Source organism: Lissotriton vulgaris, chromosome 3_1 (genome assembly GCF_964263255.1).
Source record: "Lissotriton vulgaris chromosome 3_1, aLisVul1.2, whole genome shotgun sequence".
In the NCBI taxonomy this organism is placed as follows: Eukaryota; Metazoa; Chordata; class Amphibia; order Caudata; family Salamandridae; genus Lissotriton; species Lissotriton vulgaris.
The window spans coordinates 1,048,569,232-1,048,713,410 of record NC_141689.1 but is presented as its reverse complement, the minus strand read 5'-3'; positions in this window follow the sequence as shown (position 1 = coordinate 1,048,713,410).

Here is a 144,179-nt window from a genome sequence, read left to right as displayed (position 1 = left end):
GGGGGTCATCGGCGGACGGGAAAACCGTCCGCCGCTTTTCCGCCGCGGTCGCCTTCCGACCGTGGCGGAAAAGCTCTAATATGGTGGCGGTGTCTATCAGACACCGCCAGCCATGTTAGGATGGGGCAGGAAACATGCTTGGAAAAGCATGTGGTCTTTTCAGTTTGGGGGCCCGCAACAGGGTGTCAGGGGGTGGGGGGTGCACATGGGGGGTACCTATGGTACCCTCCTGCATTTACATGAACAAAGCGGCAAGCACCACGCGGTGCCTGCCGCTTTGTGCATGTAAATGCAATACATGCATTGTTAACCTTGCGGCGGGTGCTGCTTCAGCAGCACCCGCCGCAAGGTTAAAGATACGGGATGTGACCGCCAGGGTGGCGGTCACATCCTAATTTTCATGGAGGGACCGCCGCTGCCCATGCGGACGGTCCCTCTACCTCGGGGTGGCTGATGGACGCAGGTCCGTCCGCCATCCTAATGACCCCCTAGGTTAGATTCTAGGAGGTGAAATTCCCCTGTTTGCTAATTTTGCAGTATTCGCGCAATCCCCAGTGACGTGTATCTTCTGTAGGCCAAACTTCTATTATGGACTCTAGACTTCATAGTAGTAAAAGAGAGAGAGGGCATGGGTTCGCTGAGAGGGCATATGGAAAGGGAATGGCAAGCTGGAATGAACTTCTATATGGAGGGTGGGAAAGTAATATAGGAAGCTACATGGTGCCCACGTAAATTTCATAATGTTTGAGAGTGCTGAATGGAAAGCTACGGTTTGGGGGATGGTGTTGGTGTGTTAGATAATCGAGAAGGTGGGAGGACACCATAGAGATACCCCAAAATGTGGAGATGATTTGGGAATCGCCCCCCTTGATCCTCAGCAAACAAATATGTATATTGCTTATGTCATCTTGAGTCTGTACTTATATGCACTGTCTAATAACCTATTCAAACTCGATTGACCAATGAGACATGAAAATGTGCTTTGGACGTACTGGCTGACAGGTGTTATGGAAAAGAAAAAAAGAAAAAAGTGAAAATAAAAAAAATTGTAAAATAAAAAAGAGAAAATAGATCAGTGTATCTGGACCTCTATCATTTCAACATATTTACGGCCAATGACTTTAGTTGAGACTCATTCTTACAGAAATCACTTTATTCCAGCTACCTGCCCTCTTCACCTGAAGTGCCTTGATTACTCTCCCCCAGCCGTAGTCACAGCACAGGCTACGTCAGATGATGAGAGGTGCTAGGAATAATAAGTATGTTCTGATGCCAGCAAGTGTGAAGAAATTCTGCCCAATTCATATGCATGAAGATCAGAGTAAAATCACCTCAAGGTAACACTCTGTGCCTGTCATGTCCGTGAGATGGCACTGAGAACAAGATTAAACACGGCAATGAGCACACACAGACGTGACTGAGCACAAATTATAAGTATTCAAATGCATTGTATTCAAGTTATATTGAGCGACCTTTTATAACTATGTCAAGTGGATTTATTCAGACGTTTCAACCACTTGTGTGCAGAAAGGTTGTTACTGACAACAGGTTACATGTTGCACTATTTTGTGGTTAATCAACACAAGACTTGCAATATCACACAGACCGTTAGATTTCAGAAACACACGTGTTCCTTGTTTTAAAAAAGGTGATATTTTGCATTATTTTGTAAACCAATTATTTTTTAATTTTGTATTTTTTTCTTATCTGGGGTATTTGAAAGCATGGGGAAGAGGTCAATAATACAGATTTTAACCTTAGGAAGAGCATTCAAGTATTCCCCAAATTCAGCACCAGCAGCACAACTAATGGAAGCTAATCAATTGGAAATTTGCCCTGAGGAGCAGACAGAAGGCAGAGTAAAGTGGATTTAATGTGTGTTTTAATATTTGCTCCTATCTGAAGCCACCAGTAGATCTGGAATCTTTCAATGGCTCTTCAGTGCCCAAAGATGGTGCTTTATCCTTGTGTTTGCTTTATGGTTCCAGACACTGGTCTAGGTCTTCTCCCAGATGTGGCGTCACAGAGGCATATTTAGTGCCAATTTATTCACTGACACTTTTTTCCTTATACCCTCTGCTGTGGATTCAGAGCTCCTTCCTTCATTTTTTTCCAAGACATATTTAAATATATCCAAATTGGTAGTGTTTTAAATGTATTCAAATTGGTAGTGCTTTAGGGCAATGTCTTACCCCCTCCCCCCCAGATTTCAGTGTTCAAACAGTGGCATCCTGCCACAAGCATATGTCGACCTTGGATTCTCACAACGTCCCTCACTAGTGCTTAAGCCCCCAGTATGACTCAATCTCATGTAACAAGTTTGATCCCATCCACCCAAAGGCGATCAAGTAGAGGAAAGCCAAATTCTTCAGTAGATACCTCGTCGAAGGCGAGGTCTCACAGGAAAATTCCTCTCATGAAAAAAATAAGAAACATTACAAATGGAAGTCACGCTCCACTCAACATCTTTCCTCTTGTCAGGAGCTGTTCTCAAGACAGGTCTTAGAGTCAGCGACCTTGTTGCCGGACTCCAGCCTTGGACTGCCATAGGAGCTGATTCAGTTTCTGGAGAAGTTGTGTCTGGATTTTGCAGCAGCATCAGCCAAATCCTCATTCTACGGACGACGGCATATAAGTTGTGTTCCAGATCTGCTCCATTCTTTCTCCTACTGATGTGCAGTCTCATCCAATACAGCCTTCGAGTCCCCCAATCTAGTTTCCAGTAGTAGCTCCAGCAGCAGCGCAGCATAAGCCCAATCGGAGCCTCCTCAACCCCAATATGGCTCTGAAGGCACCACTGTAGAGTCTACTAAAGGCTCAGAGGCTGCTCCAGTACCAGTGCTGGATGTGATGCCATGTTCAACACCAACGGCGTCAATACCTGATCCACCTATAATACTAGGACGCAGCCATGCGTAAACAGAAAGTCAGACTTCCTTTCAAGATGTCCTTTGTGTGAGCCACTACCTCTTGTACAGGTTCAGGTTCAGGTTTTTACGTCTTTATTTCGAAGTTTTCTTCATAAAAGACAAGCAGGTAAAATATATACAAGAATACAAGACATATGTACCGACCTTAAACATATAACATATAATATAAACTATCACATATCTTGTTTAAAAAGTCAATTAAATAACATAGAAAGACGTTTTCACAGTTAATAGGAGTATAAAAGTTCATTCCATTAAGCATAAGTTTTGTAAAACTCTTTTAGCATTCATCTGTTATCACCTTGTAAGCACCTTGCTCTGATTATCCAGGCCCATCCAAGGTATTTTGCCATACCTATGGCCAACCATTCTGCTGTATTAAATCTTACAATTAACAGTGCTTCATTACACACACGTGTGTTAATCCTTCTACATATGGGTTTTAGCCATTTCCGGCGTGGTGCACAGTATGCAGGGCCAGCAAAAAGAAAATGCCCTAAAGATTCCTTTTGCTCGCTACACCAGGGACAACCCAAGGACGGTAGGTTATGCCACTTATTAGTAAATTCCCTTAATGGCAACGTCCCTACACGAAATTGATGATACAATTTCCTATCAGTACTTTTTAGAATAGTGTCCCAGTAGGTCTCGGTGTGTGGAACCACTTTGTAGATTAAGAATGTACCTGTTAAGTTGGGTTTCTGTGAGAGCAAGACCTGGTCTTCTTTTACTGTGGCCCAGAATAGTAATTTAAAATCTTTTTTCAACGGGGAAAGTATAATTTCCCGGCTCTGTCCACTGCATATGGAGACCCATTCTAAAGAGAGTGGTCTTTATAGATTTGAACCAGGATATATTCCCTGCCCCTTGTATCGATCTCACATCCAAAATCTCTTTGGCAAACATAGATAATTCCGGAGTGGACCAGATACGTCTCCATAAAGCAATCATCCTGTATTGGGCATGATGTTTAATAGATTGATAGCCCATATCTAACATAAGTGGAAGTGATGGTGTCGATGGCGGAAGGCTTACCAGACTGCGAAAAAACGTATTCTGGATTTTATCCAGAACAGCCAGATCAACGTTCCCCCACAAATCTGAACCATAAAGTATGGCGGAACTAATTTTAGCGTTATAGATTTTAAGCGCCGGCAAAACTCTTTTAGTCTGGGAACAACGCTGTTCTTTCACAAGACACCCTGATAAACGTGCAAATTTTAAACTGAGTGCCTCAATCTGTTCCTTCCAACGTAACCTGTAGTCTATTACTACTCCTAAGTACGTCATTACCTCTACTTGTTCCAAAATGGTCCCATTCATGGTTACTTGGCCCCTCAGTGGTTTATTCTTGGCCAGAACCATAAATTTTGTCTTTGAAACATTAATTTCGAGGTCATTTAGGCTACAAAAGTCCACAAATTTATTTATTGCTGTCTGGAGACCCACCTGCGTTTTTGCCAAAATTAGGGTGTCATCGGCAAAAATTAAAAGGGGAAATCTAGTCCCACCCAAGACTGGCGCATCTGTCGGTGTAACTGAGAGAAACTGAACGACTTGATTAATAAAGATAAGAATAGGGTTGGTGCCAGGACACAGCCCTGTCTCACTCCACGGGTCACTGGGAAGGATTCTGTCACCTGTCCCTGGCTGCCCCACCTTACTCTGGCAAAATTTTCTTCATGTAACCTGATTGTAAAGTCGAGTAAGTCAGATGGTATTCCCATTCTCCTTAATGCTGCCCACATCTTTTCTCTAGGGACCAGGTCGAACGCGGATTTAAGATCCACGAACGCTGCGTATATTGTACCTCCTCCTAAAAACACAGTCTTCCAATAGATCATAACAAATGTGAGCACTTGGTCAACAGTGCTTATATTAGCCCTGAAGCCAGCCTGCAGTGGGGACAAAATGTTTTCTTCGGTCATCCAATACTGGATTCTGCCCAACAGCATTCTAGAAATTACCTTCTGCAGGGCGTCAATAAGACTGATAGGGCGATAATTTCCCGCATTAGTCTTATCGCCTTTTTTATACACAGGTAGGATCTCGGCCCCTTTCCAGGAATCTGGAATTCTGACACCTTTAGCTATAGCATTGGCCAGAGTAGTTATGTAGGGGACCCAGTTTTCTAGGTCATACTTAAAAAGGTCTGCTGGAACACAATCCATACCGGGGGCTTTCCCATTATGAACCTGCTTAAGAGCATTTACTGTCTCCGATTCCTTAAAAACTATTTGATCACAAAGAGCAACTGGAATTGGAGGCCGGTTGCTCTCCCCAATATTGTGGGAGTCCACCTCTATACCGCTGAACTGCGCCGAGAAATGCTCAACCCAGATCTCAGCCGGAACATGATTGACTGGGGCTTGCGAGTCCCCGGTCCCTCCCCACTTCACTACCTGCCATAATTTTTGTTGGTTGGTGGAGAGGCTGGCCTCATATAAGTCAAGCCAACGTTGATCATCCCAGGTTGTCTTTGCAAGTTTTAACACCTTCTTATAATTTGCCCTCTCTTTTTTGATATCCGTTGAAACTCTGGTTTTGATAGCAGATATCAAAGAACTATGAGCATTGCGGCAGGACTTATCGTACCATTTGGCTCCTAGGTGAATCAAACCAGTTGTTCTCCCACTACCTGATTTAGTAAAGAGGGTTTTGATTTTGGCAAAAAGGGACTCATGGATTACACCGATTTGCTCCAGTGACCCCACATCTTCCAGTAAAGGCTTAATCTTCTTGGTCGCTGCCGATACTTCTACTGATATATTATCAATGATGCCAGGATCTTCCAGAAACCTAACCCAACGTACCCTAAGGCAGTCATTTGTAAGGACTGCCTCGGCAGTAATGAGGTTTGTTGCTTTGTTTCTAAGTAGGTCACCATTAACTATTAGGTTTATTGCTAAGGGATTGTGGTCACTTTCCGGTCTTACGAGTATTTCCATGTCCTCTAATAGACTCCAGAACTCCATCTTAATTAAGAAATAGTCTATACGGCTAGAGTTGTAACAATTATCAAAAGTAACATTTCCCTCCAGATCTGACTTAGTCCTCCCATTGGCCGCTCTCAAATCCCACTCCAAACATAGGCCAAGCCACTGCATAACGGCCTCTGTAACCTTTTTAACAGGAGGGATGGCCAAGCTAGGAATATTCCATAGCTGATCCGCTTCGCCATAACACCTGTTATCCAACGTGGGAATGGGTTCGAATGTACAATTAAAATCCCCAGCCATCATTACACACTTATCTCTACCAATATTGTTCAGTAAGGGATCTAGATCCTCAGCAGTTTTAGATATCTTCCCTCCTGGTCGCCCCCTAGCATATATATTGATTAAGAAAAAATCTTGGCTATTTTCACAACTTAACTTTAGCCCCTGGATATCGTTACTCAAGGTAGGTAAGTCATAGATCTTATAACCAAGAGATTGTCTAATCCAAATAACAAGACCCCCAAACGGGCGACCCTTTGGTCCTTTGCATGCTGGTTTATAAAAATTCAAATAGCCAAGTCGATATATGGCGTCGACTGACCAGCTTTCTTGAAATACAATTATATCAAATTGTTCTACAAAGGACCCCTAATCAGTTTCATCCAATTTCCCCTTCAGCCCAGCAATGTTCCATGATAATATCTTAAGGGTAGTTACGGGTGTCACTGGTGGCTTGCCAGGTGAACTAACATTCCCCCCACTTCCCTCATGTGTTGGGGAATTACTTGTATATTCATCCATCCGTTCAGTTCCTGGGGGGGCATTACCCAACTCATCCTTCAACGTGTCTACAGTATTCACAATTTGATTTATGGTGGAATTTTCTAACACCTGAAGGTTTGGAGAGTGTGGAGATGTTTCCCCGATGGGCAATCTGGGCAGACTGTAGTCTAAGGAACCATTATTGAGTCAGTCTACACCATCCAGTCCCATTAATGGGGCAAAACGGTTTGAAAGATGGGGCAGGAACATTGGATAAATAGGTGTTTCTGGAAAATATCTATCTCTAGGTCTATAGTTTTGAGTGGAATGGTTTTGGTGTGATTGGTCTCTTGCTGGGTTGAGTGAAGGGTAGAAGTAATGCAAAGACAAGGTTTGGACGTCACCCAATCTTCCATATCTTGGTTCTATGCAAATAAAATCAACAACCCATGACTCCCTAAAGCTAATGACCACACAATCCCCCTCAAGATCTTTTTTACTGTATCCCACCCAATCCACCCTCCTAACATTAAGGATTTCAGTTTTGGACATTGGGGGGAGAGGACGGTTTTTGTTTAGCCAAAAAGTTACTTTATTGTATAAGTCTCTATGGGTTTCCCTCTTACCCTCTCCTAGTGGGGCCACTCCAGTTAAAATTATGGTATAGGGTAATGACTCGGGGGGGAGATTCACACATTGTTTCCTGGATACAGGTTTTGTCCTAGTCCGTGTGTTTTGGTCAATATAGCCAGTAGATTTGGGTGATTTTCTAGGGGGGGGCTGTGAGTTAGAAACAGTATCTACCTTTTGCGGTATTGCGTTCACAATAGTCTGTTTACTTTTATCAAGAACAGGTTTCTGCTGGGGGGCTTTCAAAGTAGATAATGCCGGTTTAACTTTATTCCCCTTGTCCCTATTACTCACAGGGTTTTTCTGGGAGTGTGTCAGGTCTGACCCCGTAGGGGCAGTAGACATTTTGGTTCTTTTTGTTGTGGCTATATTTTCTCTTACTAATGAATCCAAAATGTCCATCTTATCATTTAATATCCTAGTCCGTTCAAATAGCGGCAAGAGTAGAGATTTAATCAATAATTCTATTTTATCCAAAAGAATGTTTTCTACATCATTTCCTATATTTGTGTTTTTTTCTATGGGATTAGCTAGGGCTGATGTAGTTGTCAATAGAGGAGATGCATTATTAGTTCTGAAGCCCTTTTTATTTCCTCCCTTCTTCATCGAATCTACCCTTTTCCTTTTGCCAGGTTTTTGTGCGGGCGAGGACTCAGAGTTTGGAGAAAGAATTCCTCGCTCCGGACTTGGGATAATATTAGGGGAATCAGAGAGACCAGTCTCAATATGAAGTAAATTATGGTAAAGGGAACTACTTTCTGATATAGAGTCTTGGGCGATATCGATGAGACCCCCCTCTGACTCCAGATTTTGGCTAGTGGGTACGGTTACTCCTTCTGAATCATTGATAACGTTGGGAGAAATGCTAGTCAGTTGAGATAGGGGAACCGGGGAAACAACCTCGTGGATTTTCCCTAATGAAGAACGCTTACCCGTGACCAAGTCAAGCGATAAGCGTTTTTCTGCTAATGCAATTTCTTTTTCCAGTATGCAGGTAGTACGTTTAAAAAACTGAGCGATAGTACCTGTGAAGGTTCCATTTGTAGTGGATACCTGAACCTGCCTTTCCTTGCCTGAGCGTAGGGGCATTTTGATACAAAGCACCAGAATACCCTTTTCGCAAGCCTCGGTTAGTAGGGCAATATAGAGCACAACCCAGGTTACAATCAGTCTTTAACCAACAGTCTGACTAAACCAGATACCAGTAATAGCAGTAAACATACAATGAAAATAATACCAAATGAAGGGGGGGGTGGCCCGACCCGACCTCTACCGGCCTCGGACGGCCACAGACGGCCCCGCCCTTGTCCCGGGCTTCTCCCGGTCGCTCCCGGTCGCTCCCGCGCCGCGGGACTAGGTGATTTACTTTATACAAAACAATGTGAGAGGGGAGGAGCATGCAGGGAGAGCGGCCCAGGTGCTGGCAATTGGGTCTAGCTGGCACTCCTGGGACTTGGAGTCCTGCGCCCGCACTCGCTCGCAGCCCCGCACAACACAGTCACCCACAGACACTTCCTCAGGTAAAGGACGAAGATCTTGTCAGTCCGACCTCGCTGGTTCAAATTAGAGCTCCCACACGAAGCTGGACCCGCGAAGCGGGTTCCGCGAGCAGTAGGCTTTAGGGCAGAGCAAAGTTAAATCCACAAGCACGGAATCCCTGCGTGAGCACTCGCAAACAATGTCCCAACAAACAACCAAGGAAGACGATTTTTAAAAGTCGCTGGTGGGGAGGAGCATGCAGGGAGAGCGCCCCAGGGGCTGGCAATTGGGTCTGGCGGGCGCTCCTGGGACTTGGAGTCCTGCGCCCGCACTCGCTCGCAGCCCCGCACATCACAGTCACCCACAGACACTTCCTCAGGTAAAGGACATAGATCTTGTCAGTCCGACCTCGCTGGTTCAAATTAGAGCTCCCACACGAAGCGGGACCCGCGAAGCGGGTTCCGCGAGCAGTAGGCTTTAGGGCAGAGCAAAGTTAAATCCACAAGCACGGAATCCCTGCGTGAGCACTCGCAAACAATGTCCCCTCTTGTACAACAATCTACCTGGCTAAATGAGATCTTTGACTAGGATGCTGTGCAAATGTGCTCTGTTGTTCCACACAATGTTGATGACATCAGTGATTCAGATAATCTCCTCCCTTCTTATAATACTGATAATGGCCTGCAGAATGCTAGTGGACTGGTCAGCTCACCTGAGGTGGAACTGGATTGTCCGGGTCTTCCCTCTTTTACAGTTTGATCAGTAGGATGTTTGAAGTCCTAAAAATTCATCTTCAAATGGAGAAAAGTAAGATCAATGTATTGACTGACCTCCTTGAGCCTTCCCCTTCTGAGTCACTACTGCCTTTTAATGAGACTCTTTTGGACTACGTTCTTTTGGCGTGGGACAAGCCCTTCTCTGCTCCTGTGGGTGATCACCAAGTAGCCAGGCATCATAGACCAGTGCTCCATAATCTGAAATTTCTTTCCACTCACTCTTCAATCAATTGCCCAGTGGGACTGACTACCCTCCATTCTTCCTGTTCAGGAGTCCAATTACATTGATGCTATGAGAGGAAGGTTTTCTCCTCTGGAAATCTGCCCCTATGCTGTTCCAATGGCACATGCTTACTGGTGTGCCATACCGTTGCAAATTTGAAAATGGCCCAATTGGCTGCAGATAGCTATATGAGAGGCCCCTTGCTCAACTTGTCAAGGATAGGCAGGACACAGCAAAAAAGATTCTGAGCTTTGAGCTAGATGTACCCTTGTAACTCTGGGTGCATGAAACTGGATTTTAGGGTGCTGTGCAAGCGAGCCTTATGCACATATTTTTGGTTGGCTCCTCTCTTTTTTGAGGAAAAAGCCAACTGTGTCCTGGAATTAATTATTATGACTGTGCCATTGAGTGCTTGCCGAACCAAGTATCTCTGGAAAGCCAGTTCCACCAGCAGTGCAAGAAATTTCAAGAGTTCCAGGAGGGCAACAGCTACCACAGTCCTCCTCTCTCACCCTGCCTCAAAGTCTCTTGCATTTGCTCATGTGAGCAAGTTTACTGTGTAGGGCATTTGTCTCATTTTGCTGCATGCTTACAGAGCATCATGTCAGACTATGGGTCATCCAAATTGTGTATAATGGCTGCGTTCTTCCCTTTCATGGAACTCCTCCCCACATTCCTCCTGTGAATCATGCTCAGATTCTCTACAATGTGGTGCTGTCTCTGCTGGGAATGGTGGCATAGATGGACCCTGAAATGCAATTGAAGCAGGGGTGACACTCCCATTACTTTTTGGTTGCCAGGAAAGATAGGTGCCTTCTGCCCATTTTAAATATTCATGTTCTGAACTCTGTGCTCCACAATGAGAAGTTCAAGATGATCTCCCACTCATGTTTCATCGGATCGGTTAACTTCCTGGTCTGACAATGCTGATGCTACTGCATAGGGAATCACATTTTTCAAGATTCTAGTCTGAATCCAAATCCACTATCCTATTATATTACAATATACTCTGCACCTATATAATTTCTACATTTTACTAAAGATGAACAGTTACTGATTCACAGATATTCCCGTGGCCCTTGTGATCACCTAATTAGTATTTTTTCAGTATAATAAATAAGTATCTATAAATAACAGTTTTTCGCTGAGATGTTAAAACATTCTTGACTGGAATTTCCAATGATGGCTTCCAATGAACCCTTGATTGTCTTATGAAAGTATATAATGCACTGTTTGGCGTGTTCGTATGCTAATGCAAAAGAGGCGTAAAGCCTAACTCAGGAGAAAGTTTTCTCTGAGGAGAAGATGCCCTTAATGGCAATTACAGACATCTGAAGTTGCAAGCAGCAAATTCCATTAAGTAATCTAAATTCCAAAAATTAGATCATAGATTTATATGTCAAGAGTAACTCCATGTTGCTCATTTAAAGCAATTAAGGAAGTCCAAACACTCTACCATCAGAGGAGGTTAAATTGTTTTATACCTTAAATACCGCATAATTTGATGCCAGGGTCCTAGAGTTTCTTTGTACCTTCGATATGACATTATAAATGTGCCAAGCATTTCCAAGAAAATATTGTGATCTTCATTTCATTTAAATCAACCATTACTTAATACTTCTGGCTGAAAATGTGTAAGTTTATCAGAAGACAGTGTATGCCAATTGGAGTTTAACATAGAAGTATTAGGTCGTCGGTTTATGTTAGGTTACTGATGTTACTACTGCTAGGCTTGAGGGGAAGCAATCAACAGTTATGGGAACAGTAGATTGCTTCCCCCATGCATGAGGCAAATTTCCCAAATATACACAAAACAGTAGAGCACCTTATTACTCAGTTAGTTGTGTACATCACTGGTGAAGGGTGTGCTCTGCCAGACGACAATACTTTAACCCGCTTTTGCTATGCTGTTCTATGATTATGTAGGAAAGTGGATTATTATTTGGGGTGAACAAGTGTCACCACCCGTTAGATGTCACACAAATTCAATAAAATAAACCTGTGTTCAATGTCTGGTAAGGTAACAGAAAGCTTTCAGGCTTAAATAGGAGGCAATGTGTAAAGTTATTACGCAATGCATAAACAGTAGTAGAGGTCACACAAACACAATGAGACTCCTCTACCTACTTTAAAACAAAGAGAAACAATGTATGATAGGACAAAAGCAACAGGAATCCACAGGAGGGTAACTTGAGAACTGCATTTTTTAAGTTTTAAAAGAAAATATCACCAAGAAGTGCAAAGTGCCAATCATAGTCAATGATAGCAGTAGACCAGAATTTTGGTGGGATTTGAGGCCAACATTAATGGAGCCCTAATCAGATACACTAAGGAGATTGGTCCCGGTGAAAGTCTGGAAGTCATAACGTTTTTTAAAAAGCATCTAAATGTAACTTCAGAATGGGTCTTTGTCACTTTTTTCGAGAAATTCTGTTAAGTCCCAACTCAAAAATGAACTTAGCCACCTTTTGAGAAGACACACCCTTCTTGTACCGACAGCCACTGAATTTGTAGGGGCAGATTTATGTTAACTGGCGCATCCCCAGGGATGCGCCAATTACCGTGTTCCACAGTGCGCCACAGCTCCGCCACCCATGGTGCGCCGCATTTATAAAGTGGCGCACCATGGTGCAAAAACGGCACAGATGCGTGACGCATCTGTGCCGGAAATGTGGCGCATTGCTGGAGTTGCGTCGCAAGCGCGATGCAGCTCCAGCAAGACTCGGGGGTACACCATCTGCACAATGCTGCGTCAAGACCCACGCCTGCTTCAAGCAGGCGCAGGGTTTTGACGCAGCATTGCCCTGAAAGTGACTGAGTGAAATCTCATAGATTTTACTCAGCCACTTTTAGGAGGCGTTCCTGCGCAGGAACGTCCCCCCCTGCGCAGGAACGCCTCCTTATACAACGTGACGCATCTCCTAGATGCGTCACATTGTAAATAGGGCGCATTGTTTGCGCCGCAGTTGCGTCAAATAAAGTGACACAATTGCGGCGCAAACAGGCGCAACGGCCTCATAAATCTGCCCCGTAGTCTCTGCCATGGAATTGAAGGCTGGATACTTTGAGCTAGATGGTCCCTCCGAAGCGCTGGAGCTTTGGTGATTTCTCACTGGAAACACAGAATGGGATTTAGTAATTTTTTTATAATCTGGTTTGACAGTGCAGCTGTCCCCAGACAATTATGTGAGAACACCAGGAGAGGGAGGGGCGTTGGCCCAGAAGACATGTTGAGAGCTAGGGCTACATGTTTTGATTGGGTAGCAGTTGTGTTTTTCCACAAAGTGCTTGCCTCTACACAGCTGTGAGCATTTTATTTACCCGGCTGCCTGAGCTTGAATTTTCATGGGCACACACATGCCATTGTAATTCCAGTAAAGTGTGTTAGATAACTTATGGTGGTGTTCCTTGGCAACAGCACAGACGAGAGGAGGGCCTTTATTAACCTACATGGATTTTTAAGTCTAGTTTGACAGTGCAATTGCCAGCAGAACTTTTAATCTACACCAATATTATTCTACAGGCCTTTGCTTCCGCAAATGTACATATCCATTTCCATGCTATCTACTTGTAATTCTTCACATAATCCTACCATATTCCTTTAAAGCCAGACCTACTAGTACTGCCAATACTTGTTTTGGAGTTGCTGAGTGACGTGAACCGGACAAATATGAAGCTCAATCCTACACCGTCAGTCTGATAACATTTATGATGATGATGATGATGATGATAAGAGCCTTGTATAGCGCAACTTAGCCCGTAGGCGTCAAGGCGCTGAGGATGGAAAAATCTGTGTGGTGGGGAGGAGGCGTGCCGACTAAAAATAGAATTCACTGAAGAGCCAAGTCTTCAGGGCCTTCCGGAAAAAAGGAGATAGGAGGATTGAACCTTGAGCTCCACTGGAAGGGAGTTCCAAATCCTTGGAACGAGGGAGGAAAAGGCCCTCCCGCCACACCTTGCTTTAGCACTTCTGGGAACGGCAAGGAGGTTTTTATTCGCTGAGCGCAGGGACCTGCTGGGGATATGGCTGGACACAAGAGAACTAATATCTTCTGCCCCAAGTCCATGCAGGTCACGGTGAGTGAGGCACAGGGCCTTAAATTCAATCCGTGCTTGCATGGTGAGCCAGTGCAAATTTTTCCTGATGGAGGAGCCTGATCAACGCCTCGGGCGTCAACAACAAACCTTGCGGCCACGTTTTGTATAATCTGGAGACGCTGGACAAGTTGCTTATTAATTCCTAGATAAAGTACATTACAATAATCTAGTCTTGAGGTTATGAGGGCCACAGTGACCTGTTTACGGGCTTCGATCGACAGATAGTGAGCGAATATCAACGGTCCTTCTGGAGCTGTTGCAGAAATGTTTTCGTAAGTTTCCAAACTTTCTTCTTTTGCCTAACCAACCATAGGAGTACACTGCTGGGGCCCCAGGGACTTCTGGGTAGGGCACTTAGAGACTCACAGAGTGTCAGTCAGAAGAAGCCAACAGCAAAGTCCAGTTCAAGTCCAGGTGCTACTGGTCAGCCGGGCATTTCATGAAAAGGCCTCTTGTAACCTATTGTGCCCCGTACCCAAACAGGATGTTAGCCAACTGACCCTTGAAGTCTACCTCTTTATCCTGGGTACAAGAGGGAGCAGGTTCATTCCTTGAGGGACCATCTCAGTTCATAGACAGCTGATCCAGTCCTCTTCTAGTCCTCTGCAAGCCCAGAAGGTGTTCTAATGATGGTGCCTTGCGGTGCCATATTTATGGCTGGAACTAACTACTGGGTGGAGGTGACTCCTGGGTACCTGCAAAACAATGGCAAAAAAGTTCCCCATAGGCAATCCTACCTACTTTTTCAGTAGTTTATGTTTGCCTTACTGCAAACAGGCCCACAATGCAATGCTATGATGGCTAAAGTATTCAGCCACAGAGGGCTGGGGCTCAGAGGACTGGGATTCTGTATTGATATGATGCAACAGGTGCAATACAATAGGTGCTGAGGTCCACAATTAGCAGTTAACGTTCCAAACCATGGATGTATTTCTGAACCAGATACCTTTGCCGCACAAAATGTGCCAACCAGCTTTTAAGACAATTTCAACATGTTTTAGGAGTCAGAGTACACACACTGGAGTCTGGATAGCAGTGTCACAGTGTTAGGGTTCAAGATTGCAAGCAGTCCCTAAAAAATTAAAAACTTGCTGTGACCTCCCAAAAGGGGGTCACTTTGCAACAGAATATATTTGATAAATGTCCATCATTCACTCATGTTTCTAGTTTGCTCCATTGTCGTGCTCTCAACTGGCAGAAAGAAAACTGATTGTTAGAATATGGCCGGCCTCATTTTGATTGATTGCTTGTATTGAGGGGGCTATAACATTAGCATTATCTTATGTTGTTGAGCAGATCTTACAGGAACAAGTTTGTGTGCCCCAGACTTCTAGTTTTTACATAATGAATTTGCAAATATTTGTCATCTGTATCATCCACTCAAGGAATTTATATTTAGTGTTCAGACTAATCTTTTGGGCCTCCTTTGGGTATTAGTTGTAATATCGACTTCATCCATGTTGCCTGTAGGATACTCATTCTTAAAAGACTGCAATGAAATGATGACAGCCTATTTCAAGATATCATTAGGTAAAATATTAAGTCCAGGGCCATGATGGAAGAGAGGTTCTAACTGTATGCTCTTCCTCCAGAATAATGCAATTTGTCTCTATCAATGGGCAATCTGATCTTAATATAGGTGTGATAAGCGGGTGTCAAAACAACAAAACACTTTTTTAGCAATTATATTTTTTCTAAATTTGTTGGTCTAGAAGTTGCTTTTTTTGTTTACTAGAATAATGTACAAGTTTATGTGGCTACATGTTTCCTTAATTTCTTAAACAGTCAATAGATGGCATGGGTTGTAAGGCAAGGTTTGTGCCTGCCTACCTCTATGTTCTTCATGATGCCCATCTGACTGTGTGGGAACCAGAGATGCTATCAAGAGTACTGCTGTATCAGTATTCCGCCTGCCCAATGGGCTGAGGGAAGAGGGAGGATGAGAGAGAGAGAGAATTTGAGACATGAAACATTTTCAATATTAAATATTTACAGTTTAAACAGCTAACAACTATCATCCATGCCAATAGCCTGGCTGATTCTAGGTGTATTTGAGTTGTTGTGTTATATATCTGGATGCAATAAAAGAAAGCTCAGAGGGTAACCGAAATACTAGTCAGGAGGCAAGCTATGGGAATCACAGAATTTAGATTACATATTTAAGCCAATTCCGTAATTACATAGGGCACACCCCTTTTTAGAGCTCCCCTACTTTTTTCATCCCACTTGAAGTCCTGAATATTCTGTTGTGAAATATGGCAGGTGAACTATAATCTTCTGTAAAGGGGGATGAAGCAAATGGTAACTGTTAAAACGTGTCAACCAGCACATGTGCGAGCTTGTGAGCTTTGCAAGGGTGACAATATTACACCAGAAGGAACACATATCATTTGAACCTTCAGCTTAAACTATACTCTGTTCATAGGTATATTCTTACATTAAACAATTAACACAAATCACGACCATTTTGGGTCAGAGTTTCATCATGCAATGGGAGCATATCTTGTGTAAGACAGAGTATGCAAAGTGCATGCTTAGCGTACTAGGGGGCAGATTTACAAGAACTGGCACATCTCTGCAAATTAGCAGAGATGTGTCAGTTAATTTGCGACATGCAAAAAAAATAACTTGCGCCACCATGGATGCGTTGCATTTACAATGCGGCGCACCGTGGCACAAGGATAGACAGATACGTGACGCAGCGCATTGCTGGAGTCGTTTCGCAAGCACAAATCAACTCCAGCAGTTGGAATGCCCATTCCTATCATGCTGCATCACTCCTTACGCCTACTTCAAGCAGGCACAAGGATTTGACATATTGGCGTCGGATAAGTGACTCTGTGAAATCTTGTAGATTTCACTGCATCACTTTTACAAGGCTTTCTCACATCGGAACGCCTACCCTGCATACATTATACTTAACGCAGGTATAATGTAGCGCAGGGCTTTACAATGTGACGCATCTCCCTAGATGCGTCACATTGTAAATATGTTGCAACGTGGTGCATTGTTTACGATGCCGCTGCGTCGCAGTAGTGACGCAACGGCGGCGTAAAGTTGTCGCAAGGGGCTTGTAAATCTGCCCCGAAGAATGGGTCTCATATGCAATATAACGTCGCTGTGAGTGAAGAGCAGACGGGGCAAGAGATTAAACAGAGTTCAATATTAACAAATGTTCTCTTGCATGTAACACTCACAATAATTTTAACACTGGCGTGCAAGGAGGAAAACATGTCCAAGTTACTGGATCTTGCTAAGTTTCAGACACTGATCCAGATTACCACAAGAAACACTTGGGGCAACTCAGAAGAATCTTCTAGGTGTAGTGCAAGGAGGACCCCTTCCACTTTGTGAATGTAAAAAAGAATTTTGTTGAAGAGATGGAAGCGGTCGAATAGGCCATTGCTAACTGTTAACAAACTTTTAAAAAAAGAAAACTTTAAGTAAAATGGGCTGGATTTAAAAAAACAAAAAAAATTTGCTTTCTTAAAAAAAAAAAAAAACATGGTGACTTTCTTGCCTCAGCAAGCCACCATCGGTGTATTGCCTCCCAGTTGTAATCAGTTGCAATTTGGGACCTACCTCATTTACATGCATGAGGTAGGTCAGATGCGATTCACTACGATTCAGAATTTCACGAGTCGATCTATTAGTACATAGCTTAATTATTAAAATTATTTGCTGATCTGTGACCAGTATTTTATTAGCAGTAAATAGTAAACCTGGCCTTTGAAGTCTAAAGCACATGATCAGGTGAGATGGACATGTGCGTTATGCAAGCAACACATACCTCCATTTTATACAGGATTTTTTTCTCATATATTTGATAAGTGGGCATCCACGAACCGAAAAAAGAACAATCCCCTACAATGTGTTCTAATCAGAACATAGCTGACATTAGAGGAAAGTGCAATTCACTTGATTGTTTTGGGCACAGGTCTGGCATTTCTTAAAAGATGATAGAATTACGAAAAAATGATAATGTTATCCAGAAATGCTCCGCATGTCATTTTTCAGGGCTTAACAAGCACTGGCTCACACAGTGCCCCTTCAATCAGCTCTGGGGACCCCTCAGTGCAGCATTAAAGCTTTACTTTCTTTATTAGATCCAGAGGTCACTAGGGAGGGGTTGAAGATTGGTCAGAGAGAAGGAAATCTGAAAAGTCGTAACCATTAGATTTTGTGAGAAGAACCCTGTCCATTAAAGTTTACCGTGGGAGGGGGGAGGGGGAGGGGGGGGGGGTGATGTGACCCTTTGATCGCAGGGTTCGGTCTTGGACTCCAGGCCTTCCAGAACATTCCAGTTAACTGTCTCTGCGCTACAAAACTCACAGTGAAATAAATATCTCGCTTTGAATATAGGCATGATGGCAGAGTACAGATTAGAGCTATTTTAAGGTTATTTAGCCCCCTTATTCAGAACACTGTTGAATTTATTTCTAATTTCAGCAAAATGCAGCCCTTTGTTACGACAAACGTCACTGAGTTATACGTTAAACAGGGGCACGCAGAAAGAGCGAAAGTTGAAGCTGCCTGGCTACCACCAGTCAAACAGCACTTAGAGATATCTTAAACAAGCACTGATAAAGTCATTTTTTGCTCTAGGACCTTGACTTTTTTTGCCTTTGCTTTAACAATATTTTACGTGGAATGCAATGTTTAACCAGCATGTTCCTCTTATTGTAAGAAAGGCACAGTAAAGGCGGCTTGACTGAACAAGAGAATAATATTTCATTAACACATTTGTGCATAAGACTTCAAGTTGTACAGTTAAGTGCCACATTTGTATCCACATATATAAACCCCAGCCACAACTGACATTCATGGCACTGCTATGATAATTTTCCCCTATTGATCCGGTGAAATCTAATACATTTCTCCTTAATTCTGTCACTTGCCTTGTCTCTCCTCTCCTCCTTCTGGGTTTACACTGCTCTAGTTTGGAGTGATCTCTGACTATGCTAAGTAAGAGAAATGGGATGAGGTGGGAGACAGGAGAGGGGGTAAAGAGAACTGTATAGAAAAAGCGACGAAGTAGATGAGAACTAGTATGGAGAATATTTTGAGAGGTGGGTGAGATTTGGAGACACACAAGGTAAAGAAAGTGAAGAAAGGAAGAGAAATCAGTGGCGGCTCCTCTGCTGTGGCGGAAAGGCATCGCCCCACTCAAAAAAAAAACTACAGGAAAGGGAAATAAATGACACTTTTGTTGTTTTATATCTCGTTTCCTGCAGAGTCTTGGGGTGGGGCCTGGGGGGTAACCGCACTGAGGGGAGTGGTAGGGCACTCCCTTCACCGCGCAAGATGGTTGGGCCAGCCGTCTCAGGCTGGCAAAACCATCATGCGCGGTGAACCTCTCTTCAACCATCATGCGCAGTGATCCTCTCTCCAACCCTAGCTGCATTGCTGGAGTTGGAGAGAGCAGGCACAGACTCCCAGTCTGTCCTGGAGAGCCAATCGAGGGCGCTCAGGCCAATCCTGAAGCTGCTCTCATGTGAGAGCTGCTCAGGATTGGCCGCAGGGCATTCTGGAGCCTGTGCCTGTCTGAAGCAGCTGAGCAGAGGAGAGCGACGAGGGACGCGTCTGGCTTAAGGTAAGTTTTTTAAAAAGTTTATTTTGCCCACCCTCCCATTGCAAACCTTATGCCCCCTAATCGCCCTCCCACCCAGCCACTTGTCCCGCCACTGGTACCAAACACGGGCCACTACTGAGAGAAATATGTGGAGGTAGGAAGAGGGGGTACGGAAAGACAGACTGCCAGACAGGCAATGTTTTAAAGTGAGAAATAGAGGAAGAAGGTGCTAGAGACAGGGAGAAGGACATGTAGAGAAAGGGATGAGGTACAATAAGGGGTGAAGAGGAGAGGGAGGTAAGGTAGAAAGATAAGTTAGTTGGGAAGATATAGAGGTCAAGAGGGGTAGAGGTAGACCTGCAGAGTTGTGACGTGGCGAGAGAAGTATAGCGGCATCAAAGGTAGGTGGAGAAAGAGGGGTACAGAGATAGGTCAGGTTGTGGATTGAGGTGGAAAGGAAGAGAGAGCTTGAAGTAAGGCAAAGAAAAAGTACAGGGAGGAAAGAGGTGGGGTACACCTATGGATCAGCAAGAGAGAGAGATAAGTTAGAAGGGGGAGGTTGGAGAGACGTAAAGATACGGAAAGGTAGCTATAGACATGCAGAGAAGTGAGGCAGTGAGACAAGTGTGGATATGAAAAATAAAGTGGGAGATGAAACAGACAGATGGCAAAGTGATTAAAAGTAGAGAAAAACATGTCAGTTGTGAGGTAGAGAGAAATGTACAGTGCGAGCAGTGAGGGTTAGAAGGAGAGACAATGTGTACAGAGAAAAGAGGTATAGCAGAGGGAGAGATAAGCAGCAGTGGCCCGTGCAGGTAAGAGCACTGAGGCTGGGATGGGGGGGATTCGACAGACAACCACGAGGGAAAATTAAATAAATAATTGATTTTCCCTTCTCTTCATCAGTCGGAAAGCCTACCCCTCCCCCCTCCGCTCCCCCACCACCAGGGGGGAAAGAGGTAATGCAGAGAGGTGCACAGTGAAAGAGGGACAGAGCGCGGTAGTGACAGAGAGATGAAGTATAAAGACAGTTAAAGAGATGGAGTTAAAGAGAGGAGAGAGTGAGAATGAGGTATTGAGGGAGATGTGAGGATGAGAAATGAGGCAGAGAGAATGGTAGAGAGGTATGTGATAGAAGAAATGTTCTGAGAGGTAGATAATGGGGAGATATAGGAAATATATTTAGAGGTGAAATAAAGAGAGGATGACATTCAGGAATGGTGAAGTAGAAGCAACAGTACTGGGGGGGGGGGTTTGATGAACACAGCTGTGTGCAGAGAGAGTGGCGAGGTCGACAAAGAGATTTGAGGTAGGTGAAGTAGAGAGATGTGGGTTGGCACAGTGAGCGATAGAGATAATGTGGTGTGACAGTGGTAGAGAGAGATGGGGTAGTGAGAGGTGTGTTGAGAGAAAGGTGATGTAGACATCGGTAAGGGAAAGAGAGGTGATATACAGAAGCAGGAGTTTAAGTATATGGAGATGTAGAGTTAGGTAGAGAGAGAAAAAGAGAGATGAAATAGAAGAGGTGATGTCAGGAGGGAGACATGAAGAAGAAAGATTATTTGTTGTCAATTTATTTGCAACCAGTTTCCTGAGAGGGTGATGATTAAGGCTTGGCAGGCCAGATGTGCACACTAAGCTTCTGACAAATATGCATTCACAAGTGTCAAAGTAAAAAAGAATCTGCTTTTATGCACACTGTTGTAAAGTTGGGCTTTTGAGTGTCTGGCTCACTTTAGCAGGAGGACCATTCAAAGGTCAGGGTCCTGGGCAATAGCCCAATTTGTCCTTGCATTAAAAGGCATCTGGCATAGATGGGTCCGAGGTGACTGGGCGATTAATTCAAAGCACAAAGCACCAACTACTGCAGAATCTTCCGGAATGCTGTCTTCTGAACTTCAACTCTGTGACGTCGGAATGTATCATCCTCAACTAAGTTGGCCCCTGGCTGTGCAAAACAAGTGCTGGCAAAGCCAATATTTTCATTTGGTAAAATGTGCAAACATAAACATTCACAGAAGCTGTGGCGATGATGGTGTTGGTAATAAAGCAGTAGTAATGGCGGTGCAGTGGTGGTGGTAATGATAGTAGTGTAAATGGTGACAGTAATGGGGTTGGTGGTAATGCCGGTGATGATAATAGTATAAAGGTTGGTGGTGGTAATGGCCTGCTCTCGAGTCCTGACAAAAATCATACAAAAGCCTGCAGAAAAAACTGTTATAAAAAGCAATGATTCTGCATACTAGGTGTCTTGTTCTTATTAGTAGGAATACACAGAAGTCAGGTAAGAGCGTGTATGCTTCTGTTATTGTTACACTCGTTAGCGCTGCTTCTTGTCCCACATGTGCTCTCATCCCCTTGCCCTCCTAGTCTGAGTTCCTCCCCTGACTGGAAGTGTGGTCCAGTTCTCGTCCCCTCCCCACCAGTCGGGTACAGGGTCCTAGTGCCCCTGTGCCCAGGTCACGACATCTCCCCTTTTGTTGCAGGAAAATGTCAGAAAGAACATGGTGAGGGATATAGAGGTATAGAGAGAGAGAGAGAGAGATAGAAAGAGACGTTTCGTTGTCCTCATCATTACATTTCTTTGATCAGTCTTTTTAGTCTTTTGCATTCTTGTCTTGGATGTGGCTCTTTTCAATAACAAAAAATCCCTGTACCCTGGATTTAAGTTAGCAACTGTCTCGTCGACATGAGAACAAAAACTGATGGACCAATGCTTAGACTCCAACAACACCTCCTTTCAATTTAGGATTAGGTGTACGTTCTCTAATGTCATACTATCCATATCAAACCACTGTTTGTAAAAGTAAGTGGGAGACTCCGGGTAGGATTCAACTCGACATATCCATTGATGCCTGTTTCACTGAAACAGTCCATCTACCCACACTCAAACCATAAAAAATGAAAAAAATGTGTGGTGGAGAGGAAGGCACCTCACGGGCGAACAACCCTCGGGGATCTTGGCAGATGTTACCAATACTCAGCCCCCTTTCTCATCATTGGTTGCCATTCCTATTCCAAGAAAAGAAAAGTGTCAAAACATAAATAAAGGTGCTAGACAGGAAGCTCAAGACAATCGCTCCCTAATGTGACAAACAAAGAAAAGTGAAAGATAAAATCTACAGACACACCAATTGTACAACTTTTATTACTAACTCAGGTGTGTGCTGGTAGCTTATTGTTGCATACCACTACCTGTAACCGACATGTTTCACTGCCCGGTAGACTTTATGGCAGATTCATCAGGGTTCACCACTTTGTCACTGCACCAGGTTCCTGGGATGAGATACGGTCCCGGATGCCTAATTGTACGATTGATATAACAATCTACAACAGAGCGGAGAATTGCCCTGACCAGCTGTTATGAATGGACATAGCTGGTTGAGGTTTCCTATCTAAAGATGTCCAACACTGGTGCAGTGACAAAGTGGTGAACCCTGATGAATCTGCCATAAAGTCTACCGGGCAGCGAAACATGTCGGTTACAGGTAGTGGTATGCGACAATAAGCTACCAGCCTTTTTAACTCACCAGCACACACCTGAGTTAGTAATAAAAGTTGTACAATTGGTGTGTCTGTTGATTTTATCTTTCACTTTTCTTTGTTTGTCACATCAGGGAGCGATTGTCTTGAGTTTCCTGTCTAGCACCTTTATTTATGTTTTGACACTTTTCTTTTCTTGGAATAGGAATGGCAACCAATGATGAGAAAGGGGGCTGAGTATTGGTAACATCTGCCAAGATCCCCGAACGTTGTTCGCCCGTGAGGTGCCTTCCTCTCCGCCACACATTTATTTCATTTTTTATGGTTTGAGTGTGGGTAGATGGACTGTTTCAGTGGGACAGGCATCAATGGATGTGTCGAGTTGAATCCTACCCGGAGTCTCCCACTTACTTTTACAAACAGTGGTTTGATATGGATAGTATGACATTAGAGAACGTACACCTAATCCTAAATTGAAAGGAGGTGTTGTTGGAGTCTAAGCATTGGTCCATCAGTTTTTGTTCTCATGTCGACGAGACAGTTACTAACTTAAATCCAGGGTACAGGGATTTTTTGTTATTGAATCTTGTTGAGTGGAGGGCTATCCCATTGGTACCCTTCATTTCCCTCTGAGCTCCTTTGTGATTACATACTTGGATGTGGCTCTCCCTTGTCTTCTTCTCCGTGTTCCTCCATGCTCTTTAATCCCTTAAAGTGAGAGCTGTTTCTTGTTATTCGGTAAGGGCCTGCTGTCGCTGTTATCATAGGCCCTTTCACATGTGTCACCGTTAATGGTTCCTTTGAGAACGGACTGTCCGATTTTCTACCGGCATCTGCAGTGCGCCCGAGTTTGACGCGCCCGAGTTTGACGCGCGTTCGCATCAACTTCTCCATGTTTATAACTCACGTGGTTTTAGGGCAGACCACGGCCGGGCTGCATGCTAAAACCTTTGAATTTGGCTGAACTTTGAAACATTTATAACACACAGAGTGCACTTGACTAACTCCTTCATGTTGATTCTACACCAGGAAACCACACTTTCTCCCCTAGCAGCTTCTTTGTTGCAACCATGTCTCTGTGTGATTCGTGTGGCAAGTTTACAGTTTGTCTGCGTAAAGCCCATGTCATAACTATTCTTGTTCCTCTCATTACTATTCCATTCACGGTCTCTGATAGCTCTTCATGAATATTTTTGAATGCCAGCATCTCCTCCTTGTTTCTCCTTCTTCCATGATGCTGTTGTTGTTGACGTTTCTCCATCTCTGCAGTCTTGTCACCATTTTTACCACTTGCATCCCTCCCAGTTCCTTGGACAAGTTCTGCTATTATTGTTGCCGGAGTGTTTTGTTTTAGCACAAAGTTTAGATATTCCTCCGCTATTGATGTGTCCTCAGGTATCTGCGGTAAGGGATGCCGGGACATGTAATCCGCCGGGTTATGTTCTTTTCCTAGTTTGTGCACGAAATTGAAGTCATAGTCCATCAGTCTTATGCCCCATCGCTCGATGCGAGGCGGTATTTTTGCATTTGGATTTTCATAGATTGTCACTAGGGCCTGATGGTCTGTTACGATAGTGAATGGTTTCCCGTAGATGAACATGTGATAGTGTTCACACGCCCATACTACTGCCAGGCTTTCTTTTTCTGGCTGCGAGTATGCCCGCTCATTGTCAGACAGGCTTTTGCTTGCATATGCCACGATCTTCCTAGGAGAATCTTTGCCTAGGCATGTGTTGTGCTAAAATCTCTTCTAATCCTACCGGGCTGGCGTCCACCGTCAGTTACGTACATAGCAGTGGATCGAAATAGGCAAGATGGTCCACCGCTATCACAGCATGTCTGATGGCCTCAAACGCCTTGTTACATTCTTGTGTCCAGATGAATTTCTGACCCTGCTTTGTTAGTTCCCTGAGTGGTGTGCTCACTGTGGCAAAGTCTTTTATGTATCGAGCACAGTAGCTGGCAAGCCCAAGAAATGACCTCACTTCTGCAACGTCTGCCGGAGGACTCGCTCTTTCCAGCGTCTGAGACCCACTAGAACATGATGGATCTGTTAATTTTTATAAAGAAAGTTCGGCTGCTGAATGTTCATCTATCAAAGGCCAGAAAAGTACACAAATACTCAGTACACAGATTTGATTCATTCATTCTAACACTTGAGTGCCTGAGACTGCTTTCTCTGTGTAAAGATGCCTAAGTTGCAGAGGCAATAACTGATGCTTGTGACTGCATGGCAGAAGCCATGGGAAAATATGCAAATGGGATGTGTGGAAACGGACACCGAACCTCAAATTCTAATGCACCCCAAAATTTACCTCAGGCGGAGTAAAAACTGGGACCAATCAATCAATTCTGGGAATTGTTGAAGGGGTTTACTACAAAATCGCAAAAATCAGGTGTTACAGAATAAACTTAAATGCAATGAAGACATACATGCAGAGTACATAATCATAAAGTTCCGTATGAACAGCAAAATCAGTCAAGAAATAAACGAAGACTTTTAAATCTGATTATCAGATCCATAAGGATGGTTTAGGGAAAGCCTCTGGTACATCTGACCGGCCCTGGAAAAAGTCAGTATATCTCTGAACGAATGGACATAATCTCCGGAGAAACTGGCTCATCCCCAAAACCAGGAATTTTTAAACACATTTGAAGCATTAGTAATGAGAAAAAACTGCAAATTCGCAGTGGGAAGACTAATGTTGTATTATTTGATACCTTTTGATATGCATATATATTGGGGCCGATTCCGATGTCGGACGGAGCGGAGTCCGTCCGACAACGGTTGATAACTGTAACCGAACGACCTCCTGTCATCAGTTATAGACCTTTAAGTAGGATGCGACCGAACCCTGTTCAGTCGCATGCCAATACCTTTCAGTAGGAGCATGCATTCCAAACGGAATGCATGCTCTCATTGAAAGAGCAGATGATAAGTTAATCCTTGCACCCCATGGCAGGCCTGGCAACAGGTGCAGGGATCAACAGAGGGGCACCCTAGGTGCCCCCTAGTCCACCATTTGGCAGCCTTGCACCCGTGGGGACCCTCCCTGGGGCTCCCAAAGCTGTTTCCCAATGCCTTTCTGTGCCGGAAAGGCCGGCACACAAAGGCAGTGGGAAACTGCCACCGTACTCCCTCCGCCGGAAAGAGCCAGCCGAGGAATTACTGGGGACTTTACGAATGGCGGACGGACGCTCCGAGCCCGTCGGAAGCCATTCAGAAGACCGATTCAGTTTCCCTTCCAACCCCATCCGAAGGCGGCAGTCGGAAGGGAAACCCAATCGGTAATTCCGATGTGGTTGGGATGGCTCCAAACTAGGGCCTGATTACGATGTGCTTAGGAAATCTTCCCGACCAAATCGGTTTGGAAATGGTTTCCGACCCACTCGGATCTGGAGAGTACGACCGACTGAGTACGATGCAACCATATGCTTGCAGATACGATTTGGTAAGACTCCCATTGACTTCAATGGGAGCTTATGTTCCTAACTGCATCGTAATTGGACCCTCAGTCAGGAAGACACGTTCTCGATCCGATTCGGAAGGAGCAAATGCCATTAGGAGGCCTTCCTAACCGCATCGTAATCGGGTCCTAGGTGGGAACGCTTTCCTAACCGCATCAGAATTGGACCCCTAGGGTCAGAGCCAGACCTAACCGCATTGGAATTGACGCCATAATGTTGCATTGTTTTGTATTCCCTCTGGATATACTAGGTCAGTCTTGAAACCTTGTATGAATGCTATGGTCTCTGTTCACATGCCTTGTAAAGTGCTCTGATACTCTTAGGTCTATCCGGCACTATATAAAACTCTCAAATAAATAAATAATGAACACGTATTGGAGAAATCAGAAATATCAGCGTCACAATAATACACATAACACAAGCCCCTTTCTAAGGAAAACGTCGAGCAGCTTCAGTGTCACGTCATCATAGGAAGTTCAATATGCAACATTTTAGGAGAATGAGCTATATCTTTGCAATATGTTCACCCAGGATATTGTACATGTTCTCTTTATATGCCCAGCCGTGCGGATATCACGTAGAAAGTGGTTTAGACATATATGTTTAAAATTGGGTCTGTTGTCGGCGAGCTCTTTTTTAAATGCTTTGTACAATCCGCCCAATGAAATGTTCTGCTTTAATATATTTAACTTTTTAAAATGTTTTCTAGATATTTATTAGAGGGCTTGGGAATCAAATGCCTAATAGTATATGCTTTTTTATCCTGTCATGTAAAGTATGTGTATGTACAAATATATGTTGTATCTCTTTTATGTGGATCTCTTATGAGTTCCAAAACATAAATAAAGAATTGAATTGAGAATGAGCTATACACAAACTGAAGAGTGCTAACCCGGCAATGGATTTAAAGTGGAAGCGACCTTGAGTTGGCTACTTTCAGGACAAGAAGAGAGTTTCATTCACAAGGCTTGTTTAGGCTTGTTTAGGAAAAGTCTGGTGTTATGCGAAGACTGAAGCGACTGTGGGGAGAGAAGACACACAGGAGAAAATTGTTTGGGAGGGGGAATGAGCAGGAGCAGAAAGAAAAGTACATCAGAACAGCACCCATTTTAATAATAAAAATGCTGTCTCTGTGAAAATGTGGCACAACTAAGGGCCCGATTCCGATGTCGTAAGGAAAGCATCCCGTCCGATTCGGATCTGGAATGCTTTCCGTATGATAAGGAGCGCTGGAGTCCGACCGAGTGAGTACAATGCATCTGCATGCTTACAGACTTGGTTCTCTCTGACTCCCATTGAACTCTATGGGAGCCTGTATACAGGACGCGTACACAGACTCCCATAGCAAAAAGGGGTGGGGAAAAGCGCACACCCTGTGGCGGGCACCCCATGGTGCCCGCAACACTGTGCATGCTGCGATCGGGGGACCCATGTGCAACCCCACAGGAACGATTCGGAGGGCTCCAAGTGAAGGGGGACCTGCTACGGTCACCCAAAGAACGATTACGCAGCCTTTTCGATCCGGACATACCTTATTGTGATGGCTGTCCGAATATTTCACCGCACTTGCTCGTTCATAAACAGAGTCCACAGAGCTGGGCGAGTCGTCTCCACATGAGTTGTACAGATTTGATGTGGGTTCGTAAGCGATTCAGTCAATGTGGGTGTGATATTCGCATCGTACTTGGTCGTTCAGAATGGGGTACTATTCAGTCATTAACAGGGCTCCGTAACAGTTTAGGCAATTCCTTACACGATTCGGACTCCTTCCTTACGAGATCGGAATCAACCCCAAAGAATACATTTGTAAGCACACTTCTATATGTCTAATAAAAATTGTTTCAATGCAACCGGTTACAACTAGAATCATTCATAAAAATAATTAATTCTCCAAAAACTGTAACCGATGTAACAAAAGTCTATGAAGCATTACCACTGACACCATCAAGACTAGGGCCCACAACAGAAGTGCATATGATTATTCTGTAAGAACTTGTGGATTTTGGAGATTTATTGCCTCTTTTAAAGTTTGGCAGACAGGGTACTCTTTGCCAAATGTGGCAGGGAACCCTGCCTGCAAAACAGACGATTCGCTCACTGTATTGAGTCAAAAGGAGTATCATATTTCTACTGGTGGTGCCCTCACTTTCTCCAACCGGTGGAAACCTTGCAACTACAGGCTTATAGACTCATGGCCATTAGTATACCAACCTCAGACTGTACTCCTTTTTCATCGTTGATGTTTTGGAGCACTTTTTTCCTATTTGGACCTGCTGCAAAAAACCTGGTAGTCCCAAAAAGAAAACTCAGAGGGTGTCAAAGTATTTAGGATCATATATATAAACACATTTTCCCATAGACACAGACTGGGTAAAACCCTTTGATACATCTGGCCCTTAGTTTTTTGTTTTACAAAGAGAGTCTTCCACTTAGGGGTGGGGGTGTTTGGTGAGCAGCTGAAAGAGGCATGACAGCATCTCAGCAAACTTTCAGTGCCTTTGCTGCGTCTCCTTTAAAGGCATGGAGATCTCCCACAGACAGAGATTTCTGAATATGGTGGGCTGTATGTTCTTGAGGGCAGAGGAATACATCCCTCTGCAGCCCGGGAGGGACAGAGTACAGCCCACCAGAGTCTAAATGACCACCTAAGTGTCCTAAATTGCACTTAATTCCACTTAATTCACATTATCAAATGTATAGCCGTAGGGTACTGCAATCAGAATGGTTGAATTCTTAAGTGTGTTTAGTTACGTCTTCAGGAGATGATTGGGAAATAACTAGCTTGTGTGATTAGAAATAGAAGAAACATTTAGACAACATTTCTAGGTATTGCCACGATTACATTTAAACACTGTTAAATGCAAAAACAATGTGCAAAACTCCCTGGTTGCATTTTGACCAAATTAGCCAGCTGGGTCTACTAAAAGAGATTAAAAACATGTATTAGAAGTTTGACTCTTCTATTTCTTATGGGGAGTTGTGCTGGTTTGCATATGGCTCTTATTTGTTAAAACAGAAGTCAGGTTACAAGGACGGTTGAATGGTTTATTATCCTCAGTATTATAAAAGTGCACGCTTGGGTGCAGGGATCATCACGTTTCTTGCAGGTAAGAAATTATATAATATGTTTTATAATAGCGTTTATGCCATACGTCTGCAAAACAGTTGTTAGCATTACCCAATTTATGGAATTCAGCTTACTGACCTCAGAAAGATGAAAGGCGGAGTCTGTTGTGGCAGGATTCAATCTCATTACCAGTAAATTAGAGCATATGTCACCAGTGAGCTTCCAACTCACTAAGGGCCCGATTCACAGAATGAACTTAAGACTAAATTCTAAACGTACTACTATTTGGTATTCACAGAATGCACTTACTACGTTCGGGATTCACAGAATGAATTTACTACTTTCGGAATTCACAGAATAGATTTAAGACTACTAACTTTACGTCCGCACTCGGGCCGGAAATTCCGGACCGTAGGTGGAGTTTTCAGCCCGGAGGCGGAGCTTGCGGCTTGGAGGCAGAGCTTCCGGCTCGGAGGTGGGGATTTAGCCATGGCTGAAATCTCCACCATTGGGCCGCAGGCTAAGCCTCCAGGCCGGAAGCTCTGCCTCCAAGCCGGAAGCTCCGCCTCCGGGCCGGAAACTCCGGCCCGAGTGCGGACGTAAAGTTAGTAGTCTTAAATCTATTCTGTGAATATTGAAAGTAGTAAGTTTACTCTGTGAATCCTGAAAGTAGTAAGTGCATTCTGTGAATACCAAACAGTAGTAAGTTTAGGATTTAGTCTTAAGTTTATTCTGTGAATCGGGCCCAATGACATCCTCATTTAACAGTTTTACATGTAAACTTGAAGCTCCATTTTATTTAGCTAAATGTATTTTTCTACTTATTAGATGGCCTGAGTGGCAGACACAGTCTTAGGAAGTATACTGAAGGCACAGATTTCAATTTAGATGTAATCTTCAGGACCTTACCACTGAAATTGGATTACCACTCATGACCACATTATCACGGCCGGACTGAGAATGAAACCAGCCCTGGCAATTACGTTGGACCGGACCCGGCGGCGTGCGGTGGCGGGGGTGTGCTGGTGGGAAACACTGCTGCTGGGAAACACTGCTCCTACTTTTATTATTTAGTTACAGGGGCAGCACTGCTGCCAAACCGGCCCCAGTAGCAAAAAAAACATCCCCCACTGCTCCAAAACCGTTCCAGCCCACCAAGAAAACGCCCGGTAACAGCTATGGTCAGTCCGGCCGTGCACATTATGCCCTACTCAGGTGTTTGTCCTCCAGATTCGGGTAAAACCTGCTGCAATCAGATTAAAATCAGTGCGCATTTCAGGGTTGTGCACCTCAGAAGGAGAGACAAATGCTCAGTTGTTGAATTCTTCCACATTCCAATGTCTGCAACTTGGAATTTGTGCAAATTGCGCACTCACTAATAGTAACTAGTGGGATGCATTGTTCACCTGCTACTGCACTTATTTTGGAACTACTCGCTGCGCCAGAAGTTTATGCCCTCAAGAGCACGTAACATTCTTGCAGTTTTTGCACCTGATTAACACTTGTACCTGACTGCGTGGCTGTAGACAATTGTGTTTCAAATTAACAATTATGAGAGTCTTTTACAAGTAATAAGTTTGCAATTGTCTGTTAACCTCTTACCAAATACCATAGTAGTATTTGTCTCTCTCAGGATAGCGTGGCAGAGCAGTCGAAGGCCTGAGGATCAGGTGGGGACTGGGACTGGTCATCCCAGCACACTGGTACACGAGAAAAAACTCAATACAGTATTGTTCAGTTAGTGTTTTTTCTTTTAAAAAGGAAAAGTACTTTTACTATACACACATACACACACTCACACACACACCCTCCCCCCAAATAATATGCATTAAATTACAAATTTATACAAACAAGTAGATGGAAATACCTCTGGTAATCAACATTGTCTCTAATGTATAGTGGGGCAGATTTACAAGCCCCTTGCGCTACTTTTGCGTCACTTTTGCCATGTTAAAAGTGGCGCAAAAGTGGCGCAAGGGGCTTGTAAATCTGCCCCATTGTTTCTAAATGTGTCGCAGAGTGTTTTTTTTACTATTATTCACTGCAGTTTTAGAACAAGCCACAAGAGGTACCTGTCCTCTGAAATCCATGCGCGAAAGCTCATGAAGAGCTTCAAGAGGCAGCAAAATCTCTCCCAGGGTATAAATATAACCCCCTGAAGTTTAGGGGTCATTTTTCTAAAGCTTTTATTGGTGGAGCTGCTGCATGTTTGCAGCCCCGGAAACACACTTGGAAAACGCTTGTTTTAACACACCGGAACCAGTGCCCACTGGGCACCCGGATGCTGCCAGGGTCATAAGGGACGACAGAGGGAAGGAACCCTGAGTCCCCCACAGCCCTCGCCGGCTCCCCACGCTGCATGCGTTCGGGCATCCTCTTTGCTCCCACTTACATTGTGCCCAGGGCCGGCTTTAGGCCAGTTACCGGTGCGGCCACATTGGGCGCTGACCGGTGGAAGGGGCGCTGACCTCAGGGGTGGGGGGCGCTGTGTTTAGTAATATCTTATGATTGGAGAGATGAGGGGCACTTTTGCCCTGTGGTAGTGAGAGAATCTGAGGAGGCGGTCATATGACGTGGGGGGCGCCAAAAGTGATTGTCGCGCTGGGCACCACCAGTGCTAAAGCCGGCCCTGACTGTGTCAAGTGGGTGGGGAGCAGAACCCATTGTCCCTTCTGCCATGCCTACCACGGGCAGGAGGCTTAGCGTGGGGTGCACCTGCCCCCTGCTGCCATGGGCACAGGGAGTGGGTGAACAACACCCTGCACACCCTCCTCCTTATTCTCCTTTTCTTGGTCCTAGAGGTTGGGGCCCCCGAGACACTGTTTGCTGCGGTCCGCCCCACAGATAGTGTCCCTGGGGCCAAACATTGGCTCAAGGAGGGAGCCATACACATGCCACCTGTCCATCAAAAATAAATCAACAAAGCTGCTCTTGTGCCCCAGGGATTTTGGAACTTCCCGGGGGATTTTCGGTAAAGACAGCTAAGTGTCATGCACTGTGCACTCTGACTGTCATTATCGAGTGACATGGCGCTATCTTGGGCTCATAAGGCCGACTTGCGCGGGGAGTGTGTGTTTTTGTTCCTGGTGGAGAGCTCTAACCATTAGGTTAGAGCTCTCCTATTACCTTTAAACTTGGCTTTTTCATTGGGAGCTGGGTTTTCTGGCTCCCTGTGCCAGCCCTGCTCTCTCCTGGGCTTCTGGTGCATGCACTTTCATGCTGGGGGGGCTCGGGTGGGGGGGGGGGAAGTGTCTTCCATAGCCCATCCATAGGCATCTAGATGAACAGACTCCTCACAGCACTCCATCATGTCAGCGGAATAAAGGGACAGGGGGGTCCCAGGCGAACCATTGGAGGTCCCCCAGCATGTCCATTTCTCCAACTGTTTGTCAGGGGACATAAGCAGATCTTAGAGATCAGCTGGAGTTAAAGCCTTTCACTTCATCCTTTCAGTGTCATCAAGTGGCTTCTCATACCATCTGGGCATCTTTTTGACAAGGTCGCTTCCAGGTCCAGGAGTCTCTCCCTTGTGCAGGGGTTTTAAAGTGAGGTGAACTGTTCTAGATGCCAGGAACCCCTTTCCAGTCTTAGGGTGGCATACCATTATTCAACTCTTGTGCCAGTCCTCCTGCACAGACCTCTGGCACATTCCAATATGGAGATTTCAAGTTTTCTGTAGAAAGAGCCTCAGCTCTGCCCTTAGCTGACACATTTGCTTAATTCCTTCCTATCAGAACTTCCATGGGGAGACCTTCCGGTGTTGACTCCAGATGTATGACCCTCCTCCTTTATTTCTGTGGGCCTGGACTGACTAAACCAAGTGCAGTGAGACAAGCCAATTAAAGATGGAGATTTCCTCCCCACCTGTTCCTTTCCCTGGAACTGAGTCAAGCAATGTTGATGGCACTATTGTGTGGGGAGACCCTTTATTCTTTCTCTGGAGAACAGAGCAATTACCTTGGACCAGGGAGGGACAAAGGCCTTGAAACTGATTATGAACTGACGTTAATGATTTTTTTTGATTGAATAAAAACTATATTGATTGATTGATTATGAGCTGAGCCAGCGAAGTATGGCAATTCTTAAAGTGCCATGAGGAGTTTAGGTATGGTGTCGGGTACTTTAAATCTATAATCAGGATGCATGTTTATCCCTAGACTGATACCTTGCTGGCCCCTGTAGGCCTAAGTGACACAACACTGTACTTTAGTGCAGCTTGTGACTTTAATGTGTCATACAGTTTCCACATCACAGACTTCCAGTAAGCACTACAGGCCTACACTATGAATTCCCACTTACATTAGAAGGCCTACCCCAGATCAGTACCAATCCTTGATGAGGACCCTTCTCAGGGCTTTAAGTGGGATGAAAAAACTGGGGGGTCTCTCAAAGGGGCGTGGCCACCAATTAGGGGCGTGGCTTTTAAACACTTGCGCTAAAATTCTTTGTTTAGTATAGTGTGCCGCCCAACTTGTATTTTGCCATTTCTGTCATTGCATCAGATATGTGATACAATAAGTAATATCATACCTACAACAAGTAAGGACTATTGGCTTTGTCAATGGTTATTCGTTGCATAAGATAAATAAGCTGCAACTATATCTTGTTACATATAATATTGAAAAAGCTTCCAATTAAAGCCCTGGTGACCCTACCACAATGTTGCTGCTCTTGCGTTTCAGAAAGAGAAGGGAAATCCAGAAAGGAAATGACTCTCTCTAAAGGATTTCCCTTCCCCCACAAAGCTCACCAGGCATGACTTCTCCATTAGTGAGAATTGAGCAGTGTGGGCACCGCACATCCATGTGCTTGTCTCGAAACGGGTCTCTATCGGGCTGTTTTACGCCCTGGCACTTCTTTCCGGACTGCAGTGACAGTAAACTGCTGTCTCTGCAGTCTGGAAAAAAACGGACCGCCTGTGCCAGGGCTCAAAACAGAGCCCGATAGAGACCCGTTTCGAGGCCTCTTTTAAAAAACTCCCGGTGCTCAGACCCCTTGAGACCCGGCCCACTTAAAGCCCTGACCCTTCTGCTACAGACTACCTGTGCACAGATACCAATTTCTGCAACACAGTAGTCTCACACACGAATCCCACACACATATGTACTCATGTGTACAAGTGTAACTGGCTCAGAGCCTTTTACCCTAGCTGTGCAGCAACATTAGCTCAAGATGAAGACATTGACAGTTAGCATGAATTTACAGTGAGTGAGATTAAGGTGGTGAGACTTGCTACAATACTAATTCAAAAATGGGGTAGTCAAGTGTGAAAAATTTAGGTATACTAAATAGGTGGAACCAGTTTGCTACAGTGGTGAATAGCAATGAGCAACAGAAATTAAGCAGGTATTGTGCAAATTGCAAGTACTGACACACAGCAGTGGCGGACAGTGATTTTGGAAAGAGGTGAGGTGTAATGCTTACCCTAAATTCCAGTAAGTGAGTATATTTTCAAATAAATGTGCTCAAAAGCCATAAGTTCTGAAAGGACATTCATCAAATATTGAGGTGCTTCTCTGGTGTACCAATTCATTGAAGCCAGATGGCTCTCAGGAGTTGACCCAATTGTTTTCAAAATGTGCAGTAGGTGCCCCCGTATGTCAAGAATTACCTTCATTGTACTTGGTGAACAACCTTTACAACACAACTTTTACAACAAAGTGCCTTTACAACGCAACTTTTACAACGCAAACCATTACAAAGCATTGCGCTGGGGGGATGGGGAATAGGTTTAATTTACTATCCAACACCTTCCCTACTATCCACGGGGACTGGAGTTGGAATAGTAAATTAAACTATTCACTATCCAGCGCCCCAAAGCACTATGCGTTGAAAGGCATGCGTTGTAAAAACCGTGTTGTAAAGGCATGCGTGGTAAAAGTATGTGTTGTAACGTCATACATCCATTGTACTTGGCTAGCATTTTACCACAGATCCTTCCCATATGCAACCGGTCTCCCTTTATGCCAAGAATTGCACACATTATACCATTGCCAGAATGTTGGTATTGACTGCATACATACACCGTGGGTGACCCATATGTAGTAAATAACCTCTAGTATGCCAGGGTCAGCATTTTATGTAACAGGATCCAAGCTATAACTCCTTGACAAGGCCAACACTGTTCTGGTGTTGCTTCGGTGTGCTACAGGTGGCTAGTAGTTCGAGATTAACTGTTCTGTAAGGAGGAGAGTCAGTACTGATTTGCATAAGAAAGACCTCTGTCTAGAGTGGTACCGTGAGCAGTGGGTTGGCGGCCTATCTAGTGTGACTGCCAAGGGATGAGGCTATATGCAGGTTTTCCTCCCATCACCTTTTGTCAGTTCTCCTCATATTTCGGAGCAGAGTTGCTTGAATCTGAATACATAATAAGCGGACACATCTTTATAGGCCTTTTATTCTATTGTCTTTCAGACAGGCCCAGTTTTAGGGTCACATAAAATCCACTTGAAGGCTGCCTTCTCTCCCACAGGATCTATAATGGATAACCTTGCCATAGTACTTTTATTCCCACCAACACCCTATCACCTCCTAATATTCTTATACACTAACACCACTCCCTCTGTCTATGTCACCCTCCCCATCTATAGCCTGCACCCCTATGCTTAGCTATAAACAAGCATCTAAACTTCTGACTTTACCCTAAAACATCTACCCTTGCCTACTGTCTACATCCAATTACCTGTACCCCAATCTATACCATAGCCCTCCTTTCCATGCTTAAATCTCATTACTGCTAGCCTTGTCTACATCCTATTGCCCCTCTGCCCATGCCTATGCCCCAGAAATTCTATTGGAATGTATGTAAGGGTACTTGACTAGCAGAACCCTGGTTAGGAAGCAATGGGCCTTCCTGCTGCGCTTTCCTACGGCAAAAGAAAAGGGCAGGAATGCGCCGTATCTATAAGATACAGCTCATTCCTGTCCTTTTCCCCTGCGCCGGCGCACTGTGGGCTGCCAAGCGCCAACGCAGGCACCTTTGCACAATGGACAAGGGTGCCTGCGTTGTGTGAATGATTATTTCTGTACAGGAAGGGAAACCTCTCTGTACAAAAATAATCACAAGAGGTTTTTACTCTTTCTACGTGTGCTGCAGAAATAGAAAAAGAAAAAACGAGGAGAAATAAAGATATTTCTCCCTGTTGCGCCTCCCTAACGCCTCCCGTGGGAGGCGTAAGCTTTTGGCACTTCCTCAGATTTACGATTTCTCGTAAATCTGGGGCAGTGTCAAAAGGCCATGGAACACCCATTGCACGCCCCTTTAAAGCAGAACACTGCGTTAAAGGGACTGATATTTATCAGGCAGCATTAAGCCAAAAAAGCGGCTTAGTGCTGCCTGATAAATATCACGCAGGCTTCTGCGCCACGGAACGTCACAAAAAGTGACGTTCAGATGGCGCAAAGGGCCTCATAAATGAGGCCCTAATACCTTTACCCATGCCAGTACGCCAGTACCACTACACCTGTCAGTGTCCTAGCACCCCTACCTATACCCTAGTATTACCAACCCCTGCTAGTCTGCGTATAATCTAATACCTTTACTTATGCCGTATCCTACTATCTGTCCAACCTTATTACTTCTATCCCATCTGTACTCTAGTACCCTGAGGAGCACCTCTTATCACAGAGTACCTATAGTAGATTACCACAACCCTAGCTACACCCAAGCACTTTTACCCCAACCTACACCATAGTAGCCCTCAACCTACACATACCCTAATGCCACTATTTATTTATTTGTTTTTTCATTCCACACCATTTTTTAAACACCAGGGATCAATTCTTTGAGATAGTACTATGCTGCAATGTCAAACAAACATAAAACAAAACGTTTGTGTCACAGAGCCTATTGCACTAACCATAAAAGTCACAATATGGACATCATACGTGTCATTCAGTGTGGCAATGATGTGTAGCCACACCCCTTTGCGACTGCACATGCCTAAAGTACAGAACAGGTGAGAGCCAGTACTACTTCGGAACAGATAGAGAAAGACAAAGTAAGCCTAGAAGTGCAACTTACACCTGTACCCTACTTCTGCTTATAACCTTTATCTACACCAGCCTGTACGTCTTTCCTCTCCATTACTCCTATCCCGTAGCCCCCTGACCATTTTTTCTTGTGCCATTTTCTGGTCTTGATATTTGGTTTTTATTGAATTATGTAAAGTTTTTCAAGAAAACATTTTTTCCTCACTTTGGAAATTCACCATAATTGATTTTTACCAGCCTGCCGCTTGCTCCTCCAGATCCCTTGCAGGCAATCTGCCAAACCAGCATTGAGGAGCCTTCCTTGGCTTTGCAATTCAAGGTCATGTGCCTGGCTCTAAATGTCTTCTGGAAGAAGGGCCCGATCATCACCCATTCCTTTATCTCCCCCTACCTTCCTTCCAGAAAACTCTGCTCCAGCTCCTTATATCTTGCCGTCTCTGAAAAAATACGAAGAACAAGATGGGGCGGGCGCTCTTTTTCTTTCAACGCCTCTAACCTCTGGAACACCCTTCCTTTAAATCTGCGTAAAGAGCCGAACCTGTTAGCATTTCGAAAACTCCTGAAAACCTACCTCTTCAAGGCCCTTCTTTAAACTCTCTGCCTTGTGTCCATCTGTGCCTGCTCGCTGGGAGGCCTTAGGGTAGCCATGCACTATATAAATATAATTTCATTCATTCATTCATTCATTCATCAAACTGGTGGCCTCCATTTTAGTTTCTTTTCGCAATGAGGTAGAGCGGTTTTCCCCATAGCCTTCCAGCTAGAACACCTCTGGTGTAGTCTCTTCTGCAACTGTTTAATTTCTGCTCATGGGTACAAATCTGACCAAACTGCCCCCACCAATTTACTTTCTTTCCAGATTTTGATCATTTTAGAGGTGAGCTCTTGAGGGGGTGCAGACATGCGACCCTCTGCCTCCACCACACAGTGTAGGCCTGACTAGAACTAATAGAGCCAAGATGGCTTCCTTGTAACTGTTTTCAAGCATTAAAGTGCCATACTAGTTCAAGTGTACAGTGCTTCTACTATGCATAGCTGGGCAGCTCACATCAGCATCTCAGGAATGCAGTTGGGAAGAGAGAGTGCTCCACGCGCCCAATAAAAACATGGAACGCTGTAATGATCGATCTGGCATCTTCTCGTAAGCCTGCCTGCTCTGTTCTCCGGTGTTCTTGGTTTGGCCAGACTTTCTGCGGGAAAAAGGGATTCTTTAGCTTTAATGGTGCGGCATTTTGTCATGTATTTTTCACCCAAGTGTCATGCTGTCCATGCGCTGCAGCCACTGCGTTTGAGTTATTATTTGTGAGAAGCGAGCTGACTTTTTTCAATGGACATCCCGGGAACCTCAGGGGTTTGGCTATGAAACAATTGTGTGATTGAAGGGGTGGCTGCCTTGTATTTACCTCTGCTAACAGACATTAAACTACATTTTGATTAAGTTTAAAAAAATCCTATTTTTGTGTGTATTTGCTCTGCTAACAGACATTAAACTACATTTTAAGTTTTAAAAAATCCTATTTTTATGTATGTGAGTGATACTTTGAATACTTTTTCGTGTATTTTGACATTAAAAGCATTTAATAGAATACGAAGTTCCTTAAAACTTCGAGGCTCATCAGAATGATAGGTTGCCCTAAATAGTTCAAAGAATTCTCAGTGTTCGAAAGTGCAACTTCCTGATTTCCCAACCCACTGTGCTTCTGTGACTGCCAGTGCTGAGAGGAGCTTTCATTTTCATTTGAGTCTCTGCAGGTATACAATACAGTGGAGACTCATCCGCTAAGGCGGTGGTGCGTCACCCTACTGCTTTTAACCCCTCCCCTGCTGATGACGGAACCACTCCGTCATCAGCTGCGGTGGCGCTGTGCTGATAACGGAGCGGTTCCGTCATGGCCCGGCCGCCGTGCCTGCGCGGCGCGTTCTATTGAGCTGGGCGGGCCATGACGGAACCGCTCCGTCACGAGCACAGCTCAACCGCGGCTGGTGACGGAGCGGTTCTGTCACCAGCATGCGGACGCCGCGCGGCCGCACCGCCCTGTTAGCTCTGCGGCGGAATAGCCGCCGCAGCGAAAGGGTTAAGCAGTATAACTAAGGAACAATAGAATGATAATAACGTGAGGTTGTTTACATCTGCTTTGCAAACGGAGGGCGGGCGGGGCTGCCCTGCTTTCAGAGGAGGGCAGGGGAGGAGTGGTAAGTCCACTCCTAAGTGAGCAATGATGCTTTGACAGATCCTCTCGGGCCGGCCAAACCGTCATGCGCACTTTGCATGTTCTCCATGCAGGCTGCATTACAGCTTGAGTGGAGAACATGCCCAGGCCCCCAGTTCCCGTCTGAGCGCTCAGCCACAGCGCTCAGACCAATCATAGAGCTGCATTCCAGCATTGTGATTGGTCAGGGGAGCCTGGTTGCTTACCAATCACAGCGCTGCATTGCAGCGTTGTGATTGGTGTGGAGAGCCTGACAGTTCTTCCTGATTCAGCCGAGTCAGACGGATGAGAGACGCGTGGGGCGGCGATAAGGTAATTTGTTTTCTTTTTGTTACTATCTTCCTCCCCGCTTCACCACCCCCAATTCGTGCTGGCCACCACTGATACAAGAGGAAAGAAGGCTGTTTTTGTGTGGGAGCCATTTCCTCGGCGACCAGCAAAGAAATTATGGGCTTTTAACATCTACTTGAGGTATACTCCTGGGTGGGCTGGATAGGAAGATCAGTCTGGGCAAACATTTTCACATTAGATCCACAATTCAGGAGGCCGTGACTAGAATGGGACAATTGGGGCTGGGTTGGATTAGGGCAGCCCATCCTGCTCTGAAAGCCGCTGCCTAGCACGAAAACTCTAGAATGGCAGAATGGTTCATCCAGTCCCCTCTATCTCTGCCTTTTACCTGCTTCAGTCAGATTTCAAAAGTCCTCCATCCCCTTTCTGTAATTTTATGGAGGCCAGCAATTATTTAATCTTACTCTTTGCGGTGTTTTCAGGGTGAAGCGTATTCTGATGTCACTTCCTGTTTTGTCATATAACGGTCAAATTGTGCGTGATGTTGCATTTGTAACCCATGCGAATTTGGGGACTAATTCCAGTGCACCATCTGTTAAAAGTTATGACAGTCAAAATCCATTGACATCCTTATTCACCGTCACAACAAATAGAGCATGGAGGTAAGAAGTGAAGTTGGTCTGGCATGTAAAGTAGTATTATTAATTTCTTGCCTATTCTAAGCAGCTCCATTCATGGATTGGCAGAGCTACATAAAAATAAAATGTTTCCATTTCCTCACTCAGCCTCCATTACCAGCAAGCCAAACTTTGAGACCTTTAATTACCAGCCAGAACCCTCTGGTGACTGCTTGTGGTGGTGCAGTGAGGCAGTGGCCTAAAGTTCCTGTGACACTAACACTGCTGCTCAGAACTTCCTCCAGAATGCGTTTCAGGCAGGGAATCTGACATGGTTGCATTCCTGGTCATATGGATGCCTACAGTTTCCATTGCTGTAGCTTTTAAACTAGCCATGCAAGATAACAGAGAAGAAATTTTTAAAAGCAGAACAATGTCTAATTTATTAATCCACTCTCATCGCCTTTGCCCTGTAGACATTGACAGCTCAGTTGTTAACACCTCCCTAGCACATGCTGGCGTCGGGGGCTTGGCATTGCAGGCCACTGTGAGTCAAGAGGCACAAACAGCGTGCTGTACAGATGTGTACATCAGCTTTGAAAAACATGTGCCCTAGGACCCATCTACTGTAAAATCTGTGGGTTCTTCCTGAAAGGTTATATTTTGAAAGTATATAATACTGTTTTTGTTTAAAGTTGTGACCAACATGAATTTCCCACAGCATTGTTTTGATATGCACCAGAATCACAAACCAGCAGTAGCAACCACATCAAACAAACATTGGCAAAACCAAGTGACAAGGTCTTTCTCAATCTTTGACAACACAGAGAACAGCTAGGACACAGGCTGCAGCCGTGCAAGTCTCTTTCACACACCGAGCAGTTAGATTCTTAATGTGTAAAAAACCGAGCCATGCACAGGAGCCCAAAGCTTTTCTTAGGTGTCCCCTGCTGGAGCTGTCAGATGTCCTGGTTGGCGAACATTACAGCTGCCTACTCCTGATGCCACCTCAAGCCTCTTTCCTCCACTGCATACACTTCTGGTCTCTTTACCTCATTCTTGCAGGTTCTTTTTGATCCATGCTTTCTCTCTTTCTCACTGGTTATCTATCTTTCTCTCTTATCATCTTTCTCCGCAAAGTCTGATGATGAAAAACAAGCCCCAGCCCTGAAAAATAACAGCCCGCCACCTACAACACCATCACAAACCAAGCACTGGAACAGCAGTGATGAATAATTTTTGTACACACACACACAACCAAACACATACACACAATCACACACAAACACACCAGGCAGATTGAACCTCCCTCACATACTTATATAATAGGGAAGGCATCTCCTTGACACATGTAATATACCATTTGACCTCTTTTTCCCGCTGTGTGTACTCATATATCCTACTTGAACATGTGGAGCACTGTAGGATGCTCTCACGTGCTACTATTTTTCTTATATGATTCAAGCACATCAGATTACATTAGTCAATTCAGTTCAATTCAATAATTCTGTATTCGATCTTCGAAAAAGTTCATAAAAGAGCAATAAAAACAAAGAACAGCAGCATAAATTAGGATACAAAAACAGAAATACTAATAAAACCACAATGCAATGACATACACACGTCAAACATATAGAACCAACCAGGGGCGGCTCCTCTGCTAAGGGGGAGGTGCGTCGCCCCACTGCTTTCAGAGCAGTGAAGAGGACAAATAAAATCGTAATAATGGGATGTTATTATCATTTTATTTTTCCTGTTTCTAGGTACTGGGAGGGCGGGGCTGGCCAGAGCAGGGGCCAGGGGGTGGAGAGGTGAGCACACTTTTAGTGGGCATGACTGTTTGGCCAGCCGTCTTGGCCCGTCCAAACAGTCCTGCACACTTAACATCTTCCCCACCAGGCTTCATTATACAGCATGCTTGGGAACACACCAGTCTCCCTGTCCCCTTCTGAGCTCCGAACCACGGCACCATTCACAACACTGCATTGCAGCATTGTGATTGGCTTAGGGGAACCAATCACAATGGTGCATTGAAGCGTTGTGATTGGCAGGGAGCCGGGGTGCTTCCAGCTGCGACAGAGGAGAGGCGGCGAAGAGGCAGCGGCTGGCAACGCGAGGAGGTAAGCTTAAAAAAAAAATTCTATCAACCATGGCACCTGAAAATCTTAAGTCCCCGTGGGCAATGAAACTTGTAGGATCCAAACACATATTGGCGCACCTATCTATCTGTGATGGATGCATTCTTTATTTACTACATTGTTTTCAGACTCGCAGTTGCTGGATCTTCCAACTCTTATGTTTTCACATGAATTCGCTGCCCTGGGGGCTGCGCGAGTGCGCATCTGCCCTGGGGACAGTACATTCACCATAATAGGGCTCATTGATATGTTCCCAGGTGTCATGCAATCAGTGGACCAGAAGATTGGTTCTGTGTTTTGAGTGACATGACTGCTTCTTGGTGACAGTATCGCTCACTGGGCTGGGGCAAGGTGCAGGGTAAAGGACCTCTAGCACGATGGAGCTGTTCTAGTGGGTGTGAATCTGGATTCAATGTTCTGATTCCAAGGGGTATATTCCAATAGGAAGGCTGGAATTAAGTCTTGTGGACTTCTTTCTGCTGGGAAGCCTTCAATGTTCTCCTTTCCTTCTCACACAAATACAACTATATCTTACTGCCTGTTTTAGAGCTGTCCTTGGGCCTTCTGTCTGGGTATTATTAACAAGTTATTCCTCCTACACAATAGGCAATTCGCCATATCTTCTTTCTGTCAAAGACCCTCTGTGTTTTATCCCACATATTAATGTTGGCTCATGCACAAGTGTGTGAATGAAAAGGTTACTTTTGTGACTTTTTAAATTGAATACTTATTTATATGTTGCTATAATACAAATATATCTCCTCTATTTATTATTTCAATACGTTTTTAAGTCATGCACACTTTTTTATATATTCATAACTGTTGTCCTCTGCCACCCATACAACACTACATGCATGTCCTTCTCTGTAAATGTTTTATTGGTTTTGGTAACTTTGCCCAGGTAATATTTTTCTTGTCGTTGAACTAGTAAACAAGTATGTGTTCGAGTCTGTTTGAAGGGTAACTTACTGCAAGTAGTCAAGGCCACTAGATGGAAAAACAGAGTGCTTCCTCTTAGCTTTCATTTTTGTATCAGGTACTCCTAAGTCTAAGGCCCCAGATAGAGTGAACTGTCGGCAGTACGCTACCTACCAAGAGCTTGGGTTTTGACTACATGAGTCTTATTTAATGCCAACATGCAATGCCATAACACTTGCGGTATCATGAAAACTATTTCCATCTGCTTCAGGTAGGAACAGGGTGGAACTCCCATACTTTGGAATCAACCTAGACTTTAAATGGTGCACTGCAAAACATCTGACAACCCTCTTGTTTTGCATGTTGAACATGAGAACAGGAAGAATGCATGCATTTGCCCTTGCATCCTCCTCTCCTTTCAAGTGTACATGCTCCTGAGTAAGAGACTATGGGGCATATTTACAAGAGCGTCTTCACTTTGTCACTTTTTATGATGTTCCTGTGGCAATAAGCCTTATTTGCAAGGAAGTGCGCCTCCTTGTGAATAAGTTCCTCTTTCACGCAGCACTTAGCGTTAAAGGGCGGGCAATGGGTGTTGCGGTGGGTGTTCCGCCACAACACCCATTGCTTTTTGACGCTGTCTCCTATTTACAAGGGTGGTGTACCTATGGGGCAGTGCCAAAAATAAACCAGGGAATACCTGGTCTTATCCTGGCGAAATGAGGAGAAATTATTGATTTGATAGTGGCAGCACTGGGGAAAACGCAGGGGTGCGCCATATTATTGTAAATTCTGTGCAACCCTGCATTTTCAGAATGGCGAAGCGAGGCGTTCGAAATTTTGACTTAATAATATATGTTTATCAATATATTGTTGAATGTAAAATTCCAGTCAATGGGAAGAGGAGAGAAAGAAAACAAGAAAGAAGTGAAAAAACACGCCCCCGAATCTGAAAAAGACGGCGCTTGAACGGAGTGATGCTCCTCTCCTCCAAAGGCTGGCCTCCGTTTAGGAAGCCAGCCAATGGAGAAGAGGGGCGGGTTCAAGCCCCCATACTGGTAAACATTAAATTTCTGTCCGAGACTGCGCAAGAGCAGCCTACGGTCCTTGACCTAAAAAGAGAAGGGGTCAGCGTAACAAATGGAGAGTTGTAAAAGGCGCTGCATGGAACCCAAGCTGCTGCTTCAGAACACTTACTGCCTGTCTGTCAGGAGTGGATGTGCCGTGTAATAGTTTGGCGTTTATTTTTTGCATTAGTCAGAGATGGTGCAAGGAATTTTGTTCCTCTAAAGGGACACAATTTCCTCCTTCTCTCTAGCATTCCATTCCATTCCAGCGTCCAAAGTCCTTTTCATGTCTGAGCTGCTTACTGTTACAACACACAGTTTATCCACTGCCAAAGATTAAACAATTCTGCCTACAGTTACCCAGCCTTTCCAGGGCAGAGTAGATTGCCAATTGTCACAACAACAGGGCTGGTAGTGTATGGCACCGGTAGTGAACAACAGGGGGAGCTAGGATCTAGTGGAGCTGCAGAAGGGCTAGTAAACATTGGGTACATGCAGGAAGATCGAGCTGAAGAGGCATGGTAAGAGGAGCAGAGGACTGATAGACGACAAGGCTGGCTGTCGGGGGTTGGTAGTGGAGCAAGGGTTGGATGACTAACACTGAGCTGGTAGAGGATCGGGGGCAGTTAGAGCGGCACTAGCGGAACTAATAGAATGGGGGATGGCTAAGCAGCAAGGGACTGGTAGAACAGCAGAGTTTTAACAATGCTCAAACTAGTCGTGAAATCCTGGACTGCCTTGGGGCCCCATCCAGGATTCAGTGCAACAGGAGTAGGGCTGGAAAAGTCACAACAATCTTGGGATCAGGACTGCTTGCAGAGCTATGTTACCTTCACTCACACAGCCAGTCATGCTTAAACTTGAATAAATATGCACAACAGAACCTATGTTTACAAAGGCATATGATGAATCCACATTAGAGCACCACATCATGCTGGTCAGCTGGCATAAATGATATGGTTGTAGCTAATCTTAGATCCTACATTGAGCAATACATTTTTGTGGAAGGATCTGAATCTGAAACATTGAGGTGCATGGGGGTATCTTTCTTCTAAATGGATGTAAAAAGACAAATAATTATGTTTAGCCTTTTTGTATGCATCCAGTTGCGTAAACTATGAATCATATGGTCATTTTGTGCAAGGCAGCTTGAAGTCTTGGAGCTAGGGGGGCCACATACTGTTTCTGTAGGTCTGGGGACAGTGTGAAATAAGACTATATTAGCAAGATGTCAAGGATTGGATCCAGTTAAGATCACTCCAGTCCACTACTGAGTGACAAAGGAAAGGGTGATTCCTCCCAGTGGCCACAATGCCACCCTGCACAGTAATACACACATAGAAGGAGCCAAGTATTTCTTAAAGAGGACCCTCATTAGGATGGAAAAGGGCAGACAAAAAAACGTGTAATTTTGGTAATTCCTGGTTGTACTTGGTGTTTGATGTAAAAGTTGAAAAGCAAACCAGCCAGAAATCAAGATTCAGAAAGAGATAGGCTTGGGTGAAAGTGTAATCACACTGGAGTATTCGTAGTAATTTCAGTAATTACGCATTACTTGTGATATGAAATTACCAAAATTATGCAATTATGCCAGCTTGATTAATTAAGAGTATTTGGGGCAAAACTCCTATTGCAAGAGCACAGGAATAACGAGCTATGAGAGGGTGAGCAACTGCTGCCGACTGTTGTTCGTGTCCTGTAGCATTTAGTGCTATTTGCTTAACACAAAATGCATTTTCTGGCCCATTTTAGATGCAAAGGTGCATTTTGCTAAGTAACACTAAATGCTAGATTATGCTTCTCGCACAATTACACATAATTATGAGGGCTTTGTGGTAATTACTCTAGAGAGAATTACATTCACATATACCCACATACAGGGGGTTTGGCCCAGGTCTCTTCAACCCTTGGTCTCCTCAGTGGTCTTTCACTTTTTGAATCCATCCATCAAAGTATACAGAAAGGAACAGTGGATCAGCCCACTTCAGTCATTGATCAGACCCGGACTGGCAATACTGTGCAACTGGTGCTTTCCTGGTGGGCTGGCAGGGTGGGAAACGGTTTCTCTGGTGGTGGACCCCAAAATGAACAAAAGCATGTATTTTGTGCTAGGAAATAGTGCTATATTCAACAGAACATGAGCAGCCAGAAGCAAAATGCCCCCTGTTCTTGCTCTCTTGAGGTAGGCCTTTTTCCCTCAAATTGTACCACATTACGGGAGCGGGTGCAATTGCGTAATTTCTCGTCACAAGAGAAACATGAAATTACTCCAATTACTCCAGTATAATTAACATTTCTCTGTGGTCTAATTTCAGGGAGCTCTCATGTAATGATCATGGAAAAGGAGGCACTGCAAAAAAGGTAATTGCTTATGATCGCACAATGTATTGCATTGAAGTCAGATTTTTGTGCAATTCAGCCACTACATGGTTATCACATTCTCTCTTCCATTTTAGATCAAATAATAATTTAATTCTTTAAGGTTCTAAATCAGTGCAAAGTTTTAAATACATTAATTCTATGCATGTTTTCTAAGGATTGGTGGTGGTAGGAGATGGTGAAGTTTTAATGCTGAAGCTGAAAATGATAACCAGAGCTTCCACCCTTGGTCAGTGCAATGAAACCACAAGCTCCACATAGCTAAAAGTATTTGTTCACTGCATCCATTGTTGAAATAATTCATCCATCCTCTTCTCTCCATTCAACTTTTCATTCATTGAGCCATGCAGCCTTGCCTCCAATCTCTATCCATCTATTCAATGATTGGATAACGTTCGATAATGAAAAGTATGTTCTAGCCGTCCATTGAGTCTCTTCCACTGTGAGTGATGACATTTAGCCTATTCGCATATGCACATTCGCTTAAAAAGAAGTGCACTTCAGTGTCAGGACTGATGGACCAACACTTTACTTTGCCGATGTTTCTTTTTCCAATTTTTTTGTCATTCTTGTTTGTTTGAACTATGTCTTTGTGTTACTATATTACAATGCTAATAGTATGTATTCTTTTGGTTACAGTAATTCAGTGAAATAGTGCATCATTTTCTTTGCACCAGCAAGAATCATATTTTCCTGTCATGTGTATTAAAACAAGAAAAACATTTTGTTACCGGTTCTAGACCTGTTCTAGGTACACCTACCTGCTAGGAAATCCTCAGCTAGTGCAATGGTTAATTTGAGAACCATGTTTAGGTGGCATATGATTGTAATAGGAAGTTAAAGAGAATAATAAACATCGACCAATTTGCCAAGGCTGGAAGTATTGGCTTTTTCTAGTGCTTCTTGAGTATGGGCAGGGAAAGTGCTTGAGCAGTTTACTAGATAATACCATGAAAACAAACTAAGGAACTCTTATAACTATGAAAAGTGCTTCTTTGCACCCAAAATATGAAGCAAAGTGCATAATCTACCACCATGGCTGTTCCTCGACGGAAGTGCTAGGCTCCTAACTTACTCATGTAATCAGAACTGCGGGCCAGATTTATCACAGTTTTGCATCCCCTTGCGCCACGCAAGGGAGTGCAAGGGCAACGCAACACTAAAGTCAGATTTATAAAGCTGTGCAAGGCCACCTTCCATGGCCCTGCATGGCTTGATAGATCAGGAGTAATGCAAGGAAGCGCTACTCTGCCCCAGGGAGGTGGTCCATTGGTGGAGCGAGGGTGCTGCCTCCCACACATCCAACCATGAATATTGGCATATTCCCAGATTTTCCATTAGTGATAGACCTGGGAATGAGTCCAAATACCACTCCTCCCCAAGGGAGGCCTAAAGAGAAGAAATATCTTTATTTCTCCATGATGTTTCCTCTTTCTACATGTGCAGCATTCTGTAGCACACGTAGAAAGAGAATAAATGCCTCAGGGGATTGTTTTTGTGTAGGAAGGTGTGCCTTCCTGCACAAAAACAAAACTGCCTACAAGGCAGGCACCCTTGCACCTTGACGCAAGAGTCCCTGTCCTGGCACTAGACAGCAAAAAGTGCGGCAGCGCAAGGGAAGGACAGGAATGTGACATGTAATGTTAAATGCAGCACTTTTCTGCCTTTTTTAGCAGTTTTATATAGCACAAATTCGACCCAAAGGTATGGGAGGGCTTGACATAAGCACCAGTTACATTACACATGGACAAAATCATATTTGGTAGCCACATGGTTATTAAGGGATTTGACCAGAATGGCAGGATGTTGAGCCAACGCCTAGACTTGAACCTGGTTCCCCAGTTCCCCAGTTCCAAAGTCAGCAGCTCTGGCTGTTACGCCACATCCCTTTCACACAGCTCAGCAAGGTGGCTTGCAGCGTCACCCTGTGGGAAAGTTTGATAAATATGGCCCTATGTCTCTCCGTAAATTGCGTATTCCAGGATAGCACCAACCAGGTGACATGCCTTTCAACAGCTGAACCTTTGGACTCGACTTGCGGTAGTTGTAGCAAGCCTACAGAAAAGCAGACTCAATGTCCTGAAACCCAGCCAGGGCCGGACTGGCCACAGGGGGCATCGGGCATTTTCCTGGGAGGCTGGAAGGGTGGGGGCGTTTTTTGTTACTGGGGTCCGGTTTACCAGCAGTGATGCAATATCAAAAGCAACAGTGCATCACACTTGCACCCCTTCAAAACTGCGAGGGCTGTTTTTGGTTCCCAGTCCGGCCCTGAACCCAGCGGCAACCAAGAACCCTGCTGCTTGCACTCAGAATATAGCTTCCATTGGTGTTCTCCAAGCAGGTGCAGTCCATTTGTCCATGAGTCATAACACACCATGATGTAAAAACGCCATGGCAGCATTTACATACAAAATGTGAAATCGCAATGCACGCATTTCTGGAGAGTTTGTAAACCCATTTCAATTGGACACGGTGAGATGTTCCCTGCGTGTCTGAGACTTGAACATGCCCCTGACACGCGCGCGCACCGCCGGCCCCGTGCGCCCCAAGTATTTGACGCAGTTACGTTCCAAGAATGCGAAGCCGCACGCGCGGACTCTGGTTAACCTCAACACCTGGCTCCTTGATCACGCAGTTGTGCTGGGCGGGAACACACGACGCTCACCTGAGTGTTTGATTAGAAGCAGAAGAAGCCACAACAACTCTTACTACCAGCGCCATCCATTTCTATTGTAAAGCGCTCGCCGCATCTTATGGAATACTGCTTGACAACAAGCTACTACGAAGGGAAAGGACTGGGCCCAAATTCACAAAGCTTTTAACCCTCGGTAAGCCTGTCGTGCGCATGCAAATGTACGAGCTAGTCTGACAAGGATTCCAAGGCCACTAATGCAGCAAGAGAAAGTTTTAAAAGTAAAAAGAGTTATTAATTGCCTTTGGGCCCCCTGAACCCCCCTGGGCTTCTGTCCGGCTACCACAACTGCTGCGCTACAGAAAGCTCTACCTTTAATCCATGATTAATTGATTACCCTTTCTAGAAGACTCCTAGAAAATCCTTTGTGAATCAGGGTTCCAGATTCAGCTGCAATGTACTTCTATTATTGGAGTAAGACACCCACTCTAAGAAAAAGCTGTGTAAACGGTAGAGTGGTCGCACCTGCTCTGCGTTGATCTGCACACACAAAGTATTGGGCCTAAACCTCTACCCACAAAAGGATTCCAGCCATCCTAGTAGTCTGACTACAGTGCATATGTGCTAACACCTCTAACTATATGCAGGCCACACCAGAACGCTGCAAATGTATTTATTCTTGATGTATTTACCTTTTTTATAAGGAACTGCTGAACTCAAACTTAGGGGTTATTACCCGTAACAAAAACAAACCAAGTGATTGAAACCTCTTTACAATATATTTATAAGGTTAAAAACTAGGAAAAGGGAGCAATTCCAGGTGTATATGATATTATTCTAGCTAAAAAGTGGGGGTGGGAGGGAATGGAAGTCGTCAAAGTCATGGAGGTGGGAAGAGCGTGGATAAGGGGCTGGCGAAAGTGGAGGGAAATGGAGTTGAGTTTACATGGTTAGTTACTTGTTGTAGATATGTGTCAGTTCATTTTCTTGAGTGTGAGGCCATTTTGGCTCCTGAGGTTCTCGGTAAAGAGTTCCAAAGGTAGGAGCCGCAGCAGAAAAAAGATTAAGAGACAAATGAGAGAGAGATGCATTTATTTGTACCAAGGGGGACTTCTCCTTGGTGCTGTTGTTCCCTGCACTTGAATCACGGCCCTTTGGAGGCAGGCTATGTTTCGTCCTGTCGATATCCTGAGATAGGTCTCCAGTGGTCAATTTTTCATGATCTCTGAAAATATTTTTAACTTTTTACCTTTTACTTTTTATTTTAATTATAAAAATATAATTTGCACATCTTCACACATGGTGGCGCTGATTGCAGCAACACAAGTCACAAGTGCAATGCGCTTTGACTTTTCTGAACTATGAGTTAGCAGACAGAGGCATATAAGTGCAGCCGGTGCAGTGGCACAGTGGCCCTGAGGGGAGTGCTGATCCCTTATCATCGTTGTATTGTACCACCCAAACATCAGTGAAGGGGCCAATTTCCCTTGCTTGCTGTAGTGTCTACATCGCCCCTTACTACGCCACTGTTGGTGTAACCGAAAGCAGGGAAACGGCATGTGACAAAGTCATGTGCTGGCGTTGAGTCTGACCAATCCGCGTCTTTTGCGAAAAATGAGCAGATTGTGGTGTCCTCACTCTTACGCATCTAAGGTGGAACCAGTAAGTTGCACTGTTTATGCACCTCTACCAAAAAATCCTTATGCAGGTATGCAAAAGTTCATTTGCTTATGCATAAATGTAAAGGTATGTTTGCAACATAAACTGTTGTGATTTTACTGCAAAACTCAACTCCACTCTACCTTTTAAATGTTATTATTTTAATTTTTTTATATTAATGCAACCTTATAAAACAGAGTCTCTATACCCAAGAGCAAATTTGAGGGTGCTCGCTTTTGTAGTTTTTCTTCAGATGTTACTACCATGGTAGGATGCGGAGTAACAGCCAAATGATCAGCAGGGTGCAGCTTGAGTCCTATGACACAGTGAGCATGAGACCTTGTCTAGGCATACCTGTTGCATGTAGGGTGTTGCACTGAGGAAAAAAATGATAGGTAAATTGCTTTAATTATTACAGCAATTGTTAATTACACTGGTGATTATGCTGATCTGCATATGGCTGGTCTGAGGTGGAGTAATTACCAGTGGTTGAGATTAATTCATGCAATTTACTCATCACTTTTCTTGTTTTACTCACATTAATGAAAGACAGACTGGCTGTTTGAAGCTGATGGTCCGCTTATCGCTGAGGTGGTAACCTGGCCTCACGTTTAAATGTGGACAGGGATCAACTTGCAGGCAGGCGCGGTGAGTGATGGCTCCTGCCTACTTAGTATTCCATGAGGGGGTACTTGGGGTCCCTTGCCCCCTTTCCAAGAGGTGCACTCAGGGATCACACCTCATGCAAATGAGGCCATGCTTTCTTGGGATTGCACTGGCACAATCCGTCACCTACCCAGCAGGACATCGGACATTGTTTGTCACGGTTCTTCACGGTTTTATATGTCTCTCCCCTCAACTGCTTTGACTGCTTTGTTCCCCCTGGAGTACTGTCCCCCTTCAGATCCACCTGACTCTGTCTGCTTTCCTCTCCCCTGTTTACCTTTCCTCCGCTACCTTCCATTCCCCATACGACATGTGTCTTGGATATGCCATGCGCTAATATCTTATATTATTGTGTAAGCTCACATTTTTCTCCTCAGCATATACTGGTAACTGCATCTGTAACTGTAACTGATGTAAATATGTAACAATGTTCTGAAACAATATCCTATCTCATGTAAAGCGCTCTGATACCTCCGGGTCTAGCCAGCGCTATATAAAACTTTTCAAATAAACAAATAATAAAAATTTCGGTAACATCAAAGTGCCCTGGGTGTAAAGTAAGCGTGCGCCTATGCCTGTTACGCCCCCTTCGCGCTTTGTAAAATACAGCACCTGTGGAAAACCCCCAAGTTAACGTGATTCTGTGGAGAGAAATCAAAGTGAAAACATTGAGAGCCCCAGTGAAACATGTTGACCAAATATTGTCACCTGGAGGTGAATGAATCACCCGGCTCCTTTCAACAGCGAGGCTGACAAATCGCCATTGACATGAGGAGGCGGCACCCAAGGAAAGCGTTTGGTAGCAATGCATATGGAGCGCATTAGTGCGTGAAAGGGCCTCTTGTGCAATAAATGATATAGTGGGGCAGTTTGCAATTTGCTGCGATTTAGCAACCTTCTTGAGTTACATATCATAACGAATTAGGAGTCTAACTTGTCACAATAAATACAGTTTAAATAGCCTATATGATTCTCAGGAATCTGTCATGGAGACATGCGCATGTATCCCTGCATTAGACCAACCTATAGATGAGCTGTTAAGCTAGATATTCCATTACTCTCAATCTTTAGGTTAGTTGTTACACACGTGCAGCCACGCTAACCTCGAATAGGTAAACGGTGTGAGCCTGTGTACGTGTAAGTGATGAGTGTTTGTGAGTGCACACGTTTGTGTGGTTGTTTCTGGGGTGTCTGTATGTGTCTGTGCATTGGGGGAGTGAGTGTTTGTGGGTGTATGCATTTGTGTTTGTGTGTAGGGGTAGTGTTTGCCTGTGTGTGTATCTTTAAGGTTGTGTGTGTGTCTGTGCATATGCATGTGCCTGCATGTGCTGTCAGTTGATTTTGGTACATTTGCTTGGTAATTGTGCAGCTGTCTTAACGTGAGATATTTCCAAGACCTCACTCGCACAGACATATTACTGATCAATCAGATTGTGCATTAGAACATTGACACACAAGCTTTGTTTGAGCATGCATACTCAAACATTTTGTAACCAAGTTGCAGTTTGTAGCATACCAGAGTCCTGTCATTTATTGTCGAATGTTTTCTTTTTTTATCAGATGACGCTTTCTAGCTCCATTTGTAAAGTTCAGTAATACTAGTTGCTACAGCCCTGCTATATAAACATGAGATATAAAACAAAGAAAACATCTTTCTTACAAATATCTCAACGACTGCTCTTGACAGCGACTGAAACCACCACTTGATCAATAAATGGGAGGAAATGTATTGCTGTTCCAATAATGTATTATCATATCTAATATTGTTACATGTTCAAGTGCTTTATGTTATAAAGTAAGTTGTCCTGATAAGGAGCTTTTTTCGAAGATGCCAGTGTGGCGCCCGATCAAGTTGTTTACAACAATGTCATGAACAAGAAAGACAAGCAATGGCAAAGTCTATAGTCAAAAGCTCAAAATCATAATGCAGCAGGTCAGAATTACAAGTGTCAGTGAAGGAGGCTACAGGATGCATTTATTGAGTCCCGAAAAGTAAGATCACTTTCAGGGCACTTTATGGAATATTGGAGAAAACAAGGGTTCAATGACTGCTGCATATGAGCCTGACCTGTGATGCAAGGGGTATACAGTACCATGGGGGAACAGGGAAGACAAGCCTTTCTTCGTGATGCCCTCACACAACCCCAAAGGATGTCATGCTTCATCATTGGGCTTTGCTCCTCGTTGGGCCAGCGCTGCAATGCCCGACGGGCTGACCGTAAATGGGGCTCTTTGGCGGAGATATTATTTTGAAGAAGCCGTAGGGTGTGTGCAGGTAAGAGGGCAAGGGTAGTGCATGGAGAGTGAAAGTTAAAATAAGTCTGAAGCAGTCCTAATCAAAACGACTTTAATGTTCAAGGTAGTTCCAGCTTGATTAAAAGGACATGGATGCCCTATGTGGATGTAATGTTCCTAGAGGGCTATCTCTGTGGAAAGGGTCAACATGTTTCGTGCCTCTGTTACTCCTAACGAGACATATGGCACTTCATCAGGACCTACGTAAATAGTGTGGTGCACTATTAGATGTCTGGCTCCTGATTGATGGGGTGGTAACCAGACAAAAAATAGAATAACGCCCTAGTAGACTTATACTGGGCGTTAGCGTAAGATCTGTAGAGGGAGAAAAGGAGGGGTGGAAAGGAAAGAACAACACAGTGGCAAATAAAATCTGAATAATACAGGGGGTGTGTCTCTTTATGACTGTGACCTAGCGGCATACTGAGAGTGCTGTGTCTGGGTGTGCGCTAGTTATATCTAGCATGAAGGTGATACAAATGGGTGGTGATGGCAATATATGTAGCCCATACTTGTTCTGCGTGACGTTAATCAGGGATTTGGGGTGCCCATACGAGTGCATACTTGGTTAGGTCGAGTTCCTGTGCGGAATGAAGGAACTCTCTTTAGCCAATGTACGGTAGTTTAACCCAAAGATAATGCGTTAGATAAAACATGCAGGGAGTTATCTTTCAGTTTAAAACGGGTAAATGTAATGGCAACCCAAACTACACTTGAGGGCTCGGGCAAAGTAAGATAGATAGGGTAAGTGTGCCTTCAAGGGATTTACTTCAATACTCAGTTGATTTATTCACAATTACAGTTAGAGGCAAGATAAGTTATATACTTGCTAATTGATTTCTTTCATCCGCTTATTTTGGGGCTCAATTCCTTTGTGCATGGAAATGAATCACAAACATAATCAATACACATCACAGATGCTGTCTGTTTCTCTCCTGATTTTGCTGCCCACTTGGGACTTATACTAACTTTTGTGTTTTGTAATAAAACTCTTCAACTATTCTGTTGATCTTGAACTCAGTTATTTATTGCACCCATTTATATTTTAACTGTATTTCTGTTAGTTTTGATGTATTGGGCATTCTGATTGAGGTATATTTTGTGTTTATTTTCCTATATCAAAACTAGGAGTAAATATTTGTAAGGAGGGAGGGGCAGTATATAAGATACCAAAACAAAATAATAAAATGCATGGACAATTACATGTTACGTTGTTCATTGACACAAGTGCCCGACGCTTTCTGCTTCCTACATCTCTACAACAAGAAGTGGCTAAACCTCCATGACTTCCTATATATTGTTGCTATATAGCTTACTTATACTCTCATTTGTAAATGTAAACTTTTTATATGACATATATGTTACTATTTCTTACCGATGTATCATATACTACTGTTACTATGTTTGCACATGTTTTATTAGATTGACTTTTAAATTCTACCCTTTGCGTTTATTCATTCCAACTGATATACTGTATGTTACACCCTTTTATTCTCACCATCACTATATTTTGTATATTAATGTAATTCTTTACCTCAACAAACTCACTTTTGAACTTAAGAAAATGCATGGACAATTGTTTGAGGGCACACCATGGTCTGCCAGCTACCAAGCACATCTTGAGACAGTTAAAAACACATTAATACCAGTCCCCAAGTAGGTGCAGATATGGCTCATCCCTGTACTAAATGTAGTTAGAATATGAACCCTAAAGGAGGGTTTGTCTTACACAGATAAACTGTGTGACATGCTCCGCTTGATAGAAAATTACTGGATCCTAAATAAACCGAATATATTTCACTGGATAATCCAACATATTGGAAATCCAATTTATGTTAGTATCAAAATAATTCTGAGCCAATGAAAGCAACTCACTGCCTCAAGTACTTGATTGTTATTAAGTTAATGCTGACTTGTTTTCACCTAACCCATAATAAATCAAATGGTTCAAATCTCAGGCAAAACGTGAATGTTTCCTTCTCCTTCTGTAAGTAATGCACTTTGACCCTATTTTTTGACAACTTTGGGTCACATCTACGACATTATAGTGAGGCTCCCAGTTTTGTGGTATTGTTTTGTACATTTCAGTCTGTATTAACCTATATTTCTTTTTTCCCCATTTCATCTGTACTTATCCATATGTATGTTGTGCTTAATGTACAATATTAAGCTACGTTGGGTATATTTCCATGTTTATTTAACCTGCAAAAGATTACTCATGTTTGAATGCCCCGTGAATTTTAGGCATTTATTTTACAATAGAGTCATCTGAAATCAATTGCATTGTAGTATAGTTTAAACAGTGTCCTGCTGCAGTGACAAGCTTCAGTAGGAAATACTTTTTTTAACTCACTTACCTGTCAGTCGGCGTGGCTATTGACCTAGTAAACATGATTGACAGTAGTGTAAATCCTCCAGAAGCAAAACATTTTTTTTTCCATATTTAAAAATAAATACAGAAACTTTTTCTCTCTACATTTATCTGTAAAAACTATTAAAAATGGAAAACTGGGAGTCCTAAATATTGCATACTATACAAACAACCTGTGACAGAACACAGTGACCTGACGTATTATAACTGAGTCAGAATAAAATGAGGAATGGAAAGTCAGCATTGTCCCAGTCCAGAACCAAGGATCCCAAGTATGTGCATGTCATAACAATGTACCTTCGTGAGGCTGAATTTCTGGAAAGGCGAGGGTACCACCGCCTGGTCCAGCCTGAACACATAGCCCAACAATGTGGGTATATTCTTGCAGTAGGATCACTTACGGTTGATTCAGACAGAAAGCACTGTGAATATGTACGTCATTACTTTAAACCAGTGCTTTAAATGGGCCGATACTCACCAGTACTAATTACCAGCACTTTTAAATGTTCTGACTTTGAGTACCGGAACTTTTTGTTGTCTCAAATAGAGTACCTGTACTCCTGGGGCAGCAAGGCAACTGGTGCAATTTGGCATGTAAAGAAAGAAGCATGACACAGATGTGAGTGTTCTGTTTTTGTGAAGCACTCGAATGCTAATTTCCCTTTACAATCTGCTAATTGAGCAACACCCATATGTATTCAATCAGAGCAGCAAGGGGTTTGGGAGGGGCCCGAGTCACACTGTGAGTATTGACATAGTGTCCACTGTCGCACTGTAGGTGTGTGAGAAGGGCCTGCTAAGAGGCACATCTCCTGACTGTGGTAACCTAAGAGTTGGCTTCCTGCTGGCATAGCAGAGTAAGGCGGCACTTGATTGGAGCCAGATCGAGGAGAAAGGTGGTGATGATGACGCTGTAGCACGGCAGTAGGAGTCGTGGCGGGAATCAAGGTGTAGCAATGAGGACATCTGAATATGCGTTTCTAAAACACATGAACTAAACACCCTGTCTGCGTGCACAAGTGCTTCTATGTCCCTGTGCATGTATGAGTGAGTGTTGTCTGCAGTGTGCATATCTGCACATAACCCTCAATCAAATTGAATGTGTGCCTCTGGCTCCGCCCCTTAGCACTGCCCTTAGCCACGCCCCCATAGCCCTGGCCCCCCTAACCCCACGCCCTAGTCCACATCTCAGGTGAGTACCTGCACTTATTTTTTCCATTTAAAGCACTGCTTTAAACAATGTTTTATACACAGTTTAAGAGAGGCTGTCTGTAGTATAAGGTAGGATGCGCACTGACGAGGCCCTTGGTGAAATCATACACAGATAATTCGTTGCCGCTGTATTAGCCCTCTCAGACACCCTACTTATGGGATGAGTGTCTCTATCAAAGATATTAAATGTGGGTGGGGCTATGGAGAGTTGCGGAGCACGGATGGAGTGGTAGTGTGGGGGGGAGAGCAGACTCCAATAAAGATTGCCACTCTGGGCCCACCAGCACTAACGGCGATCCTCGTCTAGAGATGCCATGCTTTGCAGTACAGTGCAGTGGAGTGCAGTGCAGTGCGCCTCTGTTCACAGGCCCTGAGCTGGATTGACATCTGTCTGAAGACAAAATGGCATCCTACTCCCAAACCTGGCCGCTTGGTGGCCGTTTTAATCACCATTTTTAGAGGTTAATTTCTTCTTGCCAGACACTGCTGCCTTTTAATTTTCTTTCAAGAAAAAGCTTGCAGTGAGGTCGACTTGGTTTAGGGGTTTTAAAAAAATTCTTGTTGGAATTTTACCGGTCCAATAACTGAGGCAGTACCAGCCAATCTATAAAACATGGTGTGACCTGAGATGCTTCCCTTAGTTCACTGAAGAGTGAAGGTGATGTATGCATGAGTGGAGAAGTGTGGCTCAATGATTAGCGCGGCAGACCCTGATGCAGAGGTTTACCCTGGGACCAGGGTTCAATTCTCTGCCTCGGTGAGTCTTGGGCTCAAAAATTCCACGGACCTGATAATTCTCGCCTCGGTGCCATTCCAATCATTGAGTCCCACTCTGCAACTCTGAGCAATAGCTTGCTTAATCTCCACAACGGACGGCCCCCACAACGCTAAGGATGCCTGGCCTCCACCTTGGGGGTTCCCAGGAGTGGACGCCTCACAGGGAAAGCCAGGATGGGTTCCACAGCGGTATTCGTACAAGCGCCTTGAGACCCTTGCGCGTGAGCAGTGCGCTATACAAGTATCAATTTACATTTTTACATTTTACATGACGTATGATGTTGTAATGCTGCATATTATGCCCCTGTATATCAAACATAGTTAAAGTTTGTCATGTGACTATGGCTTTACTAAAATAGTAGAGGAACTTCGTTTTAAGCAGTTATGGTTAACTGCCTTTTGACAATACATAGGGAGATATTTGGTCTCAACCTAAAACTCCCTTTCATCAGCTTTCCTCGAAACATCACCGTGGTCATTTATGACAGACAAAATCCACATGGCATGGGTATGAATATTATGGTTTATGGCATGACTGAAATAATATGGTTTTTGCGGCATGTTTGGTTGAAATATTATGGTGTGCGGAATGTACATGGAGGCTTCAAGCCTATTCCGCGTTCGCGTCCTGCGCGTGCGGCAGGTCCGCAGCTGCCACGAGACGCCAGAAGGATCATTTTACCAATGGTTGTTGCTATCGTATGTTAATGCTCAATAATGGAGAACAAACTGCATGTCTCCTGGGCTGGTACTGTAACAAGGCCTGAGAGCACCGGAAACCGATATCCCAATGCATTCTATCCACTAGCCAAACCAACGAGGAAGGCCGTAAAAGCCAGCGAGAACCCGGAATGGAATCGTCCAGTCTCGTACTGTAAATGTTTCTGCTGTTCTGGGTGTTTTGATTTCCCTCAAAACACATGTTTGTGGAAATACAATCCCGCTTTTAGGATGCAGAGCGTCTCTCTGATAGCAGCGTTTCTACGCGTGACGAATGGGGAACGAAACAAAGGGTAAACCACCGAGAAATTGTGGGCTTGCATTGCTGGAAGTCAACAGCATGTTTTTCGGAAAGGAAGGGAGTTTTGTGACAGCGCCTAAGCAAGGAAAGAATGACTCTTAACTAGGCAGGCATGTTGTTCGTCGTTCCGGAAACAACTGGGAAGCATTTTAAAAATCATTGGGTTAGGGGTATTTCTTGGAAAAAATGCACCGATTACTTACCTGAAATCTTCGTTAATGGGATTTTTTCTTCTGTTTCGTGGTACTTACGCATTAAGGTGCGTCACACGACTTTCCCCTCCCTCTGTTGACCTGTGTTAGAGGATGTAGGGTCAGGGCCGTCTTAACAGCATTATAGGCCCCTGGGCAAAGCATTGCACTGGGCCCTGCCTACACAACCACTCACAGAAATAACAATGTTTAATGGAAAATGAGTGTTAAAATCTGGTCTGCCCATGGCAACTACCCAGCGTGCCCATGCGTTAAGACGGCACTGCGTAGGGTATGGGAGTGATGAGTGTTGTGAGTACAGATGCACGAAAGAGGAAATCTCAGGAATGGCACTAAGATAACTGCAGACATAACCCTGTTCCCAGAGCCCTAGCCTCGTACATGTAACCTGTTGCGAAAGACACATGGAGGGCCTGGCCCACAAACACAAAACAGCAAAGCACCTCCCCCTCCATCGAAGAGGCAGCTTCACCCCTCGCCCCGCCCCTAGTCGATGTCTCATAAATTCCACATGGCAAGCAATCCCAAAAACCTGACACGCAAAAGCTATGGTAGATTTGATCCGACAATTAATTACAGTTTAGAGGCATCTGCCTCCTTGTCGTTGTGGAAAGTCCCCAAACCCATGGGCGTAGGAGACACTAAATTTCTGGGGGGGACAGGGACAACCTTGTGGACTTTCCAGTGACCCTATACAAATCGCCCATTGTGCAAGACCGTACGCGCGTTAAACGTATACAATCGCATAGTTATGAAGAGAAATATTGAGAAAGGCAGGCAAGTAGTCACAGTCTGCAAGTATGCTTTATTTTTATTTACATTCACAATAAAGACCAAATGGGAAAAAAATATGTGTATGAATCTTGCATCTTCATGCACCAAGAAAACAAAGGCGGGACAAAAAAAGGAATAATAAACTAAACGCTCTTAGCGACATTTCTACATCTCAAAATGCAATCGGACAAATTAGAAATAGTTTTTCTTGCTGCAGGAATCTGTTTTAAAATTATGAACTTTATTTTGAAAAGCCAAATAATTTCTTGCGCCGTTCATTGCAGAGTCCATCATCTCTCTTATGTTGCTGCAAAGTGGAGGGCCCTTTGCAAAGGTTGACTGGTCACCTTTCTCATTGCTGCATTTGTATGTTACACTGGTACTAACGAGGCAAAATCTTTGCAGAGACTGGAGGTATGTGTAAAAATGTAAAATTCACTGGAAGTAACTTATTCCTTAAATTATTAATTGTTCCCCTAAATTAAGAATTTCAAACAAAACTAAAGTCATGTGTTTTTCACATGTCTTATAAAAACACATGTAATGTGTGTCACAGAACATATCCAATCACAACAGGATTTTGGTTTTCTGGATCATTCTATTTTTTCATGTCAGCTGTTTTCATTGCTGTTTTAGTAGTAGTAATTCGCACCCCCCCCCCTTCCCGGACGATGTCACTGTCATGTCATACCTGTGAAATAAGACCAATTAAGTACGGAATGGCAAGTTTCACTGTTGTCTAAGCTGCATGCCAATACATTTAGTTCACAGCAGCACCAACCCACATGGCTGGGCTTCACCTTTGAGGCTTTTGGATACAACGCAAGGGTGGGCAAAGGGACTAAAGTGATGAGATCAAGAAAAAGGCCAGATACCAAGGAACAGGAAAAAGTGGCTGAATACCAGCACAGTCCCACTTTCCTTTGCAGTGTAGGGTGTTGCAGTGACGAACAGCCTACAATAACACCAGTGTCTGTGGGGGGCTGCTTGCATTCTTGGGTCTGTGCTGAGCACCCCCAGCTGCTCAGAGGCCCCAGCTGACGTGGTGTTATGTACTGGAGTCTGTCACCAGGCAATGTCGGGCCTAGACAGGCTGAAAGACATGAAACCTATTGAGTGCAGTGCATTGAAGGGTGAATGATGTCTGTGTGAGTGCAGGGTGAGCAGTGTGCCTGTGTGAGTCCAGGGCGAGTGATGTCTTTGTGAGTATAGGGTGAGCAGTGTGCCTGTGTGAGTCCTGGGTGAGTGATGTCTGTATGAGCGCAGGGTCAGCAGTGTGCCTGTGTGAGTGATGTCTGTGACAGTGCAGGGTCGGTGATGTCTGTGTGAGCGCAGGGTGAGCAGTGTGCCTGTGTGAGTCCAGGGTGAGTGATGTCTGTGTGAGTATAGGGTGAGCAGTGTGCCTGTGTGATTCCTGGGTGAGTGATGTCTGTGTGAGCGCAGGGTCAGCAGTGTGCCTCTGTGAGTGATGTCTGTGACAGTGCAGGGTCGGTGATGTATGTGTGAGCGCAGGGTGAGCAGTGTGCCTGTGTGAGCCCAGGGTGAGTGATGTCTGTGACAGTGCAGGGTTGGTGATGTCTGTGTAAGCGCAGGGTGAGCAGTGTGCCTGTGTGAGTCCAGGGTGAGTGATGTCTGTGTGAGTGCAGGTTGAGCAGTGTGCCTGTGTGAGTCCAGAGTGAGTGATGTGGATGGGTGAATGCTGGCTTAGTGATGTGTCAGGGAAGGGTGAGTAATGGGTCTATGAGTGCAGTGTGACTGTGCCTATGCGAATGCAGGGAGAGAGATGTATCTGTGCAAGTGCAAAGAGACTTGTCTGGCTACTCCCAGAGATGTATTGACCAAGATACCTCTTTCTCAAATGTGCTTAAGAATGCACTATTTGCCCACTCTTTTTTCAAAATGTTCTCGTGGGAGAACCCCCGAATCCCCCATAGGTGGTTGGGCCTTGCTCGCTGCGCGCGCTCGTCACAGTGCAGTATTTACGCCTCACCACTTTCAAATGTCACCAGCCGCCCCTGCCTTTTAAATGAAAATACACTATGAAAATGACAGTGTAGGCATAAGGTGATCACATATCATTTCACACACTGACAAATCTGAATACACAATGTAATACAGCAATGTCTAGCACCATCCCCTAAATGAATATAAAAAAAACCTTTTGACCTAATGTCAGATGTGTCAGTACGAATCTAGTTATACTGAAAACATTGACAGTCTTAACTATCACAGTAGTTTAAGGAAGAAAGTCTTGAAAATTTCCAAAAGGCTTCCTCAGAGTTCTTAAAGAACACTACAGCACGTCAACACAGAGAATTATATAAGTGTCCAATCTGCGGCTGGGCTGCGCCGCACCGGGACCGAGAAGAGACCTGCACCTGGTGTGCCCAGAGAACCAAAGGTGTGTACGGAGCTGCGACTGTGTGAGGTGACCTGGGGCCACGATGTATACACTCACTGCACTGACTGCATGCCAAGAACAACGGTGCGGGACGCTGCTCACAAATGGACAGTGACAAGAATGACAGAACAGAAGGTAGCGCTAGCAACCCCAGCCAAAGCGTTAAAAACACACAAATGTCCATTTTCGCACAACAATCTCCAAAATCTTTCCCCATCTTCCTACCTCGCAGATATTTCATTCACCCCTTGAAAGCCTTGTAAGCAGCCGTCTGATTAATTCCCAGTCCTTATGAGGTTAGATTTCTCACGTCCGCGCTCATAAAACTAAATCTACTTTGTAAGCATCATTCAGATAATTAGAAAAGTATCACATTTAAGCAAGAATATTGAGCCACAATGCCCGTGAATAGCCGAATTTACAGACCGGCCTGCAAACACTAGTCCGCGGTGACATTTACACAATTCCAATCTAATAATTACAGAAACACGGCGTGAAAGGGCCCTTTGTTATCGGGAGTTATTCAAAGTGCGGAATTAAGACAGAACATACATGGGCACAATTTAAACTAAATGCGACTAGGAGAGGGCTTTCACGCACTATAAATAAAAAAAATTTAAAAAGCAGCACTGGCAGCAGAGGTGAGGGCGAGGCAGAGCCGAGGCTCAGGCTGCACTCCAGACTCCACTCAGTCACAACTTGTAAACCCCACACCCCCACCACTTTCAGTGGCTTAACGAAACTGGAGGGGGCCCCCCTGCAAAGTACATAGAGGGGGCCCCCCACGCATCACTGCCAAGGTGCTAGGTTGCTTATGTGTGACATTTCAATGGCTGAAGTGTGCTTATGCGTGACTTTGCAGTGCCTTATGTGTGACACGTTGAGTGACACTTTATCGCAGGTCAAAGTAGCTGTGCCTGTGTAATAATGTTAATTTCAGAATGTCCTGAGAAACCCTGAAAGAGTGGAGTAAAGGTGTATGTAGGTAGGAATGTGCTTGTTTCCTGCAAAAGGGACAAAGCCTGGTGAGTGTTGCATGTGTCCCAGTCTAAATTATAAAAAATATAAGAAAATACCCCAAGTAGCAGGCTGGCTACACAGGGATTTTGCCAGGATACAACATCTGTAGTAAGCTCTGGTGTCACCATGTGCTGAGTTCAGCCACACATACCTGCAGTAAAAAAAATGCAGCAAGGCTGAGACTGTAACAGCTAGGGGATGGTATGACCAAGACATTACAAACACAAGGAGATGATGGACAGAGCACTGAAACATTTCAGACACTCACCCCCAGTCACAGATCTGGGTTGAATCCATCATCGTTCTTTAGCACACTTCGCCACCCCAGTTCAGAGCCAGCCATATGCAAATCAGTCTTAACCCTGTGTGTCATGGGAACTGTCCAGACCAAACTGCCAAGCCAGGTCTTTCCTGGACCGGAATCAAGCATCCTTGGAACGGTTTCGGGGTATCACCCATCATCCGCTAGGTTAGCTTGAATCCAGTGACAAAGTGAGCAAGGGACCCACGTCTGGGCATACCCTGCCGGCTGAGGGCAAACAAAGCAAACACAAGGAGATGATGGACGGAGCACTGAACATTTCAGACACTCACCCATAGTCACAGATCTGGGTTGAATCCATTAGGGTTCTTTAGCTCACTTCGCTACCCCAGTTCAGACCCCGCCATATGCAAATCAGTCTTGACCATGTGCCTCATCGGAACAGTCAAGACCAAACTGCCAAGCCAGGTATTCCTTGGACCGGAATCAAGCATCCTGGGACCGATTTCAGGGTAACACCCCTCATCAGCCAGGCTAGCTTGAATCCAGTGGCAAAGTGAGCAAAGGACCCACGTCTCGGCATACCCGTCCCATTCGGGGTGACAAATACAAAAAGAACAATTGATGGACAGAATACAGAAACAATGTCAGACGTGGGTCCCATGCTCTCCATGCCACTGGAGTCAAGCTATCCTGGCTGAAGGGGGGGTGAAACCCCGAAACTGGTCCTAGGTTGCTTGTTTCCAGTCCTAGGAATCCACCCACTGTCATCTCTCATTCACAAACAAACTGGTTGTGTTAATAATGACGTCTTTTTTCAGGCAATGCAGTTAAATATATAAGGGTAGCACTATAACTGCCTTTCCACTTTCTGCCTCCTTTCCCACCACATACTGGAAGTCATCCACCACCATCCATATCTGGGCTCCCCATCCTCTCTCTCCTCCAGCGAGTCTGTATCTTCATGCCCAGTGTGTCAGCCATTCAGACCTGGTGCTTTGGTGAGGAGTCAGCACTTTTATCGCATGAACAAAGTAAATAAACTCTTGAATCTTGCCTCTACAAAGTTGATTGGGGAGTCCGAGCCAAAGGGACAGAAAAAAAACAGAAGCACTCCATGAAGGACTACAAATCCTAGTGTGTGAGTGAATTCTATGTTTGATCCTTTTTCTATCATTTCTTGTTGCCTCAACGAACACATTAAACAAAATGGTAAACAAAATCTAGCAATAATTGGGGTACATTGGTCCAATCACAGGCTTTTGCCCCAGTGCCACAGCACCTGCTGCACTGATTATCGATGGGCCTGCTCCTTCCTGCAGAATCCAATGATACTGGCCTATGGCCTAGTTGTGTGCGATACAAGTGATATTTGGCAACACCAAGAGAACCCTCATCCCGTGATTTCGGAAACCTTAACCCCTCCTGCCCAGATATCGGATAATTCCTGTCCATTTCATTGGCGCTCTTTTTGACTCACCCTCATATGCAATAAATAAATTGAAGTTTCATTAAAACAACTAGGAGTTTCCCTCAAAACTAGAAAGCCCAGAAGGGTTTGTTGTATGTTTGTGACATGGGTTATTACATCAATGTATTTTGTGGTTTCCCTCTCTGCCACAGCCACAGAACTTTACAGAATGTATTTTACACACGTCACTGTTACAGAGCAGTCCTGGATGTTATCGGCTTGATGAGGATGAGTAGCAGAGACAGCCCCGCTGACATCTGAGCCTGTTTATTGTACATTTGATAAAAAATATCCACAAAAGGCACGCACGGTCCTGCATCACCACAGTCCTCCCTACCCCACAAACACCCATTGGAGTTTACAGATACAACATGCAGAATCTTTGTGTTTTCCCAAAGGCACTGACTCCATTGGTTGTTCTGCAAGGGCTGGGTGACCTATGTTCATCTGACAGCCTTTCCAGATTTTTAAGGCTGATAGTCTATTTTAGGGGCAGATACAGAACCTTTAACGTTTCACCTAACACAATTCATTGGCCATCCTATGAATATTTGCCAGCTACCTTTACAGGAACCTTTCACATATGAAAAAATAAAAAATGTTCAATAAAAAAAAAGCTGTGCAATATTGTAGGGGGTGGCTGTTTTGAATTGGGGTGGGAAGCTGTGAAGTATTTCCTTTGCAAATTTCTCAATTCCTGAGAAAACTATCATTATTACCAATTGTAGTTGTATATTGGTTTTCAAGTTAAAATAAGACATTTGTCAACCAATTAAGTTGCTTAATGGAAAATTAATCTACATGCAATGCACCTTCATTTTTAGTTCCAACCACTGCTTTCAAAGAAATGTTTCCGTTTTGTGGGTAAAATGACACCACTAAACGTTAATGAAACAAGAACCTCCTAGTTGGGCAAGTAGGCCAATAATCTGAATCTACGGAGACTTTGCTCATGTAATAAAAAATGTGCTACCCGTGCTTTGATGTGCCTGAATAAAATATCAGGGAATTCTGATATCCAATACTGTCAGTATACAAGAGAATTTCGTTTCAGGCTTTGGCTTACTTGAAATTTTACAGTGTTCTGCTGCTGATTTTCAGCAGAGCCCACTGTGCAGATGCTCTGGGAGCTGGGACGGCTGACCTGCCTAGTTCCTGCTGCTGCAATCTGGGTGTTCAGTCCAGGCTGCCAACATGTGCCCTATGCTCAGAGTTCACCCAACCCTGGAGAAAGGGCTGAGCAGAGTTCTGGGCGCAGCACTTACCTTCTCACTTAAGAGCTGGCTCTCAACATGCTGCTGATGCTGAGACAGCCGTCCCTGAATCTGGTACACGCGGTCGCCCGGGTGTGGCAGTGACACTGCTGTTAAGTTTCTGGGCTCTCAAGGCACCACCCATTACATCCTGTTCCGTCAGACAGCACGATTCAATCACAGCAGCACAGGGGTCCCGGATTCGAACAAGATGTGACAAAAGGCATGATAGAAATAAAATTGTAACAATCCGGGCCCAGAGACGAATTCCATGGCAAACATAGTAATCTGTCTCTGGGCCGGCTTGTACACCCCTGGAAACATTTAAATGTGTAAACAGACAAGCTGTGAATGCGCACTTGCCGGAATGACTCTCCAAAGCTCCTTTACAAAGGGACAGGGGCCCAAATGCGTGATTATCTTTTTTATTGCAGTGATTCGAGACGTGACTTCAAATGCCTTAGGCATGATGCTTGGCAGGGCTGGCCCACGCTGCCTACCCAGTCTGGTGCTCTTGGGCCTTCCCGTGCACAGTGCTGAAGGGGGCCCCCCTCGATCTCGGGGCCCCCCCACACTGCATGGGCTGCGGGGGTTATTGTTACGCCCCTGACCACTTTCAAATGTCACCAGGCGCCCCTGGCAATGCAGTGTAACAGCCCTTGCCCCTACTTACAAGTTAACCGAGCGTCAGAGCGTGTTGCTGCCTGCAGCCCTTCTGTCTTCAAGCCTGCAACAGAGAAGTCCGATGACGAGGTCAGGTCAGCCAGCAAATCAACCAGAGCACTGGCTACAGGCAGCTGATGTGAGAACTAAATCATTCCTGGAGCCTCAGGGGTGATGAGCCACACAAAGAGTTCAAAAGGGCAGTGGCAGGGGGGCGAGTGGCCTCTGACGTCACCTTATGCTGTGACTATCGGATCATTGGCGGCTCACAGACAGGTAACTGGAGAGGCGCCAGGTCAAGTGCAGGGCCATTGATCCGATAGTCACAGCATAAGGTGACGTCAGAGGCCACTCGCCCCCCTGCCACTGCCCTTTTGAACTCTCTCAGCGCTGATGGCCGGCCAATCTCCCTCTCAGGAGGTAGAGGGGAAATTTGTTTGACCCCTCGGACCCCCCACCCTTGTCCCCTGTGTCCCCCCCACTCCAAAATCTGGGGGGGATATGTCCCCCGCGTCCCCCACAGTTCCTACGCCCATGCCCAAACCAAGAATGATATTTGCCTCAAGCAAAACTCCGAAAACATGGAGATACGGCTTTGTACAGTACGGGTAATGCTTAAAAGATGAAATGCTGAGGCCTCCCCGAAGAGGGTACAGTAAAAATGGATGCGTTCCTCATGATGCTGTAATGAGGCTGTGCTCAAAGCCAGGCACGCAATGCCCATAGGGCTAAATGGTGCTTCAGCCCTCCCCCCCCCAGCTGTGTGTCTGAGCCCAGGCTGCTGCAGCTCGAGCTGCTGTGGGCTCGACTGGGCAGTGTCTGGAGTCTTAACTCCGGCACGCCCAAGTTTTTCATTGGTCTTTCAAGACCATTTGCATATTTGCATACCTTTGCAAATTGGTTACCAAGGCTTAGTTTTATTTTCTGTTTCCAGTACCGCCTGGGCTCCCACTCTGCCTATTCCTTACATTTGCATTTTACATTTGCTGTAGTGTGAGAAAGCATTTAATGAAAAGGAATATAAGTAGGGTTGCCAGAAGAAAAGTGCTGACCATGTGTTGTTTAAAGAGCCTGCAAAGACCTCGTCTTGACACTAAATAGGGTTATAACTAAATAAGTATGTATTCATTTGTAATGTGACTTTTCAACCTTTGTTCCCTTTACTTATCAGTCATTGATCATTCAGGTAGACCTAGAATACAATTAAAAGTGCTTTCTGTTTATATTTGATGTTCGAAGTATGCACAGATAACTGCTGAAAATTAGGTGACTACTTATAGTTGGCATACAATGTGCAATTCACCATCCCATGCCCAGCTCCCCCCATTGGGGTTAAGACCCAGAGAAACACTGAGGTGGTAGTTGGTAGTTGGTCTTCACAGCGTAGTCTTTATTAACTTTGGATAACGCCAATTTCAGCATTGGCCTCACTACTGTTAATCTCTTGACCAACTTTTATTATTGCTTTATTTATTACAACACGCAAATAAGATATCAGCGTTATACATTTTTGCATTGTATTTACAATTGTCTCTCCACAGGTCCTTTGCTTTGCCTCAGGTTGTGCCAGCAGGCCACAACCAAGATACCCTGCTCTCTTTGTGCTGACGCCCACCGTCCAACAGAGCCGCAGGTAGATTATTCACCACTGCTTGTGACAAGCGCCGGCCTCCTGGTTAGGGCCAGGGAGTCCGGGTCCACCAGCAGGTCAGTCTCTTCTCCCGCCAACCGAAGCCCCCAATAGACTGCACGCCCTGTTCTGGTACCAAGCAGCCGCCGCCAAACGGAGTCCCTGTAATTTCTCTTGACCAGGACCCCGCCTAACCAAAACACTGAACTTAGGGATGGGTGGGTGAGTAACTTTCCGCGACGCTCCGATCTGTTTTTTCTGCAGGCGAGTTGACAAAGAGGGGGACGTTATTGCCCCCTGGCCTTTTAAACCCTGCCAGTTTGCGGCTTCTGGAGCTCCCACGTGACACGTTTCCGGTTGCGGAAGTCCCTTTGCTTGAGGCGCCCGCCCTCTTCCGGGTCTCTTGACTCGGAAAGGGTTCCTAGCCGTGTTCCTGCTCTTTGATGCCACTAAAGGGTCCACGACCCCTAGTTGGGGTGGAGCCCGTCATAGTTGGCATGCAATGTGCAATTCATCATCCCATGCCCAGTTCCCCCCCCCGTTGGGGTTAAGACCCAGAGAAACACTGAGACGGTAGTTGGTCTTCACAGCGTAGTCTTTATTAGCTTTAGTTAACGCCAATTTCAGCATTGGCCTCACTACTGTTAATCTCTTGACCAACTTTTATTATTGCTTTATTTATTACACCACAACACTCAAATAAGATATCAGGGTTATACATTTTTGCAATGTATCTACAATTGTCTCTCCACAGGTCCTTTGCTTTGACTCGGGTTGTGCCAGCGGTTCACAACCAAGATACCCTGCTCTCTTTGTGCTGACCTCCCACCCGCCAACAGAGCCGCAGGTAGATTATTCACCACTGCTTGTGACAAGCGCCGGCTTCCTGGGTAGAGCCAGAGAGTCCGGGGCCACCAGCAGGCCAGCCCCCTCTCCGCCAGCCCGGAGCACCCAATAGACTGCATGCCCTGTTCCGAGGCCAAGCAGCCTCCCCCAAATGGAGTCCCTGTAATTTCTCTTACCCAGGACCACGCCACAGGGCGAGGCGCTCACTGGCGGACTCGACCTCTCCCCCTCTGCCTTCTAGCTCCACCTCGAGGCCTCCTAAAATGGTATGTACAAATAACTCCAATCCTGCATTGGACAGGTGTACCCCATCTGGCGCGTACAACTCTGCCCTTGCGACCTGTATTAGCTTGTGCCTGATGGTATGAATTCGAGAATTTTTTTAAATTTTCGCACTAACTGTTTCAATCTCCTCACTGATTTGTTAAGTGCCTTCGCTGGTGCTCCGTTCGCCCATACTTGACACGGTATCACCTCTGACCATAGTATTTTTGTGTTAGGTAACATGTTCCTAACCATTGATAGAGCGGAGAGCAGCATTCCTTTTACTCCCCTCCTTCCCGCTGGGATCATATCATTGTCACCTGAATGAATCAACAGTACTTCGGGGACAGGCATGCCCTTGACCAGCGAGCCCTGCAGATCATTTGGTACATCTACTAACCGCTGTCCGCCTACCTCTACCCAATGGTGGTTGATTCCTTTCGCACTCTGTACTCTGTCCTCCCATGCATTGTTGAAGAAGTGCCCTGCTCTGCATATGAATGAATGGCCACACCACCATATCTGCGTTCTCTGACCTGGATCAAAATTTAGAAATAGATAAAATCAGTGGATGTGATGGGGAAGGGGAGTAGGAAAATACTGTCGAGTAATGCTAATTGGGGGCGTTCAAAACATGATGACTTACATCGCCCTACCCTCTTAATGGTCTCCACGGGAAGGCCCAAGGCAACGGACGTCATGGCTGCGCCGATGCGGAACGAGTCGGATGTGAAGTGTGCCGACTCCACCCCCAGACATTCCAATGCCTGCTTGCATATCCTGGTGAACTGAAATCTCGTGAGAGGGATGCCATCGGCATGCAATAGTACTCTGCTGTCCCCTCCCCTCGGTCTAATCTGGAAAAAACTGTTGGCCAGGTTTACTGGACAAAATGTGGCCCCGCAACTGACCCTAACTGTATCTATGTCCCCTTACGCACCGGGTCTGTCTTAGACCTCCGTACTCTGACCTGCAGGGCTTCCCTGCTCAAAATTACATCCTCCAGGCGTATGCCCCCTTCCTTGTCTGACTTTGACGCCGGAAATAGCTCCGCTATCCTAAAGGCCCCGAAGAAGGCCAATGAGTATGCTAATCTCAGCAGCTGTGTTTCGTAAGGTGAGAAGCAGATTTGGGGCAGTACTTCCAAGATCTTGGCAAGTCTGCTGACATCGATAGGCCTCCTACTGTCTTTCACCACTGGTGCTAGGCGCTCCCGCCCCCTCATCGCTCTTTTGACTCTTGGGTCTTTTGTGGGGTCTGCAACCCCCCTGGACCAACGTAAAATGCTATTGCCGACAGTTGTCTTCTAACCATGGGCAATGATTTGCCTCTCCCTCTCTGGAGAACTATGAATACCAGGACACTTTGTGGTGACAACCACTCTATAGCCTCTCTCTCCCCAATGATAGTCAGGTATGAAGGCCACGACCTCTCATACATACTCTTGGTCTTGGGGCCAATGACGCAGATATCAACTCGGGTATGTGGGGCACCAAGATTCCATAGTCCCTCCGGAAAGTTTGTCATCTGTTTGTCTTCTTGCGGCCATCGGGCGCAACACTCTGTCAAGTTAAAAAGGGTCAGGGCATCAGCAACTGTATTGTCCACCCCAGGCACATGTTTGGCAGTAAAGTATACATTACGCTGCAAACATCCCAACACTAGTTCTTTCAACAATCGCAGAACCCAGGTGCATTTTGCCCTCTGGCTGTTAATCGCCATTACCACTGACATGCTGTCAGACCAAAATACAATATGCCTGTTTTTCAAAATGTCACCCCACAAATGCAGCGCCACAATAATTGGGAACAGCTCTAGGTAGGTAATATTGCGGGACAGTCCTGACACCACCCACTCTTCCGGCCAGTGCTGCATGTACCACTCGGTGCCCAACACCGCCCGAAGCCCACACTGCCTGCAGCATCTGTGTACAGCTCCAACTCAACATTGGCTTGACTAGGTTGTTGCCATATTATTGCTCCATTGAACCCTTTCAGAAATTCTTTCCAGAGGGCTAAGTCATTTCTGACCTTTGAGGAAAGCCTGGTGGGAGAATGTTTGGGCCGCAAGCCAGACATTGCCCGCGCGATACTTCTAGAGAAGGCCCTGCCCATAGGTATCACCCTGAGCGCAATATTAAGCTGCCCCACCTGGACTTGTAGTTGGTGAAGCGTCACCTTGCGTGCTGACAAACAAGCTTCTATGGCAGCCCCAAAAGCTGCTACTTTCTCTTGGAGGAGTCTGCACACTCCCTCCCTGGTGTCAATTTCGATGCCTAAGAAGGTTAACCGCGTCGCTGGCCCCTCCGTCTTTTCTTCGGCCAAGGGTACACCCAGTGCTTTTGCCAGATGCTGGAAGTCCAGCAGGGCCTTCCTGCACGCCGGGGATCCCTGTGGTCCTAGAAAGAGAAAGTCATTTAAATAGTGCACCACCTCAGCTGATGTTAAAAATTTCCGCACTGCCCATTCCAGAAACCTGCTGAACGTTTCAAACACCGCGCATACTATAGAGCACCCCATTGGCATGCAAAGATCAATGAAGAACTCCTCTTCAAAGGAGAAACCTAGAAGCCTGGTGGGTGTCGTATGGGTGGACTGGCAGGAGGCGAAACGCAGCCTCGATGTCTGATTTTGGCTTTAATGCTCCCTCTCCTAGTCCTTGTAGTTTTTGTATTGCCGTGTCAAAGGTGGCATAATGCACAGTGCACAGCTCTGGGTCAAGTTTGTCATTAACCGACAACCCTGGAGGGCTCGACAGGTTTCTTCAGTACGAACCCCAATGGTGAGCATACTAAGTCGGGCCTTGGCAGTTGTTGGAAGGGGCCCGCCACCCTCCCCAAAGATACTTCTTTCATGATCTTTTGTCTAGCCGCCTCTGGATTCTGTAGGACTGAGCGTTGATCACGTGGTGGAGTCGTGGAAGGGAGAGCAACAGATGGGATGCGAAAGTCAAAACTAAAAACAAGGTGTAAAAACCGAACCTCTTGTATCTTGTCATATTTACTGAGGAGGTGTGTCAGGACATGAAGCTAGATGGGAGTGGGTACGTTTCTAGGGTGCTTGAGCGTTGCGTCCCTTGCCCTGGGGTTGGGTATGTGCGGGCTGCTCTTTTGGTCTTCCCACCTTTTTGTAGCATTTACTCTCTGGGTGTCCTTGCATGCCACGGAAGGAACACAAATGTGCCCCTATTGCACTCCTTCTTATTGAACTGCCAGCAAGCCTGTTTTTATCCCCTGATCCTCTATCCCCTCGAAAGGGCTGATTCGTCTAATTAACTGGCACTGTTGAATAAAACACTGCATGCCATATATTTATCTCTCGCTGATCCCAAGCTACCTCGGGATGGACTGCTTTCATTTGCCGGAATTTGTTGTCATACTGGAGTCACCCTGTCCCTGGGAATTCTGAAGCTGCCCCATGGATCATGGACATGTAACTGATTAATTGGGCTGCCACTGTGGGGTACCTTTCTACCATGATTGCCACATAAATGGTGAAACCTGTGACCCAATTCTTAATGGACCAATCCACCCATACTCTTTTTTATTTCAGCTCTCCCTCCTTCCCCGTCCTACTTTTCCCCGGGACTACTCCCACGTCAATGAGGTCAAAGACATCCACAAACTCTCCTCTGAATATTTTTTCTTTGGTCTCCACTGGTACGAGCCAAGTGATCCCCACTGAAGGGGCTACCACCATTGATGCAGACCGGTAAATCAGTGGGCTATGTGCGAGGAGTGGCTGCCCTGTGAATACTGACCTTATGGCTAAGGGAGGTGCCGATAATGGGACCATCGACCCTGCTGTCCCATTACTATTCGCCGGCCCCTCCGATGTTGCCGCCACTACAACTGGAGATTGAGCAACACCTCCCGACTGAACTCAAACTTGAGCTTTCCCAATGCCTTGGTGTGCTACCACCGAGGGGAGCAGCTTGCGCGGTGATTGGCGTTGGGGGCGCTACTCCTGTTGTGACTGGGAGCTCCATGGCCTTTGTTACATTGGTTAACGTTGGGGTTCCCGCCGGCCACGTGATTGGCCCACCTGACTGCCCCGGGTGTGGCAGCGAGTTTGTAGGTTGTACATTGTCCGCCACCAAGGCTGTTTGATCCACCACCCCTTCCTCACCTGAGGTAGTGGCCTGAGAGTCCATGGATTTGTTGCGCTTGTCTGGTTGCACGTCTTTAAACCTCTCCGGCATCTGCCATGCCCGCTTGGCCCACGTTGTGTTCTGTTGCGTGCTCGTCTCGGCCACTTGCGACAACGTCCGAAGCGCCCAATCAATACTCTCTTTCTTAGCGACCTCCCATAATTCTGCCAGCGAGCGAAAATCGTCTTTTGTGGACGTGGCGTCCTTGCCCTTTCGAGCACGTTTGGGAGGCATTCCGCACTAAAGGATACAAATAATAATTAGACATTGTTCTTTTGATCCATTGCCTCCTTTGACCCAGGGCCTGGGGATCATCATTGCGCCAATGCCCCACAGTAAACGCCACAACTCTAAATCATGCTATTATTTCAACCCATGCATTGACCAAAGCGCTGACCATACTTACTACGCCAGAAAACTAAGCATGGGCGAATTTTGCGAATTCGCGATCTGCGAATTTGTGGATTTGCGAATTCGCGATCCGCAAAATTCGCGAATTTGTGCGAATTTGCGGATTTTTGGTTTTTTGCGTGTTCGCTGGGTTTTTTGCATGTTCGCGGGGCTTTTTGCATCTTCGCGAGTCGCTTGCATAGCGAAGTTACCCATGCAGTCATTTATGGGAGAGGGAGGGAGAGAGACATAGATAGATAGATAGATAGAAAGAGAGAGAGAGAAAGAGAGGGAAAGAGAGAGGGAGAGAGAGAACGAGAGAAAGAAAGAGAGGCCGGATCTCTGAAGGGCCAGATTCCTGAGTTGCCCCTACAGAACATACAGCTTTTTATTTTTAGCAAAATGCATATGAAAATTGTGCTGTAAAGGTCTCTTTTAGTTTAACCCCTCCTGACAACTCAAAATGGGTGTATTTGCCATCCTCTCCCTTCTTCCTGTTTTTTATATCTGTTTGTGCTTCCTGATGAGGTTTAATTCCTTGGACAGGTGCCTCGTTGCCTACTTGTAACTATTCTCTGACCCTGCTTCAAGGGTCAGAGCAGGGTCAGAGAATAGTTGCAAGTAGGCAACGAGGCGCCAGGAAGCAATTAGCAGCAGGTGTCCAAGTTGAAGTTAATTTGTTTGTAACCCTTTTGTAAAAGATTACAAAGAAATTAGGTTCAACATGTGCACCTGCTGCTGTAACCCTTGCTTGGCTGAAAATTCGTCCCCGCTGATTCGCGGATTTTACCGCGATTTCACGAGATTCGCGGATCGCGAAATCGCGGAAAATCCGCAAATTCGCCCGCAAAACGGATTTTACGCCCACCCTTACAGCAAACCCCTATTCGACAAAGCATGCAAACCCCATAGTAAAACACAACCCCAAAAGCATGCCATTGTCTCAACACATATAGTGATCGGGCACTGACCATACTTACTACGCCAGCATACCCCTATTCATCACAACATACCGACTGTAACTCGATACCACACTGCATGCAGGCATGCAGCTACCCCATAACCCTATCATGCTTCGGCCATGGTGCTGAAAATACTCACCATTATTAAAAGGAGCACCACCTACCCAACCACCTAGTTACCGTGTGATTTTGCGTAATGTAAATGAGCTCATAAACGCTCAGAACGACCCGCCTGGCCTTCTATTATGGCGCAGTGAACCGACAATCGGAGCTGGACCTCAGCTCCTCGAGCACCGAGCAACTCCGCCCCTGCTGTTTTAGTTTTCAATAAAGTGTGCCTCTTACCTGCTTGCCGATCCGAGATAAGTGACCAGCAAATCCACTTTCTTGACAGCACGAACGAAGGCTGCCGTGAGCTGAGCGAGTTTCCTCAGCGGGTGCGATATTTGACTGTCGCACTGTGATTGGGAGGAGGAAGAGGGCTTGCAGCAGCCTAGGCCTTCCCCGTTACACTCCCAACATGCCTGTTCCTCCGCGTGGCCCCCACCGTTATTGCAGCACCTAGCGACATTGCAGCGGGGAAGAAATGCCTAACGCTGAGTGCGCATGGATATGTGGCCGCTTCCTAAGGGATATGCAATATTGAAACTCTGTTTGGCAATGCCTGCCTTCTCTCGCAACGCGCACCCGGAGCAGTGGCCCCATGTCTACCCTATCCAGCTATACTGTAAAACCAAAAGTCATTACGCGTCTTCCCATTGCATTCCTACACTATTGTGAGGCCCTCTCACCTGGCTGAAAGCTCGTGCGCCCGATGATGCTTAACGCGGCATCCCCGCGTGTAACTTTCCGCGAGGCTCCTATCTGTTCTTTCTGCAGGCGATGGCCCTACTGGGCCATCAAAATAATGAGCATTGCAACCCTAATCATAAGATTGGAAGTTTGTAGCAGGATCAGCACATTAATTATTTCTTCCACCCTCTATCCCTGATTAATGCCAATAATTTAATTTATATCTGAAACCCGACGCCGCCGTCAATAGCATGCTGAGTTACTTCAAGTGTCTGGGAATTAACCCTGCATTCTGATAACTCACTCCTCATTCTTGCTCTTCACTTTCACGCTCACCCTGCACTCACAGCGATCACAATGCACTCACAATGATCACCATGTACTCACACCATTCACCACTTGCTCTGCACTCACAGAGATCACTCTGCACTCACAATGCACTTGCGCTGTTCACCCTGTACCTCACCCTGCAGTCACACAAGCACACTACTCACCCTGCACTCATGTGACACTTAACTCACCTGTCCCCCTCACTGCTCAATCTGCAATCTCACTCCAACAAGCCCATCACTAAACATGCATTAATTCGTCCCACTATGCACTGACATCTGCACTCAAATTCATATGGTCACCTCACTCACCCTGCAGTCACTTTTCTTACTCTACTCTCACACTGTTGTATCGCTCACCGTGCACTCACATGCGCACTCCTGCCACTCACAAAGCGCAGAGGGTTAATAGGCCTGCGACAAAGAACCTGTACCATGCTGATCACAGAACTGAGTGTGAGTAAACTATGAGTAGCGCTATAAAAATATGAAATGTTTTCAAAAAGGTGCTTGTAGGAGACTGGCTTAGTATATGGTGCTCACTTATGTAAGTGTAGAACACTGCACTAATCCAGACAACCCTTATGGTAATTTTAGTGGTCTTGGAGAACTATAAGTGGTAGCTGTAGAAAGCAGTGTTCAGGCTTAGTCCAGAAGGAGTGTAAAGCAGCTTGTTTTATCAGTACATAATCATATGGTGTGAGTTAAGTGAAAAGAACCACACAGTGTACTTACAAAAATAGGTATTTATTATAATCACTCGCTAACACATTTCAATATCTCCTACCAGGAGATATAACCACTATACATACAATACTTCAGTAATAGAACAGGTAAGTAGCACAAATACACAGTGGTCCCCAGGGAGAGACCAAACCATATACTAAAATAGTGGAATGCAAACCACAACCTAAGTCAAAACGGGACCCAGAGGATGTAGAAGAGTCAGGGACCCAAGGAACCACCTAAGGTGAGTATTTAGAAACCCCACGGAGGTTGTGTGCAGAGTGGAAACACAACTGCATGCTCAGTACATTTCAATGGGTAAGTCGTGGTTGCCGTTTTAAAGAAGTACCCTTCCCAGTGGACCCTGAAGAAACCTCATGAAAGATGGAAGGTTGTAGAGTCATCCCACCCATGGATACCCCAGGAACCAGAATACTTACACCAGGGAAGTTGGGTACATAGGCGTGAAGTGACGTTGGAAACCGTCATAGGCCACAATAGAGGACTTCAGTAAAGATGCCGCTGGCGAAGAAGGTGAAAGAGTCCGGTGGAACCCAAAGGTGGATTGAAGGTGAGAATAACCTGCAAACAGAGGGGACAGAGTCTATGCCACTCAGGAGTGACCAGGAGGCACGGAAGATGAATGCCCACCGAAGTCGATAGATGCAGGAGAGTTGACAGTGCCATTGAAGTTGCAGCTGTGCGGACCAGGCGATGCTGAGGATGACCAGGAGCCAGTTACAAGCTGTCCCACAATGGGTATGGAGAGCCAGAAGGTCAGTGTCCGCCGGGGGGGCCAACAAGCCTTGGCAACGGCAACAGGCACAGTATTCGAAAAAAGTGCAAGATCGCTACCAGCAAGGTCAAAGTGACTCACTGTGATCAGGTAAGACAGAGCAGGCCCTAAGCAAGAAGGAGAGCCCACTGGAGCCAAGAAGACCCTCTAGATGACCCACTGGCTGGAGGCACATTAGTCGCAAGTGTACCTCGAACACCACGCCAGGGATAAAGGGCCATGATGCAGACGATGTGGTGAGGATAAAGACCTTGGCTGCAGGAGATGCTTGAGGCTGGAGATTCTTAGAGCCCGAAGATCTCTGAGGAGAGAGTCAACAAGCCTTGGTAACAGCAAGTCGATGCTGCCCACAGGGGTACTGCCCCAGTGGTTCCGACAGCAGGAGTCTTCCCAATTGCGTTCTCGGTTCCCAACGCAAAGTTTAGCAAAGTCCAGAGTGCCCAGAAAGTCAAAGATGAAGTGGAGTTGGAGCTAAATCTTGTCCCACAATGAATCTAAGGACCCACCCACGGATATGCACTTAAGTACCGTAAGGAGAGGGTTGGGACGATTCATGGGTCCCTCCCAGAGGAGTGGCTGGACAGTGGGGAGGATACTCCCATGTCCTTTGTCCAGTTTCACACCAGAGCGGGAGCCAACGGCTCCCTGAGTTGGTTTGAACCGGGGAATGCAAGGAGGGCACCAAATGTGCCAATCAAGCAGTCTCAGTGGCGCTGGCAAGCACTCCCACCCTGTTCCAATACACTAAATCCTGTCTGGCTGATGGTTACGCCTCCTTGTGACATGAAACCTATTGTTCTGCCTTCCTCTGCCCGAGCCTGGCTCGGGCAGAGGAAGGCAGGGGTATTATTCCAACAGGCTTGATACCAAACACCACAACAGGGCTTGTTACAGCCAATTTAGAGATGGCCATCGTCTAATGACGCATGGCCGCTCTATGTATCGTAATGGCTGATGCACTCACAACCCAGGAGAATGGGCTCCGAAGGTTGTAGGGGTGCTCTGCTCATGCAGGGGCACCTTCTCACTTAGAAATGATCACCCTGCCTTCAAGATTGAAAGGCCTGCCTTTAGGGTGACTTATAGGTTTTAAGTGCAGTGACCTCAGATATAGGTGAACCTATATCTGTCATAAGTGGTGCTAGCACCAGCTCACACATGCTGCAATGGTAGGCCTGTAGGGAGTGGTCCCTAATGGGTGGCATACTACATGCTTCAGCCCATGGGGGACCCTTGGTGTATCTATGCCCTGGGTACCTTAGTACGGGAAACGGGCACTACAACGCAACCGTTTCCACGCATAACCATAACCACACATGCATTACAATGCATGCTTGGTTACAACAAAATGCCTTTACCACGCATACCTTTACTACAAGATACGTAGTAAGGGCATGTGAGCTAAAGGTAAAAAAAAGGGGGGGACTAAACTAAATGCAGGTTTAAAAAAGGGGGTTTGGGGGGTCTCCCCCCAAAAAAAGAAAAGAAACACACCTAATTCCGTAGTTTTCAGAATATGAAGAAAAAAGATGTGGAGGCAATCGGCGTCGTTAGAGGAAAAGAAAAGACACTTCCGCTTCCTCTTTACGTTGTAAAACGCAAAAAGGAAGTACTTGGAGTGGAGAGGATGTGGAGAGGTAAGGGGGAATGAGTGGGTGGTGTCACACAGGGGTAAAATAAAAGGGTTAATTTTTAGTGTTAATTAGTAGTGATCGGAGATATCCTTTACCATAAAAATGCCATTAACATGCATAGTTTGACAACGAAAATCGTTGTAAAAGTGTGCGTGTTAAAGGCATTTTCACGGTAAAGGATGTGCGTGGAAAAGGCATTCGCGTTGTAACGCATGTGTGGTAAAGGCATGCGTTGCAACGGAATGCGTAGTAATGTCATACAACCCCTTAGTACCATGAACTAGGTTCTTACAAGGGTACATCAGTAGCCAATATGGGGGGTACCTAAGTACTCACCATGTCCAATTTAGGGAGGAAGCACAGAGACTGGGTTCCTGATTAGCAGGATCCCATTCGGACTAGTCAGAAAAACATAATGACACCGGCAAAAAGTTTGAGTGACCATGAAAGCAGATCCTACATTCTTACAGAGCTATAGAGAGATGAGGCTCATTTTTGGTGAGTGGTAGTGAGGGAATTCATGGAGAAGGAGGAAATGGGGGAGGGGGTGCCATAAAAGACTGTTGCACTGTGTGCGACTAGTGCTGGGGCCAGCCCTGGTTGCGAGTGCTAGCCCCCCCACCCCCCCCCCCTGAAATTCGGCTCTAGTTGCACCCCTGCTCAAAGCCAACTGAACTGAAAACATTCAAAGGTATACTGGATTCACCAACAGTGCCGCCCCCTCAAGGGGTTTGTCTGAAGATATTTCCACCAAAAGGTAATTAACTGAAGCCATATCCAAGACTCATGAGTATAGGGTATATGTCCAAGGACAGAATTGAAAACTATCAAACATGAAAGCACAACCACATTATATCTGAAATCATTGAACTTTCGTAAGAAAATAGAGAGTGGACCTGATCACAAAACACTTTTTTACAGCACTAATGCATGTCCTTGGGGGTAATTAAGGCTGTGCTTGGTCAAAATATATTTTCCCACCGTATTAGCAAAAGAGATTTGTGGAGGTGGTAATGTGATACTATAATGTTGCTGTGCATATTTGTTGGGTTTATCTTTGTTATGGTGTTGGCGTGCTTTTTTTGTTCTATTGTGTCTTTGTGCTGCATTATTGCATTGTGTTGTACTTATTTATTTCTGTATTTTTTTGCATTGCATTCTGTTTTAACCCCTTGCCTGCTTATGACTTATGAAGGAACCATGCCGTCATGAGTCACGGGTGGCGTGAGCTCATAAGGGCATGGTCCCGTCATGCGGCTGCCGCTCCGCCCACGCAGCATTAATTCCCCGCCTGTGAGGGCGAATTAATGAGCGGGCGGGGCCGTGACGGAACCATGCGGTCTTGAGCACACGTCGCCCGTGACTCATAACGGCATGGTTCCGTCACGAGCACCGCAGCACCGCACTCACCCCCTAGCCGCACCGCGGCAAAATTCGCGATGCGGCAAAGGGGTTCATTGTTTTTTATGTTGTGCTCTGCTGTGTTTTTGCTAAGCTTTTAGTTTGCTTTGTGTTATATTGCTGTGCTGTGTTCTGTTCTTCACTTTAAATGCCAACAAATGCTGCAAATATTATTGCTCTTACTCATTAACCATTTGGATCCACCAAAACTGAGGCAGAAAGAGGTCTTCAATTATCAGTTTCAGAGCTCGCTCTAGGAGAAAGGCCCAGTATGTCAATCACTCAGAGGCTGTGCGATAGAAAACTAGAAACCTTGCACTTTTACTGGTCACCTCAACCAAAATCCTCATCTCTTTCAAGAAAATATGAAAGTACCTTTCATCACACAGCATCAACCACAAAACTGCCCTATACCGATCAATACTAAAATGTCAAGTCCGCACATCAACCCCAGAAGGAGTTTCACCGTGCACCATGCACAAACATCTACCATAATACGATCCCTAGACCCATCTCTTATACATGCTGCTGCTGCTTGATATCTTTTACTGATTAGCTGATCTTTGAAACATCTGAAAGGCATCATACAGCCCGTTCAAAAGGTTTAAATAAATTAAGTACTTATTAGTATGTGTATAATAATTCTTCGATGCTCTGACACTTGAATTTGTCATGGTCCACACTCAATAAAACGGTAAAAAATTATTTTAAATAACACACGGATACATTCCCTACACTTGCTGATGCTCTTTCTTGCTGAATTTTGTGTGATAGCTCTCCTCTCAGCGAAGAACCTTCGTGATCCAAGGTGGCTAACTTGGGGGCCGATTAGGATTGCGGTGAATCCGCATCCTCCGGGCCGGCGGAAGCCACCGCCGGCCCGGAGGATGCGGATTCACCACTGCGGTGATTGAAAAGACCCCCCGCCAGATTAGGATGGCAGGGGGGTCAGGAAGACCGTCCGCAGCTTTTCCATGGTGGCGGTGTCTATCAGACACCGCCAGCCATATTAGGATGCATGCGGTAACATGCTTTTCCACGGCGGGTTTCCCAGGGTGTCGGGGAGTGGGGGGTGCACATGGGGGGGTACCTATGGTACCCCCCAGCATTTACATGCACAAAGCGGCAGGCACCGCGCGTTGCCTACCGATTTGTGCATGTAAATGCAATACATGCATTTTTAACCTTGCGGCGGGTGCTGCTTCAAGCAGCACCCGCCGCAAGGTTAAAGGTACGGGATGTAACCGCCAGGGTGGTGGTCACATCCTAATTTGCATGAAGGGACCGCTGCAATTGTAATTGACAGAATTTTTCTCTGAAATGCGTGTTTTAAAAAAAAAATTGATAAAATATTTTATTTAAACTATGTATTATGAATGGTGTATGTTATGGATTATGTACATTATTTACTACTAGCAGCCCGTCCCGACCTTGTCCGGGAGCATTCAGGCTACCCCTACCCCCGCCTGCGCCGACATTGCCCAGCAGCCCGTGCCCCCGCACGCCCCGTCCCACGCCTGCCCCGACCCCCGGCTGCCCCAGTGTAAGGTGCGTTCACCTGTCTTCGTGGTGGGGTCTACTACCAAGTAGATTCTGACAGTGAATGGGAAGACAGATGAGGTGGTGATTGTTATGCCCCCGAGACTATGACTTTCGCCTCTGTGCTCCATAAAGACACACATGCATCTATTCATTATTAAAGCGTGTTGCAGTAACCCCAAATGGTAGCAGGAGTATCTGTGCATCCCAACATCTCGCCCCCCGCCTGGCCCGACATACTACAGCGTGTTGCAGTAACCCCAAATGGTAGCAGGAGTATCTGTGCATCTTGTGAACTTTCCTCAGCCGATCCCCATCCCCCGCCTGGCCCGACACCCGCTTGCCCTGACATTGTTCCCAGAGGCTTACCTGATCCGCCGCTCCTCAGTTTACCGCTCCTCACCTCTCTGCTCCTCACCGCGGCCCGACACCCGCCTGCCACAACATTGTCCCCGGAGGCTTACCTGATCTGCCGCTCCTCAGTTTACCGCTCCTCGCCTCTCTGCTCCTCACCGCCTGTCCGCCGCCGCTCCTTCTCTGCGCCATGTCCGCCTCTCCAATGCTTGCACCGCCGCTGGCCTGTCCGCTGCTCCTCAGGTCACCGCTCCTCCCCCGCACCATGTCCGCCGCTCCTCGGACGCCGCTCCTCCCAGTGCTCCTGACGTGAGCACGCACGTTGCGGCCAGCGCTACTTTGGAGTATATAAAATATAAATTTTCTAAATAACGTTTATTTTTTAAATTTATATAGCCTATGTCCTTATGCTTGCCCTGACGTTTTCAAACATGTATTGGGTGTTTGGATTGGTGGTGTACTTTTCGAGTTTACCTGGCTCAAAGGACACAGTTCTCTCTTTATAATAGTAGTATAGATTTAATATGCTTAGATTAGCAACGATTTGTGTTACAAGGGCATTGTTGAAGACATTTGGAATCAACGATTGCCCTTTGGCAAAAAAAAAAAAATGAACATAAGCCATTTCAAACTCTGACTTTTCATTCCTTATGTATTGCTGGGTCGCTTGCTTTTTTAGGTCGAGCCTAGGTAGGTCATGCGCTGTCACTCAAGACATGCTGTCACTACTCTGTGGGCTTTCACCACGCCCATCACTTTTCACTCATTCCTTGGTGTACTTTTCAAAATTCCTTTGATTTCTTTGGTAAATAGCTTACAGTTGTCCTGCCCTTTGGCTGGTATGTTCCCGCCTTGGAGACTGACCCTATTGCATGGATCCGTTCACATCTGGCCATTTATGTTAGTTTTGTCTCACTACTTTTTCTTTTGCCTCGGCTCGTGGTGCCGTCCCCCTCAACATATCGCCCGTCGCCGGATTTCCTGCTCATGTCAGCGCCCGTCACTGCTCGAAATTCACTTAATCTCCCTGTGCAGGTCCATCCTCCCACCACCTCCCGCCCGATGTTCTATTTGTTATTGAAATGTTTGTGCTGTGATTCAGGATGGGTGCAGTCACACAGCCCCCATTTGCTTCCTGGGTGCAGTCACACAGACCCCCATCGCTCCCTGGGTGCAGAGGTACAGCCTCCTCTTGTGTTGTGTGCACAGACTCCCTTTTTTTGGGTAGTGCTGACAGGGCAGACATATCGCAATAATCATCCTTCAGAACCAGGTTCCCTAGTTCCAAATTCAGTAGCTCTGACCATGGTGTCACATACTCTACCCCACTAAACACCATACCGCCCACTTAGAGAAACTCGCACTACCTCAACCATAACCCAATTGTGCCCGCTATAAACACCTGGATGGGGCTCAATTTAAATTACGCACTAGACAAGAGCAATATGCTGCCTACAAAAAAAAGTAACATCATCCTGGAAAAAGCAAATACTCATAGGGAATACAAAATTAAGTAAAGCATGTGAAATGTAAGCAGGAAAAACATGGTTATTTTAACGCTTTTACACTCACTACTCAGAAATCAGTGAGTGTTTTGCCTGAAAAGTTAAGGACATGACTACAGGGCACGGAATGGACCCATTTCAATGTCCATTGCTTATATCCTTACAGAATGTAAGCTGTATAGTAAAAAGACCAATTCCCTGAACACAGAGATGCAGTACCTCCAGCACTGGTGCACTAGTTCCCCGCCCAGGGGAAAACAACCCTATTCAAAGAAAGACAAGTACACAAAAGTAGAGCTTCACTGGCCAACTCTGTAGAGTGGCGCAAATGTGTTTGGGTATGAATAAATTCAATCTGCCCACTTTGCTATCACTCTGGTTGCCTTTATTTAGTTATCTTCAATGTTTTGAACCTTTTAATCCCACAGCTACCCTTTGGAACATTGCTTTCATTGGGCCGGTACTGTCCAGTACGAAGTACCCGGCACTTTTTTATATTGAGAGAGAGAGAGAGAGTACCGGCCCTTCTCAGAAACAAGCAGGTACTCTGTTACAGAGTACCTGCACTTCTATTTATCCATTTCAAGCACTGCTTTGGAATTGTAAAATATCACAAATAGACGTGAATTACAATGTTTTTCTTTTTTGCATCCATTTCACAAGGGAACAAATCAATGAACGAAGAAAAGAGAGGGGAGAACCGTTTCTGAAGTCAGGTTTTCAGTAAGAGAGAAGCTGCTAGACAAAGAGGGAAGAAAATGGAGGAAGAAAGACAGGGGGGAGGGCAGTTGAAGCGGCAGAGCAGACACAGTCAGTGCATTCTGTGCACAAGAAGGAAAAGATTGTCCTTTTCCTTATCTGCGCGCCCCTCCCGTACCGGGGCTGGAATCCTAATTTTTTACATTATTTCCAGGCGAGCCTGCAAGCTGGAGAGAAGAGAAGAGAAGCGATACTTTGCTTTTCTCGCTCCTCTTTTATAACTATTGCAAATAATCGAGGAAGCAGGCAGCTAATATGGCTGTAAAGCACAGTTTCACGGGGTGACGTATGGGCACACAGCCAATAAAATGGCATAATTTTTTCATGCCTACCGGGAGAGTTTCTTTTTCGCGGGCAGTTCGGTAAATACTGCGCCTGTCGCGCTTTTCGCTGATTTCGTGATTTTTTCATGAATTGTGAAATTGCGAAATGCTGGAGGGTCTGCCTGCACGCAGACACCCATGCACTATGGTGCAAGGATGCCTGCGTTGGTACTAGGCAGCTACTTTTAGCACAAACGCAGGGGGAAACGCAGGGCTGCACCATATTCTTGTAAATATGATGCAGCCATGTGTTTCTAAAGTCATGGAGTGTGTCGTTAGCCTTCTTGGCTTTAACGGCACGCTTCTCCACTTAGCTTGTAAATATGCCCCTCAGTGTTTTCTGCAGCAGGCCCTGGAATGACAAGTGAAGCACTTCAGGGATCTGTGCTGGGCAGGTGATCAGGGTGGTCAAAGTAGTGTTGTGGCCACACAGATGTTAGCATTTGTGCTACAGGTCAGAGGTCTTGAGCAGGTACTCAGTACCAATGAATGCTAGTTTGAGTTACTGTATTCCGATGGGAGTGCAGAAGTGAGTGAGAGCAGAGGACTTTAATATATGGGTCTTCAAATCAACTGAAGAGATCTTCTTTCACAACAACATTCTGTGTTAACTGGCTGATCATTCAGTTACAGAAAGCCAACTTGTATCTATTATCTATCTCCAATCTGTGCAACTGAACCCTAAAAAAGTGCCCTTTGCTTGATTCTCGGGTTTGAAGTCTTGCACTTATGGCATTGCACAAGTTGTCAAAAAGGTTTTGTTGTGACTGCGTACTAGCTGGTGTCTGTGCAACGTCATGGGATGGAACATTAGCATGTGGCTTTTCACGAGGGAAACAAAGCTAGACGCAAGGATCGTGAGAAGAGGTATGTAGGAGATAGTGAGGGACCCCTTTCTCTGTCTCTCACTCTAACTATATCTTTGTCTGTCTCTCTGCTTCTTACTCGTCTCGTTATTTCTCGCACAGCCTCTCTCTGCCTGTCACTCCGATCTCCCACACATACAAGCAGTGTCTCTCTCTCTCTCTCTCTCTCTCTCTCTCTCTGTCTCTCTCTCTCTGCGTATCACTCCTCTCTATATTTCTGTATCTATTTCTACCTCTCTCTTCTGACACAAAAGTATGCATTCTCTCACTCCATCTCATTTTCTCTGCATCTCTGAACCCTACCATACACACAAACACGCATTAGCAGTCTCTCTCTTTCTCTTTTTCTCTCTCTTTCTTGTTTTCTTTCTCTCTTGTTCTCTCACTCTCTCGTTCTCTCTGTTTCTCATTCTCTCTCTTTCCCATTCTCGTTCACTCTCTCGCAATCTCCTTTTCTCTCATTCTCTCCCTTTCTCATTCACTGTCTCGCGCTCTCCCTTTCTCGTTTACTCTCTCGTCATCTCCCTTTCTCTCATTCTCTCTCTTTCACGTACGCTCTCTTACTTTCTAATTTACTCTCTCGTGCTCTCCCTTTCTCTCGTTCTCTCTCGTTCTCTCTTTTTCTCTCTCTATCACGTGCTTTCTCTCTTTCTAATTTACTCTCTCATGCTCTCCCTTTATCTTGTTGCCTCTAGTTCTCTCTCTCTCTCTTTCTCCAGGGAAAACAACAAAAGGCGATAGATGGAATTTATTGAATCAGTCTTATCCACTCTTAATTAAACCATGTAGATTTCTATTCCGTTTTGATTGCTAATCGTTGCTGTTACAGAACAGAGACAACAATAGTCAGACCACTCACGGCCCCAGCCAATAAAGCAGTGTACTTGCAATACTAGTTAATCTGATGTATCCATATTACTGGAGGCAAAATGTAAAGAATATTAAATCTGTACAGCAATTTATAAGTAATTCCTATTTATATATTACATATTCATAGCTGGACACAGAGGCATAGCGAATACTTGGATAACTGGTCAATAAATAATGCTAAGCGTACCCAGTTACATTGCATAACATTATTTGTCACATACAAACTTAACAGAATCAGCATCAGGTAAAGGTGCTGTGGACTTCACGGAACCTGGTCATCTTGGTCTTGGGTGTCTTGGCCTTCTCGGTGACGTAGGTGTTTCAGTCAAGAACTGTCTATTTACACAGTGTATCTCAGTCAAATTGTATTGTATTGTAATTGCATTTATATAGCGCTAACTACCACTGACGATGCGTCAAAGCATTTTTTTGGGCGGGTAGCACACTACTCTGGAACCCATAAAGGATTAGTGGTGAATTAGTATAGTGAAATATGAAAGTAATTTGAGTGTTTGACATGTAGTCTGTTATTTGTATTGAAAAGGATAGTGGAGGGATTGAAAAGGAAAAAAGGTTTACATTTAAATAGCGCTTGCTACCCCTGATGGGGTGTTGAAGCGCTTTTTCGGTGAGTAGCACGCTAATTCCGTACCTCTAAAGGATTAGAGGTGAATTAGTATAGTGAAATATGAAAGTAATTTTAGTGGTGGATATATTAGTTGGTTATTTGGATGGAGAAGGATAGTGGAGGGATAGAAGAGGGAAAATAGTTTGCGTTTATATAGCGCTTGCTACCACTGACGAGATGTTGAAACACTTTTTCGGCGAGTAGCACGCTACTCAGAAACCCATAAAGGATAAGTGGTGAATTAGTAAAGTAAAATATGAAAATAATTTGAGTGGTGGATATGTTAGTCTGTTATTTGGATGAAAAAGGATTGTGGAGAGATAGAAGAGGGAAGGATTTAGAACTTTTTATTTTGTTTTTCTGTTTTTTTTGTTTTGGAGCTCATAGCAGTAGGAGGAGGCTTGGGATAAGTAAAAGGGAGGTGGAGGGGGAAGAGTCAGAGGGAAGGGTTTAAAAAGGTCTGGTATGGGGGATGTGAATAGTAAAAGAGGTATTACATGATGTAAGGAGGGGTAGAGTAGGGAAGAGTCTAGAGAGGGTTATTTTGGGGATCATAGTAGTGGTATAGGGGTTGGGATGAATGAGAGAGTGGAGGTAGAGGATATATTGATAGAGGTTTGGGGTCGGAAATAGGGTATTGCATTATAAAGAGTGGTAGAAAGAGGTTTGAGATGAGTTAGAGAGTTGAAGTAGAGGTTATATTGAGAGCGGTGTGGGTAAGAAATAGGGTAGTGCATTGGATGTGCTGAATTAGAAGAAAAGTAATAAATATATAGATCCATAAGTAAATGGAAGGAATATAGATGCATAAAGGAAGGTAACATAAGTAGATTCAACGTGCATTAAATAAACCGCAGCTTTCAAGTGTTGTTGTACTTTAAACAATGTGTTTTTTGTAATTCAAAAGTGAAGCAATTACAGATAAATAGTTATGATAAAAGATTTACTTATGTATGCAGTCACTTAGTTACATGTCAACAACATAGAATAATGTAACTATCAGTAATATGTAAATTTGTTAAGCAAAACTAGTGAATATCTATATTGTTTCAAAACATAATTGTTCCACACATTTATACAAAGCATTACATATATATAGGTACATATCTATAGTACAAATAAATGCTTATATACAGAGAGATATGGTGTATATTTCTGTTTGCGTATGGTGGTTATGTGGGGAAGAGCCAATTCTTCAGTAGTTTTCTGAAGATAAGGTGGTTATCTGTGGATCTTATTTTGGGGGTAAAGAGTTCCATAGTTTAGCTGCTTGAACAGAGAAGGATGTGCCACCTGTGTTTTTTTTTTTTTGTAAGTTGGGATTTTGAGGCGAGATGCCACTCTAGAGTGCAGGTTCCTTTGTTGAATTGTTTGGTGATTTTATTCCTGATGAAGAGCGGTCCTGTTCCATGTATCACTTTGTGGGTGATACCAAGCAGATAGAATATGGATCTTCTGGCAACCGGTAACCAATGCAGAACTTTCAAGGCAGGGGAGATGTGGTCTTACGGTTTTATATGTAAAAGTAGCCTGGCAGCCGAGTTCTGAATCTGTTTAGGTCTTTTCATGGTCGTTAAATGTGATCCGTGTTACAGGCTATTAGTGTAATCAAGTTTGGGCAGAACAAGGGAGATAGTAGCCTGGACCTTGTGTGGAAATTCCAAATGGGGGAAGTTTTTATAGTAACAAAGCTTGATCTTGCTAGTTTGTCCACTAGGGCATTCATCGATAGCTTGGAGTCCATGGTCACTTTGAGGTTTCTTACTTCCTTCGATACTTTAGTTGTTGTTCCCAGATCATCATGCCACTATTTTTTATTAAATTACACAACTTTTGATCTACAAGATATGAGACTATGACATGTGAGTATTTCAGATACATGCACTAAATTGTATTTCAGAAGTTAAATGAATGGTATCCAAGAAGCGTATGAAAGTTTTAAAAGTGTATGATTTCTTCACACATTTCAAGTGTGCCCTTTATCTGAAATATTGCCAGAGGGACTAAGACACTTACCCTTTTTTCTGAGGTAGATCTATATAGAGTGCCTATAAGTGATCAATGCCACAATCACATGCCAAGTGCCCTGGTCGGACTGACATTTTACACCATTGGCATTTCCCAGTTGGGCTGGAGCCATTGTAGGCTGGTTATGAAGGACAAATGATGCTGCTGGTACCTCTCTCACTCTCTCCAGCTCAGAAGGTTAATTGCAGCAGGCAGCAGGCACAGGGGGCTTCGAGGGAGAGAGAGGGATGGAGAGGCAATGATAGATCAGAGAGGGAGAAGAGAGAGAGGAGAAAAGGAGAGAGATAGAATGGATCGGAGGGAAGAGAGGCAGAGCATGTTTGAGTCGTTTTCCAGGGCAGCTTATGGTTCTCCAGTATGTCCCTGCTAGAGTTATAAGTCTTCCAAAATGTAAAATCAAATTACACTGTATGAAAGGCAAGGCGAAATAGACCTCAACGCGACTACAAATCTCCAAACGCTTCTCATGGCTCAACGTTTGCTCCATTGACGTTGACATTTTTCTCTAAGCCGACTCCTAAGCAGTTACTCTTATCTGCAGTGCTGGAACACTTCTAAAAATCCAGCTGATAAAATTACATTTTAAAATTAACTGGAAATGAACATTGGACCATTAAATCCATTGCTTGCTGCTTTTCCATCCAAACGTCTGTGCCCAACTGATCAGTTCAGATTGCTCCTCACTGGTGCTCAGGTACCCATTTTGAAGACGTATACGCATTCATGTGTCACCGGGCGTGCGCACGCATATTGCATGATTCTGCCATCATTTTGTTTTTATTATTTGCCATTCCAAGACGGCAGGTGGCAATCTTGAAGTGGTAAATTTAAAAATCTAAGCTAAATGTTTGTTAAAGTGCACTTTAAGAATAGAGTGCTCCAGCACCAAGTTCCAGCATTGGGCCTTCCAAAAAAAGAGGGAAAAAAGTAAACGTCCCTGAACAGCAAAAATAATGGGGAGCAAGGTGGGGTGGAGAATGGATGAGGTGGAAGAGTGGGAGTGAATTAGAAAAAGGAAAAAGAAAAGAAAAAGACACAACGGAGAAAATAATGATCAAAAAGCAGAGGGAAATAGAGAGGGAAGCAACAAATGTGAGCTGCTATGGGGAACATGGAGGCCTGGGGAAGAAGGCATGTGAGAAAGAAATTAGGGCATAGATGAGAGTGTAAGAAATCATATGAGCTCTCATGGAGTGCTGAGAGGAAAATAAAAAATAGTTCACTGAATTTGAGCAATGGAAGTATACTAGTCATTCTATCCAAAACATGGTAAAGAACCTATGCTCCAGGGGAGTGACAAACAAGAAAAAGAAGGAAAGCCAACAAATAAGAATCAAGCAAAGTGATTGACTAGAATGCCAGGTAACAGTAAGAGTGACCTAAAGTCCACGTAATGTACATACTAGTTCTTCAGCAACATATAGCTGAAAACTGTTTGTAGGACAGACCTAAAAAGCCCTGCCTTGCCCCCCCCCCACCAGCAGCCACAAAACTCGAAAAAGAAAACGATAATAACATGGGTTTATTGCAATTTCATTTTTTAATGAGTCTTGTGGGTGGGGGCAGATGATGACAGGCTGGAGGGGGAGTTTTAAGTTTAAGTTTAAGTTTATTATGATATCGGAACTCATTATGAGGTCCACATAAAAGAAATAAAATACATTAAAAAAAAGCTTAAACATAAAATGTCAACAGGTACATAGAATAAAAATACATGACAATCTAAAATTACCAAATTAATACAGATCCAGAAAACATTTGAAAAATTTGTACAGTTTGAAACAAAACATTTCGTTAGGAGGGTTAATCATAGCCGCACTAAAAGAAGGGGCAGACAAAATGTTCAGTTGAAGACAGATTGGTCTTAACCATCTTCGCCTGAAAGACATCAGGGCTGGACAAACAAAAATGACATGAGACAAATCTTGATCATTCATCTGACAGAAATCACAGACCGCTGAGTGGCCATGCCATCTGGATAAGAGAGATTTCAAAGGGAGCAAATCCTGTCTTACCAAAAACAGTAGGCGTCTAACGCCATGAGGAATGTTCCATTGAATATATGGTTGAGCTTTCCTCAATAGGCAGGAATCGATAACTGGGGTGATGCCCTTTTTCAAAATCCGGAGATCTCTATCCAGTCTAAACCCTAGTTCCCACGAGGAGGACTTCAAAAGGGTTTTTAACTGATAAGATGACAGAGAGAATAAAACATCTTTATCCAGTTGTAATTGACCCACAGCATATCTACATTTTTTAGGTCTCGCCTGTCGATGCGCATGCGCATCGAGCAAGCGAGACTATGGGGGCTTATCCACTCTTTATCCACTGCAAGGAATCGTGGCGATTCCTTGCAGTGCCCGTGACTTTTAAGCTCAATGCGCATGCGCATTGAGCTTAAAAGCGCGTGCACGTCCGTCTTGTTTTACCCGCTCCGCCCCCTCCCCTTCCCGCCGTGTCGCATTTCTCCTCCCCCCTCCCCTCTCCTCCGTCCGTCTTGTTTGTTTAATTTAACCCGCTCCGCCCCCTCCCCTTCCCGCCGTGTCGCATTTCTCCTCCCCCCTCCCCTCTCTTCCCTCCGTCTCGTTTGTTTATTTTACCCGCTCCGCCCCCTCCCCTGCCCGCCGTGTCGCATTTTTTTTTATACGAAGCCTAGTGTTTGAGCTGCTTCTCCTCCTCACCGGACTGGAGTCCAAGAGCACTTGCTGCTGGTCCGGGCTGGCCATCGGCCCTCTTTAAGGGGACGGAGAGGGCAAGGATGTGTTTTATAAAACCATGGCAGCCTCTACAATGACGTGTAAGGCAACCCCCTATTTACATACCCATATAATAAAAGGCAATCTATTAAACCAGCTGTGTTTGTTTAATTTAACCCGCTCCGCCCCCTCCCCTTCCCGCCGTGTCGCATTTCTCCTCCCCCCTCCCCTCTCTTCCCTCCGTCTCGTTTGTTTATTTTACCCGCTCCGCCCCCTCCCCTGCCCGCCGTGTCGCATTTTTTTTTATTCGAAGCCTAGTGTTTGAGCTGCTTCTCCTCCTCACCGGACTGGAGTCCAAGAGCACTTGCTGCTGGTCCGGGCTGGCCATCGGCCCTCTTTAAGGGGACGGAGAGGGCAAGGATGTGTTTTATAAAACCATGGCAGCCTCTACAATGACGTGTAAGGCAACCCCCTATTTACATACCCATATAATAAAAGGCAATCTATTAAACCAGCTGCTGTGTCTGCAACGTCATTTCAATGAGTAGTAATAACATGGCACTGCCGTGTCTATTGCTGTCTGGTTTGCTGTGAGAAACAATGCACTGTGTTCTCGAATACAATAACGTCCGTGGATGAACTAAATAAAATGTACGTATGTGAGAGGTAGCATACACTTCCAGAGCCCTGCATACCCTTTTATGTTTCACGCTGTGGGCGACTCTTCCTTACGGATGTCTGTTTTTAGCGCTGTGAGGGCTTTTATTCATTTAAATTCAGGTGCAGCCTTATTTTTCCATGCTCTATTTTACGAGCCCCACAGAAAAAAATATTTGTTTTTACCCTAGAAAAGTGAAGAATTTGTTTTTGTATCAATATTCATTGGCTGCAACTGCTAGAATCTGTCACACGCTTGTAAACGCACCCTAAACGTAAGTTCGATTTTAAAATATTAATTTGAAGTGCACTTTACCAAGTAGACTTATAACTCGCAAAGATATGGGTAGCAAAGAACTCGCACAGTGCAGTTCGTTCAGCTGTTTTGTAACTGAACAATTCTTGCCCCCTTTTGTTTGGAAAAAAAAAGTTTAGAATACAGTTATCTCGCACCGTCTTTAACTGAGTTCTTGCATTGCCTTACTTCTGGGGCACTTTAAAATAGAATTAATGGATGACTCCCAGGGTAGAAACTATATTCATTTTGCCTTCTGGTTTGATGAGCATTCTTTGCAGAGATGGCGTACTTACTCCTGCCTAGCGCCAATGTGACATGTCTGGGAGCACTATTTCGAATTACTGATTCGATTCCCTCTGTTCCAACCCAGCCTCACCTCCTTCGGAGGGCCCAACAAGTAGGGTTGAGTTTGACATAGTAAGGGGCCTTGTAAAGCTCCAGTACGCTTTATAGAAATATAATCTTCGCAGGGCCTGATACACTTTCTCTGACTGTCGCAACTATTCACCCATTTATCTACGCCCGCTGCATACTTCCTGTAAGACAACTGGAGTTCAGTTTTCGAGTGAATGCTGGGCTCACATTGGCAGGTGATCTTCCTCACTCTCACTCATCCTCACTCACCCTCAACCCCTCACCCTCACTCACCCTCACTCACCCTCACCCTCACCCTCACTCACCCTCAACCCCTCACCCTCACTCACTCACCCTCAACCCCTCACCCTCACTCACTCACCCTCAACCCCTCACCCTCAAACCCTCACCCTCACTCACCCACCCTCAACCCCTCACCCTCACTCACTCACCCTCAACCCCTCACCCTCAAACCCTCACCCTCACTCACCCACCCTCAACCCCTCACCCTCACTCACCCTCAACCCCTCACCCTCACTCACTCACCCTCACTCACCCTCAACCCCTCCCCCTCGACCCCTCCCCCTCAACCCCTCACCCTCACCCTCACTCACCCTCCCTCACCCTCAACCCCTCACCCTCAAACCCTCACTCACCCTCAACCCCTCACCCTCAACCCCTCACTCACCCTCAACCCCTCACCCTCACTCACCCTCACCCTCACTCACCCTCAACCCCTCACCCTCACTCACTCACCCTCAACCCCTCACCCTCAACCCCTCACTCACCCTCACTCTCACTCACCCTCACTCAGCCTCAACTACTCCCCCTCACCCTCACTCACCCAAAACCCCTCACCCTCACTCACCCTCACCCTCACTCACCCTCACCCTCACTCACCCTCACCCTCACTCACCCTCAACACCTCACTCACCCTCACCCTCACCCTCACTCACCTTCACTCACCCTCAACACCTCACCCTCAACCTCAACCCCTCACCCTCATTCACCCTCACTCACCCTCACTCACCCTCACTCACCCTCAACCCCTCACCCTCACTCACCCTCACTCACCCTCACCCTCACTCACCCTCACCCTCACTCACCCTCACTCACCCTCACCCTCACTCACCCTCACTCACCCTCACCCTCACACAGTGCAACAGTTCTCAGACCATTTCAGTTAGAGCTTTTAGAAATGTTTATGGCTTTTTTTATTTGTAATACTTTAGCATTGGCTACAGGAAACAAAAATGCTAAACATTTACAAAAAAAACCCATAAACAATTCTAAAAGCACTAACTCTAATGGTGCGAGACCTATTGCATTTCCAATGCTTGTTATAAGATGTCTTAGGGTACTAGGCTCGCTCCTTGCAAGGCTAACAACCCAGCGTACGATTCCCGCTAGACCTTGGACCCAGCTACTACGTAAGCCGAGTTCCTGTCTTAAGACAGCAGTTGAACTAGCTGTGTTGACAGATATTAGGCTACGTAAAATTTTTCCTTCCGAGGAATTTAAGACGCTCCAATTTTTTACATCGATTAACTCTATTCCGTAGAGTAGGGAGGCAGGAACTTTTGCTCGAAATACATCCAATAGTATCGAAAAATGCCTTCTACCTGTAGCCTTATACAAGGATACCAAACTCTTTCCCTGAGTAATGGCTTTCCGGGAATTGTTGGCTATATGAGCTTTCTCACTTAAATTACTCATAACAATTTTACCAAGGAAGGAGTAAGATTTCACTGTTTCCAATTTTTGACCCCCTACTACCCAAGGAAAGTTCGAATATTTAGGTTTCTTCCTACCGGACATGCACATCACTTTGCTTTTTGCAGTATTTATCAACAAAAAATGGTTTCCAGCATATTCATATAGAGCCTGCAGGCGATTATTCAGGCCCTTAGGAGTCAGATCGAGAATCAAAATATCATCAGCATACATGAGGCATACAATTGGAGAGCCCCCCAGAATCGGGGCAATACCTGAACATGCTGAGAGAGCCAGAGGTAAATCAAGTGTATAAAGAGAAAATAGTAGGGGAGCCAATAGGCAGCCCTGTTTTAACCCGTTGGATGTGGGAATTATTCTAGATAAACCTCTTTCACCGCCAAGCAGCACTCTGCACCAGGAGTATAGGGCACGAACTAATTTAATAAGAAAGGGAGGCATCCCTAAATCGAATAGCTTTCTCCACAGCAATGTTCTGTCCACTTTATCGAATGCTGTGGAGAAGTCGATGAATGCGCCATAAACATGCCCTCCACGGACTTTCACATATTTTTCCGTAATAACCTGAAGTGCAGTCAAGTTATCTAACGTTCCATGCTTTTGCCTAAAACCTGTTTGTTCAAAAGGCAAAATTTTGGACTCAGTTACCCAATCGTTGATTAAGGTGAGAATACATTTTGCAAAAACCTTGCCGATGGCGTCAAGCCTGGAGGGGGAGTGTTTCAGCACTGCTGTCAGTGTGCATGTCAGTTTGGCTGGCTGTCTGAGCTGCATTGCTGGGTTGGAGACATACAGGAACAGGATCCCTGTCTCTCTGGAAGTGCAAATCAAGGGCACTCAAGCAAATCCTGGCACTGCTCTCATTTATTAGAGCAGTGCCAGGATTGGCCGCATGGGAGTCTGGGAGCCGATGCAGTGCAGCAGAAGAAACACTGAGGCAGCGATGCTGCAAGCGCATGGTAAGGGGATTTGTTTTTATTTTTTTTCTCTTTGTCGTCCCATTGCCCCCTCGCCTCACCACTCTGCCCTGATATCAGCTGCCACTGCTGCAGCAAAACAAATAAAACCAGCACGCCGTCCCCAGAAATGTTTCCAGGGGGGGGCAAACTTTTAACTTCATCACTCGCCTTCCAGGGGGGGGGCAACATTTTAACTTCCTCACTCGCCTTCAGGGCACTTTTAATGCAGACGGTCCATTGTCATTCTTTAAGTGATGATCAGCAGCAGACAGAATGACAATGGGCCTGTCCACAGTCTGCTCGAGGTCGGGGAGGGGCTGCTGCAGCCTCTAGAGTTCAAAGAGAAGTGCCAAAGGCCCCAAGTGAGAGATCATTTAAACTCCTGGTGCTTCTCGCAGGGGAACAGACTGCTGTAATCTTGAACATTATGGACCAAAAGGAATGGGACCGGTGACCCAGGGGGGGGGCAAGCGCACCCCCTTGCCCTCCCCTGCGGACGCCCATGCTGGCAGAGCTGACTGATCTGAGTGTAATGTGCTAGTGCATGCAGACTTGGCACATTCAAATAAAGAACACAGAAAGGAGCCTGCAGGAGTAAACAGAGAGGGCAATAGATGTGAAGCAGTCCAGCATGCAATGTAATCACTAGAAGGTGAGCAAATAGTCTTAGGTGAGAAGTGAAAGCTCCATTTGGCTGAGCTACGATGTGATTGACAAAGTCAATGGCTCAAAAAAGCTGGTAGAAGAAAGCCAGTGATTGAAAAGGGTGGAACCAAAGCCCACTCGCTATGTGTAATTAGCAACATAGCTATTTAATGGTTTTGCTGTCAAAACACATAACTTTTTAATAGCTGTACTGTTAAAATCCAGACCTACAAATTAAGCAGTTTATGGATGAGATAAAAAATTAAATGTGTGATGGTATTCTATTCTTTTCAGATGTACATAGTTCCTTGGAAGTGGAAGGATACATCTAAACTGCCAATAATACAGTATAGCTGCATGCTTACAAGTGTTGACAAAATCCATTATTAGTAGAGCGGCTCTGCTGAGAAGTGCTGACACTATCCTTCATTAGCAGAGCACCAGGCTTATAAGTGCTGGCCATATCCATTATTATTATAACAGATTTGTTGAGAAAGATTGGAACTACCCATTATTAGTTGAGCAGCTCTGCTGAGAAGTGCTGGCATTATTTTTCATCCACATAGCAGCATGATTATGAATGTTGGCCATATCCATTATTATTAAAACAGGTTTACTGAAAAATATTGGAACTATCTATTATTAGTAGAGCAGCTCTAGTGAAAAGGGCTGGCACCATACACTGTTAGTATAGTAGCTCTGTTAAGAAAAGGTAGAATTGTCCATTATTAGTAGAGCAGCTCTGCTGAGAAGTGCTAGCACTTTCTGTTAGTAGAACAGCTTCCCTGGGAAATACTGGCACCACCAGTTAATAGTGGAGCAGCTCTGTTGAGAATTGCGAGTCCCGCAATTCAATATATTCGAACCCCTACGAAGAAGTCTTGGTGAATCAACATTAAACGGATGTCTGCAGTGCCTGGAATCACCATGCAATTAAATGATAAACTCACGAAGGATGTTTCAACTAAATATGTGATCGGTTGTATTTTACCATGACTTATCATCCTCATCCTTAAGCCCCCTGTTTCATCTTAATGCATCCCACCCATACGTAGGTGAGTTTCCATAGGAATGTTGTCCACTTTTGTCTGTCTCCACAGTTAACAGTGTGATAGAGTTGGCACTGTGGACCCCGCTTTGCCATTGCAAATTCTTCTTATTGTGCAAATTTTTGCAAGTGTTGCAGGTTTTCTTTTTCCTGTCTGTTCGAGCTCCTCGTTTTAGGTGCACAATGTAGTTGTGCTTTTTGTGAATTTGCGAACTAGCTCATAAATCGGTTGGATAGTATGACAAGTTTGTGGATAAACCATGCAGTTTGAAATGGCCCATTAGGTTCTGAGGGTAGAAGCAGTGGTAGCCGATCCAAAACAAGCATTGGAAATGCAATAGGCCTCGCATTAGAAAAGTTGGAGCTATTGGTCTTGTAAATATAATAATTTTTTAAGTTATGTTTAGGTTTTTAAAATAGCTAAATTATTAATTTTGTTATTGTAAATACCAATAGTTATAAAATTTGCAAATGTGACACCTATAGCATTAGTAAAGCTACATGTTTATTATTTCCCTGACTTACATGTATTGACATTACAAATCTCAATGGCTTATAAATTTAAATTAATTAATAAGTACATAATATTTGTTGTAATTTATAATGGCCAGGATTTAAGGGCGCAAGAGGAGAGAGGGGGTGGAGGGGGAGAGGATCGGCTGAAAGCACGAGTGCTTACTGAAACAAGCACTGTAAAAACAAACAAGCATTGCTCATTTTTACGCTATAGTCCGGAAGCAACATGGGAGGTTTGGAGGGCGGGACCGGACGGTATGTAGAAGGCCGCTATTGTTAATGTGGCACATATTGAGGAGAACAATTATGTAAGAATTTGTATCCTTGAGTGTTTGTGCTGCGCGCCAATGTTACATGAGGTCGGGCAGAGCAGGGAATGGCTGCGGGAGGAGGAATGATCTCGAGAGGTGGTGGGGGCAGGGTGAAGTGTTAAGGGGTAGGGAGAGACGGCACAGGCTGGGCAGGCTGAAGCACTCCCGGGGGCAGGGATGGAGGGAGAGACGTGGACTGAACTGAAGCTCGAGCGGAAGTAATTCACCTCGTCTTCCTTCCTGGATACAAGGTCCAATACCGCAGCGTCTGCTCAGCCTCTCATCCTTCAGAGGTCGACACCTTATTGGATATTCTCGTTCATTCCCTTATCCTTCATGAGTACATTACTCATGTCATAAAGTACTTAACGTGCACAGGTGATAAACGCATGCGTTCACGCATCTGAGTAGGGTTCGGAAAGCTGCAGAATTGCGTATACATTCCATATTATTTTTAGCATAAGGAACCCAGCACATCCTGCAAAACTGGAATGATGAGTGTCCCTTCTAACGCCACTTATGTGTCCCATCATCTCCCATTTTTTATGGGAATCTTCGTTATACAGTTATTTGTGTTTTTATTTCGGTTTGTGCACAACGGTACCATTTTGTGGCTGGAACGAAGCCATTCACAGTCTGGGTAACCGTTTTTACATACTGGGCGGTGTACGAGAAAGAAACAGCCATTTTTAAAGCGCCTCCGACAGCAAAACAGTCAGATTCGCGACGTCCAAACAAAGTGAGTCACAAGTGAACCCGGGTGCGTTAGACTGGCCCAACCAGCAAGTTTTGCCGGGTGAAGTGTGACCGATTACAGGGAGTACCGACAGGCGGCCTGGCAGTAATCGCTCCTCCGAATGACTAACGATATTCAGCCCAAGTCAGCTGCATCGGATGTCGGGAGCGAGCTTATCTGGCCGAGGATCACACATGCCCGCTGTGTGTGACAAGGAAGCGCTGACTCAGATGGGGGGCTGGTGACAGACCCCTGACTCATCGCGGCCTGGGGAGAAAGAAGGAGGGTGCCTGGTGGGGATGGGAGGGGACCTTCTGGACTCCGTTTAAGGCACAGTTTGCACATGGAGAACTGAAGAAACAGGGAGAGAGGCGTGGAACCTGGAAAACCACTACCCCCCCCCCCCCGCCTGGAGCAGGTATTACTGGAAATAAGCTGCTGCTAGAAAAGGCAAACGTCAGTACAACGTTTATTAAGATCATCAGCTCCATTTTAAGCCACCAAACACCTTCTCCGCATAAGATCGACATAAACAAGATGGAGGGCATTGCTGTGGGGAGGGGGGAGGAGAAATGCGACACGGCCGCAGCAGGGGGCTGAGCGGGGAGAACGGCGATGAGGGAGAGACACGGCCTGGCGGCCGTGAATAGTGTGAAGCAGCAGGGGCCTTTAAAGTGAAGCTAAGCTTCACTTCAAAGGTGTTGGAGGAGTGCGGCTGAGGGGAAGCTTGTGGGGCAGAGTGGGAAGAGCTGCTGGGGAACAGATGGCTGGCGATTTGATGCTGTGCACGCGCATTTTAGGTCAATGCGCTTGCGCATTGACCTAAAAGCGCACAGGCACAGCATCAAATCGCCAGCTAGGTAAACCTCTGTATAGGCCCCTATTGCCTCGCTCCACTCAATGCACATGCGCATTGAGAGGCGAGACCTAAAAAGAGTGGTGGGCGGAGCGCAGAGGGGGTGTGGGGCACGCGGGAGCGTGCAGGGGGGTTAATATTTTTTTTAATTAAGGCTTACTTGGTGCTGCCGGGCGCCTCGCTCTCCTCTGCTTTTAGTTCCTGGCATCCCAGACTCCCCATCCAATCCCCGCATGGCTCTCAATCATGTAAGCAGCATGGGGAGTGACCTGAGCGGGCTGCATTAATGCTTGTTCAGGCACAAGGAGTCTGTGCTGTTTCTCCAATTCGGCTGCACAATACACCTGGGTTGGAGAAACCTAAGTGCACACGTCATTTTGACCGGCCTAAGATGGTCAGCCAAACTGATGTGCACTTAAAGGTGCACACACGACTACTCCTTTTCCCCCTCTCACGGCCCAGCCCCGCCCCTGCTGGCTCAACCAGCAGCTGAAAAATAAAACGATATGACTCTGAGCCAGTGGAGCCTCCGCTGGGTGTCCGAACATAACCAATCTAAATTGTTCTAAGCCATCCCGACTGACTTCTGAGGCAATTCAAGACTGACCCAGTCAAGTTCCAGGCCACAGATTGAACTTCACTCAACTACTCCTTACTTTCCTCCTTCCGCTTATCTGTACACTATCTGTACACTGACAATGCTCTTAGAGGAATAATCTACTTGTTTTTCCCAAATGCTAGCCATGTATTATGACTTATGAGCAATAAATTACCCATTGCCACACATTACAAGAACATTGAAATGTACCTTTGAGTTGTCTGGAATTATAAAAAGAAATCCAAGATCTTTATAATGCACAGCTGAGGGTACTTTATCTCATATATATCAGCATACTTTTTGTGTTATTGCCCATTGGTTATATCCAAGCTGTTTCACACTTTGCATTCTTTTCCCCTTTGCCCCCCCCCCCCCAAGAATAAGTGACACAAAAAGTACCACCAGACACTGTTTGAAAAATGTTCAGAATGTTAGATCTGATGAACTCTGGTGCAATAAGGCTCTCTAGCTGGAAAGGAAAACGGCAGAAAGCAATTTTGTTCGTGTTATTTTTGACTTGCTGTATAGCTTGGCCAGCATTTTACTTTCATTTGATGCCTGTCACTTTTCTAAAAGCTAATCAAACACATGTGCTAAAAGAGACCTATTTGAAATAAACAGCCCTTGTCTGTAATGGTTATGGAATGTCTAGTGCAGTACATTTGCAGATAGTTCTGTTTGACATATGCTTTTATTATGTGTCTCTTTGTTTGTTTTATTACGCTTTGATTGGGAAGGAAAGATTCATTGTAGTGAAATCTTCGACAACAAAATACGATTTCTAGAAAGGGATCAGTCTGAGTTTACATTCTTTTGGATTGGACTTAGACCATAAAATGCCCTCAGAAATCAGAGGACCTATAACGATTTTATCTGGCCCACCTTCAACTAAATCACAAAAAATAGCCATCTGGTCATAAGTGGCCCAATGCGCCTGCGCCGGGGTTGGCCCAAGCGTCCTACTGGAATCGGGCCTTGCTACCCTGTGCCCTTCAGTTTACAGGCCATAACTGCCCCCTGGAGTGTGATGAGGGTCCACTGCCCCCTCCCCAGGCGTCCCCGTTAAATAGTGGGATGCCTACTAATAGAAGTAATTAGTTTCTAGCAACCATTCTCTAAGAATATCTCAGTCCCTAGTTTAGAAAGGTGGATCCCGTCCTGCAGATAGCAAAGTTCACCCCGGATGCACCCAAGCAGGATTGTCCCTAGTTTAGGGGTCCTGAAGAGTTAACCAACCCTGTTGCTTGTGTTGATCCTCTTTACCGAGTGATTCAACGCCCAGACAGATTACCCCCCCCCCCACCCCCCCGGCCTTGGAGTCTTGGGATCATGTGGGACCATACTAATGGTGCTAGGGAACATTGTTTGGCCAACCACCCTATTTCTGACATTAATGCCTCTACTACCCCCTTTCTGCCCTGTGGAGCAAATCGTTCCCTCCGAGGTGAATTATTATTGCAACTGGGGTCACCGGGGACTTCAACAACAAAGGAGCAATGAGCTTCTGGAACAGTCTCAACCCCCCTTGACCATGTATTGACACCTTCCAACCCACCTGGCGGGCCCTGTCCATAAAGTTGCCTGTGAGAAAATGCTGTTTTCACCAGTTAATATATGAATATCCTATGACCTACACATCCTTGCGGCCCGGCCCCACGGCGGGTACCTGGAGTGGGTGGTGCGCATTGGATGTTCCCCTCCTGCAGGACAGGATGTGAAAACTGCAGAGAATGGGAAACAAGTCCAGTGTTAGCAATAATACTTACAGCAAGAGCAGCGGCACTTAGCGCTTGTAACAGTCCGAATACCAACGCCCTATTCTTTGGACCTCTTGAGCAGTTAGTCCCCGGGCCGTGGCTTCCGTGGCTGCCCCTATCCTGAAAGAATGGGTCCCAAACTTGAAGGCGTCCAAGCCTGCTGCTCCCAAGTCCAGCGCAAGGACCCTCCTAAACTCAAACTTTGTCAGGGGGGAACTATCCGGGTGGATCAATAAGGGCCCACCTGCACCCTGTGGCCTGACTGCCATATATGACTCCAGATTTCCCACGGGAAAACATGAGCTTCCTGGAGCCTTCTGCAGGATAACATGGTACCCCCTCCCATTCTGGTCTATTTTTGATCTTGGAATTGACAAAGAGATTGACCCCGCCTGCCTTTGTACATGGGCCAATTGCATACCCACCCTGGAAGGCTTTTTTGTTCCCAGACACCAGCTCACCCACCCGGAAAGTGCCGTAAAAGGCGAGGGAAAAGGCACATTGGAATAGGCGGGCCTCAGGGATGGAGTTGCATATTTTTTCTAAAGCCGCCATGGTGGCTGTGAGCCCCTCAATGCTGATTGGGTATCTATCGTCCGGCTGTGTACCCTGCAGATGATGCCAACCCTTAAACGCTCTTTGGACCAAAAATGCACATGTGGGATCCCTATGTCCCATCATTTTTGCAAAGAATGCCACTGCAGTCATGTGGCGCTTTGTGCAAGCCACCAACCACCCCTTGTCCCTTAGTCCCCTCAAGAATGACAAGATAGCTGCTGGGTTATGCCAGGTCCTTTCCTAATCCTGCCCTAGGGATGCACAGTATGCGGTAAATGCCACCTCATAGGCCCGCCTAGTCCTGGGCGCTAAGCTAGCTGCCACGAGGTATGGTAAGTTGGGGCACCAAGCTGCCACAGATCCTCCGGAAAAGGTGTGGGATGATCCGCCGCTTCTGGATGATGGGACCTGAAAATCTGCATCTTGAAACGAGACAATGCATCAGCTGCGTGATTGAGGACGCCCGGGACATGCCTAGCTCTAAACAACACATTCAGCTTCATACATTGCAGTACAATTTCTTTAAGCAAGCTAAGCAACATTTTGTATTTGGCTGACTGTAGGTTGACGCACTCCACTACTGCCATGTTACCTGACCAGGAAACAACTGACTGATTATGGAACTGATGCAGCCAAATTGTCACGGCCACCAAAATGGGAAATAGTTCTAGGAATTAAATGTTACTTGTGAGACCGCTGTCGACCCACCACTTGGGCCAACGCCCGGACGCCCAATGTGGACCCAGGATGGCCCCAAATCCTTCACTTCCTGCTGAGTGTGTCATCAGCCCAAGTTCTGAACTGGACTTGGCTGTGCTGGGCCACACCACTGACCGATTAAAGTCACGCTGAAAGGCCAATCAAATACACATATCCTGTTTAACCTCAGTGGACAGCCTAGTGTGGTGATGCTTGTTTTTTAGTCCTCCATCGCCTGAGCAATGGACCGGGAAAAGGGGCGGGCCATTGGGATAATTTTTAATGCAAAGTTCAGCATGCCCACCTTTTTTTGTAGCTATGTAAAGTGACTTTCTCTTTTAGTAAACAGTCCACCAATGCCAGCGAGAAATCCTTGACCTTGCTCAAAGGCAAACGTGACACCCCCTCAATAGAGTCTAGCTCAATGCCCAAGAATTCAATTTTTGTTGTTGGCCCAACTTTCTTACCCTGTGCCAGAGGTACTCCCAGTTCCCTCATCAGTGTGCAGAATGTGTCCATGCTTTGCTGTACTCGTGTGACTGTGATGCACCCAGTAGCAAGAAATCATCCAGGTAGTGAAGTACCCAATGGTGCCCTGACACTTGCCTAAAAACCCATTCCAAAAAGGAGCTGGATGTCTCTAAGTAAGAGCAAGAAATAGAGAAGCCCATCGGCATGCACATGTTCATGTAGAATTTCCCTTACAACAGAAAACCCACTAGGTGGAAATCTTGTGGGTGCACAGGTAATAAACAAAATGCAGATTCAATGTCTGATTTTGTCAATAAGGTGCCTGGGCCAAGCGATCTCAGCATAGGGATAGCCTGGTCCAATGATGCATATCTGATGAAGCAGAGTGCTCCATCAATGGCCTCATTCAATGACAGACCCTTGTGAGCAGATAGGTTATGGATGAGGCGGAAATCCCCTGGGTCTTTCTTGGAAACCACCTCAAGTGGTGAACAGGTAAAGTTGGTCACAAGGATTGAGTCAAAGGGACCGGACATTCTCCCCAAACGCAGTTCTTTTCCTACCTTCTCTCTTGTAGTAGATATGTTATCTCTCACTGGATGCTGATTGCGGTAGTAAAACACCCCTGAGTACCCAGGGCCTGGGATACGGAAACCATCCCTACAACCTTCAAGCAAAATCTGGGCTGTGCTAGGGCATGAATATGTATTCAGCCAGGGTACCAGGGCCATGAAATCAATAGGTGAGTGCGCTTTTGGAAACAACTGAACCTCATTCCTGCTTCCTTGCTCCCTTTTTGATGCCCCCCCCTGGTGTGGGGTGTAGCTGGCCGAAAGGACTGCACCTTAGGTGCATCCTTGCCCTGGTAATTCATGTGTCTTAACCATAAAATCATATCAACCTGGTCCCATGTGAGAGCTGGGTCAGATGCTTTTACCCTTCTAAAAGCTTTATCATATTCCTTCCAGCACATCCCACCATATTCATCATGAGCACATGTAATCTTGTTCTGGTAACATACCAACTCTGTGCTTAGCTCTGGAAATTTCTCTATTATTACCGCATGTAAGTTCCCAAATGCCTTTATCCAATTAATCAGTCTTCATCAACCTTCTTTCTAGTTGGCCAATTGGCCCAGTCCTGTGGGTGGGCCCACTCCCTAGCCTTCTTGGCCTCCTCCTTTTCATCCTTGTCTACCAACACGGAAAATATGTTTACATATTCACCCTTCCAAATCTGCTCTTTCAAATCCTGCGCAATGTGCCTAGCCAAACGCTCTCTGTTGGAGGGCACATCCCCCAGACCTAACATTGGCAGCAATTGCGCTGTACCTGTTGATGTGCCTGCTTGCGTCTTGGTGTCCTCAGGTCCTGCAACAGCCTTCACTGGGGCCTCCAAATCAATAGCGGCGTTCCCTGTTGTTTTAACAAGAACCTCAACCAGTGGTGGTACCACCTGTGTTGCCTACTCAACTCGCGCTATCAAATTCCTCGCCTCCTCTAGAGCATTGCCCTTTGCTGACAGGACCCTGCTACCAGTACCTGGAATCACTGCCCCAGCCTTCGCTAGCCATGGTAGCAATGCTGCTAGGTGGGCCACCATGTCCTGCTGCCCTGGCGCTATATTGAGAGCTGCTGCAGTTAAAGGCTGCGCTGGCATTGCTGGCACTGGTTCCTCAGGATCCGGGTTGGCAGGGACACTAGGCATTACTGTTGGCACTGGTTCCTCAGGACCCGGTGCGGCAGGGGCGATAGGCACAGGTATGGCTATTGGCAATGGGGGGATAGGCATATTTATTGTCCTGAAAGCAGTGCTTTGAAGTGAGCGCAGAAGAGCCGAGCACTAATGGAAATCTTTTAAAATAGAGTTTGAGCTGTCTCTTCGTCGCCAGGCACCGAGATAAAAGGTGGCAAAGATCCCTCCATAGAGAGGCACCAGACGTAAAAAACGAATGTTTCAAGAAGGTATCTGGACTCCTGGCTTCAGTGTCTCAAAGTCTAACTTTCTGCTTCGTTCTACCTGCGCAGACCTCCATTTTACTTCTGAAATGTGGTCATGTCGGCTGCTTCGATGTTTATGATATTATTATGTGTATTTGTATGGCGCACATTTCACCCAGCAGGGCATCCAGTCTCCTGAAGAAGTAGACGTACCTGAGCCTGGCTGGAGCCCGGTTGAAAAGCCCGGTTTTTAGTTGTTTTGCAAGACTTAAGGCCAGAGCTGGCAACACTAGTATGCAAGGGGAGGTGGTTCTAGGCATTACAAGCTGGGAACGAGAAAGCTCGACCTCCAGCTCTAGCTTTGACGAGATGGGGATGTGATCCAGCAGGAGGTTGGCTGAACAGAGGTTTCTGGTCAGAATGTGGAAGCTGATGTATGGCTTCCATGTCTATTGAGGAACAACAAAGGAAAGATTGAGAGAATGTGAGAGGGAAGGATGAAAAAGAGGAAGGATGGAATAGTGGAAAGGAAGGAGACGAAGAGATAGCACGTCATGGTGGACATGCCATCATACCTTATGCCGTTCTTAGGCTGTTGAAATGCAGAGAGAAGACCAGAAGATTGGAGGATGTGATATCAGAGGGAAAGAGAGAGCAGGAAATACCGAATGCCTAATAGGGTCGAGGGAAAAGGCAAAATTAAGTGATAGCTTTTGAAAGAGTTGCCATAAAGAATAAATATACAGAAGTGATACACCCAAAACTAAAAGGAAGAAATGGGGAGGCTCTTCCTTTTCCTCTCTCCTCGCCTCTGGCTGGAATGCTCTTCCCTTATATTTGTGGGTCACGAAGTATCCTTCAAATGTGGCCTTAAAACTTTGTTGTTCGGTCTGGCCATTCATAATCCCTCATGACTAGTGGTCAATTAACCTTTAGCGCCAGGACACTCATTTGAGTAGCTGCGCGCTCTATAAAAACCTTGATTGATTGATTTTAAAATTATTCTTAAATAGATGGAAAGACAGATAGGGCAGGAGGAGACGAAGGAAGCACGACATGTTTGAGCATTTTTGCCAGGGCTGCTTTTGGTTCTCCAGGCCGGCCCTTCCAGTTTGATGTGCTGCAGTGGCATAGACAGACCTACTGACACCCGGGGCGGAGCCTAAGTTTGCCACCCAGTGCAGGTAAAAGCGGGGGGCCGCTACTGACGGGTGACTTGTTCGGGGGGGGGGGGGGTTGAGGGGTCTGACGGCCAACGGGTGACTTGTTCTTGGGATGGTGTTAGACGACAGACACCCCCAAAAGCAGTGCTGCCTGGGGCTGACCGCCCTCCCCCCCGAGCTACGCCACTGTTGTGCGCAGGGCCGGACTGGGAACCACAACCGACCCTGGCAAAGTGCTCAGCCGCTCCCCCCTGAGGTACCGCCGAGCTCTTTCCTGGTGCCGGTTATCGGTCGGTTTTGGTACAGGGCAGATTTCGCAGGTATGCTGCAAAAATGGCCCTGTAACAAAACCGGCCCCCACCCGAGCGGCGCACCGGGGGATTGCCCGGTGCCCGCTATGGCCAGTCCGGGCCTGGTTGTGCGGACCAAATACTCTTGAGCTGCTAGTACACGCCTGAGACTTATCGACACTCATTGGAGTTAACAAATTGTGTTTGCATTTTAGAAAGCATGGATCCAGCTTCTGTTTTATGTGCTATATTGAAAATGATAAAATTACTTTTTAATTACTTGATCCTGGAGAAAGGATTGTCACGTTCCATTTTATTTAGCCGTATACAGTAGCGCTCCTTAATGGTTTTACTGTTTTCTAAGCACATCTATCTCTGTTAGGGCCACCGACACATCAAAACGCTTGGATTTCAGGAATAAGTCTGGTTTGGGTTCGTTTGCTGAGAAGGGCTCATGATTGGTCTGCTGTCATTATGACGTTGCCACGTTTAATATCATTTGCTTTTAGTAGGTCTGGTACATTCCCCCTAACATGATAACGTCATAGAGTTGACATGTTTGCATAAGGGGCCCGCGCATTATCTTAGTTTACCTAAATTGTGGCTGAATTTTGCTGCGCCATCACTTCATGGGAAATTGTTTGTGAATCCGCCCCAGAATGACTGCAAACAATATCCAGTCATCATAGCATGGAGCCAAGTACTGTTGCAATTACAAATAACTGTGAAACTGTGAAAACCTCGATAGGACTTTGTGCTCCTCAGAGGATTACCCCATTCAACAAAATCTAATTTGACGGCCAGCAGTTTTTTCTCTAACTGTTATAGTTCTTATGAGCTAGAAAAAGAGCGCCTGAGCAGAACGCCGTGAGAAGAGAGAATCATTCAACAGTAACAGAAGCGCAAAATACAGAGCAACCTGACTAATGATGACTTGACTTTGAAAAACAATGACAGTTTCAGCCTCATAGTTGGAATTAAGATACGTTTTTGTGTTCTGCAGGTGTGAGCTGTGATGTGGATAATCTTAAATTGTGAGCATCTCTACAACAATGTTACACTCCTGGCCATATTTATGGCAAAGTTATGGTGCAAGGATGCCTGCATAGTAAGGAGGATTGTTTTGTGCAGGAAGGACACCTTCCTTCACAAAAAACAATTCCCCGAGTCATATTCCTCTTTCTATGTGTGCTGCAGAATGCACACATAGAATTTCTCCTTATTATCCCACCCCTGGGAAGGCGTATCTTTTTGGTTGGTTCTGGCATTGTGTCAAAATCCATGGGCGTTACGTGGGAACGCCCACGCAACACGCATGGAACCCTTCACAGGGCAGAGTAACACAATGCAGTGATTTGCGCTGCGTTGCGTTACTCCTGATTTATGATGCGACTCAGGGCTACATGAGCTGGCCTTGCTTGGCTTCATAAATCACATTTTGGACATGCTTCGCTCTTGCACCACGTTGCCTGGTGCAAGAGCGACGCAACTCCTTTCATAAATATGCCCCTATGTCTCGACTCACTCAACTGCTTAAATTTATTTATTTATTTTGTCGATTTTTAGAGCGCGCAAATACCCGAGGGTGTCTCGGCGCTATTGTTTAAAGAACTCTCTGGCGGATAGGGGGGAATTAGGCTGGGAACAACCAAGTTTTCAGTTTTTTTCTGAAGTTGAGCAAAGTTGGCGCACATTTGATGTAGAGAGGGAGTGTGTTGTTTGATACTCCAGGCAGAATGTCATTGACTGATGGGACGCTCCCTGTCTGCTAATAAGGATTATGGAACAGCAGTATCACTTAGTGGCTGCGATCAAACCAAACTGCTTTAACTCATCTTATTAGATCACTAGATCTGTGTGGAAATTCTCTATTCATGTAGCTGGGCCTACGATTTTTAGTACAAATTCACAAATGCTATTAATCTCCCATAAGCAGTCAAAGATAGAAGGTGTTCTGCTGTGTTGTTGTGGGATGGTATTGCATGATGCGTTATGTTATTGTATGCATCAAGCACTTGTAGAGTACAGTCACAGAATGAGTGACTTCCTAGCGGAGTAAGGTCTTTATCACACAACAAGCACAAGACGTATGTGAGAAGCGAAGCCTTTCATACTCTTTTGCATTCAAAAATGGTCATAAGGTTTCCTTGAAGTAAAACGCAGCCTATTGCACAGTGCTGCTGCATGCACAGTGAGCCCCCACCCTTCTAGCCAGGCTCAGCCTCTCTTTGAGAAAGAGAGGTCCATGGGATTTCAAGCTTTTCAAGTGTACCTAAGAACATGTAGCTAATTGCAGTGTGCAATTAGGAACCCACTGGGGAAGTCCCAGCAGAGATCCATAATATAGGAGATATTAAGTGGAAGCTCTGCAGTGCTCTCAGGTGAAGCCAACAGATGGCTGCTACTTGCTCCCCAGCACTCATCACAAATTCTTTTGAGTGTATGAAGATGCCCAGATTATCCACAGACGCTGAGGGGAAACTGAGGGTCTTCTCATGGCCACAGTCTCCCGTGATCTGATCTTCAGGTTCTGCCCTAAAGACGATCACTCTTTTTCACCTGTCCTGAGCTTCAAAGACCATCTGAAGGGGTCCATCCAGAGGGCTGCCCAGTGCTCAATCTGTAAAATAATAAGTGCCAGGGCCCTGACCAGGAGGCCACTGCAGCTCGCACCATCCATCGCCCCTGTCATCGCTGCCAAAACAACTGTTAACCATCTCTCTTGCCTGCAAGTGTGACAGTTCAGATTATTCCAGGTCCCTAAAGCTAAAGGAATGGCTGGGGAGGCAGGTATTAGTAATTATACGTATGTAGGGGCAGATTTATGTCCGACTTGCGCCACGTTTACGCCGCTGTTGCGTCACTCAACGGCGCGGAAACGTGGCGCATCCCTGCAACCTATTTACAACGTGACGCATCTAGGCAGATGCGTCACGTTGTAAAGCCCTGCGCCACATGAAACCTGCGTCAGGTTTCATGTTGGCGTTCTGTCACAGGGTGGGCGTTCCCTCGTAGGAAAGCCCCGTAAAACTGACGCAGTGAAATCTACAAGATTTCACTGAGTCAGTTTTACGACGCTGCTGGGTCAAATCCTTACGTCTGCTTGAAGCAGGCGTAAGGAGTGACGCACCACGTTATGTATTGGTGGCCTCTGTACATTGCAGGAGTTGCGTCGCACTTGCGACGCTACTCCAGCAATGCGCTGCCCGTACACCACAAGATGCGTCACGCATCTGCCCTTCCTTGCACCATGGTGCGCCGCATTGTAAATGCGGCGCATCTGTGGTGCCGCAAGGAGGGAATTGCGTGACTCATCAGTTTTGGCGCATCCCTGCTGATTTGCAGAGATGCGCCAGAACTCATAAATCTGCCCCATTGTATTCATAAACACGGTTGTTCTGTTCATCTCTAAATTAGATAAGCAGCGCAACCATGTGTCAGGCTGTAATAAGTGCGGTGTTGACAATTAAGAGCCTGTGCCGAACACCAGAAACCAATTAAGTGCTGGTGTCGGGCACCTCAAACCAGCACTGGGGCTACCTACTTGAAGCAGGAGATCCTAGCTTCCCCCTCACTTACTTTAAGTAATAAACCTGCGTATTGTCAGCCTAATTATCAGAAATTATGCCCAAAAACAATGTAAGAGACAGCAGGAGTTGGGTGTACACGTTAAACATAAACTTCCAAAGTATCAGCCATGAAAGTCTTCACCCACAGGATATAATGGGGATTTAAATGATAAAGCTACTGTTTGATAAAGTATTTAATTCTAGATATATCATGCTTGCCAAATCAAGTTCATTTCAGTTATTAAAGGAGCATGTGCGTTTCTCAACTCCGACCTTGAGCAGCACATCCATTGCTGCTGTTTTGCTTTGCATTCTGTGACTTGCAGTCTTGGTTTGATGATGGGATGATGAACAGAACCACAAGTCCCAGAATGCAGTGTGAAAACCTGGACACATGGACCTTACAAACTTGAGAGTTTAGTGGGAGAATGGTATGATCAGTCCGAGTTCTGTGGTAAATTTTAGCAGAAAACGTGCTTGAGTTTCTTCTATTATGCTTTTTTTGTTTGACATTCGACTGTCAAAGAGACTTCGAGGTATGACAAAGGTCTTAAAGTTCAGTGCCTCGCGGATTCAAAAATCACTGTTTGAAGATAGGGATTACCCAGTGCTATTTAAGGACCTCTGGATTGGGCAACTTAATAGGGGAGCAATTTAGACCTTGGAGGACATCTGTTTGTGGTTGGCATCCAACCAATTGAGTGTAAACCCGAGCTGGAACATAATCAAAAAATTGCCTACAATTGTACAGATTGACACAAATTCTCTAAAATGCCCCCAAGTTCACAGAATGAACATTCCCAACTGTGGGCTATGCTGACTCACATTTCTCATATTCTATAAATCCTCTGCTAATCATAAGGGAAGCACTATAGAATCTTGCAAAGAGTTTGTGAGAATACCCAAATTCCTTGTTTTTGTCTTTAAAATCTTTAATCCGCGGGTTATACTGATAAACTGGATCAAATTAAATGAACGTAACTTTGTTTAAAAAGAAGAACATTATTTTATTCTTCTGAATGTTTCTTACATTTGAGTACAAGGTGATGTCCTCAAGTATAAATATTTCTGTTCTCTTTACAGTAAACTTGTTTTTCTATATATCGGCATGGAGGCCTAGGGATTCTTCAAGGCTATTCGGTATTTACAATGCTGAGCCATCACAAATAGCATATGTTATCATACCTACACTTATTTAGATATATCCTCTCATCAGCACCATAGTGGGTCATTGTGAAGCCTTGCAAATGTGTTACACAGCAAACCAAAGAATCACACTGTAGTGAACGATAAGGTGTAATTCATCAAGATACGAATTGTAGAAGGAACTTTGCAAAGCATAAGCAGAAAGATTTGTTTCTGGACCTTTTGGAAGATGCCTGACCATATGTTGTCCTTTGTAGGATCTATGCTAGTGTGGTATCTGGCCCTTTCGCACAATGAGATACATGTACACACATGCAAGTGTAGTTGAAGAGGTCACTTGGCCTATTGTTAAGAGGTGGGAAACTCTTATTAATGTATTCAGGGTTTACTACCTTCTAACAGAGTCCTTTTCTGGTAGGATTCATGTTATAAAAGATATACAAGCAGGTTGCCCTGTGAATAACACTTAGGCCCTGATTACGAGTTGGTCGATATATTGCGACCTACGCATAAGCCCCTGTTTACCCACAGGTCGACATTACGAGTTGTTAGGTTTTTAATACATCCAATCATAATCCGATCCGTTAAATACTTCAACCTTGATTACATTTTCGCATGTCAAACCAACCGAAATTCAATGGGGGAAAGGCATGCAGCATTTACTCTATCATGAAGATTTTGGTGACTTAAACACCACAATCCGCATATTATTCACCACCAACACGTAAAAGGTGTTACTGCACATTTTACACTTAATGCAGGTGGTCAGTAATATCTCTCCAGTTGGATGCAGGACAAGTAAATTGCGAAAGGCGATACACATATCACCTCTCAATCTGTAAGATGGGGAGGACTGTCAAGTTAGAAAAGGGGAAAGTTCTTGTCACAGTTATAGATAATTAGGTGTGGCGGTGCATGTATGTTTACTTTTCCGGCAAGCTAACCCATAAAGTGGAGCAGAGCACTCTGAAAATATATTTTAGCATGCATTGACAATAGGTCTGGAATGGGCTGTCAGCCTTTTGGTTTTATCGATTTAATTTTGTGATGGTTTTCGTAATACGTTGTTGTTGAAGGAGCTACCAGATGCTTGCCAATATAAAAAAAAAATGGCTAAAAGCAAAAAATATTTTTGGGTCTTAAAACACACACACATTGCCATAGTAGTTTCTGGCACTGAAAGAAAGTACTTTGTGTATGGATGTGCTCCTTGTGAGAGAGCATACTGCTGTCACCCAGAGAGTACTTAGCCAATGGCTGAATTGGGCTGGCCCATATCCCCATGCTGGATGTTAAAGTGAGCAGAAGAAAAATGTTAATGACACAACAAAAGACCAATAGATGAACGGGGCTGGCTGAAAGTCCTTAAAATAAGTATATTCGATATATAATTTCAGTAAAACAAAAAGGTCTTGCCCAAAAAATGAAACATCAAAAAAGGACACATTACCATGAAAACCAGTAAGACATGTAAGGAATGGGAACGATTTCATATCTGAAGAGCTGCAGGAGGGAACCGAAGCTTGTATTGCGATCTTTGTTAGCAGTATGGTCGTATACCTATATTCTCGTCAGGCCCGGACTGGCCGTTGCAGGCACCGGGCAATCCCCCGGTGCGCCGCAAGGGTGGAGGCCGGTTTTGGGCACCTGGGGCCGTTTTTGTTACAGAGCCGTTTTTGCAGTGTTGCTGCAAAATCGGCCCTGCAACAAAATCGGCTGAAAACCGGCCCTGGCAAAGAGAGCGGTCGCACCGTCAACCCCCCCCATAGAGAGTGGGGGGGGCGGACGTGCACTTTGCCAGGGCCGGTTTTGGTTCCCAGTCCGGCCCTGATTCTCGTCCGGATGCTTTTGTTCATATCAGCGTGGACATTTTAGGGCAGGGGTTGAAGAGGGAATGGTGCATTGACAGCACTTGTTTTAGGATCATGTGAGCAGCGTGTACTATGTGCATGAGGCGCTGTTTTAGATAGTTTTTCATTAGCCAAGGGGAAATGGGCCAGTCTGCACTTGCATGTCCAAGGCAGAGAAATAATCTGGTTGTTGTAATAAAATAGTGAGTTGTGTTTCCCAATACTAGTCTTTCCTGGTCTGTTGAAAAGAGATTATGGGGCATATTATCAAGGGGGTTTATCTCCGCTTTTTTGGCTTTAAAAGCCAAGAAAGCGGAGATAAAATTATCTCCCTATTACCTAGCTGTCGCTAACACCAGTTAGCGACAGCTAGTAGGAGATAGCTACCATCTTGGGCCCCACTTTCCATGTCAGTGATATTTATCACTAATGACATGCAAAGTGGGCGTGCCAAGATGTTAGCGACTGAAAACAGTCGCTAACATCCCTATCTCCTATTACCAACTTTTGGAGATATTCGCGCTAAGCGCGAATATCTCCAAAAGCTAACACCTGCCCTGAGCAGTTCTTAGCCATGTTATCCAATGGGAGGTGGATAACATGGCTAAGAGAATTAGCTCGGTAATGCATGAATATCGCGGACTTTTCAGCGATATTCATGCATTGCGGCGATTTTTATCGCATTTGCGATAAACATTGGTAATACCAAGGTTTATTTGCGGTAAAAATTGCCGCAGCTCAGCGGTAAATTTTTGGCCCTAACCAAGCAATAGCGATAATTATCGCTATTGCTTGGTAATATGCCCCTATGTGCGTTAATATATTCGGGAATAATATGATGTTATAGATCAGTCCTTAATTTCGTGGTTACCAGTGGGGGCCACCGACACTTATTTTTTGGGATCGACATTTATTTTTCAGCATCAGATAATTACTGAGAGCAACAGTGGTAAGTCAAACAAAGCGGTAAGAAGGAGAAAGAGAAAGAAGAAAAAGCTGTATACAAAGGGAGAAAGCAAGATTGTGCAAGAGTGAGATACAGGGCCCAGGATTGTCTGGAAGTACATTAAAGAGGTTTGAGGTGGTCTAAGATGGTCAGCTTTGGTACTCGGTACACCGACATTTAATAGCACTGGCCACAGGCTTCTGAGCAGAGCACCACCAGCACGCGTTCTATTACAAATTAAGCACTGACTGTCCTCGCACACAAATCAATTGACACATTTGGACTTGTTTTGTTTTAATGCTATTATAGCATCGAGAGTTTGTTTTAATATTGATTTTGTTCTTATTTCTAGGGATTTGGCATGCAACCTTATCCATTATGAGGTACGCTCACTCCCCCACAGCAACCATCACCCTATTATAGTAATCATTTGCACCCTTCTTTTGTTATAACACACACGGTAAGATCATGCCCTCAGTTAACTATCAGCCAAATAAGGGGGTTCAATTGATCCACATAACTTTCTTAACACCTTGGAGGTGGAAGTTTCCAATGAGATCACCAGTTGTCTCTCCACGGTGGATGATGCGCCCATAATTCATAACTGTTTTATGAAGATCTGTGAAATTAGATCCTGCAGGCTCGCATTGAATAAACCCCTCAAAGAGCGAGCATGCATCCATGGTTTCGTTCTGAATGCACTAGAGCACGCAAAGCTCTAAAACAGGCCACTAATAAAATGCCACGCGATACTACTCCCATAAGGGAGGCACAACATAAAGATAAGCTGGACCCTGCAGCAAAGGAATCAGGACTTCCGAGCTAAAGCCTGGAAGGATCTAAATAAAGCAGCCGATTTGAAAGATACCAGACTCTTCTGGGACGTAGTCAACTGAACTTTTTTGTCAGACAACCAAGCTTCTAGCATTGAATGCCATGTCCCTGAGGCCGACTGGAACACTGACTTTTCTTCTCTTTTTAATCCAGATACCAAAGACGGTGGGTGCCCGATCGCCACCCAATAAATGAGGAGTGGCTAATCGATCTTGTAGACTTAGTTTCAGTCAAAAAAGCCATTATGAGTGCTACAAGTGGAAAAGCCCCTGATCTGGACGTGGTTCAAATTGATCTTTTTAAAAATAATGTGGAATTCTGGGCACCCCTTGTCACAAATGTATTGAAGGTTGCAGTGAAAGGCGACCTTATAGATTCACTGAGTAAAGCCATCATTGTACTCATCTACAAGAAAGGGGATCTCAACTGCCCCGCGTGTTATTGCCCAATCTTGTTGATCAATTCCACGGTTTAGATCCTTGGGGAGAGTAATCCTGGGAAAATTGAAGGTCTGGGCAGAGGTTAGCTCTTGTTTCTGCCCTATCCAGTATGACTTTTGACAAGGTTTAGGGAGGGTAGAGCAATCGCTTAACCTAGCTCTCACCATAGGCAAATAAGTCAAAGCCAGGAAAGGAGCCAAACATATGGCGTTCATGGACCTCTCCTGTGCTTTTGACCTTGTAGATAGGAGCATGTTTTGGGACCTAATGGAGCAGGCGGGTATTAATCCCCCTCTTGTGGATTTGGTAAAATGCATGCATTGGGACTCCACAATGAGCATGCGCTTTATGCGGAAAGGGGACTGTATGGCCCCAATAAAGGTGACTAGAGGGTTGTGACAGGGTTGCTTTTTGGCTCCTTTTCTTTTTTCTTATAAAATAATTCCCTTGACACCACTTTAAGGGCTTGCAGTGATGATGTCCATAGGATTGGTATGAATGCAGTTCCCGTGCTGCTCTTTGCGGATTATGTGGTTCTCTTAGGTCTGACCGCAAATGCCCTCCATAAACTTCTGAATGAGGTTAATGCTTTAATGCTGAGAATAAAAATGAAGGTAAATCAGTCAAAATCTTTTATTATGTCCGGGGGTCCAAAACACACCAAGTCAGAAACATTTTATATAAGGAGGCAGAAATTAAAAAAGTTATTATTTGTAATTGCCTTGGCATTTTGTTGGAGGCAAATGGATTGTGGGACAGGATACTTACTCAAAGGTCACAGAAGATGTGGGCAGCAGAAGATGCAATATTCAGATTTGCTAAAAGGCTAGGCCATGAGTTGGTCCATGAAATGGTCCACCTTTATAAAAAACAATTGCCAATCGTTGGGCACTTATGGAGCCAGAGTCTGGGGCTGTATTGCCTGCATAAAACTTCAAGTTGTGAAGACTTGTTTTTTCTGCAGGCTTTTGGCCATTCCTAAATCCTCCTCAAGCCTTATTGTACATCTAGGCATGGGTATAGGGTTCATGGAGGGTCGGATCTATATGGCACCTCTTCTATTATGGATAAAGCTATGCAGGCTTTTCAAGGAAGGTATTGCTAGATTGTCTAAAATTAGACAACATGACTGCTATCCCATGGTTGGCTTATGTGCGAAACACCTTCCATAGCCTTGAGTACAGTCATCTTTTTGAGTCACCGCAAAGTATAACCCCATATCTTAAAATGGAAGTCAAAGGGAGCTATGAAACTTACAAACGGGGAATTAGACTAGAAAAATCCCTTGATATGCCTACAGTTACAAGATATATGCAGATATTTACATCATCTGATAGGGAGCTCCACCTGAATTGGATATCAAATCCAAAGTATAGATTGTATCCCACTAGATTGAGACTAAACACAGTTAATTTCCTTGTGGCTTTCCCACTAGTGGGTTCCTGGTTTCCTTTCCTCCCATGTAGCCCCTTGTGACTGTGTTACTGCCCATCCACTGCACATTTTATGCTCTTTTGTACTTTTTATGACTCTTTTAGATTGTGCTTTTTATGTCCCGCTCTAGAGCATAAGCACCTTAATTCTTATAAAGAGGGCCTGATCTATCTGCGAAGCTTACAATCATGTGATGTTTGCACTTCTGTCCTCAGCTATATAATTGTTGCTATCAAATTGAGAAGAACCTATGCACTTTAATGACTATTTGTTTTATAATTCTTTTAAAGTGTTATTTATATCTCTGAAGATATAAATGTTTTATTCTGTGCTTTTATGGTCCTCCAATGACCAAGTAAACATGATTTTGATTTGATTTGAATATCAGTGACAACAGCACCACAGTATTACAGTTTTGGGCGCACATATTTCATATACATTTCTATATAAATAGTGATCATGGCCATAAGAGTTCATTTATTTAAGAGCACATTAGTTTAGATAGGCACATTGAATGCGTTATTAAAGCTGTTATGTGAGTACTTATTCCAGGGTAAAGGGTGATTTAATTATGGGTCATTGTCGGGATCTCATTTTGGTATGTTCAAGCATGTACTCACAGTTAGATTAGTGGCTTCCTATACATGTGTCATCACAAAAGAGGTTCTGTACATATATTGTAATATAAACCATCTGATCTGTGTACTATTTTAGCTATTTTATTAATTTTATGTTGGTAAACCCCTAGCCATGATTGTGCCAGTAATTTTGGTAGACTTGACGGTCTCTATTAAATGTTACCAAAAGGTTAACAGTGCAGTAGGATTCAGTTTTAGTATTAAAGTACATTGAAGTCTTTTGTGGAGAACTGGTCATAATGTCTGTTTTGGATGCATATTGGTAGTTTGAGCAAGGTATCAAGGTTTGTCTCTCTACTTTGGAATGTGTTTAATATAAGAGGACAAATACCACATATGGGGCCCGATGTAGGTAATTAGTATTTACCGATTGGTAAATACCGAATTTTACTGATTAAGTATTTACAAATCGGTAAATGCTATGTAGGTATGTTTACCGAATAAATTAACGATTCGGCAATATTCGGTAATTACCGAATCGGTATTTACCGATTCGGTAATTGCCATTAATTCCTATGGGCCTTGAGGCCCATACGAACCAATGGCAATTACCGAATCTAAATTACCGAATTGACAAGGGGGACAGGGTGTCACTTACTCACTTTGACACCCTGTTGCACCCCTGATTCAGGCTTGTGTGCCATGTGACACACATACATGCCCTTAGGGCATGTATGTGTGCCACATGGCACAGGTATACATGCACAGATACACAGGAATTTGTTATTTACCATCAAATAGTATTTGTTGGTAAATAACTAATTCTAAAGGGCCTGTGGCACAGTTTTCAGTGCCACCTACATGTAGATTTACTGATTCAGTAAATTTACCGATTCAGTATTTTACCGAATCGGTACATTTACCCAATCAATACATTTCAGGCCCCCTACATGTCACAAACCAAATACCGGTCGGTAACGGCCGTAATCGGCCGTTACCGACCAGTATTTGGTGAGCTACATCTGGCCCATGGTAAGGTAAAAATAGTGAATACATCCAATAGTACATCTCCCCATCTAACTGCTATCAATTTTGATTACCGGTACTTCACAGACGTGTAATCCATCTGCTCTCTTTTTTCTGGAGTATAAGGTCCCCATTGCCTCCCCTTTACTGTATTTCACTGTGCATTTAGTCTAAGCTTGGTGTTGTTATTGCAAGTCATCCTTCGTACGCCCTGTGTGGTAGAGTCACCCAATGCGTGACCACACATCTTCGATCTAGATGATATTAGTGCATAGATCAACACACATTTGTTGCAATCCCTACATACCAAGCCTCTTTGTGTTCACTACCTAAACCTTTCATTTTTCCTCTGTCTGCATGTTTCTCTAATTCAGTCGACCTAGCATACTGAAGCTGTTGGAAGAGTCTTAAAGGATTCTATAAATCTGAAAGGAATTCTCCCATACGACCAAAGGTGGTGCCATGCATAAAGGTGATTATGCCATGTATCGAGCATTAGTAGCAATGCGCCAGCTTCTACTTTACAGTCAGTGACTCATTTAAAGGGTGTCCACAGCTGTGCAGGAAGAACAGAATGAGATGGAAATTAAGTTGTAAGAAATATAAATAATATTTAGGTACAAAATAAAATTTTATGTACCTTGCAGGCCAAGTCTCAAAGCCCAATGTTGTGAGAGTATGGCAGTGTGTAGCTTGCTCATGTATTAAGAAATCTAATAATAAAAGAATAGAACAAAATGAAGATCCCCATTACTAGAAAACCATTAGACCCTTCATGCAAGCATGGTGAATCATGACACCTCTGGAATGAACAACATACATTAGCAACAGGCTACTGAAATTTAATTGATTTCTAAAAATTTGAAGATCAGGGCTGGATGCAGCTGGCATCATGAATAATTCGCTAATACTTGCATTAAAAAAATTCCTGTGGCAGTAGCAGAAAACAGCTTACAGGTAACATTCCCAATTGCTCTCAACTTGTTTGAGTCAAATCATCAACAGCCATTAGAATGTGTGACAGAATATCAACAGACAGAAAATCGCCCTGCAACAATATCGACACAGAAAATATCGAATTCCAGTACAAAAATATCGAAAAAAAGATATAGTTGTCAAAAATATCGAAGTTAAAAATATCGTTTTTCATAATGTTTTAATAAAAATGTAATATTAAGTAAATAATACATATAATTAAAAGAAATATAGTTAAAAATATTTAAAGATATTTAAAAATAATAACTAATACATTAAATGTTAAAATAAATTAAACATATACATATAAACAAGCTCTCTTGCAGAGTGAAACGCGTCATCCCTACATTAAACGTCTTCCCTGTTCTCAATTGTTGGATGTATTTTTTTCTTGAGGCTATATTGGATTGCTGGGCGCGAGGTGTTTTGAGGTCCTGACCTCTGGCTCCGATTCCTTCACGGAACCTGGACTGATTTCCTCATATAAATTAATATATATACTTACTCCACATAGTGCAACATTAGGGAAAACGTTGAATAGCATAGGGGAAAAAATTACTATTCCCACTCCAGTGAGTGAGTGCAACAGTAGGGAAAGCGTTTGATAGTGTAGGGGTAAAAATTACTATTCTCACTCCAGAGAGTGCAACAGTGGGAAAGCGCTGGATAGAGTAGGGGTAAAAATTACTATTTCCACTCCAGTGAGTGCAACTGTAGGGAAAGAGCTGGATAGTGTGGGGTACAAATTACTATTCCCACTCCAGTGAGTGCAACAGTAGGGAAAGCACTGGATAGCATAGGGGTAAAAATTACTACTCCCACTCCAGAGAGTGCAACAGTAGGGAAAGCGCTAGAGAGTGTAGGGGTAAAAATTACAATTCCCACTCCAGAGAGTGCAACAGTAGGGAAAGCATTTGATAGTGTAGGGGTAAAAATTAATATTCTCACTCCAGAGAGTGCAACAGTAGGGAAAGCGCTGGATAGAGTAGGGGTAAAAATTACTATTTCCACTCCAGTGAGTGCAACTGTAGGGAAAGAGCTGGATAGTGTGGGGTAAAAATTACTATTCCCACTCCAGTGAGTGCAACAGTAGGGAAAGCACTGGATAGAGTAGGGGTAAAAATTACTACTCCCACTCCAGAGAGTGCAACAGTAGGGAGAGCGCTAGAGAGTGTAGGGGTAAAAATTACAATTCCCACTCCAGAGAGTGCACCAGTAGTCAAAGCGTTGGATCGCTTAGGGGTAAAAATTGCTATTCCCACTCCAGAGAGTGCAACAGTAGGGAAAGAGCTGGATAGTGTGGGGTAAAAAATTACTATTCCCACTCCAGAGAGTGCAACAGTAGGGAAAGAGCTGGATAGTGTGGGGTAAAAATTACTATTCCCACTCCAGTGAGTGCAACAGTAGGGAAAGCACTGGATAGCGTAGGAGTAAAAATTACTATTCCCACTCCAGAGAGTGCAACAGTAGGGAAAGTGTTGGGTAGCGTAGGGGTAAAAATTACTATTCCCACTTCAGAGAGTGCAACAGTAGGGAAAGCGTTGGACAACGTAGATGTTAAAAATAACATACCTATAAATGAAATAAATATTGTAATTAAATAATGATTTATTGATAAATTTAGGGGAAAAACACAAACATTTCAAAAGTAATAATTACTTTAATAATATTAAATACTTCCCACCCTATTCCCCAATAAACACACGATATACTCCAAATAAAATGTCATACAATTAAATAAATTTTCAATTAATCAATTAATAAAAAATAATTTGCAATTAATATTTACACATGTTTTATCAATAACAATAAATAATATGTAATACAATTAATAGCCAATCAATAATTAATTAACAAAAAAAGTATCAATACCAATAAACAATATTTAATCAACATCAATAACAAAATATCAATACCAATAAATAATATTTAATAAACATTAATAACCAATTAATAATTAATTAACCAAAAATGTAATTATCAATACTCATTTTTTCTTAATTAATTGATTAATTACAAATAATTTACTTACCACCCTATTCCCCTATAACACACAATACACTCCAATAATAAATTAATACAAATAAAATAATTAGAAATTAATAATAATTAATTACCAATTAATAATTAATTAACAATACATGACTTATTAATAACAATAATTAAAAGTAATAATTACTTAATTAAAATTAAATTACTTTCCAACCTATTCTTCTATAAACCCACAACCTACCACAGAAATAAAACACAAAATGTAATTAAAATAAATTAATAATTCCTAAAAAATATTATTTAATTTACTATAATTAAATTACGTCCCACCCTATTCCCCTATAAACCCACAACCTGCTACGCTACTAAAACACAACATTTACTTGTAAAGAATTACTAATTTCTAAAAAATGCATACATATTTAAAAAAACAGTACAATACTTAACAAAAAATATAAAACGCATACATATTAAGTGCATACTAAAATACATAACGCTCACATAAATATTGATTTTATTAACACGATAATTTAACTATCGATATTACTAACATTGATATTTGCAACATCGATATTTCTTACCTTCACTTCGATATTCTGGTTGTAGATATTCTTTACTTCGATATTTTGTCCCTACGATATTTAAAACTCGATATAACTGTGCTTCGATATTTAAAAATCGATATTTTGACTGTCCACCCTGCCATTATAGGTCATCGGAGAAATGTATATAATGTGCAGTACTCTTCTCCTGCTCAAACCTAGGCTTAATCATCATATTCAGGCTCAATTAACAAACACACCTAGTTGAAAGGGAGGTGAGGGCTTAGAAGGATTCACAGTCAGCGCTCGTGTCTTTTGCCCATGAGAGCGTTGTTTATACTGCTTTGATTGTCTCGCCTTGGGATGAAACATCTGAAGAAATAAGCGTCTATGGTAAGATAAAGACACACCACCCAGTAGCAAAAACAGGAACCTGAGAGGCGTAAGGCAGAAAAATCCTTAAGGGAAAAGGCATCGATATTTTGGAGCAATCTTGGTGAGCACTCATTAGTCAACCCGTTCATTGGTTGTGCAACAAAACCCTAGCAACTGATGTGGTTATGCACAGCTTGTATTGGTAGCAGAGCACAAAGGGTCACTCCTCACAGAAGGGACCAACCCCCCCCCCCCTTTCTTAAGTGATTGTTCTCAACCGGATCATACAGCAAAGTTACCACTAACCAAGTCCAGGATCCACATGAAGCTCAATCTCAAACTGCTGCACCTGTGGGATGGTGAGCATTGTCCGAACAAACTCACACAGTACTGTAAAGGACGAAGATGCATTATTTTTGGTGTCTGTCAAATATAGGAGGCTTAAGCCTCTCCTCCACTCTATGCTTCTGTTTGAAACTCAGTAGAAATGCTGGAATTAATAAATGATAATGGACTTTAGAATGTCTTGTTCATTCAGAAAAGAAGGACTTTGACTTGCTCTGGATTAACCTCCAGTATTAGCTGAACTTGGGCTCCTAATGGCTCATTGAACCTTCCTTGAAAATTGTCACAGGAACTTTGCCAACTTGAATTAATTACTTCAACTGTGCCATTTTGAACATAGTCTAGTTTGTTATGTTATGCGTTCTCTTGGACCTACTCTAGAACATAACAGTGTGTTTTACAGTTAAATCACGATTTTTACAGACAAAGTAGTTAAATGACATGCATTTGGTTGAGACATGATATGGGTTGCAGGAAGCATGTCTGCTCCGAGCATAACTTCGTTGTCATAGCTCTATGTAATATCTACAGAGTCTAATTTAATTTTAAAAACTCACTTTGCCACCACGTACAATGATGTAAAATAGTAATTAAATAGAAAAACCTGAGCAGAATGAGTTAAAGCAATGCAGTAAGTTAACCACTTGGTAGGCAAACTTGCCTAAAGGCACATCAAGATAGATTTTTGGAGTGGGTGTGGAGGAGTGGGTGAAAGGTTTTTCCTAAAGACAAAACGTAAAGAACTCCAGTGCGTTCTACTCATCAACTCGAACACAGTAACATGCAAACCACTTTTCTTTATTCATGCAGTCACCACAGGTTTCAAGACAGGTGCTGGCCATTTTGGCCACTTTGTGTGTGTGGGAGGGAGTGTCATTCTTGAACTATGGTTTTCATACAGGGCAGAATGGCCCAGGGAGGTGACAGCCTCCCTGGATCAGAATAGGGCCTTTCCTCCCAGGCTTAGGAATAGACGAAGACTACCACCCTATGGATGAATTTCTCAGTGTTGGAGGTAGGGCTTACAACAGACAATGGCCCCTGAATGCACACCTTTGCCTGCTCCTCAACTTAAGGGAACCTGAAGGCTAAGCATTTAAAGTTTGGTGAGTGTCAGAGGCACTAACTTTTGCCCTCATGATTAAGGACCACCCACCATATTGGGAGATTCATGTCAGCTTGGCAAAGATCTCTGTATGAAAGCATTGTCCGGTGAGCTATATAAACTTTCAATACCAGTGAAGGGTCAGTGACCACCCTTTTGAAATGGCCCCGCTCAGCACTCTCTTTTGTTTTGTAGGAATAAACCATCAAAAAGGCAGCGGCAGCTCCTCTGCTAAAGTAGAGGAGCGCCGCCCCACTGCTAAAAAGGATAAATAAAATAATAACACAATGTTATTACTTTTTTTTTCCGTACAGATGCAGTTTTACGGGGCGGGACGGGCAGAGTGGGGCTGGGCTGGGCTGTCGTCACAGCCAGCAGAGTGAGGAGTGGTTGGGGTACTTAAGTGCGCATGATGGTTTGGCCGTCCGTCTTGGAACGGTCAAACGGTCATGTGTACTTAGCATGTTCTCCACCTGGCTGTATTGCACAGCCTGGGTGGAGAACATGCACTTGCTCCCACTCCCTGCCTGAGCGCCGAACCAGAACACCCAGACCAATCCTTCATGCTGCTTTCATGTTGGTGACAGCAGCGTCGTGATTGGCTTAGGGGAGCCTATATGCTTCCTTCTTCTGGGAGGAACAGAAGAGGATGGAGGTGAAGCCGCAGCCAGCAGCCAGGTAAGTGAAATCTTTTTTTCTACCCCTCCCCGCCCCACCCGTCCGATTCTGTGGCAGCAGCCACTAAAAACAGGGTTTATTGCTGCAAAGCAAACAGCAAATGTCCCGATTGGCAGGGAGAAATTCCAGGGACAGAATATTTTCCTTCCTGTCCATGCCAAAAATGGGTGGGGTGATATTTATTTTATTATTTATTTTAAGGTTTAATAGAGCGCGAACCAGACCCGTGAGGGTATCAGAGCTCTTTACAGGTTTGAGGGTGGTATACAAAGCATTAGGAAGGGAGGGAACGATTGGGTCAGATGGGGGATACATTATACATTATACAAGAAAAAGCATGCAGTCTAAGGTCCCGGCTACAAGGATAAAAAGTTAAGAATAGATAGACACTTATATAAGAAGGCACGCAGTCTCAACTCTTGGGAGGGATGCCCAGGAGTGCAGTAATAGGTTTCCTCCGTAGAGCCGTGGATGATGTCAAGGTGGAGGGTGGAAACATGTAGCTAAGGTGACTTTGATGTAATCATAAGACGAGGTATTTGCCCATTAAGAAGGTTTTGCTCTCCTTTTAAAAGTGTGCCAAGGACGGAAGTCTTCTGATGGCGGGTGAGAGGGAGTTCTAGATTCTTGGAGCGGCCCCAGAGAAGGCCCAATTGTAGGTTTTTTTCTTCCAGAAGCGGGCTGGTTTCAGCAATAGGTCTTTGGCAGATCAGGAGTTTCTGACTCCTCCTGATATCAAGAGTTTATGGGCGAGAAAAGCAGGAGAGTTGAAGTTGAGAGCTTTGTGGGTAATGCAGGGCAGTTTAAATTGGATTCTGGCCTCTAGGGGAAGCCAGTTCAGAGTTTCGAGGAGGGGAGAGATGTGGTCGAATTTCTTTGAGCCGGTTAGGAGTCTGGCGGCGGTGTTGAGGCAGGCTTTCAGTTGGGCCACGGAGTTCTTGGGTAGCCCTGCAAAAGTGGAGCATCCATATTCTAGTCTGGAAATGACTAGAGCCTGGATTGCCGTTTTGAGGTCAGAAACCTCAAGGAAGGGTTTTAGGTTTCTTAGGTAGCTTAGGTGGAACCTGGCCATCTTGGCCATCGAGTTTATATGGCCGTGTGTGATTCAGTTGCTTAGAAGTGAATGGACCAATGGGATAAGGGGTGACACCGGTGGTGCTGGCTGAGGCTCCAGTGATGCAAACCCACTGGTTTCCCCATCTCTAACTAGGACACAGAAACAAGGACTTTGGTGGAACGGAAGCACAGTCAATATATGGAGACGTTCTTACGCCACCAAACTCTAAATGATCACCTCGGGCTCTCATTTGAGTGGGCTGGTAAACTATTCCACGTTATTCCTCATTTTCCAGAGTAAACATCAGAAAACAATTTACTTAAAGCACCCTGTAAATTCCGTACCACAAGGTATTGGATTTTTCCAATGTAGTAACTACCTGAGCACTTAACACCTCCCTTGAAATCTAGCCCCAAATGTCAGCGTTTGCATTTCATTCTATGTAACAAGGCCACAAAATTAAACTCTGTACCTCATTTTCTCTTCGCGAACTCTGTTCATTGAGTATTTATATTTGAGCCCTAAGCCACTCTGTTTTGGCTCCTAATTTACTTTCCATTGCAGTCGGCTCAAGGGCCCTCGACATTGCCTTCCAGACTTGCATTGAAACCTGCTTCCTTTTTAAGCCACCCCTTCTACAAACTAATCTCCTAATTACCTTCCCAGCCACTTCAGCTTGACAACATGTGGCGCACCTCGGCCCATTTCCGCCTGCCCGTCAACCTCTTCAACAATGCTGTGGCAGCCTGCTTATCTGTTAAGCGCCAGTGCTTGATTACCTGTGTCTAGCTCATTTGTCACTGTCTGCCCCTCCTGCGCTGCTGAAGCGCGATCATAAAACCTGTCTAGCTCTGACCACTGACTGAACCAGCGCAGTAAAATTAAAACGTGTGTTGTATGCATTCATGCATTGATCCATTGGTTGGGCACCTGACCCATGTGGAATTTACATGATCTGATTGACACGTTGCTTGCCAGCCTCACTGTCGTCCATTTAAATCTACATACAGGAAGAGGAAAAATTAATTTGAAGTTTGGGTTCTCAGATCCAGAAGGCACGCACCTTGAATCACTTCCAAAGTGTTATATGTTCAAATAAGTGGCACAGATTGATTCAACTTAAATAGTGTCCATCTGCTGAGCGCACTGCGAATAAAGTACACTAACAACATACTTACACCTTCATATTGCTTGCCATGGCACGGCTATTTTTTCTGCCTTTTAGCTATTCAACCCCTTTATGCCTCATACCGTTGTATTGATTTTAAATTGGGTTCCTTGTTTAAGTTACTTACACCCACAGCTGTACTACTCTGTGCTACCTTACTCTACTCCACTCTACTTTACTCTATTCCACTCTACTCTACGTGACTCCACTTCACACAATGCCACTCTACACCACTCTATGCCACTCCACACTGTGCCATCCCACTCTACACCACTCCATGCCACACTATCCCACACCACACTACTCTACTGCCACTCCATGCACCTCTACGCAACTCAGCTTGACACCACTCTGTTCTATGCCACTTTACTCTATACCACGCTACTCTACTCCACTCTAAGCCACTCAATAACACTCCACGCCACTCTACATTAAGCCACTCCAACTCCACTCTATGTCACTCCACTCTATGCCACTTTATGTCACCAAATGCATACCACTCTTTGCCACTTCACTCTACTCAATGGCACTCTACTCTATGCCACTCCACTCAACTCAACAGCACTCTATTCTACACCATAGTACATCACTTTACACCACTCCTCTCTCTGCCCCTCCACTCTACGCCACTCCACTCTCCTCCACTCCATGCCATTTTACCCTACGTCACTCCACACTACTCTATACCACTCCACTCTACGCCACTAGACTCTACACCACTCCAATGAACTATATGTCCCTTTATGCCATTCTACTCCACCCCACACTACAACACTCCATGGCACTTTAAGCTACTTTAAGTAAATCCATTATACACCACTCCACTCTATGGCACTCCACTCTATGCCCATCTATTCTGCACCACTCTATTCCACTTTATGCCATTCTACACCACTCCACTCTTTGCCACTTCATGCCACTCAACGCCACTCCACTCTATGCCACTTCAATCTAGTCAATGGCACTCCATTCTATGCCACTCCACTCTATACCACTCCACTCTATGCCACTTCACGCCATTCCGTGCCACTCTAAGCAACTCTACATCACTCTACACTGCCCAACTCAACACTATACTTCTCTACATCACTCCACTCTCTGCCACGCTACTTTATACCACTCCACTCTCTGCCACGCCACTCTATGCCACTTCACTCTACATTATGCCACTCAAGTCCAATCTATACCCCACAGTGCCACTCCATGCCACTTTACGTTATATCCATTCATAACGCGCTCGGATACTCATGAGTGTCCCGGCGCGATGCCAGAGGGGTGCAAGAAGAGGCTATCAGGCAAAGAAATGGGTCTGAGGTTTCCTTTTAAACATACCTGGGTCCTGAATGGACTGCAAGGCAAGGGGGAGGGCATTCCAGGCCACACTAGCCTTCACCACAAAAGAGCTACCCCCTAGACTCTGGAACTTGAAGCGCGGGACCCGGACAAAACCACTCTACTCTACATCACTATATTCCACTCTACTCTATGCCACTCTACTGCAGTCCACTTTATGGCATTCAGTGCCACTCTACCCGATGCTACTCTACGCAACTCTACATCACTCTACACTGCCCAACTCGACACCATGCCACTTTACATCACTCCACTCTATGCCACACTATTTTACACCATTCCAATCTACATTATGCCACTCTATGCCCCATAGTACTACTCCATGCAACTTTACACCACTCTACATCACTATACGCCCATCTACTCTATACCACTCCACTCTAGGCCACTTCACCCCACCCCACTCTATGCCATGTTATGCCACTATGCCCTCAACGCTAGACCACTCCAATTCATAGCACTCCACAGCACTCCCCTCCACACAATGCCTCTCTACATCATTCCACACAATGCCACTCTATGCTAATCCAGTGTATGCCATGCCATTCAAGTTCACTCTATTTTATGCCACTCCACTATGCACCACACCACTCTACACCACTCCAATTCACTCTGCCATGTCAATCCTCTTTATGCCACTCCAATCCACTCAATACCACTCCACTCCACTCTATGCCACTTTACACCACTCTACACTACTCTATGCCACTCCCCGCTACTCCACACAACTCTAAACTGCTCCACTGTACTCTCTGCCACTCCACTCTATGCCTCTTCACTCTACACAATGCCACTCAAATCCACTTAATGCCCCTCTTCGCCACTCCATGCCAGTTTACGCCATTCTACTCTACGTCATTCTATGCCACATCACTCTACTCCACTGTGCTCCAGTTCAGTGTACGCCACTTCATGGCACTCTACTCCACTCTAAGCCACTCCATGTCACTACACTCTATGCCACTCCATGCCACTCTATGCCACTCCACTCTACTCTTCGGCACTCAACATCACTCCACACAATGCCACTCTACGCCACTCCACACAATACCACTCCACTATACTCTATGCCTCTCCATGCCACTCCACTCTCTTCCACTCCACTATGTACCACACCACATCACTCTACATCACTCCATTCTACGTCACTCCACTCCCCACCACTCCAAATCAACCTTGTGCCAGTCTATGCTACTTTACACTACTCTACACCACTCCACTCCATGCCTCTCTAAGTCCTCTATGCCACTCCACTCTATGCCACTCCATGCTATGCCACTCCAAGCCAACCTACTCCACGCTACACCCCTCCACTCTTTGTCACTTTACACCAATCAATGCCACACCAATTTATGACACTCTACTCTACGTCACTTCACTCTTCGCAATGACACTCCAGTTTTCGCCACTCAACTCTACGCCACTCCATGCCACTCTACTCTCTGCCAATCTATTCTATGCCACTCTGCCACTCTATTTTATGCCACCCTAGTCTCTGCCACGCTACTCTATGCAACCCTACTCTACGCCACCTTACTCTATACCACCCTACTCTATGCCACCCTACTCTATGGTACTCTAAATGATTCTGCACTCTCCATCATTCCACACTATGCAATTTTACCCTGTGCCACTCTTCTCTGAATCTCTTCAGCCACTCTAAGGCACTCCACTCTGTGCCACTGCACTATACGCCTCTCTGTACAACTCCACTCTACACCAGTCCACTATCCTCTGTGCCACTCTACTCTACGCAACTCCACTCTATTCTAAGCCACTTTGCTCCACTCCACCCCACTGTACTCTACACCACCAGTAACGGCTCTTCTGCTAAAGCGAAGGAGCGTCCCCCCACTGCTCATTGAGCAGTGCAAAAGGAAAATAAAATGATTATAACAAAAAGTTATTATCATTTTATTTTTCTTTGCAGGACTCTAGCCAGGTCGGTGGGGCTCGGCTTGCTGCCATCACAGGGAGCAAGAGTGGTTTGCACTCCCTCCCTAAGTGTGCATAATGGCTTGGACGGTCCTCTAGGGCCAGCCAAACAGTCATGTGCACTTGGCATGTTCTCCACTGGGTTGTGTTGCAAATCCCAGTGCAGAATATGTTTAGCCTCGCAGGTACTGCCTAATCGGCCAAACAGGCCACTCAGAACAATCACCACGCTCTCCTGCAGCATCGTGATTGACTGGGAGAGTCCAGGAGCCTAGGTGCTTCCTGTGGCAGAGAGGGAGGACAGAGGAGAGACGTGCGGCGGTGAAGAAGGTAAGTTTCTTTTTTGTGTTTTTTTATGCTGCCCTCCTGCCCCTTCCCCCGACCCCCGCCTCACCACCCCCATACAGAGGCAGCCGCCACTGTATGCCACTCCACTCTATGCCACACTATAAGTTTAAGTTTAAGTTTCGAAATTTGTATAGCGCACTACTCACCCAGAGGGTCTCAAGGCGCTTGAGGGAGGGTGGGTGCATTACTTATCGAATAGCCAGGTTTTAAGTTGCTTTCTGAAGGAGAGGTGGTTCTGTGTAAGTCGGAGGTGATTGGGGAGAGAATTCCAGGTCTTGGCCGCTAAGCAGGAGAAGGATCTTCCCCCCATGGTGGATCTGTGGATGCGCGGAATTGCGGCGAGGGCTTGGTTGGATGATCGAAGGTGGCGGGTGGGTGTGTAGAAGGACAGTCGTGTGTTGAGGCATTCGGGTCCTAGGTTGTAGAGGGCCTTGTGTGCGTGGGTGAGGAGACGGAACATTATTCTCTTGTTGACGGGGAGCCAGTGGAGATCCTTCAGGTGACCGGAAATGTGATCATGACGGGGGATGTCCAGTATGAGTCTGGCTGAGGCGTTTTGGATGCGTTGCAGTTTTTTCTGTAGTTTGGCTGTGGTCCTGGCGTAAAGGGTATTTCCATAATCCAGTCGGCTGGTGACCAGTGCGTGGGTGACTGTATTTCTTGTTTCGGTGGGGATCCAGCGGAAGGATTTTTTGAGCATGCGTAGGATGTTGAAGCATGAAGAAGAGACGGCGCTGACTTGTCTGGTCATCGAGAGGGAGAAGTCTAGGATGAAGCCCAGGTTACGTGCGTGATCTGTAGGTATGGGTGCTGTGCCCAGGGCCGGTGGCCACCATGAGTCGTCCCAGGCAGAGGGGGAAGATCCTAAGATGAGGACTTCCGTCTTGTCCGAGTTAAGTTTTAAGCGGCTATGCCCCTTCACTCTACACCACTCCACTCCACTCTGCATCTCTCCACTATCCTCTGTGCCAGTCTACTCAATGCTGCTCCACTGTACTCTGAGCCACTTCGCTTCATTCTACTCCACACAATGCCACTCTAAGTCACTCCACTCTACTCTAGCCACCCCAATCTACTCTATACCACATTACACCACTCCATGCCACTTTACACCACTTTTAAACTACTCTACACCACTATAGTTCAAGCCACTCTACTTTATGCCACTCTATTGAACACCACTGCACTCTAGGTCACTCCACTCTAAACCACTCTACTCTACACCACTCCACTCTACGCCACCCTATACCACTCCATTCTACTCTTCACCACTCTATTCGATGCCACTCACCTCTATGACACTCAATGCCACTCCACCGTATTCTACTAGACTCAATGCCACTCTATACCACTTCACTCTACGAAACTCTACTACACAATACTTTATGCCACTCTGCTCTACACCACTCCACACCACTATACTCCATGCCACTCTACTCTACACCACTCCACTCTGCACCACTTCACTCCACTTTCCACCACTCCACACCACTCTATTCTGTACTACTCTACTCTACTCTATGCCACTCTACTCTACACCACTCTAAGCCACTCTTCACCACTCCACTCACTGAACTCTATGCCACTCCACTCTATGCCACTGTACTCTATGCTACTCTGAGCCACTCCACTATATGCCTCTCTACTGTACACCACTCCACTCTACACCACTCTTTGCAGCTCTACTCCACGCTTCTCTATACCACTCCACGCCACTCTGCTCTACACCACTCTACTCTGCTCTTCTCTAGGCCCCTCACCTCTTTATTCCTACTCTAGGTCACACGCTATGCTGCTGTAAAACATGGCTAAAAGACACTGCAAAGCCAGTAGTTCTCGACAAGGCAAGACCTTTTAACTTTGCCAGTGCCTGTTACGTCTGGCTTGACAGTGTAGAGTTCTTTCATAGCTGATATAATCACCAGAAAAATAACAGTTTTAAGAAGCACTACTTAGAGAGGGAAGTTGGCTCCACTCACATGCTGATCTTCTCTATAAAAAACTTTTATTGGACAACAGTTGTGTGCTTCCGCACACAAACAGCCTTGGAGTTTTAAGGTTACAATACATATTGATTTCAGCAAAAAAGAAAAGTACAGCAACCGCTGCTGGCATTTCATTAATAGTTCTGCAGATCACTGCTAACACTCTATGCTAAGCTCCTGACTAATGTTAAACTTCGCCAGGAGACGGACTTAAAGCACCCACTCAATGATAAACAATTAGGATAAACTCGAATATCCCTGGAAAGTTTTCAGTAATGCCGGATTACAAGAAGTCCAATATTATCAGCTGCACAGAGCGTATTTGTCCCCTTATGTACTTATTTGTCCCCTTATGTACCCAATAAATTATATTCTGCCTCCACCAACAGCTGTCCCCGCTACCACAAGGACGCAGCAGGCTTCTAGCACATCATGTGCAGTTGCACTGTTGTGACTCAGTTCTGGCCAAAGATTCAGACTGTTATAACGAAAGTCATTGGCAGGGACTGTTACACTTCCTCAGACGCCTGCCTTCTAGAACTTGCACCCTGTCCCCTGTGGGGCAAAGCAGGCACTAAACTTGAGGACTTATTACAAATGTTATGGAAGTGTACCATCCCCATGCATTGGAAATCTTCCCCAGGCTCACCTATAACACAATAGGAAGGAGCTGTCAAGCGGTTTACACCTGGCAAAAGAACTGCCTTGCACAGGGAGGAAGCAATAGGCCTCCATTAACTCTCCATAGGCAGATAATGGGATGAATTATGCATTGCTCTGGCAGAGAATAGAATCAGTGACTTAATGCCCCCGTGAACATTCCCCCTTCCTGCAACATGGGTTTCCTTCCATATACAATAATTGGATTCCTCTGCTGGCCCCTAGTTCGGCTATGGGTAGACACTAATGGACATGCTTTACTGTTGCTTCCATACACAAGATCATACAATGTTAACATCCACCACCATTTTGTATATAATGCCTGATGTTCTAGAGACAATATGGGTTTACATTAGACCACCACCGTAGCTCTAGCCCACCTCTCACCTTGGCCAATGTGTAATTGTTTACGCTATTTAAAATGTTATTCTGGTCATGGTAAACGGATAGCTTAGCAAACACAAGGAGATGATGGACTGAGCGCTGAAACATTTCAGACTCTCACACCTAGTCACTATTAGATCTGGGTTAAATTCATTATCGTTCTTTTAGCTTACTTCGCCACCCCAGTTCAAACCCAGCCATATGCAAATCAGTCTTGACCCTGTTCCTCATGGGAACAGTCCAGACCGATCTGCCAAGCCAGGTGTTCCCTTGCCTGGAAACATACATTCTGGTACCGGTTTCGAGGTAACACATCTCATCAACCTGGCTAGCTTTAATCCTGTGGCAAAGTGAGCAAGGGACACACGCCTGGGCATACCCCGCAAACTTAGGGTGAACAAAGTAAACATAAGGAAATGATAGACGGAATGCTGAAACTTTTCAGACACTCACCCCCAGTCACTATTAGATTTGGGTTGAATCTATCATTGTTCTTTAGCTCACTTTGCCACCCTAGTTCAGACCCAGCCATATGTAAATCAGTTTTGACTCTGTTCCTCATGGGAACAGTCCAGCCTGAACTGCCAAGCCAGGTCTTCCCTGGACCAGAAACAAGCATCCTGTGACCGGGTTCAGGGTATCATCGTATATCAACCATGCTAGGTTGAATGAAGTGAGCAAGGGACCCAGGTCTGGGACTACCATGCCAACTTATGGCGAAAAAACAGATAGCTTAAACATATCTGGTTAGTACATCCTTTATATTAATAAAAGGGCGGTCACTCCAACAACTAGCATGGTTACACCAGGGATATCTGGACATCACCAAGCGAGCCTTAACTAACCTTCTCCCACATTCTGCTTCAATGCTTTTGACCTCTTCTGGCGGCTGCCAGGGGTTATCTTTGAACAATTGTAATGGCTAAAGTACTGTACCCTTTCATCTGTTTAAAAAGCAATAGAAACATATATTGTTTTTAAACAAAACTCTGTTTCATATGCCAGGAGGGGAAACAACCTTTACATAGCAGTCATTACATTGCATGTCATTACAACGCAGCCATTACATTGCATGTCACTACAACGCATGTCATTATAATGCATGTCACTACAACGCAGGCATTACATCGCAAGTCATTACAACGCATACCATTATAACGCATAGTACCCTTAAACTATCCGGCACTTACCCTGCTGTTGCACTCACTGGAGTAAGATAAGTAATGTTTACCCTTATACTATCCAACACTTACCTTAAATGCAATGTAATGGTATGCATTGTAATGCTATGCGTTGTAAAAGTGTAATGCATTTTAATGGAATGCGTTGTAAAGGTAGTTTCTGAAAATGCGATGTAATGGCATACTATGTAAAAAAATGCGTTGTAAAGGATGTTGCGATGTAAAAACTGCATTGTAAAGGCATGCATTGAAAATGTATGCGTTGTAACGTCATACATTCGCCAGGAGCCACCAGCAGTACGGCTGGTTGGCAGCATCAAGATTCGTTAGAGAAGCACAGCATAATAGATGTCGGCTACTAATCATGGTGTGATGACAATGAATATTATTAACTTCTGCATTAGAGTGATGAGCATTTGAATTTTTCCTGTGGGGAGCCTTTGTTTTCATTCCCAGGTTTGTTACTAAGGCTGAAGTTCGCCGGTGGTTCTGTAGAGACTCTCAAATAGTAGCACCTTGAAGTGGAGGTGCTCATAAAAGCTGAGCCTTGATTGGCACTTTCATCGGTGTGCCCTCTTTGAGGTAGGAAACCTGGCTCTGGACTCTAGCTACCCAAGGAGACCGAAGATGTGGTCTCTGCCACAAGGGATCCCTATGCTCGCCAGTGTATTCCTGTAAATTGAGGGTCACCCCCGGGGCACCAGGACCGTTATCTGCGTCCCTGTGCCCAGAAACATACAACATCGGACCAGGAGGAGGCAGCCAAACCATGCAGCAAACAGATCAGCCACAGGCGGAGGTGGAAGTGAGGAGTTGCCCTGCCGAAATACTGACTGCACCAAACTCAGGAAAGGGAAATTGTGTGCACGGGTGGAGAGGGGGGCGAGAGTTTGGCAGCCAGAGACAGCATAGTAAAAGAAGTAAATGCAGATAAAAAGTGAAAGGAGAGTGAGGAAGGAGATGACTTGGAGACAAACATGCAGATAGAGGATTTCAAAAAGGTGGACCAGTTTCAGAGTGAGAGACTGGAGATGAAAGTGGTGGGAAGGGGAGAACAGGAGTGAATGGCGCATCACGAAATCCGCTACCCCTTCCACAGACCCATTAACAGAAATCACACAGAGACATTGAAATACCGGGCATGGGTTTGATTTATTTACGGGGAAATATCACTCATAGTATTACACAGTTTACATTAGAATGTCACTCATATGACTACTGATTCAACAGAAATGTCACTCATAAAACATCTGAAATCTTCGGAGCTGGGCAACAGCTTTTTACATATGAACTAGCTTTTCTTGACAAATAAATTGCTTGTTATTACGGACCAATGAGAAAGCTGTAGTATTTATTGATCAAGTGACTCACAGTTTTCCAAGTGACCATATATAATATGCACGGTTGTTGTTGCTCTTGTGGTAACCCGCATTCGGGTTGAATAGGCCTCTTTCCGAGTACAACAACAAGCTCAAACATGTTTCTTCAGACATCTGGATAATGGTTAATAAATGCTCTGCCTTCTGTAGCCCCGTGGGAAAAGCGTCGACGGTGGCCGCGTGGGCTCACGTGCCGCAGCAGCCTTCCAGCCTAATGGAGTCAACCGCCCTCGCTCAGCTTCTGTGGGCGCCACTAATGGACGCACGAGCGCCACAGAGCGCGCATAAACCTTCAGAGGGCATGGCGGGGCCCCGGTAACAGCAGCACGGGGATGAAAAGGAAATCTAATTAGAGCCTGAAACTGATGCGGCATTTTAGCGGGATTGGGAAGGGGGCAGCGAATAAATGTAATAAATGTGGTGACGCTCTAGGTAGATCAGTTTACAAAATCAATATTGGTCTGTGAGACCAAGGGACCGAAATGTAGAACGTAAAGTGGCTGAAATGTGTTAACACTGCTATAATGTTTATGCACATACGCGGCTCTCTGCAGGAAGGGAATGGCGACATCGTAGGCTCGGCGATTAAATATCAGATTATCTTTCGCTCGAGGGGGTTCTACTGCACTAACCGCAAAGCCCAAAGGTCTTGGAGGGTTTTGAGCATGTGGGATGGAGAGATTGAGACGAATATTGGTATTTCATCAGGCAGCTTTTGCATAATGGCCGTCATTTAGCTTAGTTGATATATTGCTGTAATATCTTATTTCGGGTATGCAGGGAGGTGGCGGGGAAGTTAGTACAGCTACTGCGTCTTCTGTTTTGTTCATATTTGTGTTAAGGTTCAGTTGTTTGGACAAATGAACAGAGGAATGCATTTCTTCAAACTGTAAGTTATCTCTTTAACTGAGATATTGTGCTCAGTGGATAACTACCAACATGATGATAGCTGTATAGGGTTGGAGCCTGCCGTGTGGGCTAATATTGGGGCTGGAAGTTATCCTTGGCTAGAGCCTTATTTCTTTTGGGCCCAGCAGATTTATTTGTTTATTTTATATATTTGATGAGTTTTACGTAGTGCTGGCTAGACCCAGAGGTATCAGAGCGCTTTACATGAGGATACACATTGTTACAAAGTTACATCAGTTACAAGTTACATCTGTTGCTAGAAACATTTAAATAGCATAGAAGACTAAATAAATGGCGGGTAGAAGGGTAAGGGGGTAAGGTAAAAGGGAAGGAGGGAGATACGGTGGAGAGACGAAGGAAGGTCTGCCCAAAGTCCGGCTCGGTTGGTGACAGCCGAGGGGGGAGTCCACAGCGCATCCCCTCTCTAGCTATCGAGGTAGCTCCACCACACATCGGCCAAAATGCTAGGTCTCAACACTCTGTGGCAAGTTCACAGATTTTATGTCCTAATGGGTGCACCAGATGGTGTTTGCAGGTGGGGTATGTGCGGGAGGTCTGTGGATGTCCAATCTAGGTGCTGTCACATTCATACCCTCTGTGCGGCACGGCTATCGCCCCGCCACTCATCTCTCCTGCTGACCTGAAACTGAAGTCTCCCCACTCGGGATACGGCCTCATCAACTTGCTGGGCTTGGATTAAAACTGCATCCAGTGCCATTTTAGGGTCAGGCAGGCTTGGGCGCTTCCTACAGCCTTTTCCGCAGTAGAAAGCCTGCTTCCAAAAGCGGTTAGAACCACCCCTAGCCCCGCTGGAGTATGCTCGATGAGCCAGTCCATGGAGTCCAGTGTGGTTCGAGGGGCTTCTTTTTTAGCTGCAGTCCGGTGGAGCGAGATGGGATGGGGTAATCAAGAGTGAGAAATTGTAGGTAGGAGCGAAGCTGTTTAGGCCATTTGTGTGGTGGCCATGTCGAGGTAAGGCATCCGGGTATAATGAGATCCCTCATCCGTTGGCCCCAGATGCTTCCTAAAGCCAGGGTAAACTGCTTAGTAGGCCCCTGGTAGCCCCTGCATATTCAACTAGTCCCGCCGGTACCTGAATTTGCGGGGATCTTTCGTGGCTCGCACAGCCGCCATGCATCAGCTTCCACAAATGTATTGTTGCCTGCTCGCTGCACCGGAGGGGAATATCCAGGCAGCCTGTTGCGTGGAATGTGGCCCAGGCGATCAAGATTCGTGCCGTAAATGGGTTGGGGAGATGAAAGCCAAAGTAGTGTGCATGCAGTTCTAGATTTAGGGTTGCCTTTTCCCATCGACGTAGCGTGGGTTGCCAGCGCCTGGGGCAAGGCAAGTATCCTCAAACTTTTCTTTTAAAATTTTGTCCCCTGAGAATGCTCCTAACAATTATGCGTCCGGGTCAACTGCCTCTTTGGCCCGCCTACGCTACGCCACCGCCCTTACCCAGGTTACAAACACTAGGTGTACCAAATGAGTGCCTGGCTGCATGCGAGTGCGGCTCCTACAACTACAACTACAACAAAACTCCCCTTGAAGATTATTCTGTGGTGGCTCGCCAGTCTCAGAACACCACTCAGATGCTCTGAAAAGAATTCAGATTAAGGGAGGCATTACCTGTCTTCCTTATAGAATTTCTGACTCATAACAAAGCTTGGTCCATGAAGGGAGTGCGGGGGTGTGTGTGGAGCTGTAATGGTAAACCTGTTCTTCCTAAGTTCACATCCTCCACACTGGGAGAAGGTATGGAATGAAACAGAATGCTCTACAAAACCATCAGTACTTTCAGCGCGCTACAAAACCATCAGTGATTTCAGCACTCTATAAAGCCATCAGTGCTTTGAGCACTCAATAAAGCCATCAGTGCTTTGAGCACTCAATAAAGCCATCAGTGCTTTGAGCACTCAATAAAGCCATCAGTGCTTTGAGCGCTATATAAACCATCAGTGCTTTGAGCGCTCTATAAACCATCAGTGCTTTGAGCGCTCTATAAACCATCAGTGCTTTGAGCGCTCTATAAACCATCAGTGCTTTGAGCGCTATATAAACCATCAGTGCTTTGAGCGCTCTATAAACCATCAGTGCTTTGAGCGCTCTATAAACCATCAGTGCTTTGAGCGCTCTATAAAACCACCAGTGCTTTGAGCGCTCTATAAACCATCAGTGCTTTGAGCGCTCTATAAAACCATCAGTGCTTTGAGCGCGCTGTAAAACCATCAGTGCTTTGAGTAAGCACATGGTACCATCTTCTTATTCGAAGAGTTGGAGACTACTTCAGTGCGGGTGCCTCATTGGAGCCACATTTACGTCATCTTCCCTGTCCGCCCTCCATTTCTGCTCTTCCAGTAGGGCAGCACTATGTCGGTCACTCACCAGTACCAAAACCCATATGTAACATCTGGGTATTAAGGAAACGAGGAATATTTCAAATGAGAGTAGTAACAGGAAAAGAGAATGGGATTCAAAATCACTAACCCCTATCCTAGTTATTACATCAATGTGGGTGTGCTAGTATTTTGTAGTACAATAGTAAACTGAACTGTAAATGAGTGCTTCGATCGCGCCAAGCCCATGTCAAACAAACACTTATCCGCCAAACATCTAGCATACCTACTCAGGGCTTCCAGGCAGCAACTGAATGGGGTTAATCTCTTGAACTGATAGTGTTGGCTACAGAAACAGCTCATGAGTACTCACTGTTGTAGCAGAATACTTACTGCCACGGTTCCTAGAGCAGAAGGTTTCAGTTCTACAAGGCTAGAGTCTGATGACACTGCAGGCAGTTGTGTCAAAGATGGCTGAAACCTTTCTCTTGCCAGTAAAAAAAATCAATTCTTAAAGTATGACAAGGCAGCAACCAAGGTACTTGCAGCAGCAGTACTGTGCGAGGTCCTTAGTTGTGCAACTTCCATCTTTTTGACACGGCCGGACTGAAAATTCAAACTAGCCCTGGCAAATAAGTTGGACCAGCCATGTGTGTTTTTTTATTTTGTTACAGAGGGCTGATATTGCAGCACTGCCCGTAAAACTGGCCCCCAGTAACAATAAAGCGGCCCCACCGCTCCCAAAGCGGACCCCTCCCTTCTGGCCTACCAGGAAAGCACCCGGTGCCCGCTATGGCCGGTCCTGCTTTCAGAGTGGATCACTCTCTCTTGGAATAGCTAAAAATGTTGCCAGTGCAATTTTTGTTGTCCACCTTCCTAATAAGGACAGCGTAACTTTTTACAGTGATTGGGGACAACCAGGTAAGTGCTGAGTGCATCTTCATGTTGGGGTATAGGTATTGCCACGCCTACTACTACTTCTATTTAAGTATAGTATTTCCTTGGCTAAGTTTGAAGAATCATTTTCATTGCTCTTTACTGCATGTTTTTGACACCTTCCTAGTGCCCTTCTTGGTGTCCTTTTGCACTTGTTGCCTCATGGTTGTACATTAGTATTTTGTTTTGACTGTGACATCTTTGGAGAGGAACTCAGTAATCAAGCACTTCCTTTCTAGATGCACATGGTTATACAATCACTAGGCATAGTTTGGCCAAACCCAGTGCTTAACCCCTTCGGTGCTTATTAAGGCCCCTGGCCGTCACGCGTCACGGTGGGTGTGTGCGCAAGAAGGCCAGGGGCCGTCCGAATCCCACGCACTCGTTAATTCTCACGCACAGAGGGAGAATGAACACCGTGTGCAAGGGGTTAAAGGTGATAGAGGAAGCATGGCACATCATAACACTATTCAGAGTAGCTACAGAGATAACAAATGTATTGGAAATCCAAGCATTAATTAACGTTTATTCCAACACATTGTCATTGACATAATTAATCAATAATGTCCCAAACAGGATCCAGTACACATCTTAGACCAAAGGAATTTTAGAGTCCAATCCCTAGCAGAAAAATATATTTCTAGATAACCATTAAAGTCAAGAGTAGTGAAAAATACTAATAGAATAGCTAAGGTCCTCATTAGGAGTGTCTTTGAGTTTTCTGATCCCTGTGCAAATTCATGTCTGTGCAGGTATCAGAATTACAAGTGATACAGAGTGTATCACACCCTGTACTTATCGGATGAAATCAAGTCCATGTCACCTGAATACATGTCAGCAGGTCAAACCCGCGAAAATATGCCAGTGGGGAAAGGCCTACTAATTATCATGACATGCAGGCTTTGGTTTGTTAGCACCAAATATGCATTTTCTTACCCATTTTTAGGGGTAAAATATGAATATCTTCTGTTTAATGCACCCAGTAAATTCTGTATCCCAAAGTATTGAATGTTATTGAATGTGATTAATATCGCAACACCCTCTGGGCCACTCTTAATGAGTGGGAAAGAACTGGGCTGAATAGTGATCAACTCAACTGAATGCAGAGGTTGGGCTTACAGGAAATTTTAATTTAAATTTCTGTCTAAGGTAAGATCCTGGGAGATCCTGGGAGAAGAAGCAGAGAGTATATGAAGGTTCATCATCTGCAGATCTGGGTAGCATTGAGTCAGGACATAGAAGTTACTCCTAATGGAGTAGATGCAGTGTGAGATTGATGAAACAGCAAAACCTTTGGTTTAGTTTAATTGTTGCTTCCTGCCTGTTCAGGCTGTGAAGCAGGGACAGGTTATTTGCATCGCAATCTAAATTGAGAGATTCCGATGTGTTAATTTTGCACTATAAATATGCAGTTGCGTGTTCCCTCTTTTCTAGGAAGTAGATATAGGTAATATGGTCTCGTACCTCATCCTTTGCAAGACACTGGGACGAGAGTACTACCGCCACCTTCATCAGGACTCTTGGTGCTGGGATTGGAGTCAGTCCTCATCAGTAGACTGTAGTATCTGAAAATCCAGAACGGATAGGGTCTTCAAGCGAATAGCGTCAAGCACCTACCTTGACTCCTGTTTGCACTTGTAGGAGCAGCAAAAAGGGACTGCCTTAGATAAACCAGTACTCACATAGGTGCAATCCTGTCAAACCCATGACAAGAAAAGGGGCTGATAGGTTGCTGTGTCACTCTTTAGCAAAACAAAAGGACAGGGTGAATACACAACTTTGTCAACACTTCTTTTGTGCTGAAATAACCCACTTAACCTGGTCTGGGGATGAGAGAAACTCATCCTGTTAGCAGAAAGAAAATCAAGACTCGAATTGGATTCAGTGTCTGGCCACCCGCACTGTGAT